This window comes from Ovis canadensis, chromosome 25 (assembly GCF_042477335.2).
Source record: "Ovis canadensis isolate MfBH-ARS-UI-01 breed Bighorn chromosome 25, ARS-UI_OviCan_v2, whole genome shotgun sequence".
In the NCBI taxonomy this organism is placed as follows: Eukaryota; Metazoa; Chordata; class Mammalia; order Artiodactyla; family Bovidae; genus Ovis; species Ovis canadensis.
The window spans coordinates 59468238-59609478 of record NC_091269.1 but is presented as its reverse complement, the minus strand read 5'-3'; the positions used below and the strand labels follow the sequence as shown (position 1 = coordinate 59609478).

Sequence of the window (141241 nt, the reverse complement as noted above, 5' to 3'; positions counted from 1 at the left end):
AGGACCAGGGAGTCTGCCCAGACACACTCCTAGAAGCCTCGGGGCTCCAGAAGTCCTGCCTGTCTGTCAGTCAGAGGTGGTGAACCAGAAGACTCCCGTTGGCCATTTTGGCTCCATGGTGAGTGTAGGAAGGAATAAGGCTCAGAGGTTAAGGCGTCTGCCTGGAATGTGGGAGACCCAGGCTCGATCCTTGGGTTGGGAAGATCCCCTGGAGAAGGAAATGGCAACCCACTCCAGTACTCTTGCCTGGAGAATCCCATGGAGGGAGGAGCCTGGTAGGCTACAGTCCATGGGGTCGCAAAGAGTCAGACACGACTGAGCGACTTTACTTACTTACTTACTTACTTAACCCTCCCCAATCTTACTTCCCCTCTTTCTATCTGTGATAGCTGCCTCCAAAGGTGGCCTCCTAAATGAACTATGCCTCCCAATATCCACATCCTTATCTAATCTACTCCTGCACTGAATCTGGGCTGGCCCAATATAACCAATGAAACGCAACAGAAGTGACACAGAGTGACTCCTCACACTCGGTGATGAGAAAGCTTTGCAGTTGCTGCCTAAGTCTTTTGGAACACTTGATTTGGAGGAAGCCTGACTTCGTGTGAGGCTTCGTGGAAAATCCCATGGATGGAGGAGCCTGGTGGGCTGCAGTCCATGGGGTTGCTAAGAGTTGGGCATGACTGAGCAACTTCACTTTCACTTTTCACTTTCATGCATTGGAGAAGGAAATGGTAACCCACTCCAGTATTCTTGCCTGGAGAATCCCAGGGACGGGGGAGCCTGGTGGGCTGCCGTCTATGGGGTCGCACAGAGTCGGACACGACTGAAGTGACTCAGCAGCAGCAGCAGCACCCCTGCTACCAAGTTGCTTGACCAGCATCCCTAGATGAGGAGAACCCACTGAGTACCCATCTCCACTGTCCCATTGAGTACTTTTGAGAACCCACTGAGTACCTTTCCCCCCTGTCCTGAGAGAGTCAGAGATTCCAGTAGGCTTTTCTGAGCACAGAGCTCACGGGGACCCCTGGGCTTGCCTGCTCTGGCTGCCAACTTCCCTGACAGCACTTAGTGGTATGGGCAATGCCCAGGACCTTGCCATTTTCCACCTGGCTGAATCTCCATTTCTCTACCCCAGAGCTCTGAAATACCCTGCTGCTGCCTGTCCCAGGCATGGGCCGATCTCTCTGTGGGAACTTGGGAAAGATCTGGAAAGGGCAGAGGCTGTTGGAATCAATGCCCCAAAGAACCTCCCAGGCCAGACTGGAACCTACCACATGCCCTGGCCCTCCCTGCCTGTTGACTTGAGCTCTGTGTATTTTATATTTTATTACTGGTGGCCCTGGGCCAAGGCTACACATAAGTGTTTATGCTGGCAACAGGGGGCAGCATTTCCTGGGCTGCATTTCGAGAGGCAAGTCATGTTTCAGAGCTCTATTCTCTCTGTAAGCTGTCAGTTTTCTCCTCCTAAATCTGCACCAGGGTCAGCACAGAGCTTGCTTCTTGGGGTGAAAATTCTATTCTTAACCCCATGTCTGGCCTCTTTGGAAGACACACTAGCTCACTTCATCCATGAAGCACTTTTCTCCTAATACAAGCACGGTGTAGTTGCTCATGGGTGTGGCAGTACTGTCCTTTACACTTCCAGGGCCAGCATCCCAGAAAGGCGCTTGCATTTGACACTAAGGGGCTAGCCATCAACGGCGTCGGCCTTTGGGCCCACGATCTTCAGAGGAGCTGTCATGTGCAGGGGTCTGTAGCCAGTGTTACTAACGGTCTTCACTTATGCTGATTCCAGTGCTGGCCAGGTCTACCTCTCTAGTAGCTAAGACCCAGATGAAGTGGGATAAGCGCTTGGGCAGAAACGATAAATACAAAGTCTATTAATGCAATTTGCTTTATAATATCAGCCATCTTATTAAACACACACACACACACACACACACACACACACCCCTATAGGATTTGAGCACAGTTAAACAATACAGAATTACTTTTTATACATCAACTGGCTAAAGATTGAAGTGGGCAGTTTGCAGGTTCCACACACAATTGGATGCTCAGAGCTTGCCCTGAGGTTGGGGATCTGACCAGCAGCTAGCTCGCAATCTGGACTTCCCTTGGACCAGTGACCTGGAAAGCAGCAAGGGAGGTACCAGTGGGTCCAGCTGGAAATGGCCCTTTTGTCTGCCTCTGGGCAGTTCCCAGAGCCCACTCTGTACCACCCACGGAGGTTTTGCTTTCTATGACTCCTTTGCTTGATCCCAACTCCTGACTCCAATTTCATAGTAGGCATGGAAAAACTGAGCCACAGAGAAGCAAAGCCAGTGAGCTGGGCATGCATCAAAGAGCAGGAAAGCCAGGTCAGAACCCAAGGGTGACCCTGTTGCCCAGGGGACATGGGAAAAAGCCACCAAGAGTTGAGAATGCTGGGGAGGCTGGGGCAAGAGGACATTTCACCCACTGAAGGTACCTCCTACCAGACGAGTGGGCTTTGACCTTGGCCAGTAGCAGAAGACCCATCTCATGTAAAGAAAGTCACTGAGCTGCTTCAAATCTCTCTCTTCCTCTTCAACATAGGTAGATACAAGAATACTCTGCCTCTCACTAACCTCTTGCTCACTCTTTGGCAAATCACATGGATGGGAAAAATGCTTTCTAAAACACATACGTAAGGTATCCTCGCCATTTTCACAAGTGCTAAGCAACATAAGACAGGACCCAGAGAAAATCCTCATACCAGCTTTCCACATTCTACCAGGCAAGACCAGGAGGTGATAGGCTCCAGACTGCCAATTGTGGCAGTTGTCCTTGCCTCCTTATGATTGTCCTAATCTCCCCATCAGCACATGCCCCTCCTCATGTCTAGAGAGGTCTAATCCCCTTTCTTGAAAATGAGCTGGCCTCAGTCACTTGCCTGGCCAGTACCACATGGTAGAAGTAACATTCAGGGACTTCTGAGTCAGGGCCAAGAGAATCCTTGCAGCTTCCATCTGGATCTATTGGAATACATTCTTTGGGAATTCTCTCTTGGCTGCTCACTTCCATGCCACACAGAGAAGCCCCAAGTAGGTGTTCCGGTATTGTCTATTTCAGCTGAGCTCCTAGCCCATGCCCTGCATCTACAGCTGGCCATGTCAGTGAGCTGACTTGGATGTCCAGCCTAGCTGAGCCCTCAGACCCTCCAGCACAGCCATCATCTGACTGTTACACCACGAGACAGGCTGAACAAGAGCCGCCCAGCTGAGCCCAATCAACCCAGAACAAGACCAGGAAGAATAATAGATCATTACTGTAAGCAGCTAAGTTGTAAAGTAGGATATTGAACTGAAAGAGGTCTTCGTGGCCCTCCAGGCATCTGGGGCCCCTGGCTCTCCCGCCTGAACCCTAATGTCTGAACAGATCCATTGTCTTCCTAGTGTGGCTTCATCTCACTCTGTCCCGCAGCATCTATCTCTACTTTCTGCTGTCCCCCCAGATGAGCCCAGGGATCGGTCTCAATTCAGTGCTGTTACAACAGGCTACCTACAGAGGCAAAGATGAGAAAACAGAGTGACAAGCACAAGGAAGTGACTTTAGGTGGGTCCAGCATGCCCTGCACATGCCATTCCTTGCCTGAGTGGCAAAGTCCACTTTAGATGATAACCAAGAGAAGCTCCTGAAGAACTGCAAATGAACTCTAAGCTCCTTCTGACCATCACCCAAATCCTTGCCCCAGGAGCATCTTGGAGTAGAGTCGGGGTCCCCATGTGTGGCTCTGTGGTCTGGAGCACTGCTGGCTCTCTGCACACACAACCTTTAGTCAAGGGTCTAGTGTTTATCATCTCCACACGCCTTCTTGGCTTTGGCCTTCTCTGCCCTGGAGTGAGGAGACTGGCCAGAGTAAGGGCTTTCAGAAGAAAGGCCTGGCTTTCTGGCTCTGACATCTGTGAAAGCACCACAGATGTTAGGGCTAATTAGCCACATTCGGTGAGACCAGGCCTATCAAACATCCCAGGCAGAAAAGGTCAGCTCTGGGCTGAAAGGTGAGCTGTTTGTTTAAGGGTGGTGGGTGGTCTCTGGCAGGACTTTCAGATTAACCTAAGCCTTCTGAAAATAGAAAATGCAAAGCCGGGCATCCTGGGGTACCCACGGAGATAAGAGCCAGCCAGGCGTGACGTCCTCTTTGATTTCATGATCCGCAGGGGATAGGGGGTAAGGAGGAGGGCAGAATTATTTCTGGTTTCAGCCAAAGACCAGAGGGGCAGGCTGTCTTGGGGCAGGAAGGCTACAGAGATCTCCTGTAGCCCCACATTTTGGGGAGGAATTTTGTGAGGCCCTTGTACTGTTCAGCAGCCCCACAAGCTCTCAGTTGGTTCTTTCCTATTTCTGGGAGCAGCCCAAGTGTCAGAAATATAAAATCCCAAACCCTGGAGATAATGCAAAAGGTGGTAGATAACAATCCAGACTCCAGGGCTAAATATGTCAGGCTTCACTGCCTGGTTCTGCCTCTTACTTAGAGTGAGATGTTGAGCAAGTCATGTGTGCCTTAGCTTTCCCAATCTGGAAAAGGGTTCCCTACTGCCTCACCCTCCATGAGAGGACTGAGAGTACCCTCAGGGAGGGGCTGAGGTGAGCCGCACCCACAGTGCTGTGGCGCCAGCGATTATCCCCTGACTTCCCCAACACCTCCGTGTGCAAGACTCAGACACTTTTCTAAAGGGCTTATCTCAAAGCACAGCCTGCTCACACACAGCCATGGGAGGCAAGTGTGCCCCCCAGCTGGGACGTGAGGGTGCTGAGAAAGACTCGGAGGGCTGGTGACACAGCTGGAGAGTCTGAGTGTGAATTTTAGTCCCAGTTCTGCTCCGCAAAGCCTATGTTTTTGATTGCAAAGCTGTATTTCTGCCCACTGTCGCACAGCACAACAAATGGCACTACCCACTGGGAGGACTGTGGTCCCACTGTGCATTTCTGGAAGGCCTCACTGCTCCTTATGCCTGAGGAACAGCCTGAAGCTCCTGGGTCCACAACAAGCCAATAGGGCCACTTGCTGCTCCCACCTCAGTCCCGCAGGACCCAACAGGCTAGACTGTCTGACAAGGGAAGACCGCTGTGTCCCTCAGGCCCCGCCAGCACACGGGTAGGGGGCAGCAGCAGACACTGAGGGGCCTCAGCTCCAGCCTAAGCCAGAGGCTCAGAGCCGGAGCAAAAGCGAGCTTCCCCAGAACCCCTGCCCAGGAGGGCAGAAAGAAGAGGTCCTACTAGGCCCCAAGGATGGAACACAGAATCAGGAGCGGGCTCCTAGAACGCCCGGTTCAGTCTTTCTGCCCCCTGGGAAGCCTCACCAACAGCAGGCAAGCACTCAGGTCTCTGCTGACTTACAGGCCTCCAGGGACTGGGCTGTACCATCATGCATGGAGCCAGTCATAGCTGGTCACCACTTGTAATGAAGCGAGATGACCAAAGAGCATCTCCACCCAGCAGGACCAGACCTCCTTCTGGGGATTCCAGGGAGTCTCCTGTCCTGGGCCCACCAAGGCCTGGGCCCACGGCAGGCTGGACTCTGCTCAGCCACCCAGAGGCCATATCCAGGGCAAAAGCCAGCATCTGCTTCATGACCCGGCTCCTGATGCAGCTCAAACCCAGATAGCATCTTGCCAGTGTGTCATGGAAGCTGAGCCACACTCCTCCTGGCTGCTGCCCTGCTTATCCTCTGGGAGACCCTTGGACAATCACCTAATTTCTGAGCTTATTCCCTCAGCTGGGATTCCAGAGGCGCTGTGCAGTCAATGAGATGGGAGGGTGTTAGCAGCTCATGGACTCAAGCTGAAGCTCATGCCATGGCCCTGAGGAAGGGGCCTCAGCAGCTGGAGCGCCAGGACAGGCCCAGCACCTTGCTAGGCTGGGCGTGCTCTGCTCCCAGAGGCCCAGGCCTTGAGCCACACACGGTGTCACAGTGAACTCAGCTGCAGCTTCCTTGGGACAACTTGGCGGATGGACCTTCAAGCATATCACAGACCCAAAATATATAACCAGGGAGCAGCGCTTCGAAGCCAGACTTGGTGAGAAGGGAGGCCTAGCTGCAGTCCACGCAGTGTGGGTGCGTCATTGGAAACAGATGCTCTAGACCAAAATGCCATTTCCGTTCTCTGTCAGGCTCCCTGGGCTTTTGAAACAATCCTGCAGGACAATGCAGGGTAGATGGGGTAAAAACAGAGATAGCTCTCAGAAGGGCAGCCTCTGCCTGAGGGGAACCCCACCTACCTGTCCCATGTCCTGACCCCTGAACTGGGTGACCCCAAGCATGTTCCTTAACCATTCTGCGTCTCAGTCCTCTTTTATGATATTAAGTCAACAATAACTGCAACCTCATGAATATTAAGCTCTGAGTTGAGTGAAATCTTTAGAACAGCTCCAACTATCCATCTGTCTCTGTCTATTTATCCATCCATCTATCCATCCATTTATCCATCTATACATCTGTCCACTCACCCATCCATTTTTTAATCCATCCATCCATCTATCCATTCTTCCCCATCACCCTCTTTGAGAAGGGGCCAGATACAGGAAACACATTGGTCCTAGCCCTAGCAGGCTGTCCCAGCTGAGTTGCTTGGGAAGCAGATTTTAAGGGAGAGTTAGAATGTAAAAGATTGGCATGCAAGTACCTCCTAATTTGGGCAAGGAGAGGTCAGGCTGTGATGTTGACATAATCAAATCTCTGCCAGACCCACTGAGCTCCAGAGTAGAACCATTAGAGGAAACCCCTTGGGGAAAGAACCTTGCCCTACCTCATCTTGCTCAGTTGTTGATGGAGGCTGCCCCAGGGAGAGGGTGATTAGGTTAGGAAGCAGCCAGTAGCCATCAGCTAACCCTACCTCTCACAGCTGAGCAGCAGAGAAGCCCTCTCTTTAAGGCAGAACTGCATCAGGTCTCAGAGCCTACAAAACTCTCTGGGAGTCCTACAATGGGGGCTGAGACGCAGTTACGACAGAGCCTCATATACAGACAGGAGCTGGCAGGCCAGGGCGCTCTGAAGATGCCAGAGGAGCCTAGAGGGATAGTGAGGCTTCTTGTGAGTGACAGCTAGGATAAGGGATAAATGGTGACTGACAGGTGCCTGGTAGGGACAGGGAAGGAGGCCACTGGCCTAGGAGCAGCACTTACTGGGTAACAAGGTGGTAGCTAGACACAGCTAAGGCCTTGGGCTGTGGCTGCAGGACTGTTCTGGAGCCCAGACCCTGAACCATTCCAGGAGGCTGCTGGAAGCTTTCTCCTTTGGGCTTTTCTGCTGTGCCCAAAACCATAAGTGCCTGGGGCTGTCCCACGCACCCTCTCCTCTCCATCACTCTGGCCCCACAGTGGGGCTCTTGTTTCCTTCAGTCTTGACCTTGTCTTCCTGGAGCCCAGAGGTGCTGGTTACGAGGCAGGGCTGGCAACAGGGTGAGTTACCAGCTAAACCCAAACCGCTCTGCTAACTTGGAGCAGGAGGACCTATTGTTTTTGGCCTCAGGAGCTGGCTCAAAAGCCAGGGTTGATTATCGTCATATCCAGCCACCAAATACCCTCATGCTCAAGTTCCACGGGTCCATATCGGGTGAGCGAAGGGCCTGAGCGTCAGCCCTGATGGGCAGAGTGAGGGAGGGCGAGGGGAGGCATCAGCACCGTAGAGGGCTCTGCACTCGGCCAAAGTTCAAAAGATGCACCCAGCCCCTCAAAGGAAACTCTCTGGATATCCTTCCCCCAGAGTGTTATCAGACCCAGGCCGGCCCCAAACCCCAGATGGGAACAGTTCAACCCTGAGATCCTCCTGCCTTGGGCACATCCGAGTGTCTACACTGCTCCTGCTTTTTCTTCTTTAATTTGATTCCTTCTGGTAGCCCACAAGGCTGGGGCAAGAGTTATTTTCTCAAACAAGAATCTTTTGTTTGCTGAGTATAAGCTCCCATTCCAATACGAAAAAATATATATGGCTCCTTCCATCAGATTTCTCTTGGAAACCTGGCCTCCATTTTGAGGCAAAAGCATTTTCAGAGACTGAGTTCCCTGAGACTCTTCCTGCTCAGCCCCGTTTTAGCAGACACGCAGCGAGACCCCATGCAAATCAATGGGCCCATAGCAGCCCCTCATCCTCTGCTGTGCATGTAAATTTCCAGGGGCTTGTCAACACTCACATTTTATTCTGGACCCTGAGGTGGGGCTCAGACCCTGAGTGTTTGACCAGCACTTCAGTGATGCCCATGCCGCTGCCCCATGGGCCACATAATAGTGAGGGTTGAAGATCTGGGTTCTGGTCAGAACTCTGTTCTCCAGAGGGTCCTCTGCTCAGAAGTCAGAAGCCAGAATCTTCATGGCACTCCTGGTAGAGCCATCGGAATGTCCTTGTCGAGCCACCATGCAGAGCAGGCCACAACCCACGCGTGGGAGGAAACAGACATCTCCTCCAGACCTTCCAGAGACCTCAGAGTGCACCAGGTGGCCCAGGGAGGAGAGAGGTGCAGGGAGAGAAGATGAGCAAGGACAGAGCCGGAGACCCAACATCTAAGTCACCAGCAGGCAGACAGGGAGCCTACAAAGGAGCTGGAAAAGGAGCCCACCAGCAGGGTGGGGAGCCCCAGGAAGGAAGTGTTGCCATGGAAACTGAAGAGGAAATGATCACCAAACTCCGCAGAGAAATCACAGAAGTGAAAGACTAAAAGGCGGTTCCAGGTTTGGTTCAACAGTAAGGCACTCATTCAGCTCGTAGGACTACAACCCCAATCCTCACACAGCAGGGGCACTGCGGGGACAGGTGGGCACCAGGGAGCAGAGGCTGGGAAAGGACAAGCAGTTTAGTCAAATAGGGAGAGAGTCAAAGCAGTGACTGAGGGTTCATAGGGATAATAGGGTCTCCTTCCTTTGTGAGAAGGAAGAGCAAGGCAGAAATCAGCAAAGAAACGATCAACAAAGAGGGTAATGGGAGCAAAAATGGGCCCTCAAAGGGCAGAGCCCCAGAAGCCAGCACAAGGAGGTGTACAGGATACAAGCAGAGGAGGGGAGGACAAGTGTCCTCTGGGGCACCAAGGAAGGTGGTGGTGGAGGGGGCAGGAGGGCCTCCCACTGAGAGGGACGGAGACGTTTGAAAGTGGCCACTATGGAGAGTGGGCTTCCTATGGCTCTGCCCATGACGCGGGACTTTCTCCAGCAGCATTAAACTGCCCGATGTCAGCTCAGAGAAAGGAGTGCTTGGCTCAGTCCATGGCTGCGGGGTTGCCTGGGGGCACTGAATCCAAGAAGAGTGGGAGACGTGACCATACCTGCAAGAGAGAGGGGGCAGTGATGCTTTGCGGAGTCTAAGCAGGAGAGGAAGAGAGGAAGGCAGGAGGGGGCCCAGAAGCAGGGAGAAAACAGGGGTCTGGGATGTTTCCAGCATGACTGACTGAGACAGGCATAAGAGAGAAAACCATGGAGAAAGTGAGAAAATTTAATTCTAGACAATGACATACGTGGGTGGTAGAGAAACAATGATAATAATTAGAGGTGACCGGGTAAGGCAGTGGAATCTAGGAAGGTGGACATCACTGCCAAGGGTGGCCACAAAAGATAATTATTTCCAAAGTCCCACAGCTCAGGGGAGACCCATCCAGCACCCTGTCCCTGGGATGTAGACACTTAAGAAAATTACATTCTCAGGACGGCACTCTCTTTGTGCTGATGAACAGCCAGAGAGGTGGTGGTGACATCTGAGAGCAAGCCCCTCGCTAACTGGGTGAGAACCAGGGCTGGGACCACAGTCAGGCACTAGGCACTATGGTCTCTGGGGAAAGCTCCAGGGCGGCAGCCTTGACTTCCCCAGGGCAAGGGACATCTTTGTGGGCTGGCCTTGTCCATCCAATGACCCAGAAACAGAGGAGGCATCCCCAACAGACACAGAGTGAATGGGAGTGGAAATAAGGCTCAGGACTTTGTGGCAACATTGTCTCATAAAGAGACAAAGGGAGCCCAGGACAGGCAAGCCAAGCTCCCCTGTAGGGAAGGATTCCTTACTTGTTTTTCCTGCTAACGAGTCTAATAATTTATGTCCCCCTCACACTGGGCTTCAGTGCCAACATTAGGTACCAATCAACTCTGCTATGTAAGTATTACATACATTATCTTCTTTAATCCTTATGACAACCTTGAACTTGAAAAATGTGAATGGCTTACATGCAGTTCTACATGAATCCTTCTGCTTACTCAAATTGGGAAATGCATAAGGATTTAGGCAGAAAAATCAGTTTGAAATCTCCTTTACTCAGACATCTACATGCAAATAATGGATTTGGACCCTTAGCTCACAACATATACAAAACTCAAAATCTATCATTGACCTAAGTATAAGAGCTAAAACAATTAAAATCATAGAAGAAAATATAGAGGTAATTCTTCATGATCTTGGGTTAGGCAAAGGATTCTTAGATTTGACACCAAAAGTATGAGCAACAAAAGAAAAATTAAATAAATTAGACTTTGTAAAAATTTAAAACTTTTGTGTATCAAAGAACATTATCAAGAAAATGAAAAGACACCCTATGAAATGAGAAAATTTTCACAAATCTTATATCTGATGAAGGTCTAATATCCAGAATACATAAAGAACACTTACAGCTCAATAATAAAAAGACAGACAATTTAAAAATGGGCAAGGGACCTAAGTAGACACTCCTCCAAGGAAGATATCAACAAATGGCTAGTAAGCACATGAAAAATGACTGGCATTGTTAGTTATTAGGGAAATGCAAATCAAAACCATAATGGGATATCACTTCATACCCACTAGGATGGCTATAATCAAAAAGTCAGATAATAATGAACTTGGCAAGGATGTGGAGCCATGAAAACTTTCATATACTGCTGATGGGAATGTGAAATGGTACAGCTGCTTTAGAGAATAGTCTGGCAGTTCCTAAAAAAGTTAAACAGAATTACCATATGACTCAGCTATTCTACTCTTAGGCATATACCCAAGAGAAATGAAAACATCTGTCCATGCAAAATCTTATACATGAATGTAGCTGCATTATTGATAAAAGTCAAAACATAGGAGCAACTGAAATGTCCATCAGTGGATGAATGAATAAGCAAAATGTGGTTTATTTAGAATAGTACTCGGTCATAAAAAAGAAAGGCAGTACTGATCCATGTTACAACTTGGATAAATCTCATAAACAGTTAGCTAAGTGGAAGAATCCAGACACAAAAGATCACATAATGTGTATGTCAGTTTATAAGCTATATCTAGGATAGGCAAATCCATAAAGACAGAAACCAGAGTAGGGGGAGAGCAGAATGGAAAATGAGTATTTAGTCAGTATGGGGTGTTTCATGGGATAATGAAAAATTCTGCAGCTAGAATGAGCTGATGACTGCCAAGCACTGTGAATACACAGACTTTAAAATGGCTAATTCTACGTTATATGAGTTTCGCCTGTCAGCAGTGTGGTGGGGGGCTGCACAAAGATGGGAAGGACATGCCAGCTGTTAAAGGGACATGACAGCTACTCTCTTCTGGGCTGGGGGCAGGTGGCTCTGGCCGAAGGCGAAGAAGGGCAAGGCAGGCCTTGCTATTTCTCCAGGGTACAGTGGTGAGTGAAACCTCATCAGTGCCCTGGACTTCCCCGGTGACTCAGTGGTAAAGAATCCACCTGCCAGTGCAGACGACTCAAGTTCAATCCCTGATTCGGGAAGATTCCATATACCGTGGAGCAGCTAAGCCCATGCACCACACTGATGAGCCTGCACTCTAGAGCCCGGGAGGCGCTGCTGCCAGGCCCGCGCTTTAGAACCCAGGAGGCACCGCTGCTGGGCCTGTGCACTGCAGCTCTGAAGCCTGCGCACCCGAGAGCCTTTGCTCCACAACAAGAGAAACTACTGCAATGAGCAGCCTGCGCACCACAATTAGAGACTAGCTCTCACTTGCTGCAGCTAAAGAAAAGCCTGCACAGCAATGAAGACCTGGCACAATCAAAAACCAATTAATTAAATTCTATCTTAAAAAAACACACACAAGTATCCTCCTCGTGTCAGCAGCTACTGGTCTTGAAGGTGACCAAATTCAGCTCTGATAGTGCTGCAACCCCAGGCCTGCAGGTTTAGGGGAAAACATCAGGAAAGAGTCAGCAAAGAAATTCACAAAGGAAAGGTGTTTATGTTTCTTATAGTTCCTTAAATGGAATACTTTGTTACCTCCTTCACCAAGTTTAAACCTATCCTCCTAATGAATAGTCCACTACAGTTCATCTTCTAAACCCCAGACATTTCAGAACAGATAGTCTAAGAGCATCTCATCAACTCCTCATTTTAAGGATGGGAGAAGTGAGGCTGAGAAGGAGAAAGGAGTCAGTGACAAAAACAGGATGAGAACCCGGTCGTCTAGGGCTTGTCTAGGCCTTTTCATGTTTACTGACGCACAAGCCAATGTATCAGTGCAGAAGGTAAGGATGCTGGGGGGAAGGAACAAGGGTTCAGGATGGGGGGTTAATAGAAAGGGATGAGGTCAGGAAAATCCTTAAACTTGCAGGAAAGGGAAGTGATGGCATCTGTGAGTGTTTCTCGTGTGCCCTATCCATGTGGTGGCTCAAAGCTTGAAGAGAAGAAGGCAGGGAAAGTGCACAGCGAGGAAATTACAAGACTGGGGGGCAATCTCTAGGCCTCCAAGCTACCCCCTGGTGATAGCAGAGGAACTGTAGCTCCTTTTAGCATCCTGACATGCCTTAGTCACCTAGGAAGAAGCGGGCCAGCAATGGAGACGCACAGGTAGGTTAGAGAATGACCTCGAAGACTGTGCCAGCCTGTCCTCATCGCAGGTCTGGGAACAGGTTGATGGCATGGAGGGGCCAGACCATGTCCTCACGTCAGGCAGAGCAATCAAGGCCAAGGTGTTTCTTCTCATCCTCCCTCCTGCCCCTGAAGTGCTGACACCTTCCGGCACCATGGCGTGACATGTGGAGCCACCCTGCAGACACCTGCATCTCCCAGGTCTGGTCGGGAGCAGCCAGCTCGCCAATGATGTGTTTTTCCCCCCAGCCGGGAGCCCCAGGGGGGACTCACAGCTGGCAGGCCACTGGCCCAGTGTTATTTTGAGAGCCGGCTCCGTGATGAGCTGTTGTGACAGCTTTGTTCTCCCGGGGCCCCTTTGATTTGTGAATCTCCCTTTGTGGCTCACGGGGGATGCCCAGCCCTGCTGTTTCTGGGCTCCAGCATGCCCCTCAGCTAGGCAGGCCGGGCCAGCTGCCATGGGGGTGGCAGACAGAGGGCGGGAGCAGCAGGACTCGGAGCTGAGCAGCCGCTGGCTTGGGCAGCTCGAGGCTTCGCTTCTAGGCAGCGTGGGACAGACTGGGTGGTCGTGGAAGAATGGTAAGTGCCTACTCAGAGCCAGTTCTGAATGGCCAGATCACAAACCGCAGGACTGGACAAGGGCTGCCCTGCTGTGCTTGGGCCCCGGCCCGGAGCTCTTGCAGTGCCTGTGAGGCTTGGGGCTGGACCCCAGAGAAACCACCGGAGACTCGCAGGGCAGCCAGCCCTTGGGAAAGAGTATCTGGGGCCTGGGAGGGCTCTGCTAGCCAAAAGACTCCAGGCCTGTCAGACAAGGTCTGTGGGAGCCCATTTGTGGCACTTAACATCGAGGCAGGCTGCGTCGCAGAGCAGGGAGGACGGCAGCGCCGAGGGCAGCTGGGTGTACATCCCAGCTCTGCTCCCAGCTGGCGCTGAGACCCTGGGCCCGTTCTTGAACATCTCATCTCTCACCTGCAAAAACGGAATCTAAGATGTTCTCTGAGTTGTGAAGGCTTTCCCTGAGCTGTAACACATACAGACGCGCTCAGCAGTGTACCTGTTTGGTAAATGCAACCACACACACACATACACAGAGCTGCCTGTCTCCTTCTGTGATCCATGGGGTAGAAAAGGCTTGTTTTCAGCTGCTGCCTGGCTAAGTGTCCCCTCCATCCTCATGATTCCATGAATCCTCCCTGAAATTGATACATTCCCAAGTCACTGAGGGCCAGACTCCAGACACCAGACTGAAGGCAGCTGAATTCAGCATATCTTGACTGCTGACTCCCCACACCAACTCAGCAGACACTTCAGTCAACAGAGCCTTTTTTGGCAGCTGCAAATTTCATAGTTATGGGTGTTCCTTCTAGCTCGACAGTCGACTTCCACAGGGCAAGGCCTCCTCCTATAGAATGGGTGAAATGTAGACCCCAGATCAAGGCTTGTTGACTGAAAGAAGAAGGAGGGGACTGAGGAGCTTTGTACATCCTGCAAGGTGTGACTCACCCCAGAGTTTCAGGGACTTAGCCCCAGGGCCTCAACCACCTGGAGGAGATGGCACGAGAGTCACACCTTACGATGCATGTGTCTGGGTTGGAAGCGGGCTTATGTGTCCTCCTGCCCAACCCCCATAGGTGATGCACACCCCACTGACCAGTAGATCGGCTTCCACTGGGACTTCACCAGGGACAGCATTCCCTCCCCTTGGATAGCTCACTGCATCAGTAAGGCCTCCAAATGGAGAAACCCTGCCGCATGCAGCCTGTATCAGTTGATCCTTATTCCCCTGCCTGGGGCTGCACAACACAGAGCCCCTCCCCCTTCCTCCAGACAAGCTGATGGCACTCTGCAGATTCTGTGAGTCTTCGCATCCCCTCCCCAAACGCTGACCAATCGTCGACCCATCTTACCTTTCAGGCAAGGTTCCAAGAGCCCCATCCTCTTCTGCCTTTACCATCCTTGTTTAGTCGCTACATTGTGTCTGACCCTTTTGCGACCCCATGGACTGTAGCCCACCAGGCCCCTCTGTCCATGGGATTTTCCAGGCAAGAGTACTGGAGTGGGGTGCCGTTTCCTTCTCCAGGGGATCTTCCCAACCCAGGGATGGAACCTGGGTCTCCCACATCGGCAGGTGGATTCGTTATAGCTGAGCCACTGGGGAAGGCCCTGCTTTCACTAGAAAGGGACAAAGGCACCCTCAGCTTTACACTGAGATAAGAGGGCTCTGACGATGTCTCGTGGAAGCCGGTGCTGACAACCCTTCCCTGGGCCACCTCTCCTTGAGGACCTCCTTAAAGCCTGGCCCCCCTCCCCTCAGGGGCTGGGGAGCTCTCTTTGGTCCTGCCGGGGCTGGGGACTGTCTCAGGTGTCTGAGAGCTTCACCCTCACCCCTAATCATACATGGCAGCTTTGATCCAGTAACTCTCAGCTTTTCCATCAGAATTCAGAAGGCAATAATAGTAACTGTTTGCTTGTAAAGTGCTTGGAGCTCAGAGGAGAAAAGGTGTCAGACAAGTGTGAAATGTTATTACTGGCACAGGTCAGAGAATGGAATGGAAATTCACCAGCAGAAAGTAGGGACTCAGAGGAAGCCATTCGTCAGCTCCTTCTGAACAAATGGATACAGGAAAGGGGGTCTCGCCCCTGCAGCTAGGCACACCCCAAGTCAGCCAGAGGGGCTGGAGGGGAGGCAGGTGAACCGAGAGGGAATTCCTGCTTTCTGGTGTCAATACCACCAAACTCATTTACTAGATATGGCTTCACTCTGAAGATTTGCTCTCCATTACATGCTAAGAGAGGCCGCCAGCCCAGCCCAGGAACCCAGAGCCCCCATGCAGCCAGTTCAATCAGAGAAGAAGCCTCCAGAATAAAGAGGCCTTTGTACTCATCTTCTTGAAGAACCAACTTGATTTTCAAACAGGGATGCGCCAGGCAGATAGAGCAAGTCAACATGTGTGACGTGTAGACAGTCAAATAGACTCCTTTGGACATACAGATAATTCAAAGAACCAAGGAAATTTTAAAACTCCAACTGGTACTCTCAGAAATTCAGGAAGGAATATCTTCTTAGACACAAAAAATATTATCTACCATTCCATGTCCTCAAAATGTAGAGTAAAGGAAATCAGCCAGAATACACAGCAGAAAGACATGAAGAAGGAACTCTAATTGAAATGACCCATACATTTTACTAGGATGGGTGAAAAAAGTAACATATAATAGTTTACAACAAGGAAGATAAAGGGAAATTCATAACCATTGAGAGAGAATACAGAATCACCTATAAATGAATAGGAATCGGACTGGCATTTCATTAACAATTGTTGGCAACATGGGAGATGTTTAACATATACTATGTTTCTTAGAGAGCTTCCCAGGTGGCGCTAGTGGTAAAGTACAGGAAATGTAGAAAATGTAAGAGACATGGGTTCCATCCCTGGGTCAAGAAGATCCCCTGGAGGAGGGCATGCAACCCACTCCAGTATTCTTGCCTGGAGAATCTCATGGACAGAGGAGCCTGGCGGGCTACAGTTCACAGGGTCGCAAAGAGTTGGACACCACTGAAGCGACTCAGTACGGCACACAGCACATGTTCCTCAGATGGGAAGCCTTCATGTTCTAAAGGTACTAATCCTCCTCAAATGAACCTAAATATCAGACTGTTCTCCCTAACTCCCGACAGCTAAAGCTTGTTGCTTAAGGATTTTGAACCTGTAACCAGTACTGCAAAGAATCAGAGGACAGTTCCGAATTTAATGACGGTGGTGATGGAGCTGGTGGGGAGAGGCGCTGGTAGCAGTGGAGCTCACGGCACTGGGGCTGATGGTGGTGGTGAAGATGGGATGTCAGCAGAACCAGGAGAACAGCGTCTTGACAGCAAGCTTCCAGGGGCAAGAGCGCCAGCGGCACCCACTGTCCTCAGGGTATCACTCCTCTGTGTTCTCGGTCCTCCAGCCTTTCCCCAGTCTGGCCTTTCTACAAAGCCTGATTCCAAATGCTCCCTCTTTTCACTAAACTATCCAGTATCCTTCTAATAAGTCTCTTTTCTGCCTAAGCTAAATAACACTGGTTGCTATTGCTTGCAACCAAGAACTCTAACTGGCACAAAGAATTTTCTGATCCTGAGAAAGAACAAGCTTTTATAAGCAAGGCATGGAAGCAGAAACATTATTTTGAAAATAAAAAACTGACTAATTGAACCACAAAGCTTGAAACAATCCAATAGAAAAAGTGACATACCCCACTTCAGACCTAGGGACACACACAAAGTGAAAGCAAGGGGATGGGAAAAAATAGTCCATGCTAATGAAAATTAAAAGAAAGCTGGAGTAGCAATACTCACATCAGATAAAATAGACTTTAAAAACTGTTATAAGAGATAAGGAAAGACACTGCATAGTGATCAAGGAATCAATCCAATAAAAAGATATAATAATTATAAATATTTATCAACATAGGAGCACTTCAATACATAAGGCAAAGGCTAACAGCCAGAAAAGGAAAAATAAACAGTAACACAATAATAGAAGGGGATTTTAACATCCCACTCACACCAATGAAAAGATCTTCCAGACAGAAAAGGTGACATATCACAGAGAAAGAGGAAAGACTGATAAACATATGATAAAACACTCACTCTTCCTAGTAATTAAGTAGCTGAAAATTTAAAATAACAAGATACTTTTGCCCTTCATGTCAGCAGAAATATAAATGATACTTAACATCCAAGGTGTAAGCAGGTGGGAAAAACAAACTCTCTTAAAATACAATGGGGACAGCAAAAAAGACACAGATGTGTATAACGGACTTTTGGACTCAGAGGGAGAGGGAGAGGGTGGGATGATTTGGGAGAATGGCATTGAAACATGTATACTATCATGTAAGAATCGAATCGCCAGTCTATGTCCGACGCAGGATACAGCATGCCTGGGGCTGGTGCACGGCGATGACCCAGAGGGATGTTATGGGGAGGGAGGTGGGAGGGGGGAGTTCATGTACACCCGTGGTGGATTCATGTCAATGTATGGCAAAACCAATATAGTATTGTAAAGTAAAATAAAGTAAAAATAAAAGTTAAAAAAAAAATACAATGGGGAACACAAAGAATCACCCTGACTAGAAAGTGAATGGTACTGCCCCATGCTTGATGCAGGGATTTCTTCTTCTCAGAAATGTTATTTCCAAGTTTGTATCCTATGAAGGTACTTGCACAAAACACACAAATGGTAGTGGCTGGATTATTTTTTAAGATTCAACAACTGCGGATGACCTAAGTATTACCAACAGGAGTGTGGTTAAACAAAATATGGAAAAACATAGGAGGAACTGAAACGAATAAAGAGTTCAGATGATCCCTACTGATTTAGAAGATCCCTTTGTGTATTGTTTAGTGGGGAAAAAGGCCACTGAAAAACAGTCCATGTGGTATGATTCCATGCTGCTGCTGCTGCTGCTGCTGCTGCTGCTAAGTCGCTTCAGTCGTGTCCAACTCTGTGCGACCCCATAGACAGAAACTAGCCAGGCTCCCCTGTCCCTGGGATTCTCCAGGCAAGAACACTGGAGTGGGTTGCCATTTCCTTCTCCAATGCATGAAAGAGAAAAGTGAAAGTGAAGTTGCTCAGTTGTGTCCGACTCCTAGCGACCTCATGGACTGCAGCCCACCAGGCTCCTCCGTCCATGGGATTTTCCAGGCAAGAGTACTGGAGTGGGGTGCCATTGCCTTCTATGATTTCATGTCTCCTTTTAAAATGTAAAACTGCAAAAAGTCAGCTTAGATCACATTTTTTCCCTTATACACCTCTGTAACAAAGAATACCATACAATTATCAAGCTCTATTTTTGCAATTTCTTAGCAAAACTAAGAGTAGAAAGGAACGGCACCAACAGGAATACCCTTTCAGGGATGAATCTCCAGGAGGGTTTCACTACTGTCACTGTGTCATTGCGAGCCTGCTAAGAACAGGCTGGGTGAGGGGGGAACTTCTGCTATGTCCTATGCTTTCTTGCAGTGGCAGATGGAAGCGGCATAGGGTATCTGGTTTTATCTTATGGCCTCAGAAAAATTCCTCTGGAGTCTAGGTCAAGCAAAGGGAAGAAACATTGGAAAGAACGGTCGTTACATTGCTTAAGAACTACCCTGGCCCCCTTAATATTCCATCAGAAGAGTGAAGTTAACTAGAAGAAAAGCCCCTATGCAATAAACGGAATCATGGACAGATGACAAGATGTTTGTTTGACCCAGCAAGCACAATATACTGTGCCACAGCACATCCTGATTGAATATTACTAAGGGGCTGCCTGTATTTTTGAGCCTAAAGTCTCTTTGATTTATGGTGCCAAAGTAAATGACAAGCAGGGCCAATAAAAATTCTTTAGAGATTCAGGCTTACTTTCCATTCCATTTTGTCAAGGAGGTGAAAAGACGTGCATGCTTGTAATGGGACTTACAAGCATGGGTTTCTTAGCGAAACTCAAGAACCAAAAATGGGGCATTTGTTCATCTATGTCGAGGGCATTTCTGTTGTCAAAAGGGGACTTCTGTCCAGGGCAGGTTCCGAGGCAGGAGTATAGCTTCATCTGGGGGAGGCCTGAGCTAGATAAACTTTTTGTCCACTGCTGGGAGTCTACTGAGCAGCCTCAGGGGGACCCAAGGAACAGGGTTGTCCAGGAGTTGGGTTCCTGAAAAGTGTGACCCACAGCCCCTGTTCCCAGGGGGTCAGCCTTCCTTTCAAAAGAACCTGCAGGAGAACAGATTTCAGAGAAGTGAGTGTAACCATGAATGAATGATTTGTTCCTTACCTAAGTTGACCCCTTGGACAGAGCCTGAGAGGAAATATCCACTGAAAGTCAGGGGAGGTAGCGGGCTTGAGATGAATTTGGGTTCAAACCATACTTGTGAGTAACTTTGGGTAAGTCATTTCTTTGAACCTTGTTTTTTTCTTCTGTTGAATGGGCATGATACCGTCACCTTCATAGGACTGGTATTCATATTAACTGACCTAACATATTAGTTTGCTGGGGCTGCCATCAACAGAGGACCACAAACTGGGAGGCTTGCACAACAGAAATCTACTGTCTCGCAGTTCTATCAAAGGAAGTGAGGCTTGGTGTATGGAGGCTAGAAGCTCCAGACCGAGGTGTCGGAAGCTTTCTGGGGTCTGTGAGGGAGTGTCTGCTCCACAACGTTCCTCTGCCTTCCGGTGGCTGGCTGTCAATCTTTGATGTTTATGGGCTTAGCAAAGACCAACTCCAAATTCTGCCTTCATTTTCAGGTTGCATTTTCCCTGTGTGTATGCAAGTGAAAGTGAAGTCATTCAGTCATGTCCCACTCTGTGCGACCCCATGGACGTTAGCCTACCAGGCTCCTCCACCCATGGGATTTTCCAGGCCCCTTTTGTATAAGGACACCAGTATATAGGAGCCCACCTTAGTAACCTCATATTAACTAATGATGTTGGTAATGACTGGTAACTAACTAATGACACTGGTAATGTGACCTTACCTGGTAATAGCCAGGTAAGGTCACATTCTGAGGTAATAGGGGTGAGAAGCTTAAATTCCTGACGGACACAGTTCAGCCCACAAAGGGAAATTATGTAAAGTGACTTGCATATCATAGTTCCTCAATAAACATAAATAAAATAATTGCATGTTGAAATACTAATATTTTGAAGCTGTTGAGTTAAAAAAACGTATTACTGGAATTAATGTCACCCGGTTTTCCCTTTTTTAATGTGGCTATGCGAACATATAAAATTACATATTTCACCCGTATCTGTGGCTCAGATTCTGTTTCTATTGGACGGTGCTGGTCTAGAGTCTGAAGCAGCAGACAAAGTGTTAGCTTTTGAGTCAACCTCTGTCGTTAGCAGCTTTGTCGACAAGGGCAAGTGATTTAACCTCTATAACCCTCAGATTTCCCATACGTGAGATGGAGATAAGAGTGGATTTCACGATATTGTGGTGAGGATTACGTGGGATCAGGTACATAGGCTGCCTAGCAGGAGTTTGCTACCTGGGAGAAACTTGGTACATGTGTGCCTCCAACCCCCTAGTTAGGAGGAAGAGAAAGCCATGCGCTCTTAATCAGCACCAGATGCAGGCCTAGGGGCTTTGCAAAGATGGAGCTCTGAGAAAGCACAGTGAGGGAGGGGAAGCTCGAGCACACAGCCAAAGTCCTCCATGCCGCTCTGTGTGCAAGGCTTTCAGGGTTTTGGGGGAGAAGGGCTTCATTTGAACTTACCTTCTTGCATTTCTTTCAGCTTGCTCTAAAATGTGGAATGTGTGCCTGCAGGATAGAGAACTGTGCTGCGTCAATACTGGCGCTTCGTGTCTGATGAAGCCTCATTTGTACGGTGTGTGATTTGCTCCTGTTCTTACTGTCCCAACCCAAGCCTTAGAAACTCTGGGGAGGTGCTCTCATCTCCTGGTTTTCAGGCCCCCTCTATCTCCCAAGAGCTCTGGGGATTACACCTCAGAGCACTCTCAGAAACCAGTCCAAGATAACCAGCCTCACATATAATAGTTCAGTTCAGTTCAGTCACTTAGTTGTGTCCGACTCTTTGCGACCCCATGAACCGCAGCTCTCCGGGCCTCCCTGTCCATCACCAACTCCTGGAGTTCACCCAGACTCATGTCCATTAAGTCAGTGATGCCATCCAACCATCTCATTCTCTGTCATGCCCTTCTCCTGCCCTCAATATTTCCCAGCTTCAGGGTCTTTTCAAATGAGTCAGCTCTTTGCATCAGGTGACCAAAGTATTGGAGTTTCAGCTTCAACATCAGTCCTTCCAATGAACACCCAGGACTGATCTCCTTTAGGAGGGACTGGCTGGATCTCCTTGCAGTCCAAGGGACTCCCAAAATTCTTCTCCAACACCACAGTTCAAAAGCATCAATTCTTCAACGCTCAGCTTTCTTTATAGTCCAACTCTCACATCCATACATGACTACTGGAAAAACCATAGCCTTGACTAGATGGACCTTTGTTGGCAAAGTCATGTCTCTCCTTTTTAATATGCTGTCTAAGCTGGTCATAACTTTCCTTCCAAGGAGTAAGCGTCTTTTAATTTCATGGCTGCAATCACCATCTGCAGTGATTTTGGAGCCCAAGAAAATAGTCAGCCACTGTTTCCACTGTTTCCCCATCTATTTGCTATGAAGTGATGGGACCAGATGCCATGATCTTAGTTTTCTGAATGTTGAGCTTTAAGCCAACTTTTTCACTCTCCTCTTTCACTTTCACCAAGAGGCTCTTTAGTTCTTTTTCAGTTTCTGCCATAAGAGTGGTGTCATCTGCATATCTGAGGTTATTGATATTTCTCCTGGCGATCTTGATTCCAGCTTGTGCCTCTTCCAGCCTGCATTTTTCATGATGTACTCTGCATAGAAGTTAAATAAGCAGGGTGACAACATGCAGCCTTGACGTACTCCTTTTCCTATTTGGAACCAGTCTGTTGTTCCATGTCCAGTTCTAATTGTTGCTTCCTGACCTGGATACAGGTTTCTCAAGAGAAACTGCAATTGAGAGAAGCAAAATATCCTGTCATGGAGAGAAGGGTCTTGTCTTGGCTTGGTTGCCTAGATGCTCATGTTAAAGGCATGGGTGTATGGGGGTTAGGGTGAGGGGGACAGTGTGTTTCTTGGCTGTACTTTGAGTCAAAGACCATGGCGGGCTGCTCGATGCATCAGATGGAGTCTGGAGGCACAGGGAGTCCAGATCACTGGTCCCAAAGGCTCCATGTGCATGGGTTCATCTGAAGAATTGACCAGATCTACAGACCACATCCTGAGAAGGGAAATGGATTAGTGGGGCTTGTCCTAAGGAAGATAAGCAAGTAGGAACCAGGTTACATGGAAACCATTGGCAGAATGGGTAAGTTTACCCTGAAAAGTGGAGACAGGGGAAGTCTATAAGAGTTGGGTTCCTTGTGTGTGAAGAAAATTCTTGTCTCACTCTGCTGGCCCCTTTGGGTGTGACAGAGACCAGTGGGTAAACTCTCTGGGAGAGAGGTGATTGCCTTCCATGGAGGAGAGTACATTTAATGATTGATGCCTCCCCTATTCCTAAAAAGATTTAAAATAACTGGAACAAACAAACAGACGAAACCCCAGTTCAGCAAGGTGTCTTGTGAGGCTGGGCTCCACGTCTCTGGAGACATCTGAGTGTTTGCTGCCTCTGCTCCTGAGCAGAGGCCTTGGCTGAGCGAGAACCTCCAGTTCTGGACTTGGAAGTGCAGACAGAGCTCCTGAGAGCGGTGGGGTGTTCCCATGAGGTTCAGGGGCCACCTGCTCCCTCCTCCTCAGCATCACAAGTCCCAGGGCATTCTCAGGCCCATGTGCATGCTTGCGAGGTTGTGCGTTTGGTTTGGAACCTTCTTACCCCCGGAAAAATACACCTGCTATTCGCAAATTTCACTTTTTCGTACCCCTTCTCCAGGTTCTGGTAACCTCAGGCTCCTGACCCCACCATTAGGGTGAAAGAGACTCCCAGACCAGCCTTTTATCTAATGCCCACATACAAAGGAAAGTCCAAGCCAAGAGTGGCCAACACACAGCTGGCATGGATGGAGGAGGGTTGAGGCAGGTTAAAGGAAGAGTCTCCAGGGCTGAGGAGGAGGCCCTGGGCAGGGGCAGCCGTGTGTGCCCACCTTGGCCTGGCTCTTGTATTTGCCAGCCCCGCCTATGCCGCAGAATGAGCCAGCCCTGGGGACGGGCTGCTGCTGGGCGGGGTGGGAGGTGCTTTCAGTGTTTTTCAATTGCAGCTGCCTTTGGGGATGGGAAAGAGTGAGTCAGACACAGTTATTTGAACCTAGGACCCCCGGCCCGAACTCTGAGGAGACAGGAAGGCGCATGGGTTAGTCACTGTGTTTCTGTGGGCCATGTTGGGGTTGGAGCCTGCTCACATGTTTTGCCATCACCAGCCTTTCCATGGGTGGGACAGGATGCTTGGGAGCAAGGGCTTCCATGGACTTGCCCAGGGCCAGCCAAGCACCCCAGCCTGGAATGCTCTTCAAGGCCTCTGAAGACCACAGCTCCCCACAGCTCTGGACAAGAGATGAGGTAGGGGGTGGCGCGGGGAAAGGCCAGCCAAGAAGGGCCTCACAGTTCCTCACGGTCAGCTTTAGGCCAGGTGGCTGGTCCAGAACAAGTGGACAGGGGACTGATGTTGCTGCCTCTGGGCACACGGATGGTGGAATCCTCAGGTTGGCCTTCCACACGGGAGATCAAGAACCTGAAAGTGTATTCACACTGCTTCAAGCAGCTGTTCCACTCTGAGAACTGACTGCAAATAATTAATTCCAGATTTGGAAAAAAAAAAACAAACCTACCAGATGGCCACTGAACTGTTATTTATCACAGTCAATGCTTAAAATGGACTAATTAACCAGTAATTTGACTAAATTAACCTACTTCATGTTCTCAGTCACTACTTGTGGTATTTAGGAAAATTTTGTAATTACACGGGAATATGTTTGTGTCTTTCAGTCAAAAACATAAAATCACAATACGAATGTATATAATTGTAGAGCCCCAGCTGTGTGAAAAAGCAAAAACACACACAGGGAAAGTCAAAGAGGGAAGATACCAAAACGGTAGTTATTTCTTCTTTCTTTAGTATCTTCCAAACTGCCTCTGATGAGTGGATATGTTTGATCATTATTTTGATGTTTTTCAAAGTAACTTCAGGCTTAAAGCAAATCAGTAGCCCTTCCACGCCTCCACAAGTGGTCCCATGTATGGTAACAGAGCATAAGCCTTTTTTATGCAAGAGGTTTCTGTATTGATGGAATTCGAAGAAGTTTGAAGGCTCATATCATAGAAAGTTGTCTGAGGGTGAAAGTGCTAGTTCCGCCAAGCAGTCACTGGCTCGTCAGGGCTTCCATCTTGCCCTCCCCCACAGATCTGCACAAGCCCCAGAGAAACCTGACCGTTTTTCACGGGGAGATTCTCAGTCCCCCATGAGGCTGCAGGGGAGGAAATATCTACCTTCCCAGTGTCCCTGACACAGCCCAGGGGTGGACAGACCCAGGGTGTGGACTGACTATACCTTCTGAGTCTCCTGTCTCCTCTCCTCATGCTGATGGTCACAAAGTGAAGTATTTCCTCACTCTTCCCATGAGTCTGGCCCCAGGACAGAGAGATACAGTTGTCACGTGTCCCGTTTACCAGCCTCAGAGGCTCTGACATTCATCGTGCCAGAGGAGTGCTGAGGTGACTCACACGGCAGGAACTGGCACATGTCTTTATGCTTCTCCATCACCACTGTTATTTTCCTGCTATCCCCACCAAATCAGGATGTTTTTGCCTTTCAGCTGGGTGTGCTTCCGGACCCCAGGACTTGCGCAAAAATAGTATTATGGTCTTAACAAGAACATCTGTCTCTGAAGGGATTAAGGACTATCAACAAAGTGATTAACTACAAAAATCTCCTATTGGATCAACATGAAGTCTCTTGTTTCTGCCTCTGCCTCTGCCCCTGAGCAAGGGGGTGGGACAGCTGGCAGAGACCCCACCTGGGTGAAACTTCACTAGACTGCTGTGGACACTCAATCGGATCACAGACATGACTGAGACCTAGGGCATGTCTCCCCAGGATTGTGTTGAGAGTCTCCAGTTATGCGTCCCTTAGGGAAGGAAAATAGCATAGAATGAGCGCATGAGCTCACGGGCCAGGACCCTGCTGCCTGTCCCCTGAGTTCCCGGGGGACACAAGCCTAGCCCGAGCCCTGGGAGGACCTGGAGGAATGTGGCTGAAAGGGCCATGATGCTTTCTTGCTCTAAAACGCCCGCAGCCCTGGAGCTCCCATCAACCGCAGGCTCCCAGGAGCCTGTCTCTGCCTACCCACCTTACATCTGGCTCTACCCCCCTTCACCTGGCTCCACCCAGCCCTTCTGTGAACTAATGGAAACACTCATTTCAGGAGAGGAGAGCTGAAGCCAGGAAAGCCCAGCCCCCTGCTCTGTGTCTGGGCCTGGGGGCAGTCCCCAGGGTGGGCCAACTGGGGTGGCCCATGGCTTCTATTCTTGGGGCCCAGGCAGGAGCATGGACACCCCCCAGCCACCCACACACCTAGTCAGATACGTATCTGCCAGGCTGCACCATAAAACCCTAACTAGGCACATAAAAGCTGCCTGCCAGCCCTCCGGTGCCTCTGCTGGCTCCACAGAGCCTGCCAGACCAGCCAAGACAGACGGAAAGGGTCCGGGCACTGCGGCACCAGGGTACACAGGGTCCCCAGATGCCTGACACCACGGCATGGATTGTAGCCACAGCAAGGCTGTGGTGGCCAGTTTGAAGAATCACCTAGCTGCGCCCTCTCTTGGGAGCGGAAGAGACTTGGCATCACCAGTGATTTAAGGAATAATGTTTAAGCCTTGGGATCCACCAGACAAGGTGAATATCACAAGAGATGCAGACGCTCTGCTTGGAAAGTTAAAGGTCGTCCAAGGTCACACGGTCAGAGGTCAGGCTAGTCCTCTGCCCTTGCTGCCTGCTGGGGACAGCCACTCTCCCTTACTGTTTCCCTCCATGGACCAGGCTTTAGAGAACCACTTTTGGGTTGGCAGGAAGTTAGACCCTGTCCTCAGGGAGAGCAGAGAGCTACTGTTTCCAGAAGCCCAGATCCAGGGAGGGTGACGGCTCCAGGAGATGGTGTGGTTGGCAACCCTAGACCTGATCCTGCTTCATGACTCTCTTTATTGTCTCACCCGAAGGGAGGCCCCAGGCCCCAGGCATCTGCCCATGAACAGCCTTTGAGTTTCTTAAACTGCCTTGAAGAGCCACATCTCTTATTCAGTGGACCCCACATGCTCCTGCCTTCTCTCCTAAAGGCTTACCTCTGTTGTGCTGGTGTCTGACTGCGCAGAGTCTACAAGGGCCAGGGGTTGCCTTCCACCCCACCTGCAGTTCTGGGAAAGACCATGCCTCTTCCTCTCCCTCGGACTCCGTATACTCCCTTGGCTGGAACGTCCCTCTTTCCTCTCTCCTTATGCTCTTTCCTTCTCGGCCCAGTCACCCCCTCCTCCAGGAAGCCTTCCTGGACCTCTCCACCCAGGCTCAATTAGGTCTGCCAGTGACATCTCTACCAACACTTTCACTCCACCCCTACCTCTCTGACTTCATCTTGTGACCCGCCCCATCTTGCTCTCAGGTCTTGGAAGCCTTGAACCCACCTGCTTTTTCTGCATTCCCAGAACTACTTGCCCCAGCACTCAGCTCATCATAGATCCACAAGAAACATTGTTAGATGGGTGCCGAGCAGGAAAAAAATTTCCATATCCTACGGATGCAGTGAGAGTCCAGAAACAAGACTCCAGAGAGCCTCGTAAGTAGACTGGGATGAAGGCCAGCACCTCCCCGAGCTGCTCTTGAGGGATGTCCTGGTACCTGCCCCAGTCTCCTGACATTTGTGTGTGGGACCAGGCCCCATGCTGGCTGACTGAAGCCCTGGATAAAGGCAGTGGGGCCTTTCAGTGTTCCAGAATGAGGCTGGGGGCAGGGATGCAAAGAAGACCACCAAGGGAGGATGTGGGGTGTAAGGGTTTCCCCTTCCACACCATAGCTCTGCCAGTAGGCACCTGGAGTATTACAGCGTTTCGCATTTCCTTATAATCCCCCTGCTTCACCAGGAAGGATGCGCAAAAACTGACTGAGGAGTTCAGAGGAGGGAAGGTGGCTTGGGAGGTGAGTTTATTCCTAACTTTTATGCCCAGGCAAATTAGAAGCCAGCAGTCAGAGCCCAACTACCTTACCTCACATGGTAGATCAAAGAAATTGGACCCAGCCCAAATGGCAAATGTAACAATGTATAATAATAAAATGAAGTAAAATAAACAACATAGGACAAAACTACAATTCCATATTTAACCTGCAGAAGAGGCTGTAACAAGGCTTAGAAGTATAAATGATATAAGAAGAATCAAACCTGATTTTATAAAACATGTAAAACTTGATACATTAAAAAAATTAAGTTTAGTAATAAGCTTACTGGACAGAAGTTTAAGATATGCACGTAAGTCCTGTAAATATTCATACTCATTGATCAAATAATTTCATTTCTGAAAATCTGTTTTTGGTATTATTTGCAAGAGTCAATAATTTTAAATGTGGAAAAAATATTTATTGCACAAAGATGTATCTTTTGGTATTGTTTATCATAGGAAAAATGAGAGCAATCAATAAGAGAATATTGGTTAATTGAATATGCAGTTAATTAAAATACGCTTTTGTAAAAATTTTTTGCATTATAAAGAAATGTTTATGCTCCCAAGTTTAGTGACAAATGAAAAATTCAAGCATGTGAATCCAGAATTATGTCAACCATGTGAAAACAAAAGACATTCACAGAGTTAGAATGGGAGAGAGCTGAGTCAACTACTGACACTGAGTGTGGATGGCACAGAAATAGAGAATTCTTTTTATCTCTGCTTTTCATGTTTTCCATATATTCTTTAATGAGGTTGAAGTATATTCATAATAGGAAAGCAGATATCCTTCTGAAGCAAAGCTAAAATGCTTCTGCTTTATACTCTGACACTGTGCTGACTTGGGTGTGAGGGCCGAACACACTGGCCGTGGGCTCAGGCTCCCTGGTCAGAGACAGCACCCCCAGCAGCAGGGCTGAACTCCGCAGTGTTCACTGCGCACAGAGGTGGGCAAACAGAAGCAGTAAGCCACACAAAGGAACACATATTGAGAAGCACCACATCTTACGGCTTTACCCGAAGCAGGCAAATTTAAGACATACTAGAATTCTGGATTGGGTAAAAAAAAAAAAAAAAAAAAAAATGCTCATAAAGGAAAAAAGCAGGAAAAGCTCAATAGATTACCAACTGTCTCATACAGGGCAAAATTATCCCAGGTAAAATGTTAATCTGATTAACCTAAATCTGAGACAAGAGCACCACTGCATAGTGGCTCTAGAAAAATGGATTATAGTCTAGCTTGCTTTCAGGGAACTTGGCTTTAAGTCTCTTCACGAGCTCAGCCTTGGCAGTAGGAGAACACGTACAGGCCAAGGACCTTGCATCCTGGGGTCACGTGACGCACCTGCGACCCTCAGCAGGCACGAGGAGCACAGGACAGAAGGACTCCTGTCCCAGTCCTCGGGAAGCAGGGGGGGATGGGGCAGTCCCTCGTGGCCTCTTGGCATGCCCCCCGGCCCAGCCCCTCACTCTTCTGAACCCCTCCCCATGTAGCCTCTCTCTGCTGGCAAGCCTGCCCAGGGCTCCCAGGGCCACAGGAAGACACACACCTGCAGCCTAGCAGTCCAGCTGCCTTCTCAGCCCAGCCCTCCTCATCCTGTTTCATGCCGTATTCCTCACAGCAAGTCCACCAAACCATTACATTTTCCCAAAAATCGCTAAACACTGGGAAAGAGCCTAAACAGTATCATGAGCAGGAGTCCCCAGGAGGTAGTGCCTGGCATACAGAGGAGGAGGAGGCTGCACAGACAGAGCTTGGAAAGGCAGGAGGGTTGCCCAACACCACAGTGGAAGGGGGCGAGAGCAGAGGCCCCTCTGCGGGCTGGCAGTTTTCACTGGCACACTTGTCCTGTGTCAGGCAGGCCTGAGTGAGTATCAGCACGCATGGCGGAGCGGGGACTTGGGTGTGATGGACAGCAGGGCGTGTCCCAGGCTTGCAGCAGGGCCTGAGTCCTCCTAGGATGGGGCAGTAGGGAAAGCTGAGGCTGAGCCCCGCGTAGAGCAGACACCCAGAGTGGGGAATCATCCTGGGGTCTGAGCACAGCAGGACGAGGAGCTGTTCTCCATGCAGCAGCTTAGGGAATTCCAAAGCTGGAAATGAAGGTGTATGAGGACACCATCCCCCGTGAAAGGGCCCCACTGGGAGAGGAGGGAAGCAGAAGGGATGTTTCCTACGGCATTTGCCGCAGTATTCATTTGCCCAGGTCTGAGAGTTTCCTGGGATGCAGGACTTTCAGCGCTAAAACCAGGAAGGTCCTGGGTCAGCAGACACCACTGTCACCCTAACCTTAGAGGGAGTCAAGAATAGGGCTCACCTCAATGGTTCTACTTTTCATAAGCAACCCGTGAGCTCCATTCACTATTATCTGCATTTTACAGAAGAGAAAGTCTCACACTGGCTCAAGGATGAAGCCTTAGGCCAGACCTTGATCCACAGACCCCACTGTGATCTCTTTCCACAGGATGATGGTGCTCTCCAGCGGACCAGAGATTTAAATAGTGCATACTGAAGTCTAAGCGAAAGCCAGAGGTGAATGGAAGCCAGAGAAGGGAAGAGCAGTCAGTCAGACCATTCAGGCAGGTCCAAATGGAAACTGGAGACAGGTGGGCTGATCCCAGAGGTGAGCTGGGCGTGGGGACTTCGGGCAGCCAGGGAAGGAGGTAGAGGGCAGGGTCTCCCCCTTGGCCTCTAAGGTGCAAAGCGCCTCAGTCACTAGTCTGAATCTGTAGCTTGTCTGAGCTGGGATAGACGCCTGAGTCCGTGACAGGCTGAACTGGGTTCACAGGTAGGGATTGAGGGGCTCAACCATCAGTCAAAAGTAGGAGATCGGAACACAGTTTTGGCCATAATGGGATCTGACCAGACAGAAACCCGTCAATAGCCTCTAGAGTCTGACCTATTCACGGCAGGAGAAGGAATGGAGAAGGGCTGTGGGGAAGGGGAACACGTTAATAAGAAACCAGGTGGGTCCCAGGAGGCCAATATTCTGAGTCTCTCTGGGTGTAAAAATACCAGTTAGGAGACACATGGCAAAGCTGGAGTGCATTTACAAGGATGGGATTGTTCGGGGACCCTCTAAACTCTGAGTGGGTAACAACAGCGAGACACGAGAACATTTTTTTTTTAAATCATGCTGTAGTAATAATCAAGACTGATTTCACAAAAGCTGAGCTTTATGACCTGGGTCCACTAGTGACCTGGTGCCATAAACGTCTCCTCCAACAGGAAGTTACTGATGCTCTGAGTACCCCATACCAATGTTAGCTTGGATCTTGTGTCCATCCATCCCTGAAGTTCTGGATGCTCCCCTTCTTGCAGGTATAGTTGTCCTCTTACTGAACGCCATAGTGTAGCTGTCCTCTTACTGAACGCCATAGTACAGCTGTCCTCTTACTGAACGCCATAGTACAGCTGTCCCCTTACTGAACGCCATAGGTCCTTCGGGGAAGGACGGGGAGTCGCCCCTGCTTACCTTTGCTGTTCTTTGGCAGTCTTCATCCTCCTGGGGACCCAGCCTCTCCAGCCAATGTGTCCTGGGCCTAAAAACTGTCTCAGGACCAGAAACTGGGCAAGACTGTGATGCTTATTGGAGTGGCTGCTCCCAGCCTTGCTCATCTACCCCTGATCTCATTTTGATGTACAAATTAAGCAGTACTCTCATTGAGCTGCCCATCTAGGGATTCTGGGTTCTACTAAGCATCTCCATAGCTTCATGTGAGCCAGGCATCCTGGCTGCACTCCAATTATGCCTTCTTTTGATAACTGTTTTCTGTTTTACCTTGAACAGGCAACTATTCCATTATCTGGGGATCCTTTTATCCCATTTCTACTAAGGATCCCAGTTCAGTAGTAACATCTGCTATCCCAAGCCCCAGGCCACAGAGAACGGCCATCAGTGAGCTCTTTACGATGTTGATGCCCTACTTATCGCCAAACTCCTTGCCACCTGTAAATGAAGAGTCCTCTGAACCCTTCCAGGGAATATTTATGCTTGTAGTTCTCTGGTCCATAGGGAGTCCTGGAGCCAGATGGTCCTTGTAGATGGCCCTGCCTTGGGGGCAAGGGATCCTTCAGGCCATTCAACACAGCATTCAGACTGTCCTGGGGAGAGGGACAGCTTTGGGTGAGGTAATGCTTGGGATAGGAGGACGTTGGGGGAGATTCAGCTGAGAGCCACCAGCAGATTACTGTCCTGGCTGCTGGGGATGATGAGGGCTTGTGTCCTGGAAGGGGTACTGTGGTGCCCCATAGCCCGTGTGTAGGGAAGCATTGCAAGGGGAGGCTGGGATGTGTCCTGAGAGCATGTGGAGACGTCTAGATTCTGGGGCACAAGAGGGCTGGCAGGAAGGGAGAGACTGGAGGAAGGCTGTACAAGACGGATGAGACTGGCTGAGCCAGGGGATGAGAGCTTGAATGCCAGCCCAAGAACATCAGGCTTGGTCCCTTCTTCAAAGGTTTTCAGGGAGATTATTTTGGGATTGTAAAGAGATGGTACAGCCCCTAAGGGGTACACATTTCTAAAGTGTCCCTATGGCTGCCTCCCCCACCGACTTCTAACTGGCTTGCTCTGGCCAACTCACACACACCACCCCCCGCCTTCCCTCAGATCGGCTCCCTTCAAATTGTCACTCCCCACAGTGCAGCATTCATGCATCAGCTCTAAATAGTCCCACTGTTCAGCTTTAATGAGAAGTAATACCAATTCCCATGTTTGCTCAGAGAGCACCATATTTCATCAAACCAGAGCCCATGCCGGCTCAGATTACTGGCCGAGACAATGTTCTGTAATCCTGGTTTATTCACATGTCACGGGTATTTTAGCAAAACAGAAATGAATGGCCTGAGCCACCCTAGGAAGTAACGGGAGAGTTGGGTTCCCGCCCGGGGAAAGTCATGCTTTCTTCTGCCACGGTTCTCCGAGGAGCCGACTTTGATTCTCTGAGTTTTCCCCAACTTTCAGAAAGAGAATATGGGCTGCGGAGGAGTCACAAAGTGGGTAGTTATTTCCCTATAAAATGTTAACTCCATGGATGGATTTTGCCAGAGCAAAAATAAAATCTGTCATTGATTATAAAGTCTTTTGTGCTTGTTATTTCACAGATTTATTACACTTGGGCCTGGCGGCCTGGGGGAGGCCCCGGGATCCTTGTCTCTAGCGTCCCAGCAAACCCTTCAGCCGCCTTTTCACAGCTCATGCCCCAAATGGCAGGAGGGATTTGCTCGCATTTCTTTTGTCCTAAGGGCCCAGAGCTTAGGAAGTCTAGATGAAGAGGCGTGAATCATTCAGCCTATCCTTGGATGGAGACCCACAGATACTGATGATAAAGGCACGTTAGTTGAAGTCCATGACTTCTTAAATAAGGAAACATTTTCTCTTTTTCTTTATCTTTTCAGCTCTTGGCACTGTGCACTAAGAAATACATTTCCTCTGCAGAACAAGGAATGAGCAGGCTGAACTTCTCATCAGATCTCCCAGAATCTGGAGCCATTTTAAACAGGCTACAACCTCTTTGAAACACATGATAAACAAAAAGAGTAGTTAATAAAGATCAATACTATTCAGCATCATCTCATGTTAAAACCTTGACTGTGATAATCCTAATTAGCCTACTTTTGTCCCCATTTTAGACCAAGACCCAGAGAAGACAAGTAACTTGCTTCAGGCCATACAACAAGAAAGGGTTGAAAATAGGGCTACGAACCTTATCTCAATAGACTCTAAAAGCTCATGGATATGCTCTCATTTTCAAGAGTGAGTTGACATGAGGCTATAGACTCAGGCATAGCGTGTTGGGGCCTTCTCGTTTAAAGAGGAGGCACCCAGGGCTTCCAAAGAGATGATGGGGCTGTCCCTAGCTGACAGAGATAATTAGAGCCACAAAACAATTCTCCCACAAGGTAACTGGAAAACATCATGAAACAACATCTCAGGCACATTTCCTTCGGGTTTACTTGGGGTGAGGTTCCCCATGAAAGCAAATGAGCCTACTTTCCCAACTGTCCAGAGTTTGGTTTCTCCTTTGTTCAAGTGTAGGGCTTTATAACTATGGAGCCTCAGGGTTTTCTGAGCCTAAGAAAACTCTGCTGCTGCTGCTGCTGCTGCTGCTGCTGCTGCTAAGTCGCTTCAGTCGTGTCCAACTCTGTGTGACCCCATAGACAGCAGCCCACCAGGCTCCGCCGTCCCTGGGATTCTCCAGGCAAGAACATTGGAGTGGGTTGCCATTTCCTTCTCCATACATGAAAGTGAAAAGTGAAAGAGAAGTCACTGAGTCGTGTCCAACTCTCAGCGACCCCATGGACTGCAGCCTACCAGGCTCCTCCATTCATGGGATTTTCCAGGCAAGAGTACTCTGCTATACCAGAGTATGGGGCAGATAGGCCTGGGAGACACAGGGGCCCCAAACAATCTCTCACCACCCAAGAGAGAACATTTTCTATCCCCAACAGTAAGTTCAAGACTTCAGAGCCCTTGATAAAAATAGCGTCGGATGCTCCCAGGACTGGGACCATTTTGGTAACAAGCTGCAAGAAATCACAGCTCTGGAGACTTGTATCTACCGTCTGCCATCTCAACTCTTATTTTGACCTGCAGCCTGAGCTATTAAAAACCAAACATTCTCATTGGCAAGCTCCGCAATCAGCCTCATCTCCACGCCCGGAACACTGTTGCGCCTGAGCTGAAGTTGCACAGTGATTCTTTCTTGTCTCAGCGACGCTGTTTGCAGGCGATGCTGGGAGCCAGCGAGGATGTGACCCGGTGGCAATCTGAATTGCTTCACCAAACACATTTTTATCCCATCATCTCGGCTACATGAAAGGGGGCCATAGTGCTCCAGTGTTCAAGACTTTACAGTCCCGCTGTTCGGCAATAAAATGAGGCAAGAAATATTAGCCGTCCCCGGCTGATGCCTTAATTCTTTCCCAACAATGTCAGAGAATCTGTACCCTACAGGTTTTAGTGCCGTCTAAAGCCTGACCCTCAGGCTGTCTTGAATGGAGCGGGAATGAGTTAAGGAGAGCAAGGAGGCTTTAATGGACACAGACCCCGAATAGCCCAGCTTGTCCCGGCCTCCTGCGGACTCACCCTCCTTTTCACAGGCCTCGATTGTGTATGGCCCCAGCAGAGACAAAACTACCCATGAGCAGAGGTTACCCCCAGCCGGTACAGGTCAGAGGCATTCTGGGGGAGAAGAGAAGAGGGGGGCGGAGGGGAAGTAAGGGGCACACGAAGAAAGAGGGAAGTGAGGATGGGGGTGGGAGAATGGAGTAGTGAAAGTTGGTGGGGATCATTTATGAGGAGAGATTCTTCAAGTCCAAGACTGTGACTGGTCACCTCGCCTTCAAGCAAATCGCTTTCGAAAACTGTTTCACTGGACGAATGGGAGCTATACTAATGGGAAGTTGAACATGAAGTGTGTGAATTATCAAAAAAATAAAATGCTTCTCTATCATTCTTCCAAAATCTATAGGCCTAAGGTTCCGAGGCTTTCAATGGGATGGCCTCTAATTTGACACTACAAGATTTTGAAAAATTACAAATGGGTTGTGCTTTAGGCACCAAATGGAAGCTTTCTCCAGCAATTTTTCACTTATTGAATTGTGAGCCCTCCAAGAAAAGTAACTATTTTGGCTCACGCAACCCAGAGTTACCAAGGAATGGGAACAGCATGTTTGCAGTGTAGTATGGTTAGCATCCTGGACCTTGCTGGAAGAATATGAGTTTGAAGAGGTCCTTTCCTTCCCTCAGAAGTGTTCCTAAACCTTCTGTGACTCCTAGCTCAGTCCAAAGAAGCCCATAGACCCTTTCTCAAAAGACTGTTCTTACTATGCAGGGTTACAGAGGAAGGTAATCACATTCAAATAGAGCTCTCAAAATGGTTTTTAAAACACCTTTGCAACATAGTATACATGTCTTTTAATGACTTCATTATGTAAATAGCATTAATTTCAGAATAGTGATGAGCAAGAGTGATCATTTTGAGAACTGTGAAAACATGATAAGAAAATATGATATGGAAATATCTGTGGTTGGTGGCCATTGGTGACAAAGTCACAGGCAGGGTTAATACCTTTGTGGTTGTGTTTGCCTGGGTTTTTTATATTACAGAATGTAAGTTTCAAGCTTCTCTGGTGGCTCAGTTGGTGATGAATCTGCCTGAAATGCAGGAGACCCAGGTTTGATCCCTGGGTCAGGAAGGTCCCATGGAGAAGGGAATGGCAACCCACTCCAGTATTCCTGCCTGGAGAATCCCACCAACAGAGGAGCCTGGTGGGCTACTGCCCACGGGGTTGCAAAGAGTCAGACATGACTGAGGGACTAACCCACACACTCAAGTTTCAGGTATAGGTTAGTGAAAATACAGATGTAAGCTTTTTCCATCCAAGTTCATAGATGCCCTAACATTTTATCTGTGGACAAGAAATCCAGCTAAAGGCAAGATGAAGTTCAGGACCTACTGGCCTAGGGCTAAACTGAGAGGTATGGGCCAGGATTCACCGTACCCTCACTGTGAAACTTTCTTGGGAAAGTCAAGTTTTTTCTTCTCCTGTCCTGAAGCTCCGGAAACGTTTTGTAAAACAATTTAAAACCATGTCCTTTTTTCAGGACAAGCCTGATGTCCAAAGATTAATAAGCACCTTTGATGTGTTTCTTCAACAGGAATTATTGTTGCAAAAAAAAGGGTTAGTTAATGGACTAATTATGAATTTTAATCAGGATCTCGTTTCAGTTACCTTAGGTTGGCTGAGCTTTAGTGTCAAGGCTTTTCTTTTCAAAGGATGCCCGGGGAGGGTTTGTGTTCCCCTCACTTTTGCATTTTGGACGCACACTGGCTCAGAGACAACTGGGCTGGGCGCACACACATCCCCCTTCCCCCTCCCCAAGCCCGCCTCGGTTCCTCACGGGGGAGCTGTCATCTTGCAACCCAATCATCACATGCCATTGCAGGGGCAACCCGGCAGGAGGGCCCCCCTCTAAATGCCTCCCAGCCCTCGCGCGGTCCAGGCCAGGCCACGGCGCCGACACACAGGAGCCGGGCTGGGTCCCCGGGTCTCCGGCTCTCCGCAGGGGAGCGACGAGCGCGCCTGCCGACGCCCACGCCCCCTACATTTTGGGCGCACACTCGGGCGCACACCCCTGCGCGCGCGCGCCGCCACACTCGGGCGTACGCACGCCGCTGTCGGGCCAGGGATTGCCGTGTCGGCGGCGGCCCGGAGTGGTCCGGGGCGCTCAGCCGGGTCTCCCTCCAGGGCTCCGCCGGCCGCCCCGCCCCGCCCCGCCCCTCGAACCCGCCGAGCCGAGCGCGCCTGGGGCTGCAAAGTTTTGCCTTCAGTCCGCAGTCGGCTCTGCGTGGCTCCGGATTGCCGTGACCGCTGGCCTTACCGTGCGCCCGGCTGTGCGCCCCGCTCTGCCCCGCGCCCCGCGCGGATCTCGGCATCCCGAGCCCCCGCCTGCGTGCGCAGTCAGCGTGCCCTCCTGCTGCAGGGTCTGTTCTCAGCCTCCTGTGCGTCCTCGATCTCCGTTCTCCTCCTCCCCGGCGGCTCTGGCCCCTTCGCCTCCGCCACCCATCATGGCTCGTGGCCCCGCTCGGACCAGCCTGGGACCCAGGTCCCAACAGCTGCCGCTGCTGTCGCTACTGCTGCTGCTGCTGCTCCGGGACGCGGACGGCAGCCACACGGCCGCCGCTCGGCCTGCCCCGCCCGCGGCCGCCGACGGCCTTGCAGGGGACAAGAACCCCCAGCGGTCTCCAGGAGACGTGGCCGCTGCACAGAGCCCAGGCGCCCAGGACATGGTTGCTGTCCACATGCTCCGGCTTTATGAGAAATACAGCCGAAGGGGCGCGAGGCCGGGAGGGGGCAACACGGTCCGCAGTTTCCGTGCCCGGCTGGGTAAGTAGAGGGGGCCCCCCACTCCCCTTCTCCTTGGCCTCCGGCCCTCCTCGCTTGTCCATCCTCTCACATCCCTGCACCTTTGCTTTTCCTCTGCCGTTCACTGACGCGTTCATTCATTCTTTCACTAACTATTCCGCCTTCCCCCTCCTCGCCCCTCCGGGCCCCCAGCACTCTATGCCAGGCCCTGAGCCTCCAGTGGGAACGCCGGAGTGACACAGAGTGACAAATTTCCTGCCCCTGGGGTGCCACTAGGCCTGCGAAGGTGGAAAACTTGCTGGACATAGACCACCCCACCCACAAGGCTGTAAGCACAGGATGAAGGTGGCACTGGGCTGGCAGAGCTCTGTGGGTAGTTCCCAGTGATCCCTCTGTGGGTAGAGGGTGAGGGTGGGGGCTGGGGGGGATCCATGTAGAGGGTTTAGTTATGCGGACTCTTGACAGGTGAGGCAGGTGCCGGGGAGAGCCCGCCAGGTGGGTATAATGCAGCCCTGAAGGAAGTGCTGGCACTGGGCCCAGGCACGTATAGTTGGGGCATTTAGTGGGCATGGGGTTGGGAGGCAGGGTGGACAGAGAATGGGGTTGAGTGCCCAGCCTTGGGTACACGGGACTGAAGTCTGCTGAGCACTAGCATGAAGTGTTCAACCATGGTGATTTGAGGAAAGGTCTAGAAGCTCGGGCAGTGGGGGTTCCCCTTTTCTCTCCTGCCCTTGCCCCTCCTGGGTAGACCCTTTCCCCTCTCCCCACACCCTGGATGAAACTGGACAGAGATCATTTGCAGACCCCTGCCCTCCTTGCTTCCGAGAGCCCTTCAGAATCCAGCTTCCACTGATTGCCCGCTCAGCCTGGGCTACCTCTGCAGGCCCTGAGTGAGCAGAGGGGAGAGGTGTGCCTGGTGGCAGGAGCTGAGGGAAGACCCTCATTGTCATGGAGATTACTCATGGTCTCAGAATGCCATTGCAGAAAACGTGGGTAGGGGTTCCCTGCAGCCCTTGTGAAGGAGGAGGCCATCCATCAGGGGAAAGATCATTGCTCTGTAAGGCCCCTTTTGAGGTGGAGGGGAACAAGCCCAGCACTGGGTAGCCAGACAGCCCGGGGTCAGATCTGCCATCTCCCTGTTGATCACTGGGTGTGTGATTTGGGGTAACACAGCCATGACATAGAGCCAAATCCCAGAAGTTGGTCTCCCAGAAATGTATACTGGGAACTCCTGCCACAGAGGCCTCTCCCCCACCCCACTCCCATCCCCTACTGGACAGACTCACTAGGTCAGTGTTCCTGGGTTCCAAGCCAACCAGCTCTAACTTCATCCTCCCTGGTGCCTTTAGTTACATCTTGGGGCACACTTCTGGAGTATTATTATTAAGCCACTCAAGATGCATTTAGCATGACTGTGACCTTGGGCAAACGGCTAAAATGAAGCTCTGTGGACTTGCGTGTACTCATCTACAGAATTGGCTGGTCATGACAGTGTCTTCCCTGTGGAGTTGCAGGAAAGATGACACGAAATGATATGTGTAAGCCCGGAGCCCAGCACTGTCTGGGTTAGGTGTTGGTACATTGTATTTCCCCATATACAAAACATTTGTGTTCACAGAGGTGTAGACTTGACCTTGCGTCCATTAATTCAGTCCCCAAAGCCTTGCAGCTGGGGAACGCAAGGCTGGCAAGGTTACTGCTGCAATAAGAGGCGAATATGACCGCTGAGCCCACCTGGCTCCTACAGGCCCAGGCATGAAGGTGCACGATGTGTTTCCCTGGTTTCATAGACTGGGGGTCGAGGAACAGTGAGGCAACAGTTAGCCCTGAGAAGAACGTGGTGGCAGTACTTCAGATCCAGCCCTCTGACTTTACAGATAAAGAGACTCAGGCCAGGGCAGGCAGGACTGTTCACAGCGGCAGTGGTTGGCACTGTCTGTTTGTCAGGATCAGGCTGTTTTCACTGCTAGTCCCTCTGCAAACTCCCATCAAAACTGAGCCTAGGATTTAGGAGACAGAGGGTGGAACAGACAATTACTCTGTTAGGCAGATCAGAATTATTCTGGACCAGTGTTGGATTTTCTGATAAATCCAGCACTCTTGTTTGGAACCACCTGGCAGTCATGGGTAGAAGCCCCAGCTCCACCAGCTACTGGCTGTGTGCTGCAGCACGCATGACGATGCCTCTCTGAGCACTGATTTCTTTTCACATAGAGGCAAGGTGACGATTCAGTGGGTTGAGCTAAATTTTGTGTCTGACTCAGGAAGCTTGGTTTCTCATCCCCTCCCTTGATTTCCTTAAGTTGGTTTGTACCCAGCTCCTGGGCAGCCCTCAGAGGTGCCTGCTTCATGGCCCGTGACCCTGCTGTGAGGAGGTGTGAGCCTGGGCAGGACTCCTCATTTTATGAATGAGGCACAGATGTAAGGGTTTCAGCTCTGGATCATGGCAGTGCCAGCCTGCTCCAGGACGGCGGCCTCTGCTGTCTCATTGGGGTGGTCCCTGCAGCCTGTGTTGCAGTGGAATCATGTCCTCTGCCTGCCAACAGGCAGCACAGCTCAGATTCCAAGTGCAGGCTGGGAGCTGGACCAAATCCTGAATCTGTGACCTGGGCCAGGGACTGAGCTTGTCCATGACTCAGTTTTGTCAGTTCTAAAATGAAGCTAATCATGTTCTCTTCCTCATAGGGCTTTTCAAATGGATTGCAGTAAGTCCAGTGCTTAACACCGCCTGGCACGTGTAAGTCCAGTAATGTGTTAGCTCTGCCATTATTACTCCAGCCGCCTCGCTCCTTCCCTCCCTTCCACTGCTCCCTGAAGCATGTCTTGTTCCCTACAAGTCCATGTCAACGGAGGGAGCTTCTGAACTTGACTGTAAAGGTTAAAAGTTAAACACCTCCAGCCCCAAACAATCTGCACTTAAGTCTAGGCCTTTCCACCTACCCCATAGGATATTGGGCAAGTTACTTAACCTCTCTGAGGTTGGTGTCATCTCCAAAATGCGAGTAATGATACATACCCGTCTATCAATAATGTGAAAAGTCACATTCAGTTACCGAAGTCCTTCCTGAGCACCTCATTCAGTGGCAGATGCTGTGAGCCCAAAGGACACAAAGAAGCAAAGACTATCGGCCCTTTCCAGAAAAGCTCAGAGAAGGCGATGGCACCCCACTCCAGTACTCTTGCCTGGAAAATCCCATGGACGGAGGAGCCTGGTGGGCTGCAGTCCATGGGGTCGCTGAGAGTTGGACACGACTGAGTGGCTTCACTTTCACTTTTCACTTTCATGCATTGGAGAAGGAAATGGCAACCCACTCCAGTGCTCTTGCCTGGAGAATCCCAGGGACGGGGGAGCCTGGTGGGCTGCCGTCTATGGGGTCGCACAGAGTCGGACACGACTGAAGCGACTTAGCAGCAGCGGCAGCAGCAGAACAGCTCACAGCTGGTTGAGAAGGAAGAAGTGAACAGAAGAATGTGAGCATCGGGACAAGTAGAACAGTGGAGTAAGAACGGGCTGGGGCTGGGCTTCAGGAGCCCCAAGGGACAGCACTCACCCAGCAGGGGAAGGGCTGATGGGGAGGGGCTGGAGAAGCCTCCACAGAGCAGGGGGAGCACCAGACAGATTCTGAAGAGCAGAGGGTGTCAGCCAGGTATGGGAGTGAAGCCTGCCCCCGCGCACCGGGACCCCTGAGGAGTTTATTCCATGAGGAAATAACAGGAGGAGAGAGTTGGGAAATGAAAGTGGTCCATCAAGGCCATCAAGAGCTTTGAGTGTGATGAATTTGCCTATAGGCAGTGGGGCAGCATAGAGTGTGTGTGCGGGGGTCGAGGGTGGAGAAGAGAAGAGGAGAGAGGAGAGATTATGGGAGTAGTGCACACTATGCAAAAATCATGGAAAATCACAGTAAGGAAAAGAAGTTATCCCCAATCACAACCCAGATATGACCGGAGTTAATATTTTGTGGAATATTACATAGAGTTTTTATTCTAATGGGATTATATTTTCAACATGCATGTTAAACTTGCCATATTTTTCACTCTTATTTGAAGTTCCTGGGGTGCTTTTTCATTACTGGTCATCCTGAATTGTTTTTTTTTGCTTTTTTGGCCATTTGCAAATTTTCCTGTGGGAATCACTTCATCCTCTTGGGGTTCTTGTCTTTTTCTTAGTGATGTGTAGAGCTTGTGAAGGATGTTGGCCCTTCATCCGTGACAGATGGTTTCCTTGTGAAGGGTGAGGGTCGGTGTGAGGGTGACTGGGTGCTGGGGTCACACAGGCAGTCGTCAGGTTGTAGGCAAAGACAGTGGTGGAAAGATGCAGCGTTCAGGGTGGTTGTGGAGAAACAAGATGCAGCCACTGGGGTTGGTTGGGTGCAGGAGGAAAGGAGGCTGTGAAAATTCTCAGGCTCCATGTGGAGAGCGTGGAGAGGTGGCAATGCCTCCTGTTGGGCAGAAGGACAGTGGTCAGGGGTGTGGCGTCCTAAGTGTAGCCGAAGCTTGTGAAACCAAATGACCCTGTGTTCCAAGCACGTGCTGTGTGCCAGCCAGCTTGTTGAGAGTGTGCAGGAAGCGTGCACACAGTCTGCCTCGTCGACTGAGGCACAGAGAGGCTGTGGGACTCGCCTAAGGCCCCGTAGCTAGTCAGTGATGAAGCAGGGTTTACACCCTGACTCTGGAGCCTGCCTAAAAATAGCCGCTCAGTACACATTAGTCCTCTTTGCTTCTCTGCACGCCCACTGACTGGCCCACCGCTACCCGCTTCCAGCTTATTATGTTGGTGCTTGCATCTTCAGTCTGGCGTTCTCATGCTGGTTTCCCTGATGGCTGTTTCAGGGGCAATAGGTGAAGGGGCAGATCTCCAAATAGATTCTGTTTCTACTGAGCAGAGCAGTCTGAGGGTTCCCTTGGCCAGCAGGGAGCCTGGAGCACCCACTGGGCTAGAGCCCTTTCCCTGCCTCTTTCCCCTCCAATCCCATCCCTAGCAAGTCCGGAGGAGGTTGAGTGCCCAGTAGGGTGGACCTGATTAAGGTTCTAAGACTTCCAAAGATTCATAGAGAGATCAACTTGTCTAAATCAGGTCCTTTCTTTACTGGAGAGTCAGAATGCAAAATCATCCAAGTAATGACTTGTGTTTGCAAAATATTTTAAGATTTCACAGCCCATCACCTTTGTTAATTAGCTATTAGGCAGATCCAGATTCTATCCAAGGTACTTGGTTGGGGAGGATGGAGAGTGCGTGGGCTTGGGGTCAAACAGGCCTGGAAGCGTACTCTGATCCTGCCCCTTACCAGCTGGGGGACTTTAGGCAAGTTATGTAGTCATGTACCCTCTCTGAAGCTCCATGTTTTTGTCCATTTGCCATCTCTGCTGCCCTGATTATGAACATAAAGAATCAAGCCTGCTTATATGCTTGGAACTTTCAGTTTCCTGAATGGTAAACAATATTATTCCCATTTTAAAGATGAGAAAACTAAGGCTCAAAGGGAAGTAACTGGACAAAAGTCCTCCCGTGCAGTGCCTCCAGCTGAATTTGCATAATTGGCTGTGTTTTTCCGAAGAAAGAGACTTTCTGGACTTCTTTCAGGATGTTTGCTGAGCCCCAGGGCAGCAGGCCAGGAACCCTCTTTGTTCAGTGAAGCAGATTGATCTAGCAAAGACCCCTTCCTACCCTACCATTCAGCATGCATTTCTGAGCAGTGACAATCACTTAGGCATTGCACTAGGATCTAGAGATACAGCAGTGTACTCAGCTGCAAAGCCCTGCCCTCTTGAACATTGTGTTCTAGGGGGAAACAGAAAAAGTTACAATGAAATATATATTAGCTTGTCCCAAAGTGATGTGAAGACAAATGAAGCCCAGGACAGACAGAGTGATGGGGCTGCTCCCCCAGCCAGGGAGACCAGTAGGGATGCTGCTTGGCGGAGCCCTGCAGGAGAGAAGCACCGTGCTTCCGTGGGGGAAGTGATAACGGCAGAAGGAACAGCTGGGACAAAGCCCTGAGATGGGAGTTTCATGTGTGGATGGAGAGGAGGCCAGGGTGACTGGGGCAGAGATGGGGTTGCAGAGGGCAGATGCAACCGGGAGGTAGGCAGGCCGGGTCATAGGGCCTTGGTAAGAGGTTGAGTTTTTTTGAGGGGGCGCTATGGAGAGCTCTGAGCAGGATGGTGACCTGATGCTGAGAACACCCAGCCCACGGGGGGGCCTCATGTGGACAGTGTCCTGTGAAGCTGTGACAGGCACTGCAGCCGCTCCCAACCATTGCCATCTGTCTCATCCCTGGAATGAACTCGTCTGAGGACCTCTGACCACCTTTGCCAGGACCCTGATTGGCCCAGCACTTAGCCCAAAGTAGAAGTATCCCAAATATTTATCTGGAAAAGAGAGAGAGGCAGGGGAGGGTGCAGGAATGGAGACAGGAATCACAGGAAGGAGGAAGGAAGGCTCTTTTCTAGCTACCGTGAGACGGGAGCCACAGGCACCAGCATGGTTCGCAGGAAGTAGGGGCTTCTTTGTGGGGATTCTCCTTTTGAGCCGGGGCTAATCCAACCTAGGAGACTTCAGGGGGGTGGCCTTTCTCTCAGTCTGGAGTTCCCTGCAATGTAGGGATACAGGCACAGTCAGAGCTGGGCCAGTCTGTGGCCCTTCAGGCCACTGAAGGCTTGGGGGTTACCCACCCATACAGTTCCAAGCAGGGAGGGTCTTCATATAGCGGGCCGCCTAGTGAAGGCCAAGCTGCCTATGGCCAAAGGCATTCAAGCCAAATGGAGGAAAGACTCCTGCCTGCCCTGAGTGTAATTGATCAGGCTGCCTGACTGCTAAGATTCCTCCCTCTCTGAGTTCCTGAGGGTGCTCTCCCTGGCTCTCCATCCTAAGAGAGGGGCAGCATGCACCATTGCCCTCCTGTACCCCATGCAGAAATAACCTCCAGGGCAGGCCGTACTCTCCTCGTCTACATCACGTCTTGCCACCCAGGGGACAGTCCTCCCAGCACCTTCGTCTGGTCATACACACCTCAAGTCAAGGTTGCTGTCCTGACCTTGGTGGTCCCAGTTATACTTCCTTAGTCCCTCTCTTGCCCTCTACTTTGTCACTGGAAGGGGAGCCAAGGTGCTTTTCTCCAGAAAGTCCCATCTTGGTTCCCCCCAGTCAGCTGTTTTCCTTCTCATCACACGCTGCAGATGTCTAGGCCAGAGATGCTTGCATCCTGCTGTGAAGAGCCAGCTCTTTGGAAAGAGTCCGAAATGTCTACCCTCAAGCTTCCTAAGTGTTCTCCAGCAAAGAACCTGTTAGCAGAAGGACGGAGTTGACTTGAATTGGGTAAAAGAAAAGTTCTTCCTCAGCTGTGTGAGCTGGACCACTGACTGAGAGGGGCCTGCACTGGTGTAGGAGGCTCTTGCTCTGCCAGCCTGGGTCATCTGGGTAAAAGTGGTGAGGAAGCACATTTAGGGCATTCCTCCTCTGTGCCTGGCACCTTATAGATGTTATTTATTTAATCCTCCAAGCATTCAGGTGAGACAGAGATTCTAGGTCCCTCTGAGGCAGATGAGCAAGGTGTTGTCCCATTAGGGCCTGGAAGCCTGGTTCCTAGGGTCTTTCCCAGCTGGAAGGGTGGGGCTGCCTTGTTGGTGATCTTGTGCGGGTCAACCCCAGATGTGTTTGAGGGATCCTGGTCCTTATCATGGGTCTGGCCTCTGGAGAGCAACCTGATGTTGGAGGTTCTACGGAGTGACCTGCTGCAACCCTGATAATGTTCTTTCTTTGTAAAACAAGTTCAAAAGGCCTTGGGCAGAGTGAATAGCAGACACTGGAACAGCTGTGTTCTTAAGTTCAGTTTTTCTCAGAAGCCACTCAGAATGCAGGTACAGCGTGAGGGACGCTATTTAATTTACCTCATTTGGACAAAGGACTGCATTTAATGTCTATAAAATAGAGGGCTGTGCAAATACAAGAGGCAGCGGAGGCGGGGTCGGGGGGGCACTACTGTCAGCAGGGCTTGGATCCAACCCAAGCTATCCCAGATACCTCATTCCAGCTTGTCTCATGAATGAAGGTGGTGGGAACGCTTGTTCAGTGAGGGGCATCAGAGCGCAGGGGTGGGACTGGGAGCTTCAGCGTGCAGCAACCCGGACCCTGTCTGCCGGCTTTTTTTCTTCCTTTCCTTGTAATGGGATGTGGACAATCCCTAACCTCTCTGACCTTAATCCCGCCTACTCATCTGGTCACTGAAAATAGCAAAGGGTGCCCTCATGCGTTCAATGTGAGAATTACAGGGGATGCGGAAAGCCTGGCTGGCCTGGAAGCGCCCCCATCGACAGGCGTTCCTCCTCCAGAACTTGAGGAGGGAGGCCTTGTAAACACGGGGCTTATCCAGGAGACAACTTAACAGGCTGTGGTCTGTCCTTCCCTTACAGAAGTGGTCAACCAGAAGGCCGTGTATTTCTTCAACCTGACTTCCATGCAGGATTCAGAAATGATCCTGACGGCCACATTCCACTTCTACGCAGAGCCACGGTGGCCCCCTGCGCGTGAGGCGCCCTGCAAACAGCGGGCCAAGAATGCATCCTGCCGCCTGCTGCCCCCTGGCCCCCCCGCACGCCAGCACTTGCTCTTCCGCAGCCTTTCGCAGAACACGGCCACTCAAGGGCTGCTCCGTGGGGCCACGGCCCTGCCACCCCCGCCGCGAGGCCTGTGGCAGGCCAAGGACATCTCCCTCATTGTCAAGGCGGCCCGCCGCGATGGCGAGCTGCTCCTGTCTGCTCAGCTGGATTCTGGAGAGAAGGACACAGGAGTGCCCAGGCTCGGCCCTCACGCACCCTACATTCTCATCTATGCCAATGACCTGGCCATCTCAGAGCCCAACAGCGTGTCAGTGACACTGCAAAGATACGACCCCTTCCAGGCTGGGGACCCAGAGCCTGGTGCAGCCCCCAACAGCTCAGCAGACCCCCGCGTGCGCCGGGCCACACAGGCCCCCGGGCCCCTCCAGAACAACGAGCTGCCTGGGCTGGATGAGAGGCCAGCACATACCCCCCATGGCCAGCACTACCACAAGCACGAGCTGTGGCCCAGCCCCTTCCGTGCACTGAAGCCTCGGCCAGGCCGCAAGGACCGCAGGAAGAAGGGCCAGGATGTGTTCATGGCCTCCTCGCAGGTGCTGGACTTCGATGAGAAGACGATGCAGAAAGCCCGGAAGAAGCAATGGGATGAGCCACGGGTCTGCTCCCGGAGGTATCTGAAGGTGGACTTCGCGGACATAGGGTGGAATGAGTGGGTCATCTCACCCAAGTCCTTCGACGCCTACTACTGCTCGGGGGCCTGCGAGTTCCCGATGCCCAAGGTAGGGTCGCCCTGCTGTGCTCCGCTCGCTGTCATCTCAGCTCTGCCCTCGTAGGCGAGTCCTTCTGCCTCCTCACTCTGTTCCCTGTCTGTAAGCAGGGATAATAACACCTCCCATCCATCTGAGCCAGAGAATAGCTAGACAGGCATGCCCAAATGGCAGCCTGTTGGGTGGATACAACCCACAGATGGATGCTGTCTGGCTGTCCTTTTGAAAGTGTTGCCTTCATAGCATTGGAATTTTAAATCAGAACCTGTCTTCTTTTGCAGAGCAGGAGATCCTTCCTTTCAGGTGTGTGTTTCCACACAGCAAATCACAGAGGTTGCGTGGACGCTGGCCGTTCCCCCATTCCTCCCCCCGCCCCACCCCGCACACAGGTCCAGTCTCTTAAACACCTTCGTTGCCAAGGCTCTTCTAGAAATCTGGCTTGGATTTCAGGGCATGGTGTCTGTAACCAGCAGAGCTGGCCTCGGTGACTTCGCAGTGTAACTCTCCCTGTCCCCACCCTCCCCTCCTCTACTCAGGGCAGAGGCTCACGTGGCAACTAGCTCTCATTGTTCACAAGTCTGCAGGACACACGTGGGACTGTTTGCTCCATTGCACTGACCTGGGTTTTCAGATGCTCACCTCCCCTCTGGGCTGGGCCATGGGTCTGTCCATCCATCTCCCCACAGCCTGAACTGCTGTGGGATGGCTGCCAGAGGATGTCAGCCTCAGCACAGAGCTCACGCTTTCCTCCTACTTAGCACTTCCGCTGAGTTCCAGGTCATGCCTTCCCCTCCAAGAGAGGAAGCCAGTGTGTAAACTCACTGTGAACGCAAATAAATCAGTCAGCTGGGGAAATCCCAGACCCAGACATAGGGCCCTATTAACCTGTTTGGGAATTAAGAGGCTTTTCCTCAAAGCTGTGCATGTGCAGGAGAGAGGAAGGGAGGTGCCTGACAGAGAGACAGGCGTCTGCTGGAAGGATGCAGCCCCAGCAGACGCAGAGGGAGTGTGCGGCAGCCCCCCGCCCCGGCCCCCTCCCCGACCCCGCTGGCTGACCCAGCACTTACCTTATCAGTCTGCCTCACTGTCTTCCCACCTTCCCTGACATTAGTCTGAACTCCCCAAATGCCGGTGTCCCGGCTTCGCTTCCCACCTCCCACCTCCCCACCAGAGACACAGGACAGATAAAACTCTGGCCGACAATGAGCTGAAGCACCTGTAACGTGGTGCTGTTCCTCTTCGGGGAGGTGCTTGAAAAATGGCATTCTCTGTGTTTGCAGCTGGGACCCGGACACTCCTGGATATGAGAGGCTGCCTGGAGAGGGAGGGGGAGAGAGCTGGAGTGGGCCCAGCGAGTGTGGTTTCCAGGCCAAACTACTTTCTAACTGAGGACTCTCGGTCAAGTTATTTAGTCATTTTAAGCCTCAGTTTCACCAATAAAATTAGAATCACACCCACCACATAAGATGGATACGAGGACAAGATGGGGCGATGCCAGTGAAGCAGCACCTGCCACCTCACAGGCAGACCCGCCCGGGAACTGGGTTTTCAGCCCCATCACAGTGGTGCACGTGTGCCTGCTGGCCTTCCCCTCCTGCGTGGAGAGCGCGTCAGTGCTCACTGGACTCTGCAGGCTGGGCGGCTGTGGCCCGAGGCGCATTCTCCAACCTTTTCCCTGGCCTTCCCTCTGGCGCGCCTGGCCAGTTCCAGGTGCTCCCTGGGGATGTGTGACATGCAGCTGTCCTCAAGTGGCCAGTGCCTTCTCCAATGCACCTTCCCTCCAAGAGCCCAAGATTTGGGGGGAAGGGGGTGGGAGGATGCCTTTTGCAAAGGTCTCTAGGACTCAGCCTGTAAGTGACTTCAGAGGAAATATATGCCCAGCCCTGGGATCTCATCTTGTTTTCTTTCTCACTTTTTCTTCTTCACCTTTTCTATGTCCTCAGTCAAGGACGTGAGGCAGCATGGTGGGTGGGTGAGGACTGCGGGGTGGGCAAAGCTCGGAGGTGACCATGCTCCCTTCCCCCTTGTAGATGGTCCGCCCATCCAACCACGCCACCATCCAGAGCATCGTCAGGGCCGTGGGCATTGTCCCGGGCGTCCCAGAGCCATGCTGCGTTCCCGACAAGATGAGCTCTCTTGGGGTCCTTTTCCTGGATGAGAACCGGAATGTGGTTCTGAAGGTGTACCCCAACATGTCCGTGGAGACCTGTGCCTGCCGGTAAGACCAGCTGCTCTGGAGTGGAAGGAGCCTGCCCTGCCCACACACAGCAGGGTAGTATTCTGGGAACCTTCTGGAGTGAGCACTTGATTCAGGGTGCAGCTGCAAAAATAGGGCAGAGCCCGCAGACAGCCATCTGTCACCCCAGGGCATCGCTCTGGGGTCTTTCATTGCTGGTGATTCAGCCTCCTCAATGCCAGTTCGAATCCTTTAAAGGGATCTGGGAATTAAACCTGACCTGATGGCTGCTCACAGCCCATCCCCTCTGCTCTGAAGGCCTGGAAACCAGCCATATCCATATGTTGGGTTTTGTGACCATCATCTCATAACCTGGAAAGAAGACTACAAACGTGAAGGTGCTCACGCCCTTCATATGGAAAGAACCTCTGCTTAAATAATCAGTTTTAGAACACTTTGGGCCACAGAGTGATGCTGGAAAATGGATATGGAATATGATATAAATGGATGTTTCTCAAAATCCACTGCAGATGCTTTTATACATACAGCATGCGCATATAACCAATTTTGGTTTCTTTTTCTTAATATATATTTTATTTTAAAACAAGAAGGAGGGAGTTGACACCATTCCCCCACAGAGGGTGTCATGCTGCTTGCGTGCGCATCCTTTAAACCTGCTTATTGAGATAACCCACACAGCAATAAGTTGGAATACTAAAACATAACCAAGATTTTTATATTTTTGTAAATTATACTTTCTATACTGTAGATTGTGTATGGTATGTGTTTTTATGGAAAGCTAATAAATTAAAGGGACAATGGTATCTTGAAAAACTGAATGTCACCCGTTCCAAAATATGGATGGATCCCCGTGTGTAAGTATGACATTCGGGGTCACCGCCTTCTTTAGGAGCTGAGGCCCCTGTAAGTCATCTCCACACTCTCTCATCTTTAGCCTAAGCTCCAGACACTGGCCACTCCTGTGCCTTCCAAGGTCCTGCTCACTTATACTGCACCTCAGATCCCCACCCCGGGCTTGTCCAGGTAAACACAACCCAGGCACGTTTAGGGGTCTTGCATCCTTAGCTTCAGTGGGGATATCGTTGATGGGGGGTGCTTGAGATATTTAAGGAACATCTATGGTAGCCTGCTCAGAGGTCTTCTTGGAGTAGTTCAAGCAAGAGACTCAGCAGGAGTCAGGGATCTTTCTGGAGATTCCGGGGCTGCTCCTGAGGGACTGAAATGTCTGCTCCTGCCTGCCCCCTTGTCAGCATCTCTGTCCCAAACAGCCTCCCCCAAGTGACTCCCTTGTCCCCGAGTTGACATTGCCTTATGGTTGTAGTGTGTGGCGCTGACTGACTAGCGTTTCTGAAGTGAAAGAGAAAGTGAAAGTGAAAGTCGCTCAGTCGTGTCCAACTGTTTGAGACCCCGTGGTCTGTAGTCCATGGAATGAAACTGGGTCCAGCTGGGGGCAGGTGTATAACAGTCCCTTGGTGGGAAACTAAAAGGATGGCATGGTCCCAGTCTTACTTGGAGAAGATTGAAAACCTATGAGCAGTTCTCCAAGAGGGAACTTAGAAGGAGAAAGGAGCCCAGGCTCCTGAGGTCAGGGTTCCTGGGCAAGGGATGTACTCCCACGGGCAATAGGTGAGGACTGGGTAGAGTGGGACAGGAGGGCAAGCAGCCAGGCACCTGGCCGTTGCCTGGATCTTTAAGCTAGACCTCCGTGCCAGTCCAGCTTTGAGGCCAGGAGGCTGGACGTTCAGACCCCCACCCCACCCTACCGCCGGTGGAGAGGTGGAAAGTCCCAGTTCTCTGGCCCTCTGCAGAATCAGCCATGGTGGCTTAGGAAGCCTGGGAGCCTCTGAAGAAGGCTGCAGCCACAGCCACTGGAGACAAATCCACCTACACTGAAGAGAATATAGAGCAGGTAAGAGGGGCTGAGGGTACCTGGGTTGGGGTCCAAGTATTTTCCCCGTAAATATCTTTGCTGCAAGCAGTTTCTTCAAAAGCATTTTTGCCACACAGCTAGTTGGCCATGAGACCATTTTGCCATTGAAGATAAAATAGCTGGTGGCAGTTCCATTACAGTGAATAATAGATGAGTTTGTACAGAGTCTTCTGGGAGCCGTCATACCTCTCACCCATCAAAACCAAAAGTTTACTATGTGGAATCTAGGGAAATGGTACAGATGAACTTATCTGCAGAACAGAAATAGAGTCATAGATATATAGCTCAAACCTATGGTTACAAGGGGGGAAGGGGGGTGGGCTGAATTAGCAGATTAGTGTTGACTACATGTGGGGACACTGCTATATATAAGATAGATAACTAATGAGAACTTATTGCATCGCACAGAGAACTCTATTCAATGCTCTGTGTCCACCTAAATGGAGGGAAATCTTAAAAAGAGTGGACATAGGTATACGTGCAGCTGATTCAGTTTGCTGTACAGCAACAACATTTAAAGCAACTATACTCCAATAAAATCAAGTTTAAAAAACCTGCAAAAAATAAAACACCAAAAACAAAAGTTTGCCAAGCTTTCAAAAATATAGAGGAGGCAGCTACTAATTCACAACAGTCTTCGAGAACATTAATGATGGATTCTTTAGCTAATTTAGATATGACAGCTTGTTCTCTCAGGCCATCTTTGCCAAATTTATCATGCAGTGTTAGAAGTTGGAGGCAAAAGAAGAATCAAGCTCCTCCTATCCCTCTCCACAAAAGAGATTTTTATGTGATTCCTGATGAGTAGAAGTTTTTGGAAAATGGTGAAAATCTTTAATGAAATCTGGCTTAGATTAATTCAACCAAGAGTTTGCAAAAACCGATGTGTTATCATTTTCTAGTGTAATATAACTGTCAAGCAGTTTTTTTTTTTTTTAAGGCAAAATGGCCTTACGGCCAATTAGTTGTGTTGCAAAGCTGCTTGCGGCAAAGATGTTTACTAGTGAAAATACTGGACACACCTGGCTGGAGCCCAGCAGCATCTGCTGAGCATCCACTCTGAGGTGCTCCAAATGGCCGTGGGACATGTGTGTGAACAGCTGCCCTGGGCACGTGGCCCTACCTCTTGGCAGAGATCAGGTGAGGCAAGGGGGTGGTCCTTAAGGCACACACTGCCTTATTCCTGCAGGACTTGTGCTGGGACTAAATGATTCATTCACTGGATGGCTGGGATGTCTCAAACTGGCCTGCAAATTGGTTATGGCTTGGTTTGCCATGTCTAATCCTTTTTGAAATATGACAGGATATAAATTACTAGCAAAATAAGTAAAAACATTAGGGCTTGATAAAGTTCCAAATGCCTTTTTTTTCCCCTCAATATTAGAGTCTTCCTTTTCCTTTCTCCCCATCATTTTTTTTTCTCATCCAACTGCCTCCTTTCCATTTCTTAGGAAAGATGGGGTGTTCTATACCATTTCTTAGGAAATTTGGGGTGTCCTATAATACCACTCCAGTACTCTTGCCTGGAAAATCCAATGGACAGAGGAGCCTGGTGGGCTGTAGTCCATGGGGTCGCTAAGAGTCGGACACAACTGAGCGACTTCACTTTGACTTTTCACTTTCATGCATTGGAGAAGGAAATGGCAACCCACTTCAATATTCTTGCCTAGAGAATCCCAGGGATGGGGGAGCCTGGTGGGCTGCCGTCTATGGGGTCGCACAGAGTCGGACACGACTGAAGCGACTTAGCAGCAGTAGCAGCAGCGTAATACTTCTATCTTACTCTTTCTGGCATTTGTTGTTTCTGGGAGATCTCTGAGGTCACTGTGAAAGCCTGCAACTTCCCTGTGCCCTCATTTCTGGATTACAGGGGTGGAGGGAGAAGGCTGGGAGGCTCGGCCCTGTGTCAGCCATGGACAGGGGCGTTGTGCTTGGCCGGGATGGATGGTACCCAGTGGTGATGATTTTGCTGTGGGATGAAAGGAACTAGGGTCAGCAGGGACCCCTCATGTTCACAAAGTGCCGTGCAGCTTGGATAGGGTATCTCCAGCCACATGGCAACCTTGCAACTGACTCCCCAGTTGGTGCTTCAGAAAAACTGGCTCAAAACAGGTAAGTAATATGGCCACCAATGTCTTAGCAAGATCACAGGTGATACAGGCTTTGATATGCAAGGCTGACCTGAAAAGGCAATGGCACCCAACTCCAATACTCTTGCCTGGAGAATCCCATGGACAGAGGAGCCTGGTGGGCTGCAGTCCATGGGGTCGCAAAGAGTCAGACATGAGTCAGTGACTTCACTTTCACTTTTCACTTTCATGCATTGGAGAAGGAAATGGCAACCCACTCCCGTGTTCTTGCCTGGAGAATCCCAGGGACGGGGGAGCCTGGCGGGCTGACGTCTATGGGGTTGCACAGAGTCGAACACGACTGAAGTGACTTAGCAGCAAGCAAGGCTGACAGGTTCAAGGCCAACGTGGTTGGTGCTGCTCCCCAGCTTCCCAGCCAGTGGTGCCCCTCCACCCCTCCACCTCCAGCCTACTAGGGTTGTCTCAATGGTATTGAGTGGGCTTACAATAAAGCAAGGTTTAAAAAGAAACGTAAATATGAAAACTTTTTCCCCTCTCTCTCTATATATATCAACATCCCATGATCACAGGAGCAAGAGTTCCTAGCACACAGCCCAGATGTGCACAGTCCTTGAATTCACTTAACTACACCTGGGTCTGTCTGGAGGGAGCAATGTGGTAGGCTGCCACTGAGCCCTAATCCTGAAGTTATACATCCTCTGAAAGAGTAGAGCCTTAGTTCCTGTGCAACCGAACGACAGTACAGCTGTGAGCTGAAAATAGTAGCGCTGGAAGAAACCTTTGGAAAACTTCTGGTACAACCCTTTTATAAAAGAGGGGAAAGTGAGTCTGGATGCTACCAGATGTCTTGCTGAGGCATCCCAATAGGTGCCTCTGTATGTCTAAATCACTCTTAAAATGTCAGCAGAGCTATAGTCTGTAACTCAGGCTCATTCTGTGGCCAAGACAGAGACGGGACCATGATGAAGAGCCTGAAGAAGTCTGGGTGAGGGAGTGAGGAAGAGACTCCAGGGGAAGAGGAGTGGAGAGGAGCAGCGGTGGCTCCACCGGGATGGGAGAGTGGACTGAGCTAGTGGCATAAAGCCGCTGAAGCAGCAGCTTGTGCAAACTGTGTTTAATGGCAGCATGTGCCAAGGAGGGCTGGAGTGGGTTTCTGCAGGAAAATGAGGAGGGCAGAACCACTTTGGCAGCTCTGACTCCAAGCTGTGCACCAAAATATTGAAATTAGAGCCAAAAGCTATTTCCTTTTACCAAAATGGGGAAACATAAAATCTCCTTCACTGATAAACTGGCGCTTCTGAGATTTCCAACTCTCCTCCTCTCTTCTACTGTCTAAGATGATGGTGCTCTCTCAAGCTTTGGACCACTCTTCCTTCTTACTCAAGCCTAATCCAATCCTAGGTTCCTCCGATCTCTCCTGGCAGTCTTGTTTGCGTGTGTAGAGGGTGGGTGAGCAGAGAAATGAATGAACTGTTTCTTCACTTGGTTATTCAGCATCCACTACATGCCAAATGCCAGGCAGTATACACATGTTGATCTCTTGGAAGGCTCATATGAATTTCCTCTTTTATCAAAGCCAATGTGCAAATTTGAATGATCAGAATCACCTGGAGAGCTTGACTAGCTTGCTGGGCTGAATCAGAGCTTTTGATTTGGGGAAAGACTTCACATTTTTAAACCAGTTCCCAGGTGCTGCTACTGCAATGGTCCAGGGACCACATTTTAAGAACCACTGTTCTAACAAATTTGCTGACCACTTGCGCACAGTTCAAAGTGCCAGGAGTAAACAGGATCTCAAGAAGTTGAGGCGTGGAGCTGGGAAGTGACAGAGCTGCTGCTCTGCCTGGTTCATGCTCTCTCCTTAGAACCTCAAAGTTGGGCTGTTTTCACACCTCTGAGCAATAAGTGAGTGTGTGGAACTTGAGAGGTCAAGCCTCTTGTGACGGAAGGGGCTCCTGACCCCCTGGAGGCAGCTGTATCGCAGTTAACCACCCCCAGCCCCTGGCAACCACCATTCTACTCTCTAATCTCTATACATTTCACTACTCTTAAGTACTTCGTATAAGTGGGATCATACAATATTTATCCTTTTGTGACTGGCTTATTTTATTTAGCAAATCTTCACGATTCCTCCATGTGGTGGCATGTGTCAGAATTCCCTTCCTTTTTAAGGCTGAGTAATATTCCACTGGGTGGATGTACTACATTTTGTTTGTCCATTCATGGATCAATAGACACTAGGGTTGTTTCTACCCTTTGGCTATTGTGAGTAATACTGCTATGAACATGTGTTTACAAATATCTTTTTGAGACCCTACTTTCCATTCTTTTGGCTATATATACAGAAATGGAATTGCTAGATCACAGAGTAAACTGCTTGAGGGAAGAGAAAAAGGAGAGAGGAGCAGAAATAAGATCATTGTGGTGCAGTTAAGGCAGCCCTTCCCTGAGGCAAGCAGGTGGCAGGGAGGAGAGGGGGCCCTTTTGACACAGGAAGAGAGGATCTGATTTACAATCCTAGATTGTCATCTGGGAAAGACAAAACAAGACCCAAACCTTGTTCCCTAAGACCCAGAGTCAAGGGAATCTGTCCAGAGGAACCAAGGCCCGTTCATTCAGAGAGGTAGTAAGGGCTCTAACTCACCTTGAGGAAAATGGGAGTCCAGGCTGGTAACTGAAACTCCCCCATAAGAACCTAGAAATCTGTGGGAGAGGGTAGGATGGGATGAGAGTGTGAGCACAGCTGGTTTCTTCTCTCCACCCAGCCACCTGCCCCACCTCCCCAAGTGCCTTCTGGAGAAAGGGTAAGCCTGGGAGGATGTTTAAGAAAACTGTCACCTTAGTGCCCAATCGGAGACATCGTGGGGACCTGAGCAGAAACGAGGATCTGCCAGGCCATCCCAGCAGCTGTGCACCAGCAGCTATAAACTGTGCGGGACCCACCCCAACAGCAAAGCTGTGTGTCAGTGAGAAGCAACGGCGGGTGGGACCCTCCAGGACCTCTAGCCCAGCCTTATTTCCCTTTCCAGCCTTAGAATTTGGACTGATACCATCCCCTCTCCATCTCTTTTGGACTAAATGAACCTATAGAGCTCCTGGGCAATTCAGAAAAGGGATGCTCTGAGCAAGAAAAGCAGAACTTCCAGTAATGTGGATCAGGAGGTCTCGTACAATTACTTGAAACCAGTGAAAGAGATAGGAACATACTGATATTCTGAGCTTGTGGGGCAGATCATTCCACACAGAGGCACAGGTCTGCAGGCACCATCCTCATCACAGTCTATGTGACCGGGACCTCCAGACAGTGCAGCCTCCATGACCGGATGTGATGACCCCATGCGTAAACAGGTCTGCAGTCCCATATCCGAGATCCCCAAATCCAAAACTATCAGAAAAGCTGAAGTTTATTTCAATCTTACAAGACAAAACCTGACCTGGAAGGAGATTTGTGTTTTTATTTGTTTCACTGCAGAAATACCAATATGTTGTCCCCACTGGGGATATGACAGTACACACTCCATATAATGTATTTACCTCCCCAAATCTGAAGCTTCCTGAACTTCAAAACCCTCCTGGCTACAAGAGTTTTAAATAGGGGATTGTGGAGCTGCATGTATCTCAGAATGGTGAGACTGCAGGTTATTTTTACATTCTTTCTAATGCTTTGCATTTCCAAAATTATCTGCACTATATGTAATACTCTTATCATCAGAATAGCAATCTGCCATGTTTTTAACAAAACATCGAAGATCAGCTCCTCCGGCTTCAAAAGCACATTCAGGCCACCCCTGCCCCCGGAGTCCCCCGGCTCCGCTTCCTGAACATGACAGGCTTCTGGGCTGCCTCCAGGGACTGGAGCAGCTTGGGTGGGGGGGGTTGGGGGGGGCGGTGTCTGCCTAGTTCCCCAGCTCCTCCCCGCCCGCTCCCTGCTGGGAAGTTGCAGCCCCGCTTCTGGGGGCCGTGCACCCGTTCATCTTTCCCCTGCCTCGGAGTTCTTGAGCTGAGTTGGCTCAAAGCCCCGCATGCTTCCTATCCGCTCTGCAAGCAGGCCTTCTGAAACGGCACCCTTCCCATCCATCCTCCTTGGCAGTGTCCCCAAAGGACAGGGACAGCAAGTTCTGTCCAGGCCTGGCCACTGGGGACTCCTGGTTTCAGCCCACCCTCACAAGGGGTGGGGAAAAGCTGCATGCACACCCGGGATCTCTGACCCTGCCTGCCCTGGCCCCTTGTCCATCTTCCTGAATCTGCTTAGCTCACTGCACCCCTCACCCCCAGAAGCCTCACCAGCTTGGAAAAACCTCACATTAAAATCCTCCTCACAGTAGACTCCCAGAATATTTTATGCTTATTCTTTGCTATGGTCAAACCCACATGCAATGGAAATGGACAGATCTAAGTGTGGGGCTGCCATTCTTAAAATAACACAGACCCTGAAGCCTAGCAGGGCTCAACTGGGCCGCAGTTTCTCAGCTTCTTCAGGCAGGGGAAACGTCTCCTGGACATGCCCTGGACTCAGTGCTTCCCTGCTCCATTGCCTCCCAGATTACATGGTTCTCCTGACTGACAAGTGTGGCCCAGGCAACCACCCGGATGAATCAAGACCTCACCGTCACCCCCAGACCACTGACAGAGCTGTACTTGGGTTCCAGGGCCAGGAGGCCTTGCTGTGTAAGTGATGTTTCTAGAGAGCAGGCCAGGCAGGTGCAGGGCCTCTGGGGATTCCTCCCAAGCTCCCATTCAGTCAGACCCAGGGTAGAGAAGCTGTAGCCAGAAAGCAACCACCCAGCCGACTGGGGCTTGCGGTGACTGCCATGATGTTCAGCACTTATTAGCTGAAGTCCTCACTGCCCTCTTCTGAAGTGGAGGGCCAGAAAGGTGAAACAGCTTGCTCCAGGTCATGCATGCAAGAACAGCTAAGAGAGCTGGGATTTGAACCCACATCCGGTCTGACTCCAAAGTCTCTACCGCCTCACTAAACTGTATGTGCCACCTTTACCCACGACCTCTAAGACTCAGGACTGCACTTGACAAATGGGAAATCGAGGCACCGAGTACTTGAGCCACAGGTGCACACTCCAGCTCCACAGGAACCAGGCTTCTCACCAACCCGCCATCCCCACCCCAGCGGCCAGCCCAGGGGCTTCTGGGAGTTTTGTGCTGTTGTTTCCATATTTGGAGGACTTTTGGGTCTTATTTCTTTCCTGGATTCTTTGCTTCGGTGGCCCAGGAGATGGAGCATATGTCACCCTGCCTCAAGATTCTTCTGAGAGCTGGCAAGGAAATGAGAGAGGATCCATCCTAATTAGGGGGCGATAACCCCAAGGGGAAACTCGGATTCTTTGCAGCAGTCCGTGTCCTTCCCATTAGCCCTGTGTGTTTCTCAGATGTTTATAGAGCCTTCATTAACAGAGAGCCCCCTTAGATAAGAGGCCTGAACAGCATCAAGGGCCAGATAAGAACAAGTGGAGGGCACTTCGGGGACAGCAGAAGGGTGAGAGCCTGTGAACTGGCCCGGGTGCGCCGTACAGAGCTGTGGGCAGGACAATGCAGGCCGGCTCCTTCCGGGCTCCTCCCGGCACCCGCTAACACACCGCGGCCGCCGCAGTCTCCAGACCAGGGCGAGAGCATCCCAAGATGGGCCGTGGGGCACTCCGGATGGCTCTGCCTGTGCTCTCCCTGCTGGCCTGCTCCGCCCTAGGGAAGCCACTGGAGAACCGGGGGCGGCCGTCCACGGGGAGAGATGCCCACCGCCTGCTAGGGGGGCCCGGCGGTGAGCAGGAGGGGGTCACCTTCGACCTGAGGATGTTCCTGGAGAACATGAAGGTGGATTTTCTGCGCAACCTCAACCTGAGTGGGGTCCCTTCTCAGGACAGAACCCGAGCCGAGCCACCACAGTACATGATTGATCTATACAACAGATACACCACCGACAAGACGTCCACCCCTGCGTCAAACATTGTGCGCAGCTTCAGCGTGGAAGGTAGAGTCGGCTCCGTGGGGCGCCCCGGGCGGGGGCGGGGGGACTCAGTGGTGGGTTCAAGGCCGCGCTGCCCGATATGGCGGCCACTTGAGACACGGGACTCTTCGTTTCAATTTAGGTTAATTTAAATGCAATAAAGTTAATTATTTAGTTAGTTTCAGTAGCTTGGGGGCAAGTGCTCAGCAATCACGCCTAGCTACCCTACGGGACATGGAGACTATAGAACAATTCCATCATTGCATAACGTTCTACCAGACATCTCTGCTCTAGAAAATTCTCCCTCTCTGGGCCCAGCACCACATTAACACAGTAGGTGCTGAAGGAATGCCTGCTCGCTTTCTTCCATCCCTTCCCTTCCCCTCCCTTCCCATCCTGTCTCCTTCCTACTTAGACACAGACAACTTATTTAGCCTCTGACTAACAGGCGTCTTTTTAAACACTGAAAGACTGCATTTCTCACTCATCAAAAGGTGTTTAAAATTCAGATAAATTCCTCTGAGAAACACTGGAAGACAAGGTAATTATTTTCTAAGTATAAAATAATTTCCCTGATTTAGTAGGACTAGAAGATAACGAATGTCAACTTAGGGCTTATGTCCTCTAATTCACACCACGTAGGTGACATGATCTTGTGAGCAGTGAGCCAAGGCTTGCAGACCCTGAGGGAACTTTCCCGGTTCACATATTAGTTAAGCAGCTGGATTCTGACCCAGTCCCATCTGTTTGCACAGCTCAGGCTTTTTCCGCAGTTGCAGCCTCTAACCAACCAGGCACACAGGACTTCTTCCCTCCTGAGCTTGAGGCCTGCAGACTCCTAGTCATATGCCCTAGCTCAAAGATGCTGTGGTCATGCTGCGCGCCTGGCAAAGCTGTATTCCCAATGGCCCCTGTGCTGTGCTTAGCTGCTCACTCATGTCTGACTCTTTGTGACCCCATGGACTATAGCCTGCCAGACTCCTCTGTCCATGGGCTTTCTCCAGGCAAGAATACTAGAGTGGGTTCCCATGCCCTCCTCCTGAGGATCTTCCCAACCCAAGGATCAAACCCAGGACTCCTGCATTGCAGGCGAATTCTTTATCATCTGAGCCACCAGGAAGGCCCCTGATGGCCCCAAAAGAAAACAAAAGTCTAGATTTAATGTGGACCTGTCCTGTTTCTAAAAGATGGGTTTAATTTGTTTTAATGCAGTCTGCAGGTAATATAGATACTGGCAGCATCACACTACGCCCATGGGACATGTCTGTAACCCCTGCTTTAGGGAAAGGCTGAGCTTCTTTGGCTGGCCCTAATCACCAAATCCTGTAGTCTGGGAGTCCAGTGTTGGGAGCCATCTCCCAACAGCAGTGGGGTGACCCCGCCCTGCTCCCCTCCCCCCAGCATTGTCTGTGTCCCAGAAGCAGGTGTTCTGATCTGATCCCAGCTCTGCCTGTGGCCAGTGCTGCTGTGGAGGCAGTGATCATTATCATGAACAGCCTGAGTGTGGCTCGGGCAGAGAGAGCACTTGCTCTCTAGATAGCTGAAGCGGCCCCTTGGCAATTTTCAAGGCGTGCCACAGAGCACAGCCAGCAGTGAATGCACTGCTCGTGGATCCCGCTCACTACTCGCGTATGACACGGCGGGCTTAACACACGGTACGGGAACGAGAACAGCTCGTCCAGGCTGGGGGAGGGCGCACAGAGAGCTGTGTGAAAGGCCATGTGCTGGGGGCGGTGGAGCAGGCGCAGTTTCTGGGGCAGACATACAAGTACCTGATTGAGCACCTGCTGCGAACCAGGGACAGCGTTGGGGAGGCTTCATGTGCCTTCTTGTCAAAGCTTCACACCAGCCCTGGGGAGGCAGTAGGATGGAGCCCCATTCTACAGATGAGGAAACTAAGGCCCAGAGAGACTCAGGACTTCTCCCAGCTTATAAGCCTAGAAGAGGGAGAGTAAGGATTGGAATTTTAGACTTTCAGATGCTGCCAGGTTTCATGACAGCACATTCCCTCCTCATATTGGCACATAGGAGATGCTCAGGAAACACAACTTGTCTTCCCTCCTGTGACCAGGCCATGGTATAACAGAGATGTGCTAATGGCTGGGAGTCAGCCAGGGAAGTGGGAAGAGAGACAGTTGTGTGGCTAGAAGGCAAGCTCCATATATGTCTAACATGGCCAAGCCATCGAGGTTAATCTATTTTTTCCTCACACATTGAAAAAAAAATAAACACCACTTTCATTTTGCTCATAAGTTACCATTCTGAATGACTTCCTACGTGATTTAGGTGATATTTTTAACACTGTAGTAATAAAATTTCTCCATCCCCTCCTAGGATTGCTCCTTTACTATTGTATGCTCAGGATTTGCACTCTGAGGCTGATAGTGTGCTTTGATGTTTTGTTTATTTGGTTCTTTTTCTTTTTTTAAGTGAGGATCTTTACAGGATGTGTGCACTTTGGCAGCTGCACACGCTAAATCCAAGTCTCTACATCTGTAAAAGTGTAATAATAATTAGATCTTCTTCCCTGGGTCAGTGTGAAGAGACAAGTAAACTATGCAAAGGTGGGCACATAGTAGGTGCCCAGTAAACAGCTGGAGCTGTCAGCTTCAATGCAAGGCATCTCCTGCCTTTGTTTTTCTTTGGAAGATGTCAGATCTATCTTTTAAATTCCCTACTACATTAAGGTCTTGAGGGAAACCAAAGAGAGACTTGTTAGAGATAGATGGTGTCATGCCCAGTGCCCTTTCATGGAAACCACGAGTCTCAGGTTTGGCATTGTGAAAACAGACCCTCCCGGCCGACAACTGTGTATTTGCATTTCAGATGCTGTCTCTTTAGCCACCACAGAAGACTTCCCTTTCCAGAAGCACTTCTTGCTCTTCAATATCTCCATTCCCAGGCATGAGCAGATCACCAGGGCTGAGCTCCGGCTCTATGTCTCCTGTCAGAGCCACGTGGACTCCTCTCACGAGCTGAAAGGAAACATGGTCATTTATGACGTTCTGGATGGAGCTGAGGTCTGGGATGCTCCTGGGGGGACCAAGACCTTCCTGGTGTCTCAGGACATCCGGGATGAGGGCTGGGAGACCTTTGAGGTGTCCAGTGCCGTGAAGCGGTGGGTCCGGGCAGACTCCACCAAGAGCAAAAATAAACTGGAAGTGACAGTGGAGAGCCACAGGAAGGGCTGTGACAAGCTGGATATCAGCGTCCCCCCAGGGTCCAAAAACCTGCCCTTCTTTGTCGTCTTCTCCAATGACCGCAGCAACGGGACCAAGGAGACCAGGCTGGAGCTCAGGGAGATGATCAGCCACGAGCAGGAGAGTGTGATCAAGAAGTTGTCCAGGAACACTGTGGTGGAGGCAGGTGAGAACAAAGACGAGGAGCAGGATGTGCAAGGCCACGTGCCCACGGCAGCATCTTTGGTCAGACGGAAGAGGAGTGCTGGGGTCAACAGCCACTGTCAAAAGACCTCCCTGCGGGTGAACTTCGAGGACATCGGCTGGGACAGCTGGATCATTGCGCCCAAGGAGTATGATGCCTTTGAATGTAAAGGTGGCTGCTTCTTCCCCCTGGCTGACGATGTGACCCCAACGAAACATGCCATCGTGAAGACCCTGGTGCATCTCAAGTTCCCCATGAAGGTGGGCAAGGCCTGCTGTGTGCCCACCAAGCTGAGCCCCATCTCCATCCTCTACAAGGATGACATGGGGGTCCCCACCCTCAAGTACCACTATGAGGGGATGAGCGTGGCAGAGTGTGGGTGTAGGTAGTGCTGGCCTGTGGGCGGGGGAGGCAGGGTGGACAGGCTCCTAGTGACAGGCCCTGTGTCCCGCTGGGCATGACAGGGACCAAGTCCACCTGCCTGCCAGTCTGGAGAAGGAAGGGGAGCCACCAGGTCCTTGAGGTAAAGACCTGCTCTCCCTCTCGGGGCCCACCCCAAGCACACGCCACTGGCCTGAACTACAGGGGAGGGGATGCCAATGGGCAGTAGGGTTTGGGGAGAAGAGGAAAGCCTGGAAGGGTTGCTGGGGTGGGAGGGGAGATGAAGAAATGGGGACAAGAGAAAGAATAATCCAGAGTCAGCAGAAAACTGAGCAAAACTGAGGCCGAGAAGTCTAAACGGGAGATGCACACAGATTAATGGAAATTAAAGCAAGTGAGAGGGACAGGATTTACTCCAATAACCACAGTGAACAAAGGCGAAAGGAATGGGCCGTGTGCCATACCCACTGCACATTATTCCCACAACCCATGAGATGGGCGTCATGACTCCCAATTCACACGTATGGGAGCCAAAACTTCGGCTCAAGTAGCCCAAATAGCAACAGTTCAAGTAGCAACAGTCAACGGCATGATTCCAATCCGGGGATCTCCACAGGTCCGTCGGTCACCAAAGCCGAGGACCTCCCCAAGTACCCTGCTGCAGTTTAGCAGGTCACCTGGTAACTGAACACAATTAGACTTTGGGAGGTGGGGACTGGGGACAAGCTGGACTAAGTCCGACCAGTACCCAGCAGGATGACTGGGCTACTTGTCACATCTAGGGTACGTTCTGACTGCTCTGCGCCTGTGTTGATTCAGTGTCCGAGTGTGTTTGAAGATACCCCTGAGTCACTGAGAACTGTCCCGTAAACCAGCTGCAGGATGGAGCAAATGCAGGACGAATGCCCTCAGGCTGCAGTGTACGCTGTGGCCAGAGGAACTCTGACCCACTGGCACAGAGCTTGTGTGACCAGTGGTTCATACAGGGCCCCTTGCTGCCGTGGACTCAGACTGCAGGATGGTTTGCAGGGGTGCACTGAGTTTACCCGGAGGGATGGGCAGCCCATGGCCTGTGTCTCTGCAGTAACTTAGCATAACCAGCTCACCACCATCACAAACCCATGGGCTACCGTCTGACAAGGACTCCATGGATGACAAGACCTGGATTTGAATTTGTTGAAATAAATGCATTCTTGCTTTGGAATTTGCAATATCCTTGCTTTTACTCCAGGTACTCAGGAGCTGACAGCCAGTCTCCCTGGGTGAGGGCTCCCGCCATTGTTGAACTCAGGTCCTTATTGGCCACATTTGACTCTGGCCGCACTCACTGGCTGTTTTGAGTAATGTGCATCCAGTTCCGGTCCTGGGCTTGGGCCTTGGGACCAGACTTCATCCCCACTGACCGCAAGAGAGGACCTCTGATTCTCAGAGTCACACATGGAAGAGGGCGGAGCAGGAAGGTTCTGGAAGTGGTGAAGATTCCACTCCATGGCCCTTCTGATTGCTGGCCAGAGCAGAGCCCATAAAAGGCCTGGAGAGACCCAGGTCATTCCCATTGGTTGAAGTTCCCAGAATATTTTTTTAATGGCTTGTGTTAAATGTTTACGTGGAACCAATGAACAGCTTTAGTACCAAAAACACAATAAAACATTATTGTTTAATTACTGGAGTTACAGAAAATACTAATTCCCAGTATGACAGTGTTGCTCAATCATAAGGATGGATGACAGACATCTTTTAGTCCCTGTGGGGTGTTTCTGTGCCTGCATCAAAATTTCACTTGGAAATAAAGTCAAATGTCTAATCTGTGGCCTTTCCTGAGTGTGAGACCTGGGCCTGATGGTCCCCTAGCCTCACACCCTGCCCATTCCTTCCTCCAGGCCCCTCTTTCCCTGGGGGGAGGTGGAGGGGAGGGGCACAGAGGGGTGGGCATGAGTGAATGAAGCCTCTGCTGGACAGGTATGAGCTCCATGGTCCTCTCAAGACCCCAGTATCACGCTTGCATTCTGGGGGCCATACAGGGCTCCACCTCCAGTGCCTTTGGGGTCATCCAGGTTGGTGCCCAGACTGTCCTTCCTTTGCCTGGAAATGCTCCTGCCAGATGCTGCTTAACCAGCCTCTTCCTCTGGCTCAGTAACCATCACCCTGGTTTGCCTGGGATGGCCCTGGTTAATCCATGTTATCCACATATAACTAGGGCTCCTATTTGGATGAAAGGTCATATGATATCCACAGTCAGGGACATCTGAGGGCCCAATAGCAGAGGACAGTCAGGAGTAGCAGGGTGGCTGGGAGCACACCAGGTGTGGGATTGCCTACCCTGGGCTCCCGTCCTGACCAGGTCACTCACTGGTTCACAGTCACTTCAGTGGCCACTGAGTCTTTATGTCCTTGCTTATAACCCCCAAAGTGCAAATGCTCCCCGGGTGCTTAGAAAAAGTTTATTGAGGTCTTGCTTCTCTTTCTGAGTAATGCTTAGAAAAATATTAGAGCCACTCCGTTCCCTTCTATTATTCTCTTTCACCCTGAAATCTCCATTTCTTTCCTCGTTGTCTTTTCAATGCCCCCTCTTCATTTTTCCCCGTGCTCTGCCAATCTCTGGCCTTCCTGCCTATGCCTGGGTTGGAAGCAAGAGTCACCTCTCCTTGCATGTCCTCTTCCCAGGTGCACACACCAGAGGTCCCCTGGTGCTGGGCACTCAAACCTGAAATGTAACCATATATTTGGGAACTGCAAAGACAACTCTCTACTTCCTTGATTTGCCTGGACCCAGGGGGTCTCATGGAGAAAATCCTGAAACCTGTTAATCATTGGGGCTTATACATGTAATGACATGTCTCGTGAACCTAGGTGGAAAATGCAAGAATGGTTAAGTCATGGAGGAAAAGTGAGGTCAGCATCTGGAGGGCAGGCCCTTCTCACCAGCAATGTACTGGTGACTCCAGACACAAGGTGAGGCCCCCCCGGGCAAGATGTCCTGGGAAGGATAGACTACAGGAAAACCAGGCCAAAGAGCACCACTGAGAGCAAAAGCCGATAGGGTTGTAAGATGAAGGATGCTAGCTCCCAAGCCTTCCCAGAGAGAGCTAAAAGGAAAATCTTTGCTTAGTGGCTTGGGAAGGTGATAGGAGGAGAGAGAGAGAGGAATGAACAGGAGAGGGCAGGAGGCAGCCCTCTTTGGGAAAAGATATGCTCAGGGGACACCAGAGGTTGGGAACAGCTGAGCCGAGTAACCTGAGCAGATCCCCAAGCCCTCCAAGGTGTGCCCTGCAACCTGTTCCCAGGCCTGCCAGGTGGATCTGCTCTTAGATTTCCAAGGCTATGTTCCATTCACCGTTCCCATTCATCTATGTCACGCCATCTTATCCTGTGGATTCCCATGGAATAGGGGATGGTGATCCCCCTGCTGGGTTCAAGCTTCACCCAAGCCTCCAGCAGACTGCCCTGGAGTTCCGGAGACATGGCATTGGTGGAGTTACCAAAGCCAGAGGGAATCTAGGCCTTGATCGTGTTCCTAGCCCCCACCTCCCACCACAAGTCCACGCCTGGGATTATGACCAAAGCCCAGGTAAGCGTGTGCAGAATCTTCAGAGGACGACAGTATCCCTTCCGTCAGTCAATCCACTGCTCCTGAGTGCTGTGATTCTGGGCAAGTCCCATTATCCCTCCAAGCCCCAGCATCCTCCCCCATAAAACAGGAGAAAGAGTGGTTTAGGAGAATTCGTCTTAGAAGCAGGATGTGAACAAGACCTGTGAGTGAAGGCATCATCATGAGCAAATGCTGCACGAGGCCTCGCCGACTGAGGGCGGCAAGAAGCCCGTTTGACGCTTGTTCACTGCTCTCACGGTTTTACCTCTGATAACAGTGACTGCTTAGGCATAGACTCGGTGCGGATTTAATTTAAAATAAATCTTACTTATTTGTGAAAAACTAAAAAGAAAGAAAGAAAAGCATTCATTCCCAGAACCTCTTTAGGCCCTGCACAGTTTCTAGGCGGGTTCAGCCACAACTTGCTCTGGCTGTCTATAAACTTGAATTTCTGCCCGCACTGCACAGAAAATATTTGATGCAGGGAAGAGGCTAGACAGCCTTGCTTCCTAGAGGTTCCCTGACTGCAGAGAAAGCATGTGGGTGATATCCCACTGCTCCTAGGACCTCGGTCACTCTGAGAACCTTCCCCTCCCACCCCCCACACACCTCCGAACGAATTCCAATTCAAATCACCTCCCCCACCGCACCTGGCCCCGCCAGGCTCATAGCCTGACACACAGCGCCCCCTGGAGGTGACCATGGGAGCTGCACCCACAGTTACTCTGGTTCTCTTCTGCCTTCCCATCGGGCAATGTTGTTTGGGGGCAGTGCACACTTCTTATGCAAGTGATTAACAGCTGGAGTGATTATTTATCCTGAGACTTCAGTTATAGTTTCCCTGTCATGGCACAAAACTGTGAGAATGCTCTGTTGGGAAGTGGGGATAAGGAATAAACAGAACCAGCCCTCCTTCCTTATCTAGAGAAATACTTCTTAGAGCCTTAATTACTTAAAATAATACTAATACTACATGAACTGTTCCACAAAATAGAAAAATTAAGAAATAGAAATGTTTTTCAACTCATTTAATAAGGTCAGCTTTACCTAGAAACTAGAGCCAAATAAAAAGGACTACATACGGATATTCTTCATGAACGTGCAAAAATCCTCCAAAATTGAATTCAACAGCATTTAACACAATAATACATCATGACCAACGGAGGCTTATCTCACAAACACAAGGTTGGTTAACCATTAGAAAACCAATCAGTGTAATCAACAAACCACTAGTTTGTTTAGTGTTAACAAACTGAAAAACAAAACTCATGGTCATCTTAATAGATGCATCTGACAATATTTAACATCTGTTCATTATTTTTTTAGTCTTGAAATACTAGGAATATAAGAGAATTTTCCTATTCTCAGTTCTCCTAAATGGATATATACCATTTTCATAGACTGGAAGTCTCAGTTTTGATGTCAATTGTTCCCCCTACTGATTTATAGCTTCAGTTCAATTCAAATCAATTGTCTGATTCTTTAAAAATAAAATTATCAGAATCTAAAATTTATATGGGTAATCAGTGTAAGTGCTGCTGCTGCTGCTGCTGCTAGGTCACTTCAGTTGTGTCCGACCCCATAGATGGCAGCCCACCAGGCTCCCCCATCCCTGGGATTCTCCAGGCAAGAACACAGGAGTGGGTTGCCATTTCCTTCTCCAATGCATGAAAGTGAAAAGTGGAAGTGAAGTCGCTCTGTCGTGTCCGACTCTTTGCGACCCCATGGACTGCAGCCCACCAGGCTCCTCGGTCCATGGGATTTTCCAGGCAAGAGTACTGGAGTAGGGTACCATCGCCTTCTCCAATCAATGGAACTAGAATAACGAAAATAATTTTGATGGACAATAACAAAGTTGCAGGGTTTACACTACAAGATTTCAAGACATACAGTAAACTCTAGCAACCAGGACAGCGTGGCACTGGTGGAAAGACACACAAATGGAGGCAGCAGAGCAGAGAGTACAGAAATAGGCCCGCACGTGTGTGGTTAATCACTGACTTAATGCCAAGGGAATTCGATGGAATATGGAAGATTTTTCAACAACTAGTGTTGGATCAACTGGATATCAACATGGAAAAACATAAATCTTGACCCCTTCCTCATAAAATAAAATTAACACACTCTACAAAAAAATTAATTCAAAAAGGATTATAAATGTTAAAACTTCTAGAAAATACTGAAGAAAAACTGGTGACCTTCGAATAAGCAAGGATTTCTTAAATATGGCACCAAGGGTAAGAATCAGAAAATAAAAAATTGATAAATTGGAATCTATCAAAAATAGGAACTTTTAATCTTCAAAAGACACCGTTAAGGTCAAAAAAAGGCAAGCCACAGACTAGGAGGAAAATTAGCAGCACATACATCAGGCAAAGACGTTTAGAATCGCCAAAATAGTTCCTTGATCAATAACAAGACAAGAACAGCCCCCTCGACTTCTCTGTTACGTGTGCTGACTCTCATCACAATGCTGAGGGTCTCTTCTTGTCTTATTTCCCTTTTGAGGAAGCTAGGGCAAAAACCAGTCAGGTCACCTAATCGGGGTCTATACTTTAGAAAGCAGTAGGGTTTGGGGATAACTCCTGACCAGTCTGCTCACATGGGTGCTGTACAAGTGAGGGGGAGGCAGAGGCTTATAACTGCATCCCAATTCCAAACACAGCCCCAGAGACCACCCCCAGGACTCTCTGTAGCCCCTGGGCCAAAAGCTGGGAGGGGCTGGATGGGAAGATCTCCCGGCTCCCACATGCTCACCTTAGCCCACTACCACCTGCTTGTATCTCCCTTATCTGGGGGCCCGGACAGCCCTTCCTCTTGGAGAGTTTGTGAAGTTCTGGGGGCAGAATTATCCCACTGGTTTCAGGCCACATCCACGGGAAGACACGTCACGTCCCCTCGCAGGCACTAACTCAGCACTCCAGGGGCCACAGGAGTTGCTGCGTCCTCCCTGAGGCTCTGGGCCATCTGCACAAATCACAGCCCGGAACCAGCTCCAGGTATCCCTTTTCAAGACTTCATTTTAATAAGAATTCAGGGGAAACATTTTCTCCAAAAAGGTTCTTAATTCTGCTCATCATCCCCGCCTTTCCTAGTCCAGAGGCTCTACTTGGGCTCAAGCAATGATAGAAAAGTGTCCTTAGAGGATGAGGCTGAGTTGTGAATCCCCAAGTGGAGGTGGAGCAGAGGGCTCAGCCTTCCCAGTGAGGACTAAGGAGGCCTTATTATTATAATAAATCAGTCTCACTTGATTGGCTGCAAATGGTGGAGTGATGTGACCATATGTCACTTGGGCATTAAACAAATCCTCATGAGCTAAGAATATGTTTGTTTAGCTAATTGACCTCTTTGGCCTTCATCAACCACTTGGTAAACATCCTCAGATAATGATTTCCAGAGAGCGGATTGTGGCTTTCAAGTGTGCTGAGAAGGGCCCCCAGCCCCAAGACCACCTCCTCCGGCTGCCTGCTGAGGCACACACGTGCCTGCCTGAGGCACACACGTACCTGGTCCCGGGAGGGTATACTGGCGGTAACGGGGCTAAGGGAAGAGAGTGGAGCCTGGCAACTCTCCTTCGCTATGTGGACCACACTCTGAGCCGTAATCAGCCAGACTGTCACGTGAAGGAAATGCCCACTCCCAGAGGGATGGGGCATAAAGCAGGGGTTCCAGGGTCTAGGCTCTGTAGTAGGTATTCTTGGAAATCTGCGATAAATCAGTCAGAAGATGGACCCATGTCACTTCTATGCAAAGGAGCAGAAGTCCAGCTGTTTGCTGGGGACTGATGATTTGGATACCTGTGGGGCCTGGACCTCAGAGACCCAAGTCCTCCAACTCAATTCTCCTTGCAAGCAGAGGGTTGTGGGCTGGGCCCTCAACCAGGAGGGGCATCTTCTTTAGTCAGGAGAATGGATACTTGTTATATCTCAGAGCTAACTTCTCCTGCCCTGGAATCGCCAATCCCACTCCCCATGCCCCGTGATGAAGTCCAGACATTTCATTCCTGTCACATGAGAGCTGTCATGGGGCACCATTTCAGTTCCCTAGGAAAGGGAACAACTTCAAGCCGTGAGGTAGATGGAAGCTTAGACTCAGCCTCGGCGTGATCTGAGTGACTACGGCCCCCCTGGTTCCTTCCAGCTGCTCTCACGTCCCCCTCACACCTAGGACGGCGGGCTTCTGGCAGCTACTGAACTCTGTTTATTCAGCTACAAAATAGAGAGACAATCTAACACGGAAACCTCATCGGTAATTTAGTGCTTCCTTCTTGCCTGATGCTAAGCACCTTACCCATGTTTTCTCACTTAGTCTATACAATAAATAAGACACTTCCCTAAGGCCACAGAGTAGAGGGCGGCAGGACCAGATCTCCAGTGAGTTCTCCCTAATTCCAGGGTGTGGGTCACCCAGTGTAGAGGGGAAATGCTATTTACTTGCACGTTAATAACTCTCCTTTGCAGGATGGAAACCGTCTGCGTATAAAGTATGGGGCACAGATCCTGGCATGTGGCCGGAATTCACACGGAAGTTACTCATGTTATTCTACCAGAGGTGGTGCAGCCAGTTGAGACCTCCACACACCCTCTGGGTCAAGCCACTTCCGCCCCTTCTCCCCAGTCCCCAGGGCTGATGAGCTTGAACTAGATAGGATTAAAGGCTTACTGGGGCTGGAAGCTACACCCCAACTCCTGCATTTAGCCCCAGACCTTCTGTCCGCCAGCTGAGAAGGACGAGCGAGGGAGGCAGCTGCACAGGGGAGTGCTATTGCCTTGCGTACGGTGTCAAGAGAGCTTTTGCGCAGGAGCCAGCCCTCCCTTTGCGTCCCCATGGTGAGAAAATGGGCCCTGCTCCTGCCCATGCTGCTCTGCAGCCTGGCTGGGCCCGCACACCTCTTCCAGCCAAGCCTGGTGCTGGACATGGCCCAGGTCCTCTTGGATAACTACTGCTTCCCAGAGAACCTGATGGGGATGCAGGAAGCCATCGAGCAGGCCATCAAAAGTCATGAGATTCTGTCTATCTCAGACCCTCAGACTCTGGCCCATGTGTTGACAGCTGGGGTGCAGAGCTCCTTGAATGACCCTCGCCTGGTCATCTCCTATGAGCCCAGCACCCTCGAGGTGCCCCCGCGAGCTCCAGCATTCACGAACCTCACACTAGAGGAAATCATCGCAGGGCTGCAGGATGGCCTCCGCCATGAGGTTCTGGAAGGCAATGTGGGCTACCTGCGGGTGGACAACATCCCGGGCCAGGAGGTGATGAGCAAGCTGAGGAGCTTCCTGGTGGCCAACGTCTGGAGGAAGCTCATGAACACCTCCGCCTTGGTGCTGGACCTCCGGCACTGCACTGGGGGACACATCTCTGGCATCCCCTACGTCATCTCCTACCTGCACCCGGGGAACACAATCTTGCATGTGGACACCATCTACGACCGCCCCTCCAATACAACCACTGAGATCTGGACCCTGCCTGAAGCCCTGGGAGAGAAGTACAGCGCCGACAAGGATGTGGTGGTCCTCACCAGCAGCCGCACAGGGGGCGTGGCTGAGGACATTGCTTACATCCTCAAACAGATGCGCAGGGCCATCGTGGTGGGCGAGCGGACTGTTGGGGGGGCTCTGGACCTCCAGAAGCTGAGGATAGGCCAGTCCGACTTCTTTCTCACAGTGCCTGTGTCCAGATCCCTGGGGCCCCTGGGTGAGGGCAGCCAGACGTGGGAGGGCAGCGGGGTGCTGCCTTGTGTGGGGACGCCAGCCGAGCAGGCCCTGGAGAAAGCCCTGGCCGTTCTCAGGCTGCGCCGGGCCCTGCCAGGAGTCATTCAGCGCCTTCAGGAGGCGCTGCGCGAGTACTACACGCTGGTGGACCGCGTGCCCGCCCTGCTGAGCCACCTGGCCACCACGGACCTGTCCTCGGTGGTCTCCGAGGAGGATCTGGTCACTAAGCTCAACGCTGGCCTGCAGGCTGTGTCTGAGGACCCCAGGCTCCAGGTGCAGGTGGTCAGACCCAAAGAAGCCTCTTCTGGGCCTGAGGAGGAGGCTGAAGAACCTCCAGAGACGGTCCCCGAAGTGCCCGAGGACGAGGCTGTTCGGCGGGCTCTGGTGGACTCCGTGTTCCAGGTGTCTGTGCTGCCGGGCAACGTGGGTTACCTGCGCTTCGACAGCTTTGCTGATGCCTCCGTCCTGGAGGTGCTGGGCCCGTACATCCTGCGCCAGGTGTGGGAGCCCCTGCAGGACACGGAGCACCTCATCATGGACCTGCGGCAGAACCCCGGGGGGCCGTCCTCCGCGGTGCCCCTGCTGCTGTCCTACTTCCAGAGCCCCGACGCCAGCCCCGTGCGCCTCTTCACCACCTACGACCGGCGCACCAACGTCACCCAGGAGCACTTCAGCCAGACGGAGCTGCTGGGCCGGCCCTACGGCAGCCAGCGCGGGGTGTACCTGCTCACGAGCCACCGCACGGCCACCGCGGCCGAGGAGCTGGCCTTCCTCATGCAGTCGCTGGGCTGGGCCACGCTGGTGGGCGAGATCACCGCGGGCAGCCTGCTGCACACACACACCGTCTCCCTGCTGGAGACGCCCAAGGGCGGCCTGGCGCTCACAGTGCCTGTGCTCACCTTCGTCGACAACCATGGCGAGTGCTGGCTGGGGGGCGGTGTGGTCCCCGACGCCATCGTGCTGGCCGAGGAAGCCCTAGACAGGGCCCAGGAGGTGCTGGAGTTCCACCGAAGCTTGGGGGAGTTGGTGGAGGGCACGGGGCACCTGCTGGAGGCCCACTACGCTCGGCCAGAGGTCGTGGGGCAGATGGGTGCCCTGCTGCGCGCCAAGCTGGCCCAGGGGGCCTATCGCACGGCGGTGGACCTGGAGTCGCTGGCTTCCCAGCTTACGGCTGACCTGCAGGAGATGTCTGGGGATCACCGTCTGCTAGTTTTCCACAGCCCTGGTGAAATGGTGGCTGAGGAAGTGCCCCCACCTCCTCCCGCCGTCCCCTCCCCGGAGGAGCTCTCCTATCTCATCGAGGCCCTGTTCAAGACTGAGGTGCTGCCCGGCCAGCTGGGCTACCTGCGTTTCGACGCCATGGCTGAGCTGGAGACGGTGAAAGCCATCGGGCCGCAGCTGGTGCAGCTGGTGTGGCAGAAGCTGGTGGACACGGCCGCGCTGGTGGTCGACCTGCGCTACAACCCCGGCAGCTACTCCACGGCTGTGCCGCTCCTCTGCTCCTACTTCTTCGAGGCAGAGCCCCGCCAGCACCTCTACTCTGTGTTTGACAGGGCCACGTCGAGGGTCACAGAGGTGTGGACCCTGCCCCACGTCACAGGCCAGCGCTACGGCTCCCGCAAGGACCTCTACGTCCTGGTGAGCCACACCAGCGGTTCAGCAGCTGAGGCTTTCGCTCACACCATGCAGGATCTGCAGCGAGCCACCATCATCGGGGAGCCCACGGCCGGGGGGGCACTCTCCGTGGGCATCTACCAGGTGGGCAGCAGCTCCTTATATGCCTCCATGCCCACGCAGATGGCCATGAGTGCCAGCACCGGCGAGGCCTGGGATCTGGCTGGGGTGGAGCCGGACATCACTGTGCCCATGAGCGTGGCCCTCTCCACAGCCCGGGACATAGTGACCCTGCGTGCCAAGGTGCCCACTGTGCTGCAGACAGCTGGGAAGCTCGTAGCAGATAACTATGCCTCCCCTGAGCTGGGAGTCAAGATGGCAGCCAAACTGAGTGGTCTGCAGAGCCGCTATGCCAGGGTGACCTCAGAAGCCGCCCTTGCCGAGCTGCTGCAGGCCGACCTGCAGGCGCTGTCTGGGGACCCACACCTGAAGACAGCCCATATCCCTGAGGATGCCAAAGACCGCATTCCTGGAATTGTACCCATGCAGGTGAGTCACAAGCGGGAGTTGGTCCCACGTGGTCCCACGAGGGAGTCAATCAACTGTCCACACATCCAGGGCTCCGTGCAGGGTTCAAGGCAATGGCTTCCAGACTTGTTTTCATGTTAAAGTTTTCACCAGTCAAATCTTTTCCTCTCTCTGACCCTGTCCTCCACTCCTTGTGCCCATGAGGTCCCTGAGCACCTCTGTAGAACATCGGTACTCACAGAAGCTCAGGTTGAAAATGCTAGTACAGAAGGAGCTTCCCTCTTGTCCGGGTAGAAGGCAAGAGCTTGCAGAACTTCCCTTTGTTGGTGTTAGAGAAAGAGGTTGCTAAGTCACATGAGGTCCCCATGAGTTCCTCTCCTAGAAATGTGGGGTTAGTGTCCATCCACGTCACCTGTCTGCCTTGGGGGAATTGCAGGTTTTGTGGACGAGTCAGGGGGATGGAGACAGGGAATCAGGCAGCGGCCCTGGCCTCACATTTGCCTTGGAGCTAGAACACGGAGCTTGGGGACAGGCCCAGGGGTGCTGGCGCCCAGCCTAGACAACTCCCGAGGTGAGGCTGCCTTGGTGGGGCGCTGACTGCCTTCTCCCCTCCCCCAGTGCCAAGTACTGTCTCCTAAAGGTGTCACGCTGGGTGAGTATGCACCTAGATACAAGGGCCAACAGAATGGGAAATTCTGAGCGAAGCTGTGTGGTCAAAATATTTGATGTCAGCATTGCAGATCTGGGTAAATCAAGGCTAAGGAGGTTTGCTGCAGGGTGAATAAGAGAAAAATTCTGCAGATCAGGGGCCAAAGTACGCAGCAAGACTCGGCAAGCTCTCCTGTCAACAAAGAGCTCCATCAAAACAGCTTTACAACACCTCAACAAAGAGCTCCATCAGAACAGCTTTACAACACCTCTCCACGGCCTTTATCATCTTCTCTTTCACTTCATGGCCACAGCGCTTAGGCAGGGAGCATTCGTCCTGGTTCCTTTGAAGGCAGGACCTGGACAGGGGCTTGTGTGCGGGCAGCTGATGTGGGAGATGTTTGCTGAAGCTGGAGTGAGGGAGCAGGGTGAATTGGATGGAGTCCAGCTGGTGAGTCTATTATTGAGGCTGTTGTTTCTGAAGAGTCCAGAAGCACCCTGACAAGAGTGAAGTGTGCCTTCTGGAGCTGTCCCTCTGCAGACGGGACTCAGTAGCTCCATCCTCTGTTAGCTGAAAGTCACCCCAAACACGAACTCGCTCAGGCTCTGGAGCAGCCTGGAGAAGATCCTGAAGTAGAAAAAGGCAAGGGTGCCAGAGGCAGGGCCCTGTCAGCTGTGGCTCACACCAGAGGGCTGAGGCACCGAAAGCATCTACTACAGGACTGTTATCTCATTTTACCGAAAGGGGGACTGAGGCCTGGAGGAGCACCCGGGAGAGTGGCCTGGAGCCAAGGAACTTGTGACTGAGGTCAGCTCAAGGTCTGGACGGCAGGGGCCCTGAACTCTACCACTTACTGGCTACATGAGCCCGAGCAAGTTACTTAACCACTCTGTGCTTTGGTGTTTTTGTTTTGTTTTGTTTTGTTTCATTTAAAAGATGAGGATAATAGTGTCTTCTCTACAGTGACTTCTACACTGTGCTCAGGGCAGGTCCGGATCCCTGGGAAAGACTCGAGAGCCCTGTAGTTCATGCCCTCCCTCCCTGCCTCGGGGAGGGAGAGGATGATAAACTCAGAGTCAAAAAGTATCTGGGGAGCTCGGGCAAGTCAGAGTGGAGACTGTGCCTGGGTCTCTCCACTCAGATGCCAGGTTGAGGAGTTGGCACGCGTGAGCATTCCCTGTAAGGAGGCTGCTGATCACACATGGGATTCACATCCCGGGCTCACTACCCATTTAACTTTCCAGGTACCATCAGGAAAGGCCCTGGCACCTACTACTTCCTTACAAAATGTTAGCTCCCTTCCCATGCCATCAATATTTCTCATGATGTAAAGGAACCCCATGGCACCCACTTTCAAATCTGAGCTTTCACTGTATCTGGCAGAAGTGACAGGGAGTAGGTGCCAGGTGGGGCTTGGCAGAACAGAGAGCCACAGCCACAGAAGAGCTGGACGTGGACTTTCTTCTTTCGCAGAGGTGGTTGTCCATTTAAGTACCATGATCAGTAATGAAGGAAAGAAATAATCAAAACCCTAAAAAAAAAAGTGAGCTTTCAAATCTCTCCTTTCCTGACATGGAGCTGACCTCCCCCTCTTTCAGATCCCTTCCCCTGAAGCCTTTGAAGACCTGATCAAGTTCTCCTTCCACACTAACGTGCTGGAGGGCAATGTTGGCTACCTGAGGTTTGACATGTTTGGGGACGGTGAGCTGCTCACCCAGGTCTCCGAGCTGCTGGTGGAGCACGTCTGGAAGAAGATTGTACACACGGATGCTCTGATTGTCGACATGAGGTCAGTGGGCCTGGGCAGCTGCTGTAGACAGTCTAAGCCGTGAGCAGGGTAGGGAAGAAAGGACTCTGGGGCACAGCACAGGACCAGGGGGGAGCCTGGCTAGCTAGCTGGGGTTCTGGTTTAATTGGCTGGGTGGGGCCCCACTACTGGTAGTTTTTTAAGCTCAGACGGCCTCAATGTGCATTCTAGGCTGAGAAGCACTGGACTAGTCCGGTGGTCCCCAAATGTCCCTGGTCATAGGATTAAGTGAGGAGAGAGGGGAAGGGTGACCTTAAAAATACCGACTCCAGGGTCCTTCTGAATTCAAATCCCTGCGAATCCAAAGCCCCAGGGGTGAGACCCAGTGACTAGCATATTTGACAAGCATCATCCAAGTGACTCTGATGATCAGCCGTGTTTGGGAGAGCTAGGCCTTCTCCTATGCTTGAGTCTCCTATCTTACAAAATCAGCTCAGGACAACCCTGGTGATGAGAATCATAAACCCAATGGCCCAGTCAGAATTTTACAGTTCAGCCACTATTGTTGCAAAAAGAACTCTTTACAGCACAAAATGATTGCTGAGGGGATGCTTTCAGCATCTGCTTCTGTGAAGGTATGCCTCATACAAGGTGAGTTTCCTTCCTAGAGCTGGGGGAGGGGAGTTAGGAGGGTAATGGGTAGAAGAATGCCCGTGTGTAGTGGCCAGCCCTCTCCTCACTTCCAGGACCATCAGTGGACTTGCCCTGGGCATCTTCCACGGGCACTGGGAGGAGGGAAGTCTGCTCCCCAGGGAAACGGACACTGCCCCCATCCCCAGGGGCTGGATTGACTAAAAGAGAACTCTAGTTGCTGGTTTACAATACTGTTATGATTCTTAATTGTCACTAGGTGGCGCTAGATCTCAGAGGTGGGCTCCCCTCCCTGGAAGAGAAACTCCCAGGGCTTGGGTTTGGGTATGTCAGAACTTATTTGTGCCATCCCTAATGACTTTATCCTTCAAAGGCTCTACTGAACATCCAAATGACCCTCATGCTCAATCTCTTCCTGCTTAACTGTATTTGTTGTTCAGTATCTGACTCTTTGCCACCCCATAGACTGCAGCATGCCAGGCCTCCCGTCCTTCACCCTCTTAACAGTGTAGTCCACATTTTTTTTTTTTTTTACAGAGGAGACCCAGCCCACAGGTGTGCTTTGCTTAAAGATCCTTCCAAACCACAGTCTGGAGGTTCAGATGCTGAAGTCATGGGCACTGAGCCCACCCAGGCCATCCTAGACCATCAACCGGAAGAGATTGCTAATACACTGCCCGCGCAGTTGCTGGCATCCCTTGTTGGATTCCTTGTTTCACAGATAAGGAGACAGGGGCCAGAGAGGTCATACAATGGGACATATACAAATGGCCTGGAATGATCACAGGCTCCCTTACCCCCAGCGCAGTCCCACAGCTCTGAACACTCCACCAGTCAAGGACAGACTCCACCACACTGAGTGCCATGTTAGGACACCCCAGCTAAGACGCCTAGTGGGTACTGTGAAACTAGCCAGCATGGAACTGGGAAGACAGTGTTCTCAAAATGTGCTCCACTCACAGGCAGCAACCCATGGTCAGTAAGCTAAGGAAATTTATCAACAAGTTCCAAGCTGCAGGACTCGTCAGAGCCTTTAATATAACATACAGTATGTATCACATAATGTATCAATACATGAACAGAAAGAATGGGTCTGTTAGGTAGTATTTTTTAAAAAGAATTTGACCACAAAGTCTCATATTCTCAAGAATCTTGTACTCTGGGAAATGCCAACCAAAGAATTCTGTAAGATAAGGAAAGGGCACCATGCTTAGGCTGCCTGGGATTAAGAGCAGGGCAAGGATTTGGGCCCCCTAGGGGCATCGAGGGTTTCCCCGTGGGTTCCGCCCCTTAGCGGGCAACTGTTCCCTTCCTTCAGGTTCAACATTGGTGGCCCCACCTCCTCCATCTCTGCCCTGTGCTCCTACTTTTTCGACGAAGGCCCACCTATTCTGCTGGACAAAATCTACAACCGGCCCAGTGACTCCGTCAGTGAGCTCTGGACCCTTACTCAGCTCGAAGGTGCGTGCAGAAGGCTTTCCTTCCTACTATTGTAGAAGCTCCTGAGAAATCCAGGAAAGACAGTTTTGGGTTCAGGTAAAAGTAACTGTAGCCAGAATACAAAACCCCTGTCCTAGTCCATGTACTCTGTACATGAGACCTTCAATCCCTGCAAAACATTTACCATTATGCCTGTTTTCTAGATGAGAAAAATGAGTTCTAAGTCAGCTATCTTGTCTAAGGTCACTCAGCTAATGATAGTAATTTGAACACTGGTTTGTCTAAAACCAAAATGCCTGCCATTCTTGCCGTGGCAGGCATCAGTCTGCAAGACAAATGCAGAGCTGGAAGGATCCCCTGCCCATAAGCAAATCCCAGTGGGTTTCCAGTGGCTTTCCACCTTATCTGAATTCTCAGCAGCTGCCCAGCACATCTGTCTAAAGAAAGTTCATGACTCTAATGAACCTTCTGTTACCTGCCCTGGGCCCAGAGCAGGGGCTGGAGGAGGCAGTACAGGCCTTACGCTTTACAGAACCACGGGCCTCCCACTCACATCCCAGGGGATAGCCTGGCTCTGTCTCCCTTGCTTAGCTTGCAAAACCAAGGAACCTGGATGCCCATCTGACAGGAAGGGGCTGGGAAACCAACAGAGGTTGTGCATCTAATCAGAAAAGCACTCTGCAATCTTCATTTGCCATTTTCTTATCACACAAGCATGTGGGGGCAATCTTCCAAGATATCCATTCAATAATATTACAAAACGTAAGTAAAAATCAGGACCAGATGAATGCTCAATTTAAATAGATATTCAAGACTGGAAGGTAAAACCAGATCTGCAGACCGTGGGGCCTGGGAATTGCCATGTCCAATATGGGAGCCGCGTGCCCCACATGGATTGGAATGTGTAAAGTGTTACATGCACACGAGATTTTGAAAACTTTTTATGAAAAAAATGATGTAAAATATCTCAATAATTTTATTGTTCAAAAAATTTGAGAGGAGCATATTTTGGATTCATGGAGTTAGATAAAACAGTGTTAAAGTTCATTTTATCAATTTCCTTTTACTTGTTTAGCATGGTTTCTAGAAAACTTGAAATGACATCAGTGGCTTACATTTAGGCTCATGTTGCATTCCCACTGGACATCACTATCCTAGAGGTTCTCATCATTAAATCACAAACTTGGCTCTTCTGGGGGTCCAGAGTGAAAAGAGAGTCTGGTCAGGTTAGCCCTTCTCTCAGGTAAGTCGGTTAAGCCTTTTCCCATCACTTGGTGAAAAAACTCTCAAGCACCTGCCTGCTCAGGATCAGGCAGGCATCCTTATCCTCGTTTTATGGATGCAGAAACTGGGCTTAGAAAGGTGGAGTGAATCGCATGCAGACATGAGGATACAGACCCAACCCTCCTCTATCGGAGTCGAGGCAGTCTGGAGAAGACCAGTGCCCAGTGGGGATCTGACTCCCTATTTTGAAGGGTCTTGTATCTTGTAGGTGAACGCTATGGCTCCAAGAAGAGCATGGTCATTCTGACCAGCAGTCTGACTGCCGGCGCCGCAGAGGAATTCACCTACATCATGAAGAGGCTGGGCCGAGCACTGGTCATCGGGGAGGCGACCAGCGGGGGCTGCCAGCCACCACAAACCTACCACGTGGACGACACGGACCTGTACATCACCATCCCCACCGCCCGCTCAGTGGGGGCTGCAGACGGCCGCTCATGGGAAGGGGTGGGCGTGGCACCTGACGTGGCTGTTCCTGCAGATGCCGCCCTTGCCAGAGCCAAGGAGATGCTCCAGCATGCTCCGCTAAGGGCGAGGCGCAGCCCACGCCTGCGTGGCCGTGGCAAGGGCCACCATAGGCAGAGCCAGGGAAGGGCGGGATCTCTGGGCCGCAACCAAGGGGCAGTCAGGCATGAGGTCCTGACTGAGGCCCCCAGTGGGCAGAAACAGGGCCTGCTGCACTCTGGCTAGGCTTAGAATCACAGCTACCCTTGGAGCTCATACATCTGGCCTCTTCCCAACTGCCAGCATCCTTTCTGTTGGAACACCTAGGGCCAGGAAGCTCATCCCCTTCGAAGTCCATCCCCTGCAGGGAAGTGAAGCCCACATCTATCCCCACCCATGCTTCTTAATCACCAACCCTTGGTCCTCACGCTGTCAGCCATACCACCTTAGCCCAACCACATCATGATGTGAGCCACAGATGCTAGGCACATGTACATTTTCCGTAGACACGTTTAAGAAAAGTATAGAGAAGCAGGTAAAATTACTTTGAATAGTGTACTTTAACCCACTATATTCACAGTCATATCATTTCAATGTATACTCAGTATAAAAATTATTATGAATTGAGATGCTTTTGCACCAAGTCTTTGAGATCAGGTATGTGGCCCATCAGCACATGTCACATTAGTCCAGCTCACAGCAGCCACCTGCAGCTGGCGGCCCCCACGTGGGACAGTGCAGGCCCAGAGGTCCAGAGCGCCCACTCCCTCTCCACACTGTCCCCATTCTGTCCTCCCTGCGCCTGCTTCTTCCCCATTAGAGCGCCTCTCTCCCTCTGCCCTGGGACCACGTCTGTCCCCATCATGCAATGTTGCACTCAGGGACAGGAATGTCCTGCTCATCTCATCTCCTATTGCTGCCAGCTGGCATGGCGCCTGACACAGGCCGTGGGTATGCAATGAACACACATGCCTATCAAGCTGAAAAGCTACGTGTTCCTCCAGGTAGCTGTTCTCAGACATGCGAACACAACTTCAGGTTCGCTTAGTAATCCTCTCCTCTCTGCCCCAAACCCTCCCAATCCAATTGTACACGATAAGTCTATCTTTCCTTCACATTCCTCCCCTGACCGCCTCTCCTGCTTCTGCCAAGGACCCGAAAGTGAGCTCTGATGCCACGAAGCTTCCCACCATGCAGTGTTGCTGTCAGAGGGGATAGTGGCCCTGGGTGGCAGCATGGGGACCTGCCCAACTCGGCCAAGTGCAGCCTGTCACTCTGCCATCTCTGACAACCAAGCTGACTCCTAACAGGGTGAGAAGTTTGAGGCAGGCAGAGCCCAAGATCTCCTCCCCTGGATCTGGGCCAGCCGTGGGAGGAGGCCTGGAGCCCAGGGGTGGCCTGGGGAAATGAGACATCTCTGGCTGATGTCCTGGCACCAGGCAACCCTGCTCTGCTAGAGTCACAGGGACCAAAAATAAGAGACCTCCAAGCCCCTGCTCAAAGTTGTGGTAGGGCAAGGCCAGAAGGACAGGGAGCCCCCATGCCCCTTCCCTGCTCCTGGAATCCCAGGCTCCAGGACTGTGTGCTGAGGATGAAGTTCTGCCTGGCCCTCTGGTGAGTCCAGGCTGTGGTTGCCACAGTGACTTCCTCAGGGGGCTAGGAACAGCTTGGACTTCATCAGTTCCCCTCCCAGACCTCAGAGATCTGGGGAATCTGGGCCACCACCAATCCCTAGGGTTTTTCTCTGCTAGAAGACCTCAAACCAGCCCTGGAAAGCTCCCATGGAAGGCAAAATCTTACTCCAGCTCCTTTTCCTCCTGCTAAATTCAAGAGGGATTCAGGGCATGATTGAATTTTAGTAGTAACATACATCCTGTAATCTGACCTTTTTCTTCATTAGACCTACTGCCATCCAGAAAAATGTATGATCACCTTCTATGCTTACACTCTAGGAATCTCCCTCCTCCCTCTTCTCTCTCTCTTTCACATACACACACACACATATATATACATGCATATATATTATATATATAGCTATCTGATGAGTACCTAAAGCAAACAATGGTTTCTTCTAGATGGTAGTATTTGGGGTGATAGTTTAACTTTCTTCTTTATACTTTCTCTTTTTCTTAAATTCCTATGATTAGCATATGTCATTATTTCCAGATGCAGCAGGCATTATTCCAAAAATATAATAAGATGAAATAAATTCTATATCTGAGTCACTATCATAGTGATCATTAGCAGTTGGTTATCTTTTATGAGTTTTCCATGTACGTCATTTGGATTTCCTTGATTTGCACCACTGACGTTTACTATAGCTTATTTTGTTCAAGGTGTCTTGTAGGTGTTGTGGGGTCCACAGATGGAGAAGATCCTGGTGGGTCTTGAACGTCTTACATAGGGGAAGGGGTGGAGCAGTTCTTGGGGTGGATGACATATGCAGATCTCCCTTCCAAGCTTCACACCCTGGACACCCATTATTACCGTCTCCGCAGAGTCGACTCTGCCTCGGAGCCGTAGACGTCAGCGGCTATTCACTGGCAGCCACACATTCAGCACAGTGGCTATTCGCCCTCGTTTAGGCCACCAGCACTTGCACCCACCTTGGGTGCTCAGAGAATTGTGGGAAACAGGCTCACTCAGAAGCAGAGAAGTGGCTGAAAGCCCAGGTCCCAGCTTGAGCCTGCCCAGGCGGGAAGGCCAGCTGTGTGACTCTGGGCAACTTACTTAATATCTCTGTGCCTCAGTTTCCTCTTCCATGCGATGGGCAAGATATTAGCACCTTTGGGCATGGGAACATTGAACGAGTTAATCTCATGCTTGGCCAATGTCCACTATAACCATTCCTCCACCATGAAACCAGATACCCTGGAAGTGCACTTTTCCAGCTCTCTGTTGGACATGTGTTCCTGCCTGGGCCAAAGGCCCCTGTATAGGATGTTTTGTTTTGTTTTAATTTTTGCAGCAAGTGACCCAGGGAGGCTGAGTGGCAGCGACGGCCAGATGTCACGTGTGCAGGGCAGCACGGCCACGACCCAGCTTACCAGGGGCAGCAGCAGTGCCCTCCAGAGGCAGTTCCTGTGCCTGGCCACAGCTGAGGTCTTGCTGAGCAGCTCCTTGCTTCTGCTTACTATTCATCCTGGGCCTCCAGCTTGCCCACCCAACACTGGGTGAAGCCCTGGCCCCTCTCAAGACAACCTTTTCTGCTTCAACCATACACAGACTTTGTTTTTGTACAATGAACTGCACCATCCCTCCCCTCCCTTGCCTTGAGGTCCTGGCTCAGTGCCTGAATCCCCACCAGCCTTCTGCTCCACTTCTGTATCCCGGCCTGTAGCCGTACAATCTTCTCACATCTCCCGCTGCTTGAGAGCCCCTCAAGGCACCCACTGATGTGCCGTGAGAGGGTTTAGATGAGGCTGTGTACCTCTCTCCCAAGACATACCCAGTCACAGACGTGCTGGACCTTCATCATCAGGATGTTTGCTGGGCCCAGCTCCCAGGCACCATGCTGAAGCACCAGAGGATAGGATGCCAGCTTCTCTCCCATCTCACCCCCCTGCTTCCTGTGTGCCTGCATCTGCCAAGCAGCCCAACACAAAGCACATAGACACGTTTGTGTTTCAGGGAGGGTCATGCCCACCCACACAGCTTTAATGCAATGAGAGGATACAGTTCAGAAAGTAAAAGGATGTAGCCGTAAACACGGTCATGAGCCAGGAAACCTGTCTCCAAGGTCCCCGCTGGAGGGCACCCATCTCCCACCTCCTGGTTTCTCCAGGATTAGCTGCCACCTGGCCTAAGGACCTCCTTACTACCTTGCAGATCAGGGTGGCTGGCAGTGAAAATAGCTGCATAATCCAAGCAGCTTAGAATAAGGGTATCAGAGGCCACTGGCTTCCTGTCTCCAGTTCCAGGAAAACATGAGATGGTTGGGGAACAAAAGGTTAAACGTAAAGAAAGGCAACGCTCCTTTCAGAAAGCACTAACTCCCCCAACCCCTATTCAAAATTGCCTTCCAAAATTCTTTTCTAGGACGTGGCACAAATCAAAACACATTGGAGAATAATTTGTTTTTTAAATAGAAGCTTCATTCTATTGCTTTCATATCTTACTATATGATCTTTAGACCGCCCACATGACTTCTACTAGGAAAAAAAAAAAATTATACAAATAGGCTCTTAAGAGAAGTGACCTGCAGGGGAGGCCTGCTGCCACCAGGGGGCACCAGCCCCTCCCAAGGAAAGAAAGAATCCGGGGTTCACCTTCAGACAGCTCCTGCTGACTTTCACCCCTCTGTAAGGGCCTCTCCCTCCAGCCAGAGGAACAGGGCGGTATTGCAAGGCTGCAAGGCTGGGGCCAGCACCTAGTCGATTCAAAGACTGGGATCTTGGTAGAGGTAAAGGTCTCCATCTGGTGGCTCCTGCCCCTCCCCATTGCCGCCGCCTCTAATGCGCTTCCTTCACCCTGTACCATTCTGACCATCAGCCTTTAAAAGACAACTGGATAAATGGTAACTAATGTCACATACAGTCCTGATTTCTGGCCTCGCTTGAGGCCTGTGTTCAGCCTGGCCCTAAGGAGCCCTCATCCAGAGATCATGCACTCTAGGTTTCAGGGCCTCCCTAACCTCCTCTTCCCTTGCCACCCTCCCCCAAGCCCAACGGGCTTCACTCACTTTCTTTAACCTAATTTTATAGCCATTTGACTAGACTCCCTGGTCTAGGATTCAGGAACTGGCCAGAAGTAGAAATCTGGGACCTTGACCTTGTTAAGATTTTACTTCTCTTCCAGAGAAAAGCAGAAAGAAAACCAGATCTTGGTTAAAATTGAGAACTAAAATGGATGTGAATTCAGAATGTCTTATTTTAGCCTCATTAGCGCACTTGGGGGACTTTTAAAAACCTTAATTGAATGGCTGCTACTTGGGAGATCACATATTAAAATATAATTTGCTATTTATTCCAGCCACTATAGGTATTTTCCCTTCCATTGTCCAAAAAGGAAGCCAAGACTTTGTTTATTGGCTCAGTGGTTCCTGTGTTACCTGCCTAATGCTGGCATTGCCAGAAAACCGCCAGGGCTGAGATCCAGGGAGAAGATCCATAGCACATTGGAGGGTGGAGGCAAAGACCCCGACACAGTATGGGGAGGCTGTTTGATGCTGAGAGGGTATTTTCAGTTGTGAGGTGCTGGGGAACTTTCTGTAAACTGGAGAGACAGGGGAGGGATTTTAAAAAGACAGACAACCCATACTACCAGAATAGGATTGGCGTGAAGAACAGATTAAATTATATAAAGAGAATTTAAGGAATGTGGCAATTCTTACTCCAGAATTGTCAAGTAAAATTCATACCTGCTGATGTGATGTTTTGTGGCAACTTCACCCGCCAACTCTTAACCAGGATGGAAGGTGGCAGAGAGAGTGTGAGCAAAGTTGTGATTAAAAGTGACTGCTCTCCAGCAGATACAGGAGGGTGGGAGAGAAAAGGGGGGAGACAGTCTTCAGCTGCCATGGGGACTTTGGAACCCAGCCTAGAGGCAAGGAGGAAATGCCACATTAATAAACTGTAAGGCATCACCTCCATAAGTCACCTCGGAGTCGGTCAATTTGAACGTCAGCAAAATAGCTTGCATCAATATCAGTTTTTACCACAATGAACTCTGTCTTAAAAAGTTAAGTTGGGAGATGTGTTCTTGTGCTTCTTCATTAAATTATTAATTTTTTTCCAAAATGTTTCTCTTGCTTACGAGTGATGTGGTCACTGTCAGTCATCATTTGGTTTGCAACCATAGCCAAGTTTCCCAGAGGAGTATGGGTGGGCCAGGGAAGACACACTGGTCTAGACATCTAAAGGGTCCTAGCCCTGACCTCACCACCTCCTGCCCCTGCATCACTCTGAACATCAGCTCTTGGTGGACCTCACTGCTCATTGCTATCAAGTGAGGGGATGGACCAGAAATGCAGGATCCCTTACAATTCTAAATTTCTACTTAGAAATCATTTTTTATTTTAGTGTACTTATGTCAAACTGATTTCAAAGAAAGTATGGAGTAATCCAACATGCCAGAGGAGGACAGCTGTGCGTGCAGCTTAACAGATGTCGAAACCCTGGTGAGAAGCTGGCTTGTCAGGGGTGAGGCCAGACCAGGCATCTGATTCTATCCTTCTACAAAGGTCTGTTGAACACTTGCTTTCGCCTCCATTGTTCTAGTTGCTGGGGACATAGCAGTGAAAAACACAGCAAATACTCCTTACATTCTAGTGATGGGGGACACAATAGACCAGACAATTCAGAAAAAACAGTATGCAAGAAATGGAGTGCTCAAGAGAAGGGCAACAGAAAGTGCTGGGGAGGGCAGGGGCAGCTGAATTTTTAGACAGGGAGTCGACGCCTGGTCCTAAGCCCCAGTTTTTCACCTGCCCACAATGCCACGTGGCCCAGCTGGGCCGAGCAGACGTGTGGCAGGCTGGGAAGGATGAGCACAAGTGGGGCAGTCTGGGCTCTTGTTCTCGCACGGCTTCTCGAGAACCCACAGTCTTAGGAAAATCAGTTGACCTCTTGGAGTTCAGTTTCTTCTGCTGTAAAATGGGAATTAGGTGTCTATCTCCAGGGCATATCATGCAAATTAAATGACATAATGTATGTTGCTGCGCGATGTGGAGTCTCAGGTTCCAACTCATGAGCTGTCCTTTCCTGCCCCGCATGGGACAGGAGGCGGGGGAGACTCCCCAAAGCTTCAGTCTCCTGGGCAGAACTCCCTGTGGGCAAATTCTAGCTCCATGCAATTTCCAAAGGGACTCAGCCTGCAGGGCCCCTGGGCTCCAAGCCTCTCTGTAGAAACGGGGGGTGCTTCCTGGGTGGCTCTAGGGAAACCTGCTTCTTCCTTCCAGATGGAGAGGCAGTGGCTCAGGAGGTACGTCTTCACTCCTCCAGCCCACTTTATCTGTTGCAGCCAGAGGCCCCTGGAAGGGCTTCTCGGAGCCCGCCCTCCAGGACCCTAGCTCAAACTCCTTTCCTTCAATGCCTTCCCACCGTTGCATCTCTAAGAGTCGCATCCTCTCTCTCTCTGCCCCTCTGTGCCTTGCAGCAGCCTCAGACACCTATATCTCAGGAACACGCTCTCCCTAGCATTTCCTGCCCTTTCTGAATCACCAGCTCTTGCTGGACTCTGCAGCTCAGCTTACACTCCCACCCCGCAGGGTAGGGGCACCCCCACCCCTACCCATGGGTTGAACTCATTGTGCCATACAGGGCCTGGCACACAATCTGGCACAGCCCAGATGCCCAGGGAGGTCAAGAAATGAATGAATATATGGGTGGCTATGGAGAGTGGGTGGGAGGGCAGGTAGGAAGTACGGGGAGTGGGAACGAGAGGGATGGGGCAGGGTGGGCAGGAGGGACAAGCAGCTGCCTCGGGCAAGGCAGGAGCCAGACATGGCGATGGAGAGAGGTGGAGTCTGGGGTTTTTTAGATGGATGGTGGCCAGCCGAGACCCCCACCAGCTCCCTTCTATCCACAAGCCTGAGTTCTGCAACTGAGGTCTGCAGGTCAAATGAGAAAATCTTGAACGTGAAGTGGAAACCAATTGAAAAAAAAAAACAAAACTGCGCTTTGAAAGAAATTCCAACAAACGGCTTTCACACAAACTAGCTTGTGTTTCAGCAGAGTTTATGATCTGAATTTTGCATTATTAGGAATAAGGACAAATGGGGATGAACAGCACAGGTACTGAAACGACATGCATTATACGATAAATAGCATCCACAACTCTCCCTGTCCTCACAGTGCTCCACGCCTTAAGGTTTTATGGTCGCTTCCAGAGAACTAAAAGGGGAGGGGGTGTTGTTTCATTTTCCCATTTGCACGTATTCAGAATGTGAATAACCATGGACCAGGTGTTGGTTGAATTATTGGTCCCAATTCCTCCAGCCCCTGTAGGATTATACACGCACTCATGACTTCCCTATTGGCCCCCATGCACATCTCACCCCTTAACTTTGGGTTTGGCCATCCACTTGTTTTGGCCAAGCAGATGTTAGTGGAAGTGACCGAAGCAGGGGCTTGAAATGTGTTTGTGTATTTGGACTTGTCCTTCTGTGCTCTTGGCATAACCACGAGAGAAGCGTGAGTCCTGAGAGAAAAAGCAACCTGGAACGAAGATCAGGCAAGCCCGGCTCGACACCAGCCAACTCACAGACCCAGCGCTGAGAAACAGGGGCCTGCACTGTTTGCCACTGAGATTCTGCCAGTGAACAACAGCTGACTAATCTGGACCACGACAATCGCACTCTTTGCTTAGTGGTGACACTGCCAGGCATGTGCTGGCCATTTGCCACACATCTTCCCACATAATCCTGACAACATCCCTCAGACACAGGTACCACCATCTCCACTTTACAGAGAAGCATGCTGGGACTCAGTCAGAGCAGCCTGCCCAAGCTCAGGGCTAGTATGTGAAAGGGCCAGGATTCCAATCCATGTCTGTCTGCCTCCAAAGCCCATGTGGTGTGCCAAACTTGCTTCCATGTGGAGCAGAAGTTATGCGTACAGAAGAGCCCCCACTCCTGAAAATGCCAGAAGCGCTTGGTGCCTATTCTTCACCATACCCTGTGATTAGCAAAGTGCATTGTTTCACAACTTTATTTCCTTTAAAACACGTATGGGGGCTGGTTGTCTTTTTCCAATTATGACTGAGCTGTTCATCCTCAAATGCCCCAGGAGACAGCCCTGCAGACAACTGTGACCAGCCTTTTCAGAGGAAGGCCCTGTGAGCCATCTTGGCCTCACGGCCAAGCGCTTGCTCCAAACCACCTGTTAACTGTGCGAAGTCATGTGCCGGGAGAGGTGGTGGCGCTCGCGGAAGTACTCCTGGCAAATGGGGCACGTGAGGGCCTCTGCTCTCAGCCTCTTAGAATGCAGGTCGGGCCCCGCACGCTCCTTTTTGTGGTGGGATCTCATGTGGAAGACCAGGTCGGAGGTCAGGCGGAAGGACAGGTTGCACTTGGCACACCAGTTCTGGGTGGACAGGCCCAGGGAGGTGAGCGTAGGGGGCAGCAGGGCCCAAGAGCTGGTAGAGGACGACGATGGGGGCGTGGGGATCTGGACCGTGGCGTGCTTGAGCCACAGCGTGGGGGCGCCCAGGAAAGTGCCGCAGAGAGGAGCATTTGGTGGCACTGTTTGCAGGTTCCAGAAATCACCCACCAAAAGCTTGGAGTTGGAAAGTCGACCCCAGCAAGTGACATCAACCGTGTTGATGAGTCCCAGCAGCTCTCCCAGGGCATCTGCAGGTTCACCGGCCTGAAAGACACAGGCTGGTCCCAGTCTCCCTGCTGGACCCCTGGCTGGCTTGCTGAAGGCACTTCTCTGCTCCCTGCAGGCTCCGCTGGGCCACACAGAGATGCAGGTGCTGCCAGTTAGGTCCCTGGGGATACTGAGGGTCAGCTGCTGGGGGCCAGGCTGGCCTACAGGGCCACTGTGCTCTCTGTCCTGGGCCTGCCCGCCCCCGAGCCTCTTCTTGAGCCGAGGCACCTCTGTGAAGGCGCTCTGCCTCTGTTCCCACCAAGTCTTCTGGGGCATCAGCTTTCCCAGCCTGGGCTTGCCTGGGACCACTGACAGTACCATTTCGGCACAGGCCTCATCCTGGCCACTGCCGCCCAGGGCAGTCTCAGAGCCCAGGTGGTTCATTTTCTCCAGTAGCACCAGCTTCCGGCCCCAGCCCTGCTCAGATTCACAAGCTGCCATCTGTTTCCAGCTGAAGGGCTCCGCAGAACTCCCTTCCCAGTAGCCATGGGGCCACAGAGCCTGAGCCAGCTGGGTGAGGTGGATCCTCCAGCAGCTGTCAGCCCCCAGAGTTTCTGGACGGCTTGGCCCGGGGAGTGGCTGTGAGATTGAAGGGCTCCCCTGGGGCCTGGGCCAGCACACTTGGACCACAGGGCTCTGCAGAGAGAGGAAGCAACAGGCCATGAAACGTGTGCTCTTCACTCAGGCACATATCATAGCATGCAGGCTGCAGGAACTTACAGACCTCCTCCCCTCACCCGGGACCTCAGCATCTTGGGCCAGTTGCTGATAAGAGCATGAACTTGAAGGCAGACAAGTGTCCATGTGAGTCCAAACTCTGCCAACCTTCAGCTGTGTGATGCTAGACGAGCTACCCTTCTAATTAATCTTCTCAGCTAACTTGACCAGAGATGGTTTTCCTCCTTTGCATCCAAAGCATCCTGACTGCTACAGCTGCAGCAACTCACCCTGACTCAGAGCACGTTTTCACCCCGATCTCCATCAGAGAGGAAGGACCACAGCGCACAATGCTGCCACCCAGAGGCCAGAGTCAGTACTGCCCTGCATCTATCAGCATCCAGGCAGCAGCTGTGTTAACAGCGGCATAGGGCTTCCACCAGTCAGTTGTGACCTAGTTGACACTCTAACACCTCCGCACCCTGATATACAGCAGTTTTTGCTCCTTGCTGCTCAATGTGCTAATTTTTCTTCCAAATCATCACACACGCCAGGACATTTCAAGCACTCTGCAGCACACGTGACCAGAGGGTAAAAGCTGGACAATAAGCACCCAGGCAAGGCAGGCTGGGTCCGGGGCCGTTCCTGGCCCTGCTCCCACGCCCGGGGGCAGCCGCCTTCCTACCAGGCCCTGACCCTGCAGCAAGTGTGGGTCCCCCCTCTCCCCTCTCCTGACTACACCTGTTCTTCACACACTTGCTTGTCCTCTGCTCACCTGCCAACTGTCAGAGGTCTTCTTGTGCCAACCTACTTGGCATTAACAGGGGAATCAGCCTCTGCTTAGCCCTCAAGGTGCTCATGGCGCAGGGGAGACACACAATGGCCATTTGTGATGGCACCTGGAAGGAGAGGGAGCCATCAGCCCTGCTGGGGAGACATTTATCCCTCTTCCCTGATCAGCCCACCAGCAAGTTCTTGAAGCTTGCTCAACCATCCTAAAGTGTCTCCTCAGCCTGTCTCCTCAGCTTGCTGGACCATACTCCACTGAGTGGTCTGAGCTCTTATCATTAAGAAATAAGTGTCCTGAGCCCAGGAGGACTGTGAGGAGTGGGCAGCTCTGATCCTTCCTCACGGGGACATCATTTAGGTTCAAGTCAGCTTCTTCTTCTTCTTGGCCTGCCTCCTGCTCCACCTGGAAAAGGCATCACAGATACCTGCCCTCCTTATCACTGTCTTGGTGACAGAAGTCTGTGACATGTGTTTTGCCTATGAGTGAAGAGGACCCTGGTCCTGCAATACTAAGCATCCTGCCCAATGTCCCCTGCAAAGAGGAGGCGCAGCTGGGGAAACCCAGGTGTGTGCCCCCAAAGCCTGCTTGGTTGCACTGGCCAGGCCGCCTTCCCAGAGTCCCCACTGATGAACAGCCAAGTCAACCATGTGACCCAAATACCAAAGGGGCGTCTATAAAATGTTTAAGCTTCCTTTTCCGGCCTTCTCTCCAATTTCTCCCAAGCTTTTACCCAATCAAGAAATCAGATTCTTTGTCTAACCTGTGAAGTTTGAACAGTTCGTGAGGAAACCCATGCCAGCCCCACCCTTCAGCCCATCCAGAGAGACTCCAGTCTCCTGCTTGGTCGTCCTGAAAGGACTTCCAAGATGGGCCACCAGGGGGAGCTGAGCCTCTCCAAATATCTTTTCCAAACTGAGTCCTCAAAGGGGATGCCATTGGCATCAGAATTAGTGCCAGCCAAGAAGGCAATGGCATCCACTCCAGTGCTCTTGCCTGGAAAATACCATGGACGGAGGAGTCTGGTAGGCTGCAATCCATGGGGTCACGAAGAGTCAGACACTTACTGAGCGACTTCACTTTCACTTTTCACTTTCATGCATTGGAGAAGGCAATGGCACCCCACTCCAGTGTTCTTGCCTGGAGAATCCCAGGGATGGCGGAGTCTGGTGGGCTGCCATCTGTGGGGTCGCACAGAGTCGGACACAACTGAAGCAACTTAGCAGCAGCAGCAATGTTACTTGAAGAGGCAGAGATGGCCATGTCCCTGCATCGAGTGACCCTGAGCTGTCCTTCTCACCTCTCTCGGCTTCAATTTCCCGTCAACTGGGGTTGGACTGAATTATCTCCACAGTCCTTTCCAGATCTAACCATGCGTGACTCCAGTTGGGATGAAGCCACTTCTCCCTCTTTGTCAAAGAATAAGCACTCTGCTTGAACCCTGTTGCTGAGCTTCCATGAGCTCACAAAGACACACACACACCCAGGCACACTCACACCCTCACATACACATGCATTCACAATACATACACACCCACAGTCTCACATGTATACACTCTCACGTACATACTCACATACACTCAAACACATACACACTATTACACAATCAAATGCACATACACCCTCGCACAAACTCCCCCTTTTTCTCTCTCTCACTCTGTGTCCCTCACTGTTTACCAGATGACAGTTTAGAGCCACCTGATATGTTTCCCACAGCTGGGCAGGAGGCTGCCTTGCTGACCGAGGTCTGGCTGCACCCCTGTACCCCTCTGCACGTAGCCCCACTGTGTTGCCCTCACAGTTCGGGCAACATTATCCAAACACAGACATGCAGACCCCTTTGACAGAACTTCCAGTGTTCTGAACAACAGATGAGACGACCTTCTCAGCTATAAAATTTGAAACATGCCGTCTTCCTGCAGGCTGGAATGTTTGCTACCAGAATGCTTCATGATATAAATATACATCTCACCATTTATTGACTACATAAATGCACGCACCAGAGATGCCAAGAGCTTAACACATCTTATGTCATGGGATTTTCACAACTACTTGAGGAATGTTGCAGGCCTCAATCCAAATGTGTTCATCTACAACTTACAGAGGCCGTATCAATAAACTCTGTGCTGCTCCAGCTTTTTGAGACTCTTCTAGATCTGGATTCTGTCAACTACTGAATCCACCCAAAATCACTCATCAGTGTTATCATCCAACTCTTGATCATGAGAACAAGAAGGAGAAGGAAGAAAAGGTGGAGACCAAGGTACTGAGCTGATGGGAGACCTTGGCATGCCACCCACCCTCCCTGAGGGCCACCGCTCTCACAGGCACCAGCACCACCGGGTAAGGTCACTCAGGCAAGTGCAGAGAATGTCCCACCAAACTCCTTCTGGGGCCCCGTCTAACCTCGGTCCACTGCATGCAGCAATTACCAGAAGGAAGTCTTTCAAATGAAAATGACATGAGTCTGCTGTGGCTTGTCCGGGGTCAGGGGACCACAGGCACAGCCGCTCAGTGCTGCTTCTGTCCCCCTTTCCTACGTGGATCTGCCAATGCCCTTGGCAACTGGAAGGTGGCTGTCTGTCCAGATGATTGCTGAGCAAAGCAGAGCTTTCCACCTCTTTCTCCTCCCACTGACATCAGCTGTTCTGGCAGCAAGCGGATCTATGCACCCCTTGATTTTTCCCTCCCATCCAGTATTAAAGGAACTTTGCTGTCCTCCACACCCCTCAGTAGCCTAAGTCCATTCCGGGCTCTTGATCCCCGACGCTATTTACTCATCCTCGTCACTCTGCTGTGTGTGTCCTGGGAAGGGACTCTTCTTGCCTTCCTTGGTTCTTTCAGTCTGAGCTCAGCAAGACAAACCTCTGAGCCATACAGACATCATTCAGTGCTGGCTTCCCTCGTAGCTCAGATGGTAAAGAATCTGCCTGCAGTGCAGGAGACCCAGGTTCGATCCCTGGGTTGGGAAGATCCCCTGGAGAAGGAATTGGCAACCCGCTCCAGTATCCTTGCCTAGAAAGTCCCATGGACAGAGGAGCCTGGTGGGCTGCAGTCCACGGGGTCACAAAGAGCCGGGCACGACTGAGCGACTAACACTTACACCCTTGTGGTCTCCCTACTGAAACAATCGGACTTCAATCCCAGACTCTCCAACCTTTTCCCAGCCTTTAGATGAAGTAATGATCTTGGCAGACTTCTGAAACTGAGCCTCCCAAGTCAAGAGTCGGTCTGACCATGTCTGTCCTCCCCTCCCACTGGGAATACTTCTCCCTCAGGAGTCAGTCCTTCTGGGCCACCAACCAGGGTTCTACTGACCGAAACAAGAGGTTTTCTGAGAGGAGAAGCCTCACCTGCCCCATAGTGTAAAAGCGCGTGTTTCTCTGTTTATTACCTACTGCTGGGGCACTGCAGACTCCAATCATTCCTTCATCTGAGCAGCACCGGCCACACTCTAACTTTCTGTTCAGGTTCTAACCCGGCGGTCCCAGGAACCTTCCAGCCTCACATTCACAGGGAATTTAAGTGTGTGGGTTTCTAGGATTAGAATGCCTGGGTCAAATACAGCTCTGCTCTTGCCAATCACATGACCCTGGACAAGGTGCTGATCCTCTCCCTGCCTCTGGTGTCTCACTGTGGATCACCTTAGTGCCCACTTCATGAGGTGGTTGTGAAGATTAAGTGGATTAACATACCTAGAGTGCTAAAGAGCCTGCCTCAATAAATGTGAAAGTGAAAATGTTAGTCACTCAGCCGTGTCCAGCTCTTTGCTGGAGTCTTCTGGGCCCTAAGACTTTGGTTTCCTCAGACTCTGGGGATGCCTCTCATACTTTTTTGGAAGATTTCTAAGGATAATCCCCTATCTACATCTTCTATATGTGGCTTGTGTGGTGCTGGGTTTTCCTATATATACTGTAGCCTGCCAGGCTCCTCTGCCATGGAATTCTCCAGGCAAGAATACTGGAGTGTGTAGCCATTTCTTCTCCAGGGGATCTTCCCAACCCAGGGATCGAACCTGGGTCTCTTGCATTGCAGGCAGATTCTTCACCGTCTGAGCCACCAGGGAAGCCCAGGTTTATCATCATACTAGTAATTTATTATCATACTAGTTCCGAAGGTTAAACACAAGCTCAGGGCTGCCTTCCCTCCACTCATGCCCCTCCCTGCCAGGGACCAGCACACAATAGTGTTTAATAAGGGACCAAATGGCCTGGGCAGTTTCCACCTTCCCCCTCCATTTATAGGAAAAAGAACTCTTTCTCAAGCAACTGAATGATAGCAAGTTGCAGATATCTGAACATACTCACCACCCCAAGCTAGCCAGCCAGCCTCCAATTGTCCCAAGTTGCAGCTGAGAAACTAGGTCTTATTCAGTGAAACCATCTGAACTGACAGTGCCTTTCTCCGCTGCTTCCTCTTCAGCTAAAACAAATGAGAACAGAAAAAAGTCTTCTGGGCCCCAAGACTTTGGTCTCCTCAGACTCTGGAGATGCCTCTCATACTTTTTTGGAAGATTTCTAAGGATAATCCTCTATCTACATCTGCTATATGTGGCTTGTGTGGTGCTGGGTTTTCCTAAAGGGAAACATACATGTTTTCTAGATATCCTCTAGCCAAAGAACCCTGAGAAAATGAAAACTTGCAGAGTTGTCCAGGCCTTCCTGGAGGCTGGCTGCTGGTGCCATGCAGTGGTGGGAAAGAAGAGAAGGACTTCCCAGCCAGCCCTCGAAGGCTCCGCATTCAGTTATGCCTACATCCCTCTAGCAGCAATGCTTGCTATGATCAAGCAGAACCAAATGCAGGATTCCCAGGATGCAGCCAGCCCCCAGGCCCACTGTGGGGTCAGCTGCAGGCCTAACACAGCTTGGCCAGTGCCAGTGGCAGTCTTCAGAGGAAAAGCCCATGGTTTGTACGACAGACTGCACAGTCAGACTCTACAAGAACATCACTGGCTAGAAAGAAGAAGAGAGGCAGTCTACTGGAGAAGGAAAAGAAATTCAAAAGCACTGCAGCTCAAGATTGTGCCTAGAATAAAAAAATTATGTGATCATCTGTTTTAAAGAAAAGTTGTCACCTCTTAGGGTTTTTGAAAAAGAAATCTGCTAACCAGAGCAGACATGATAGTTCTATATCATTGGAAAAGCATCCCTTCCCTCTCCCTCCCCAAATTCTAATACCTGGGAAGTCAGAGGTTAAATGCTGCAAAAGACAATTTAACCCTTCAGATCAGAAAACAGTCTCCCAAATCAAAGTGTCATGCTTATACCTACGAAAGTGTCCGATGTTCTTTGACATAAAGTGGAAAAAAAAATTTCTTTCAATAAACACACTGAAATCTTCTTCCATCATTTTTAATTTTTGTTCAATTCTGTGTTTTATCTACTGACAAATTTGCTTTTGCGTATCAGCCAAAAGTCAAATAAGCTGAATTATCACTAAAAATCATAACTAATTTAAAGAGCAGGTTAACTTAATTATGAAAATAAAAGCCTCAAATGTTGGGCAGTAATTAGCAGCTTTAAAACCAAACAAGTTTCCTTTTTACAATTTTTACATATATCTATAATGTATGTGTATGTGTATGTTTGAACATATCACTATACATGACATAAAAATATCAAATAATGAAATCATGTCTGATTAAATTTTTAAGAAGCAGAAAACTGCTTTGCTATATAATACTTTCTATTTTATTTCTCAAAAATGAATCAGATTTGTTTTTCTGTATTTCTTCACTTAGTATCTTGGATAAGGAAATGAAACCTTTCTACTGTGATCTTACCTCATGTACACAAAAACATTACTCTCCAATGTCACAATAATTGTTATAAAAAGGCTGGATCATTCGACAGTAATTATGAAACCTAAATTCTGCACACCACCAGCACTGACAAGTATACACTTTATAAATTTATAGTTAACTTCCTGTTTCAACTCTCACCCAAATGTTTCCCATGCAAAGCTCTCGCCTATTGTCTTCCCACAACTGCTCTCTGAATCCCACCCTGGCCCTCCCCAGCAATCTGGCCTTGTACTGCCTGCACAGAAGGATGGTACAGGCCCCCATGTTCCCTTAATGTTCCTGCAAAATTTAGCTTCCTGGTGATGTCTGCGTCTAAAGGCCAAATACCAAGAAAAGGATTCAATCAATGCCTTGTTTCTAAGTATTTCTTTCAGCTCACCCTGAAAACTCAGAGATTTATAACTTGATCCTTGATGTATTTTCCCACAACAGACACTGAACAGGTTACATGCCTAGATCTTTGATATAATCAGTTGGAGAAAGGACCTGGAACAAATGCATCGTTATTACCCTAGTACCCAGAACAAACTCTGGCTAATAACGGAGCGGCAGAGGATGGGTGAACGGCTGAAGGGATGAACTAAATGAACCGCAGCACAAAAAGTCAACCTAGGAGAAAAAAAAAAAAAATCCAAGGTGGAACTCTTGATGGGGGAAGGAAAAGGGGAAGAAGGGAGGAGGAGAGAGAGAAAGAAGAAGAGAGAAAAGGAAGGACGAGGTAAACAACGATGGACAAGAAAAGGTGAGACAGATGAGAGGGAAATACAGAAAGAAGCAAGGAGACCAGACAGAGGCAGAGGGCAGGGAGAGGAGCAAGCAGCGCGGGGGCGGGGAGAGAGGAGCGACGGAGGCTGCTGGCGAGGGAAGACCCGGGCAGCTAAAGGCAGGGCTGAGCGCCCGCCCCGGGGCAAGCCCAGGAGAAGTGAGATGACTCCCGACCCCCACGCCCATTCGTGGCCCCGTCCCGGGGGCAGGACAGCGCGTCTCACCTCGGCTCTCTCGCGGCGCTGGGGACGCGCTGGCAGCCCCGGCCGCCTCCAGGTCGGGGCCGTGACACGCGGCTCGGAACTTGGCTCGCGAGCCCTGGGGCCGGCGGGGCCCCGCCTTCCCGGACTGCCCCGCCTCTGAGGCGGGGCCTCGGGCCTCGGGCCCCGCCCCGCCCGCCGCGGGCAGAGGGGTTTCTGGGAAGGGCCTGCGAGAGGGCTGAGCGCTCAGAAAGCGGCGCCCAGGAGACCCGCTCGCCGCAGCGCACGGCTTCACCTAGCCCTCTTGGCCGGGCCTGGCCCGCCCGCGAGCCCAGCTCCGCATATCTCGACCGGCCGTCCCCGCTGGCTCAGGTCTTGCCCCATGCCTCGCAAGTTCAGGATGAGGAGGGTGCCCTGGCGCGCGGGCTTGCCTTTGGAGGTGGCGCTTGGACTGGCAGAGGCTGCACCTGATCCGCGTGCTGCGACTTCTACCCTCTTAGGTCTCCGAGACCCAGGCGACAGACACTCAGTACAGACGGTCCGTGCCATGCGGCTGCAGACCCTCCGTGCGCTGCCCAGAGACCCCCATCAGCGTCATGGACTCCCCTTCCAGGCTGAGCGGCCGTGCAGGCTCCATAGTTGGGGCGTCCCCGAGAATCACCTGCACTTCACTGGAGCTGACCCTCGGCCTCTCAGCCTTTCCCGAGCCACCTCACTTGTGAAATGGCAGCGTTTTGCCAGATAACGGTGAGTTCTGTGACTTCACAGAATGCACAACTGTCAGGGAACTTAATTACCCACGGAGGGTGAGAGAGGCCAGGGCCTAAAGGGTTGGGGACAAGAGGAAATGCCTTCTAAGTGACTGCATTCATGCCAGATCGTGGACTGATTAGGACATATCCCTGGAGTGAGGGTGAGAGGAGACGAGGGTAGAGTCTCAGGTAACCTGAATGGTTGCAGTGGCATCCGGGTGTGTGGGTCACATTGTTTGAGCCCAGCAGAAGGCAGAGCAGATTAGGTCCGGGAAGAGAGAATCCTTGAGGGGCTAAAGGGAACCTTCCTTCCTTCAGTCACTCAGTAACTGTTCTGGATGCCCCTGAAAGGAGAGTGTGGGTTCATAAGGTGACAAAGTTCTGTGCTTTTCTCAAAGATTTGGGAGCATCTGTTACACAAGGCAAGATTATAAAGGAACAAAATTATGATGAGTCTGAGGTGGGCAAAGTGAAATTCAGAACAGACATTAAAGTTCTGGTAACGGTCCCCAAAGCCAAACTCTTCTTCTGTGAAGAGAGCCCACTAATTAATATGGACACGAGAAATCAAATCTCTAATGTGCAACTCAGTCAGCCTTAGTGGAATTACAGGACTTCTAGGACAACCTCAAAAATAATCTGTCCACCTAGAATTCTGTATCTAACCAAACTGTTATTCAAGAGTGAGCACAACACAGATATTTTCAGGGGTACAGACCCTGAATTGAACACCCTCACAACCTTGGTGAAAGAACTACTAAAGAATGTGTTTCAGAAGGAAGGAAACGGAACCCAGAAGAAAGGAGAGAGTTTCAAGAAACAGTGACTGGAAGTCCAAGATCAAGATGTCAGTAGGGTTGGTTTTTGATGAAACCTCCCTGAACTGTAGGCAGCCACCTTCTGTGTCCCAAACGCTGCCTTTTCACTGTGACTGCCTGAAGCCCATCTCTGGTGTCTCTTCCTTTTCTTATGAGGACACTAGACTTAGGCCCAATACTTAAGACCTTATTTAACCTTAGTCACCTCCCTAAACACCCAACATCTAAATGCAGTCCCATTAAGGATTCAGTTCAGTTCAGTCGCTCAGTCGTGTCTGACTCTTTGCGACCCCATGAATCACAGCACACCAGGCCTCCCCGTCCATCACTAACACCCGGAATTCACTCAAACTCATGTCCATCGAGTCAGTGATGCCATCCAGCCATCTCATCGTCTGTCAGCCCCTTCTCCTCCTGCCCCTAATCCCTCCCAGCATCAGAGTCTTTTCCAATGAGTCAATTCTTCGCATGAGGTGGCCAAAGTATTGGAGTTTCAGCTTTAGCATCAGTCCTTCTAATGAACACCCAGGGCTGATCTCCTTCAGAATGGACTGGTTGGATCTCCTTGCAGTCCAAGGGACTCTCAAGAGTCTTCTCCACACCACAGTTCAAAAGCATCAATTCTTTGGTGCTCAGCTTTCTTCACAGTCCAACTCTCACATCCATACATGACCACTGGAAAAACCATAGCCTTGACTAGATGGAACTTGTTGGCAAAGTGATGTCTCTCCTTTTTAATATGCAATCTAGGTTGGTCATAATAGTCTTACCTAATAGCAAATCCAGATAAGAACAGCACAAAAATAGGAAATTACTGACTAGCCTCTCTCATGAGCATAGGCAAAAAAAATCTGAGCTAATACTAAATTCAATCCAGCAGTTAAAAAATATCATGGCCAATTTGAATCCATTGACAATATGTTAATGTTGTTTCAGCTGCATTAATTTAATTAGCCATATTAATAGATTACTGGAAAAATATGTGTTTCTCACAAAATATACAAAAAATTTTAGTTAAAATTCAGCATCCATTCATATCTAGCACACCAAGAGTATTAGTGAAATACCTTTATCTGATAAAGTATTTCTACCAAAAGCTTTCAGTAAGTATCATTCTTAATGGTGATGTGTTAGAGGCATTCTCTTAAAAATCAAGAATGCCTCCATCATAGCTCTACTCTTTGGAGTAGTCAGGACAATGCTTTTTATTTTTATGCTGACCCAGTGGATTTGATAGTTCAATTTTTAGAATAAGAGAGCCTAGCAAGTTGAGTGACTATATCAATCAATAAGTACCTTAAAACTTACACAGCTTAAAATTTTATTTAAAGTAGCGCTTACACTAGCAGCAAATAATGTTATTTAGAGAAGGTACTTGACAAAAGAAGTGAAGATCTTCACAGGAAAATGGAAGGTATTGAGAAAGACCCAAATGAATGAAGACATCCCTGTGTTCACGGAGAAGAGGAGTCCCGATTACAGATTCGAATACCTCAAAATGAATCATAAACAAATCTTAAGAAGGTTTTGGTGGAGTAGAGAGTCAATTCTAAAATCAAGGGTTGATTCTAAAATGTGCATGAACAAACAACTGGCCAACAATTACCCTAAGAAAAATCCGATGGGTGATTTACCTTGTACTGGCAAGGCTCGCTCTAGCTCTCTGTGTATGTTAGGCTAGGTATAATAATTGAACCCTGTGTATATCAGATTATAACAAACCCCACCAAATCTTATCAGCTGAAAAGCACAAAGTATATTTCACTCATATGTCTCATTGTTGCGCACATACATGTCCATCCCAGATTCCCAGGAGGGAGCAGCACTTCTCACTTACTCAGCTACTAGGCTGTTAGTTCCACTTAAGTCGCAGCTGGGTTCTTAAAGCTTCTGCTCGAAAGTGGCACATGTAACTTCCATTCATGTTTCCTCGGTGGACTCAAGTCCAAGTCTGCCGTGAGTATGGCAGGGAAGCAGCCCTCTACAAGAGGAAGGGAGAGGGAAAACCAGTAATACAATCATTCACATGATGGTGATTCAGACAGTGTGGCGTCAACACTCTCGATAAAACCAATAGATGGATACAGGTGATAGGACAGAGAGCACAGAACCAGGCCCACAACTGTACGGATTTTGAACACATCAGAGGTGACGTGTGAATCATGGAGGATAAAATAGAACAGACAGCAAATGATGTGGGAACAATTTGCTCTGTATATGGGAAACACGAAATCAGATCCGTAGCAAGAATCACGCTTATATATTAATTCTAGGTGGATTCAAGATGTCAGTCTGAAAGGCACATCTTTAAAACTTTTAAGATAAAACCTCTTTCACCTTAACAAAGAAGAATTTATTAAATAAGATACAAGCTGTGCAAAACTTAACAGCTTCTAAAAAGTGACAAATTTAACTACATTAAAATCAAGAACTTAAAAAAGAGTACATATGTATGCATAGAATACACACACACACATATACACACACTATACACACACACATACTGATTCAGGAATACATATATTTACATATATAAATCACTTTGCTCTATACCTGAAACTACCACATTGCAAATCAACTATACTTCATTTTTATAAAAACCAAAAATTTCTGTTTTGTTAAAAGGCATTAAATAGAGTGAAAAAAGAGCCACACACTGAAGAAGATCTTTGCAACGATTGATAAAAGATTAGTATCCTACATAAAATGAAATTTTAGGGAATCAATATGAAAGAGAAACAACTGGAGAATGGATACATGCAGAAACAGGCATTTCACAAAGGATGGAAAATGAATGACCCAAAATCTGTTGAACAGAACATCAGTCCCTTCAGACTGAAACAGATGCTGAATCAATATAAAAATATATAAAAATATGACAATAGCAAGTGTCATGAAGGATATGAAGCAAAGAAAACCTAATAAGCTGTAGGGAGAAGTATACTGGATTTCATCAATTCCAAATATCTTTTATTTAAGATATTCCATTATTTAAAACACCACTTGAACAACAAGAACTACAAAAATCTCCAACACAATTCAAAAACATTTGTAGTTTTTGTATTTTTGTTACACATATTTGAAGATCTATTGTATATTTATTGCAGAATGACTTGCAGCATATTTCTCTCTTTTGTGCCAACAAAAGAAAATAAAATAAATTGGTAAAAGTATTTCTAAAAATGTTTATATTCACAATCTGGGTTTTTGAAACACTTTTGACTCAGAGTTGTTTATGTCCAAGGTTGGCCTATGGAGACACAAGTCAGCCTTTTCCGATTTCTGGTCCCAGAAACTATGAGCATAATAAAAACTTGTGCTTACTTGCTCAGTCATGTCTAACTCTTTGTGACCCCATGGACTGTAGCCCACCAGGCTTCTCTGTCCATGGGATTCTCCAGGCAAGAATACTGGAGTGGGTTGCCATGCCCTCCTCCAGGGGATCTTCCCAACTCAGGGATTGAACCCAGGTCTCCCACACTGCAGGCAGATTCTTTACTGCCTGAGCCACCAGGGAAACCCAAGAATACTGGAGTGGGTAACACATCCCTTCTCCAGGGGATCTTCCTGGCCCAGGAATCAAACCAGGGTCTCCTGCATTGCAGGTTGAGCTACCAGGGAAACCCCATAATAAAATAGCTCTTGCTTTGTGTCACCCAGTTTGGGGTGGTTTGTTAAACAACAGAAAATAACTGGCATGTCCTTCATTCACAAGGTACTTTGGCATCCTTGCAAGGACCTTCTTCCCCTTCTAGATCCTTCCATCTACGGAGTCACAAGAATGACCCCTGAAACGCTCTACACTTCCACTTTCCAGACTTCCTCCCAACAGTGATGTCCTCATCTAAGCCATTTCAGCTGCCCTCTTTCAGTTGACAAAAAGGTATGGTTTCTCCAGGATTTTAGAGGCCCCCTGAGAAGGATGAGGGACAGAAGTCTCACCCTACTGCCCCTCCAAAGATCCCCTGCCTCCTCGCAGGATTGTCCACAGGCAGGACATTGAGTAGAACCACAGGTCATAGAGTCACTATGCCAACCTTCCTGTCCATTGTAAGGGTCATCACAAGGGATTCTGCTTCCTTGGGGTGGGGGAAGGGCCCAAAGCCAACCATCTTTGCCTCTTCCCCCGCAGGGGAGGCACCGGGGAGGCTCACTGTGCACTGTGGTTAGAGGGCTAGAGGGGTGGAGGCCCCTGGGCAGCGGAGGCTGTGGGGGCTGTGGCCTGAGGGGGCCTGGAGTGGCCAGGGTCCAGCAGGGCTGTATGTATGGCCAGGTAAATGGAGGGCAGTGGGCCCTGGGTACCCAGCCCTGGGCTCTCCCTGTTGCTGTTGCTGCTCCCTCCACTACTGAGTGCAGGGAGCTTCCAGCATGATGTCCTGAACTGGAGAAATTTCCGCCACCTTGACTCTGGCTGGGAAACCATTCACCGCTACCTCAGCCCAGACTGGGGAAGCCCCCGCAGGAGCATCAGGAGCAAGGCGAGCAAGCTGCATGACTGTGACGGCGCCTTCGACTTCTATTTGGTCTTGGATGCGTGAGTAGCCCTCCCATCTGGTCCCCTGTGCCTCTCAAGGAGCCTCTGTCACCAAGGTCACTGACGGGAAGGAGGGGTTCAAGGGGTCCCCAGGCCCTGGAGAGAAGAGGTGAGGACAGTCTCGGTCAGACCCAAGGAACAGACCTCTGTGGCCTCCCTGTTCCTAGACATAAAGAAAGCCTCAGGCATTTCCTGCAATGTCTACTTCTGGAAAGGAAAAAGGGCCCCATAAGGTTTCCCAGTGGCTCTGTCTCTCTTTCTTCAGCTTGGCCTGGATCTGTGAGGCACGTGCATGACCTTTTAACACCTAGAGTGGCAGGTGATTGCTAGGCGCTGCCTTCTCAGCAGTTGTAAGAAGCTCACAGTGTGTTTTGGTTATGTTTTCTTTCCAGAGAGATTGCTGTCCTCTGTTAGGCATTCTTGTAGTGTTTCTGCTTAAAGTCCTTTGCTTTGCTGGTTGCAACTGTTTTGCTGCTTTCTTCGAAAGCTTGGAGAACCACGTTTTAATTTGTGTGCACTTTAAGAACAGTTTGGTTTGTCTGCTTGTGGCCCTGGGAGACCTGGGCTGTGCATTAGGTACCTTCTGACCCTCAAAGGAAAGGGCAGGGTGAATCCTCAGGCTGCAGAGATTGCCTTGGTTCCATTTTCAACTCCTCTGTGAGACTGAGGATAAACGTTACTTATTTAGTAGTAACAGTGGCTTGATTCTCAGTATCACTGAAACGTTTTACAGTTTCCAAAGCTTATCACTGGCATCTGTCATCCTCAAGACAATCCTGGAAGACAGAGTGGGAATATATTTGCCTATGCAATCTCTTGGAAAAGGGAAATGGACTCCTAGAGATTGGATGAGGTATAACAGAGGCTGGTGGAGGTGCCGGGACCAAATCCTGCTGGATTCTGCAAATGGGTGGAGAAGAAGAGGGTGTCCAAGAAAGGGACCTACATACCCATTCCCCAGCCTTAGGCCATTAGAGTAAGAAGAATAAGCCTAGAGCATGTCTATAGTGGGCCAGGCAAGGCTTGTCTGAAACCACAGCAAATTCATGTAACCTTTTCTCCCTGGGAACCATGCTCATTTAGTCCAGTTGTAGAAAGCCTTGGTGGCTTCAAAGCCATCTTGATGAGAATATTTGGAGGATGAGGACAGCCATCCTCCTGTGGCTACTTCCTGCTACTCTTGGGGAGAGGGGAATAATGACCACTGAGGAGGCAGCTCCAGTTTTGCAGTCAAGCAGACTCCACTCATCAGTCATGCAGCTTGGGCAAGTCGCCTCACCTCTCTCTGCCTCAGCATCCCCATCTGTACAATGGGATTTTCATACCTACCTCACCAGGTCGTGATGAGGATGAATGGGAGTTGTTTGGTTTGGGAGTCTGGTTTGGGAGTTTGGGAGTATAGTTTTCCTAGCATGTGTCAGATGAAGACATGGAGGATGAGCATAAAATAAAGGGAAGGCAGAGTCATACACCCTGGGAACTCCCCAGCACTGCAGGGGCCCCTGATCCAGCCCTGACTCCCTAGCTCACTCTCTCCCACGTGCCCTTTGTGGGGAGGCGGGGTGCGGATCAGACTTCTGTGGGTGACAATCCCAGAGTTGTCTGGATCTTTCCTCCATTGGTGAGCAGTCTTATCCACTCCCTCGTTCCCTTGCTCATCCACTCACTGAAATAATTACTGGAAAATTTCTACATACCAGTCACTGTTTGGGGCAGTGGGGATAAGGCAGCAAACACAGCAGAACTTGAAAAGTCCTTTTCCTCTTAGAGCTTTCATTTTAGGAGGCAAGACATAAATCAAAGAGGAGCTAGGGTATTAGATGGAGATAAACACCAGGGGGAAAATCAGGACAGGAGAGTGAGAAGTTTGGGGGAGGGACTGTTCTAAAGAGGTACCCAGGAAAGACTCTAGTGACAGACTGAGATGGTGTCAAGAAGACTTGGATGACTTTTGCGCAGAGTAGGCAACCCATGGATTGGGTTTAAAAGAGTCACAGATGCAGGGCCCAAGAATAGAGCCTTCTAAGTGAGGGGTCTGGTGCAGGAATCCAGGGAGGAGATGATGGTAGTGTGGACCAGTAGATATGGGTGGCAGTGATGAGTGGACAGATTCTGGAGCTATTTTGAAATCAGAGGCTACAGGGTTCCAGAGAGTGTGGATGATAGGCAGCTGGGGGAGCCAGGTGTGTTGCTAGATTGGAGACAGGGGTAGGAGAGGAAAGCAGTTTCTTCACCATGTCTTCTTCATAATGTGAAAAAATATTATTATCTCCATTTTACGCATGAGGCAAGGAGGCTGCTCAAGGCCTGGGGATGAATGACCTACCACAGCCTCAATATAGAATACACAGATCCAGAATCTGAACTCCAGAGTCTTAGTGTTTGTCTTCAACAGTATCATTATAATGTGTCTTGATGCGAATCTCTTTTTTATTTCATTTGTACCTAAGATCCTTGGAATTATAGGATTGTATATTTTATCTAATTTTGGCATTTTTGGATGTTATTTCTTCAAATAATATTTCTGTTTCTTTTTTTGCTTCATTAATTCACACAGTATGTATACCGTTCTGCTTAAGTGTGTCCTGCAGGTCCTTCAGACTCTGACCACCTTTCTTCGTTCCTTTTTCTTTATGCTCCTAACACTGCTGCTGCTGCTGCTAAGTCGCTTCAGTCATGTCCGACTCTGTGCGACCCCATAGACGGCAGCCCACCAGGCTCCCCTGTCCCTGGGATTCTCCACTAGACAGTAACAATTGTCCTGTCCTCCACTTTGCTTATTCCTTTCTCTGCCTAGTAAAATTTTTTATTGAACCACCATAATTGTGATTTTTTCAATTTATTATTATACTTTTCTGCTCCAAAATTCCTCCTTGATTTGTTAATAATTTGTCCTTCATCTTTATTTTGCTCATGTATCACTATCCCGATTTCCTCTATTTCTTTGTCTTTATTTTCCCACCATCTGAGTATATTTAAGATGATTTTAAGTGTTTTTCTAGTAAGTCTGATGCCTTGGCTTCTTCAGGAATGATTTCTATAATTTTATTTACTTCCTTTGACTGAACAATGGTCTGGTCTCTTTGTATTTTTTACGGTTATTTTTGTTGAAAACTAGGATTTTTATTACTATAATGTGGTGCGTCTAGAAAGCAGAATTCACCATAGCTCACTGGGTTGTATTTGCTTTTATCTGCTAATATAGACTCATGTAATAGTCCATTTATTCTGAAACATTTCCAAACTATTTTTGCAAAGAATATTCCTTGTTGTTGTATGTGATCACTAGAGTTTCTGTTCCTATAACTCTTATTCACTGAATGTATTGACAGAGATTTCCCAAATGCCAGGATCTGAAACAAACATGAAATCATTACAAAACTGTAAAAAGGCATGGGAGCGGCGGGGAGAAGCCATCTCTTCCAGTCTTTGTAGAATGTTTCTTTATTAGGACATTTCTTTAGCGCTTAGCCAGACCCCCACTGAGCCTAGGGACCAGCCCGTGGTGAAAACTTACAGTCTTCTCAAGGCTTTCCTGATCGCTCTCTTGGGCTGCGCATATGTGTCTGTTGCTAAATTCACCTCTGCCCACAGCTGATTTTAAACATCCTAATTGACACCAGCCAGGTAAGGTGTTTTACAAAATAATCTGTAAGTAAGGTCAACATGGGAGAAGGCAATGGCACCCCACTCCAGTACTCTTGCCTGGAAAATCCCATGGGGGGAGGAGCCTGGTAGGCTGCAGTCCATGGGGTCACTAGGAATCCGACACAATTGAGCGACTTCACTTTCACTTTTCACTTACATGCATTGGAGAAGGAAATGGCAACCCACTCCAGTGTTCTCGCCTGGAGAATCCCAGGGACGGGGGAGCCTGGTGGGCTGCTGTCTATGGGGTCACACAGAGTCGGACACGACTGAAGCGACTCAGCAGCAGCAGCAGCAGCAGCAAGCTGATGCTGATAGGTATGGTTGTTTGTTCAATGTGTCCCTAGGGGAATGAAGGCTTAGATTTTCAGAATCTGCCATTTTGATGACATCCTTCATGCTATAAGTTTTTGTTTGCAATTTTATTTTCACATTTGGGAGAAACTACTTGAACACAAATTTTAAATCAAGCACTATTACTGTTCACAGCAAAAGTCTTGAGGTTCCTAACCCTTTCCTCCCCATTTTTGATCTCACTTCCGAGAGGCAGCCAAGGGATCTCACTTCCAAGAAAAATCTTGCAGATTTTCCTTCTGATGATATGATCACGTTTCCAGTGCTGTGCTTGTACTGACCACCGTTTCTTGCTTTCTGAGGTTTACACCTTCTCTACTGAGTTCTATTAGGGGAGGAAGAAAATTTAGCTTTCTTATAGGTCAGCTCTCCTACATGACTCTGCCCCAACAACTTCCAGTGTCCCATCATAGTTCTCTCAGTAGGATGTTTTGGTCTCAAGCGTAATATGAAAGCTCTCCTCCAGTTGCTGGTGGTCCTTGTCTCTCCATTCCCGTTTAAGAGTAGGGCACTAGTCATGCTTGAAACTTGGTTTGGCAGAAGCCCGTGTGGCTGTTCGGCTCCAGAGTGCCTCCTTCCTAGGGACCCGAAACTCCCTGTCATAGTTTCCACTGCCATAAACACTGGTGTTCTCCTACATTCTAGAATCTAATGCTTCATTCACAATAATCCCACACAGAAACCTTTTCCAGAGTAGGCGGGTGGGTTAAAGACTTAAGTTTCCTTTATATCTTCTTTGGAAGATCCTCTTACGTAAGGGGGACACAGTGGAGAGGAGTAATGAGAGGGAAGGCAGAATGTGGTATGGATAGTTAGGAAAAGAGTGGCCTTGCACTGACAGTTTAGGAGCTCCCAAGAAAAAGTGTATGTTGTGGGCAGGTTGACCGTCTCATACTTGGCACCCGCAGTTGTCACACGCAGCAGTGTCTCCCAGGTCTGCTAAGTTGAGGAGGTAAATCATGGGGTTTACAGCTGGTTCTTACGGTTCACATCCATGGAAATGTTGGCAAATTCCTTGATCTATAAGCGCTTCCATTCTGTCATCTGTAAAATGCAAATAATGATGATTTCATAGAAGTGTTTAGCATTGGAAATCATGCATGTAATGTGTCTGATATATACATACTCCATGAATAATAACTACAGTATTGTTAGAATTATATACCCTTAGTTTACTCACCGTCTCTTAATAGTTTTAGATACAGCCAAGAGGAGTCAGAAGGAATAGTAGAGAGGAGAAAAATGCTCTTGGGTATATGAGAATTACACATTTAAACATGATACTCAGGGTGTTTATGGGCATGGCGATCACTGCAGGTAAAAAGAAGGAGCTCCTGGGGGTTTTCTCAGACTCGCAATCCATATCAAAGACACGAGCCAACGTTCACCGAGGAAGAGCCCAGAACAAGGCACCAGCCTCAGTTTCTCTACTACCGTGTGCAGAACCTTGACAAAACCATTAGCCAGAGAGACCCACATTTGCCCTCCATAACCTGGAGTGCAGCCTGCAGAGGTGTGGCATTGCAAGGCCAGCAGGGCCCATGGAAGTTCTTCCCACCTAGACGTAAGAGGTCGTGAGGCTCTCCAGCCTCCCCATTCTCCATTCAGGTAACTGAAGCCAGAGCCAATGGCAGCGAGAAACTGGAAGTGGGGGTAGGAAAGCCCTGCAGCTCTCCCTGATGGTGCGGCATCACGGCGTCAGGATAGCAGCACCCTGGACCTAGTGCTGCCCTCCCCATGAGCGTTCCCAGAAAAGGCCTTCAGGGTTCAGCGTGGCTCAGCTTTGCAGGCTGATAAGAAACTAGTAAAATAAAATAATCTAAGTAGTACATCCTTCTCCTGCCTGATACCAGGGCTCTTATTGTTGTGTCAAAATTAAGGGACCAGGAGTGCAAACGTATTAGAATTGCTCAGACTTCTCCAACCAGTGTATCCTCCCTTATTCCTTGTGTGTCAACCAACCTGATTTGCTACCCAAAGTGTCTCATCCCCAACATAAGTCAGGTTGGTCACCTTCCTCACCACTGACACTGGTGAAAGTCACCACCAGGGTGACCCAGTGAGGTTGCTAAGGGAGTATGACGGCCTTCAGCTACACGGGGTGGGAAGAGTCTGCTGGAAACTGGAGAGGCAGAAAATCTGCCCACCGCAAGGAGGCGCCCCATCCCTCCTAATCAGGCCTTTTTTGTTTTCAGGTCGCCCGGCCAAGGCAACACCTGGAATGAAATTTGTGATTTAACAGAAAGGTTGCTGAAGAGGTTTACAAAGTATGGCTGGTGTTTTTCCCTGCCAGACAGAGCACACAGCTCTTTACAGTCGGCGAAAGTGGGAGTCCTTCGGTTTCAGGAGCAGAGAGCCCTAGGTGGTGTTCTGAGGCAGAAAGAATTACCAATCACACTGATCTTACCAGGTCCCAATAGCTCAGTCGGTAAAGAGTCTGCCTGCAGTGCAGGAGACCTGGGTTCATTTCCTGGGTTGGGAAGATTCCCTGGAGAAGTAAATGGCAACCCACTCCAGTATTCTTGCCTGGAAAATGCCATGGACAGAGGAGCCTGGTAGGGCTACAGTCCATGGGATTGCAAGAGTCAGACACGACTGAGCAACTAAGTACATGGGCAACATCTTTCTTGACTCCTGCCGGGAATCAGGTCACAGTGTGGGGGACACACTCTGTCCTTAAGGACCTCACAGATTAGGAAACAGGCAAGTCACATACCTAAACACTGAGTTAAAGGGTGCCAAAGACCAAAAGATAAGAACGAAGGAGTTACTTGGAACTTTAAGGAGAAAGCAAGTATTCTTAGAAAAAGAAGAAGGCAAGCTTGGCTTCCTAGAGACTGTGGAATATTGAACTAGATCTTAAAGGATGAGGAAAGACAGGGTAACGGAAACCGCTTCTGTAGTGAGTGGTCTGTTTGGCTAGAAAGCGGGCTTGACTCAAGGGAAGACTGAGAGATGAAGCTTAACAGGACCGTTTGGGAGGCTCATACTGCCAGGTTCATGATTACCTGCTGTGAGCAATAGGGAGCTATAGGTTATTTTAGGGCAGGGATCTGACATGATCAAGGTTGTGCTCCAGGAGAAAAGTCTGATAATTATGGATTAAATGAGATGGAACTTGAACCAGGAGAAGTGGGGAACCCAGCTAGGTAATTATTTCATGAAAAGATGAGTCAATGGACCAGAAGACAGTGGGGAAAGAGAGAAGGATGGGTGTGAATGGCTGCTGAGAGGCAGAAACATTTCCCTGAGATAAAAAGCAAGCACGGAAGACGGAGAGAGGAAGGAAGGGCGGTAAGGTCCAAAGAATTTTACATTAGCGGAGAGGTCCGTGGAGAGGCCCTCATGCACAAGTGCGTAAGTGCCTGCTTTCTTGTGCATGCAGGAAGTATGCGCATGATTCTGTGTGTGCCTGCATGTGTGTGTGTGTGTGTGTGTGTGTGTGTCTGAGAGAGAGAGAGAGAAACTTTGGGGGCTTGGGTTAGGGGGACATAGAAATGGACCAAGATGACATAATACCAACTTTCAGCAGGATCGTACATCTTACAGGCCTCTGAACCCTTCACAAATGTATTGGAGCTTTCAGGATTAGAGAAACACACACCAAAGCAAAAGAGCTGGGATGGGTAGGGCAGAAATCGACAGGCACCGCTGCCTCTCTGGCTGCTCACTGATACTAATTTTGACCAGTGTTCATGGCTTCTTATGAGCCCTTGCTTCCTCCCCAGCCCTAAACTGAGGGTTTCTATCATCACCTACTCCTCAGTCAGCAATATCCTTCTGCCGCTCACCTCAGACAGGTAAGTGTCATTTTAAATCTCCAAGGTAGCCTGGTGGGCAGGGTCACAGACAGGCCCAAGGAGCGGAGGATCTCCACTGGGTTCAGGCTGGGCCAGCCTGGGCTCTCCTGAGTGCCCACTCTGACCCCAGGCCTGATTCCCTGGTTCCCACTGACCCCTGACCGTGCTGACGCTAGCAGACCCCTGTGCTGCTGGACCACCTCAACTCCCTCTAAGCCCCGCCCTCCACTCATCCTGTCCTCCCAGCCCTCTTCACTTTTCTTAGAACTGGCTCACTTCTGGGATCTGGTGGAGCAGATGCGTGGGCCCTTTGTGAGCACTGGCCTGTGTTGGGCACCTGCCCTATGTGTCAGTCTCTGCTCTGGGCCATGGGGGAAGAGGGCAGGCAGAGTCAGAACCGGGAGGCAGGGATGGGCCTGCTGACATGCTGGAGCTTCACTGTGTGGGAGCTTGGTCCCTTGGTGAATCTGAGACAAGGGAGCCCATGCGTGTGGTTCCAAGTACCAGGCTGGGCTGGGTGTAGGAGGGAAGCACGACACAGCAGCATCCTAAGTGTGCCAAAAAGCCTGGAGGTGTTAAGACGCACTTCTTGTAGCAGGGAGGTGAAGATGCTCCTGATGCGCTGAGCCCAGTTCAGTGGGTGAAACACCAAAAAGAGGTTAAGGTCATTTAGAGCTAAGTGGGTCCAGGATTTGTGGCACAGCACCCTTTTCAGGACCTTGGAGAGAAGCCACAAGCTGCAGATTAAACAGGACAGCAAGGTTTCCAGGGAGGAAGTGCGATGGTGTCAGTTCATGGAGACAGCACTCCCCAGGCCTGGCTCCCAGGATAAGCAGGGACCAGGCTTCCTGTTCAGTTGAGCTGGGGAAGGTGTGGTTTTGTGCATGTTTGAGTTTAGAAGAGAGAAAGAGCAGAGTGGATTTGACATGGGAGAAAGTCCATGGGGAGGGATACTGGCAGGTGGCAGAGAGGTGTCCAGTGAGGACTGGAAACATACCTCTGGGGGCAGAGCTGCCCATGGAGGAGAGGAGGACAACTGCCTCTTCCAAGGCATGGCACTCGAGGCCCGAACCAAGAGAGGCTTGCTGAGGCCCATGGAGGGCCTCCATAGTGCACTCTGGAAAGCGAAGGGGAGAAATCTTTGATGACAAGAGGGTTCAGGAGAGGGAATGGAGCTCAAAGGAGGGGAAAAGAAGTGAAATTCTGTGTGTGTGTGTGTGTGGGGGTGTGTGGTTTGGATGGGGAGGGGAATACATACCTAGGAAAACAGGTCAACATCAACCATGACCCTCATACTTCTAGCTCAGGAGGACCCCACAGAATCTTGCTGGGAGCTGGTCTCAGCCTGGGCTTGGGCATTTCCAAAACTGCCTACGCATTTAGGAGGGTGTGGCAGAGGGCTGGGGTGGGTCTTGCTGTACAAGGTGAGTGTAGAGTGGCTGAGGGAGCCTGATAAGAAGTGTGACTCTAATGGGTCTGCAGAGAATGTGGGGCAGGACTGGGACCAGGGCTGGTGCTTTCTGAGCCCTATCCACTGGGGTGAGCAGTCTGAGAGGGCACCGTCCACACAGGGCTTGCTCTGGTGCTGGAGAAGCCAGACAGCACGGGGCTAGGAAGCCTCAGGTGTGCTGGTGGGGGTGGGTGAGAACTGGGGAGAGGTTCAGGAGCGCCTGTCGTATGAGCGGGATACTTTAAGAGCAGGAGGGATTGCTGAGGGTACTAGGAGCCTGGCGTCACGGTATGAGAAGAGCTGGAAGGGCAGCAGAAGAGAGAGCCACTCGGGTGAGAACTTGGCCTGACGACGTGGGTCCTGGGCAGGAGGCTGTGAGCACGGAGAGTTCCAGCATATTTTGAGGTGTGAATGACGAAACTGAAATCTTCCAGGATGTGCCAAGATGTGTGCTTCTGCTTAGCTAGACAAGGCCTGCTTGGGCCTGCCCTGGCAATGGGTCCCGGGTCTCCTCTTCTCATGGGCTAGGTTGAGTAGGTCTGGGGCTCTCATATTTCTCTGTGCATTGAGCATCTCCTCTGCCTACAGTGAGAAGCCAGTCTTCAGGGACCACGTACTCGTTAGACTTGCTGTGACAGCTCAGCCCATCACACTGGATAAGCCTGAACATAAGTCCCCACGCCCGAGTGTGTCCCAGTCGCATCCCCTGCGACCTGCTTTAGCAGAGGACAGAGGCTGTCATGCAGCCTGGAGTCGCTACTCTTTCCCCTTCCATGGACAGTCCTCGGGTCGCTTTTCCAGCTTATGGTCTGTTTCTTCAGGACCAGAACAGATGAAGGCCAGGAGCCCTAGACTCTAACAGAGAAGCTTGACTACTTCCTTTAGCACTGGCCCAGAGGGAGAAGTGGCTTGGAGGGACCAAGTCCACCTCAGGGGTCTGTGGCTGAAGAGGAGGGGACAGGGTGGGGTATCAGCAGAGTGACTTTGCCAAATGCAGCCTTGCTTGTTGGAGGATAATGCGCCCTCACCAGGGACCCCTTAGGGGCCAGCAGTACAGCCAGTCACGTTGGGGGTGCCGGATCCACAGGTGCACGTCCGGGGTGCTCCCCTCTCAACACAGGTGGTCAAGGCCGGGCTCTTGAGTCCCCTGAGGTCTGGACGCCTGAGACAGGGATGAGGACATTGAAAGTCAGGACCTACTTACGGGACAGAAAAGCAGCACCCTCCGTGCTCACTGAGTCGGGAATGAAGAAAGGTTAGGGCTAGTCCTGTCAGTGGCAGAGACATGGGCAGAGGAGTCAGGACACGGCCATTTGTGTCCCCTCAGGTCCAGGCAGGTCTGCACAGGGCAGAAGGGTCCCAGGACAGCTGGGGCTGTTTATAGCCATTAACCCCCATTCCTCCTCTACACTCCTTTCGAATTGTTTTCAGAAATGAACTAAAAAAAGCTCTTCAAAGACTTCGGGGGATAAAGCCCTCAGGAACCAGAAGATTGCACGATGGATTGAAAACGGTATGGACTCTATAGCTCAGAGGCTTTATTCTGCTTTGTCAAGTTCTTAAAGAATTATTGGGTCATCTCACTGTCCTCTCCCAACTTTCCTTTATTTTGTTTCAGGCAGGTGATGAGATTGCGAAAGTTTTGTCTGCTAGTAAGTTGCCTGCTGATGTCACTGTGTTCAGGGGGGACAGAGCCCGGCCCAGGCCTCAGCGAGGGCTGGTGCAGACCCTCCCTGGCCGGCCCCTAGCGCTGACTCTTGGAGCGAGCTCCTTGCCCTCCCCGTGCTGCAGGTTTCTCCTCCCCACAGTGAGGATGGAAAGCTCCCCCAGGGATGTTCCTGAGAACCACATGGGATCATGCATTACATTCCTGGTTCTTACTAGATATCAAGTGTTTGACCTACAGTTGAGCTGCATAAAAAAAGAAAAGAGAAATTCCAGGGACAGTGAGAAGATGGAGTTCAGTTTGGGGAGCAGAGACCTGGGTGCTCCCTGCCTGCCCACACTCTGTCCACCACGGTCCTGGCTCTGCCTCCGTTCCCTTCAGCCCCTCCCCTCTCATCCTGTGACCATGTTTCCAACAGTGGGAAAGGCTGTGCTCGGCCCAGAACCATTGGCATGTAGGCTGTAGGGCTGCAGCCTCATCAGGAAGGAAGCACAGGCTGCTGGGAAAGGCAGGGAGCTGGGCGGGGCCGCTGCCCAAGCCTCTGGCAGTCAGTCTGGCTGCCCCTCCCTGAGCTGTAAGGAGAGGCTTATCCTCACCAGGGAAGTAGCTGCAGTTGCTATTCAGGATAAAGGCTGTCCACCTGCCCCTAGTGAGGGTCACTAGGAAGCACTCTGAGCCCGGCTCCTCATCTGTCACGTGGGTCCTAGACTGAGGCTCCTTCTCCCCGCAGATGCTCTGGGTGGTGGGTACTCAGGTCAGGTGGCCCCTCCCCAGGGAGGAGATGTGGGAGCTGCACTGTGGGCCTGGCAGCCTGAGGCAGGTGCTTGCTGACCAGGCCACTCCCTGCTTGTTCTGCAGACAAGAAAGCTGCCAGCATGGTTTATGCTTTGAATGCTGGACCACTGGACAAATGGACAGTGTGGGCTGCTATGAGAGAAGTAAGTCCAGGCCATCATTTCCAACTTCGTGTCCCATCTAGTTGTATATTTTCTACTCACAGTCTTTTTTCTATTAGTCCAACAGGTTGAAGAAATTTAAGACCAAACTTTATGCCATAGCTATGAAAAACTCTCAGAGAAACCAGGTAATTCAGAACAGGTAACCAGGTGCCACTTTTGAACCCAGTTGGGGAAAACTTTCCAAGGCAGCTGTCCCAGCATCACCCAGGGACGTCCCTCTACCCTAGCCCAAGTGTTTGGACAACAGGTAGTCACGGCAGATGAACAGAAGGTGTTGTGTAAACTATACACCAGAGGTGCGGGTGGAGGAGCTTTCCACGCCCTGAGGGTGGGCTGCTGACGATGCCAGGCTCGGAGTCCAACATGGCAGCAGGCAAGAGCCTGTTTCCCGGGACAGAAAGCCGTGTTCTCAACCCTGGGCTGTTTGCCAAGCCATCTTCTCTTCCTCGTAGTTGGTTGAAATTGTGGGTGGAAAGACCCAGGCATATGAGGTACCCAATGCCGAGGACATGGAAGGCTTTATTATATCGGTGAGTGTGGGATAAATGTGAGAAGGAGGTTGGGGTAGCTTCTCACCACGCTCACGCGTGTCTCTCTTCGTGACCCTACCACCTATTATACTCTCTTCCAGCTCGTGGGAAATTCCTGTAAGCAAGTCATGGGTGGGGACACTTACTACGCCTGTGTAGGAGGTACGTGCTGGGGTCACTGTTGGAGAGTAAATGACATTTGTGTATGCGTGGTGTGAATGTACCTGAGTCTGAGTGTGGTGTGTGTCTTTGGTGTAAGTGTGAAGTCTGTGTATGTGTGTGTGTGTGTGTGTGTGTTGTGTGGTGTCTCAGTATGTGCTGTGTGTGTGCATGGAGTGTTGTTACAGAAATATGTCAGGTATGTTATTGTGCATTGAGTACTTAAGTAAGTGTGGTTTGTGTGAGTCATGTCTGCCATGGATTATGGTGTAGATATTGGGTGTAATTACCTTTTCTTCTGGTTTTATTGAGATATACTTGACATACAGCTCTATATAAATTGAGGTATCTACTACCGAACGACTTCACATACCTGTGTTGGGAAATAAGTACCCTAGTAAGATTAGTGTAATTACCTTTTTAAAATTCAAAACTAAAGAGTTTTACTTAGATATAAGAAAAATAAAGCGCAGATTAATAAGAAATATATTTTAAGTAATAAAATTTGTTTTTAAACTCTGGATGGAACACTGGCAAATGTAATCCAATATATGAAAAGGACAGTACATCAAGACTCATGAAGGATCACCTCAGTATTTGAAATGTCAGTGTAATTTACCACATCAGCAAAATGGAGAAAGAAAATGTGATTTTTTTCAATGGATGAACAAAAGAATTGGACAAAGTTCAAGTCATAAGAGGACCATAGTCGGACAAAGGCAACCACACAAATTCTCACAGCCAACACTATACCCAGTGATTCAATGAGGATGGCCTTTCTCTGAGGTCTTGAGCTGGACGAGGATGCCCTCTCTCCCCTGGAGGGTCCCTGCCTCAGCATGGGGAGGATCCTGCGCAGTCGAGTTTCTGTTAGAAGCCCGCTGTGAGCTCTGTGTGAGCCAGTTTGTGCATCCACATCACTGGGATTTGTACAGCTGAGGCGGGTGGATAAGCACCAGCTCCCGCTGGTAAACACCTCCCGGCTGGATGCAGCTAGATGCAGACCCAGGAAGCTGGTTCTGGTTGCGGTACTCCAAACTGCAAGACTACAGCGTAGTAGGCTATGGTCAAACAGAGCAGTGCTCACATCCTGTTGCCCACAGGCACAAAAGCAGGGCAAGTTGCTGAGTATCTGGCAGCTCCAATTTCATCTTCAAAGAGTCTAAATAACAAACATCCACTGTCACATCTGCAGTGAGATGTAGACGCAGTGGGATTCGCAGTGACTGGCACAGTGTCTGGAAGCTGGTGGCCCTTACCAGCAGGAGCTGGTACTGAGGGTTCTATCACTGACCCCTGGCTCTGCCCCGACTCTCATGCTGAGCCCAGGTTGGGGAAGGATATGGTTAAAGAACACCCAGGATGAAAACGTCTTCAGCTGCACCCACTGTAGGTCACGTCTGACCCTGACCTCTCCTGTCTCTGACCCTGTGACCTGCAGTGTGAAGTGTAGAGGTGAGGAGAGACCCCCACACATGTGCAGGGTCTTCCCTGCTTCTCTGGTGTCGCTGCTGCCAGCTGTATAACAGCCTATCATGTCCCCAGGACACACACAGCCCTGTCAGACCTCAGGGGAGGATGCCTGTTGTCATTCATGCCTTGTGCTGGCCCAGCAGGGGTGACAGGTGCTCACTGCACACCCTCTGCCAGGGAGGCCCAGCAGTGCTGCTCTGACCTTTACAACTGCAGGCATCTTGCCAAAAGCTGTCTCACAGCATGACTGTCACTGGAGGAAAGCTCAAGGCAGGAACCTGGCCCTGGAACAAATAGAAGCTAGCACTCTGAATAAGTCAGTAGGCCGGGTGTGAGGAAGTCTGGAGGAGGTGAGCATGAGGCAGGTCACTTCTTCAGCCTCTCAGGACTAAGACTCTACTCCAAGACTAAGCAGAGGCCTCTGCCTGCCTGCCTGCCTCCAGGCCTGTGCTCCAGGCCCGCCTCCAGGCCTGTGCTCCAGGCCCTCCTCTGCCCAGGGCACGAGGGGCTGAGCAGTCCACTCCCCTTCCCACCTGACCACAGAAGCTGAGGCCCTCAAGCTGGATAACCAGACTCTCCAAGGACCAGCCTCTGCTGTAAGCTCACCTGGTGCAGAGGCTGTGGGGTCAGGGGACTGAGCTTCCTGAAAAACCTCCCTCAGCTTTACAGGCTTCAGCTTACCACCCTTTCAGATGTTACTCTCCTGGTGCCTCAGTCCCAAAGCCTTTCCTGGCCAGCTGCTCACTCCGGCTTCCCACAGCTTTGATGTTTTCCTGTCATTTGTCACTTATGTACCATGACTTCCGCTTCGTTGTGTCCATGGTTTTATTTTTTTGATTTTTTATCATTCACCTCACTTTTTCCTACCTTTTATTATGGAAACTTTCATAACTATAGCAAAGTGAAAACAGATGTACAGTGGACACTCCTGTCTCCGCTACCTGGATTGACGGCATTTCTATTATCATTTATCATGGGGTTACCTCGCCTCCAGACCCTTCATTGCGCATGACTACCTGGTGACTGTTTCTGGTTGAGTTCTCTTTTTGAGATGCAGCAGAGCTAAGTGCATCATTTGATGAGTTCTGACAAAGGCACACAGCACCCGTGTAACCCCAAACCTCACGAAGACTCAGAGCATTACAGTCGCACCTAGAATGTCCCCTCAGCTCCCTTCCCAGGCAGTCCCTCCCCTACCTGTGGAGGCAGCTACTCCCTGCTTTCCTCCTCTACAGTCTAATTTGCTGCTTTAGAACCTCTCCTCAGTGACTCACAGGGACGAGCACAGGATCTGGCCCCGGGCACTTGCCACTGTGGTTTGGGGATTCACCCACCCTGTGTGTTGCTGGGTTTGCTTGGGATTTGACCCCAGAAGGCAGGCTGGAGGCGGCCCCCCTGTCACCCTTTCTCCTGTATGTGACCAGACCAGAGTGCGTGTCTGCAAGAAGCCCAGCAGCGAAGGCTGCAGTAGGACCCGTGCAGAGCAGGGCTTCCCTCTGGGGTCCCGCGTCCAGCTCCGCCTCATGGCCAGAGAGCCTCTGTGGGTGGAGGACCTGAGGTTGAAGGACGGACACACAGCACCAACGGACACTCCTGCAGCCAGCCTGGGCAGAGGCTGCCCCTCCTCCAGGTCCCTCCTTGTCCCATCCTACTGTCTCCTGAGCTAACAGCCACAAGGAGTTCCGCTTTTGTATGTAGATTCCTACCTAAATAGACTTTATAAAGATACTTCCCTTTAATGGGATCTTGCAGCACATAGTGTTTTCCATCCTTCTGCACAGTATTCCATCACGTGGATGGACCGATTTATTTATTAGTCTTCCTCGGTCAATATTCAGATTATTCCTAATAAGTATACTACAAGTCACATTGCAGGGACTGTCCTGATGGTTACTCCTCTTGGGTCAGAGTATCCCTGGGATCAAGACCAGAAGTAGAATTGATACCTTAAGGGGCCACCCAGCTCACTGTGGGCAGCGTCCAGTTCGTCTCAGAATGGCTGTGCCAAGCTGCATGTGGGGCTCCGCCATCTGCCCTCCCCAAGGCAGGTCACCTCGATCCGTGCAGCCTGGTCAGTCTCATGCAGGTTGCATGCCCTCTTCAAATCCTCTCCATCTGGCTTTCTCAGGGAGCCTGCCTTCCCATAACCCTGTCTAGCGGCCCCAGGTGACCTGCTGTGTAACTTTTCTTCCAGAGAGAAAGCTCTCTCCTCCACAATGGATCAGGATCCCTCAGGCTGTTGGTCCTTCTGCCTCTGGTGGGCAGCTGCACTGTGCATGGGAAATGAAGCCCTGTGAGCTGATTTCAGTTCTTCTTGCAACTTCATTTTCATCCTGTGGGGCTAACTGTTAAGAGGAATTAGGATATGGGGTGTTGGGAAACAGAAGAGGCTGCTGCCTGGGCAAAGAAAAGTCGTTTATTTTGAACTCTCTTCTCAAAAATCTGAAACCATCACCTTGCCTTCCACTTTGGAGACTTGCCAGAGTTTAGAAGCCCTCCTTTGAGAGCAGTACTGCCTGGGACAGAGGGGCCCTGCTGCAGAGGCGAAGCAGCACCTGAGCGGGGCCGGAGGCAGCAGGAGGCCCGAGGAGGAAGGAAGGCGCCCAGGCAGAGGGCGGCGTGCACTGCTCCTGAGGATGCGGCATGGTCTGTGCTCTGGGCTGTCAGCTGGCCCTGCCCTCAGCTGCTGCCCTCCCTCCTGTCACCCACATGGAGGAGGAGGCAGAGTCCAATCTTTACCATGAGCTAGGGCTTGCCAGGTCCTCTCTGGTTCCAACTCAGTCCAACGAGCTGAAAAATCCACGCTATCAGAGTGTCAGAGAGGATGTGTCCCTGGAAAGGAGTGTGATAGATGTTCAGAATTAAGACAGGAATGGGCTTCCCTGGTGGCTCAGCTGGTGAGGAGTCCATCTGCAACGCGGCAGAGCTGGGTTCGATCCCTGGGTTGAGAAGATCCCCAGGAGAAGGGAGCGGCTGCCCCCTCCAGTTCTGGCCTGGAGAATTCCATGGACTGTATAGTCCATGGGGTCGCAGAAAGTCGGATATGACCGAGCGACTTGCACTTCACTTCGAGACAGGAGCAGAAGCGGTTTAAGTGGGTGCTGGGTTAGGTACTTGAGCTCAGATTCTCGCCCTGTACCTGCCAGGGGGTAGGGGGTACCTCTTGCCCTATCTTAGCTCCAATTTCACTCTCTGTAAAATTGGGGGTAGTAGATCATGTGTACCTTGTGGATTCAGGAGACTTAAAGGAAGAAGTATAAAGATTGTTAGGCGCACTGTGGATGCTTGCTTGTGGAGAACATCATTTTGAATGAACACAGTGGGTAGTGCCTTGCATGGATTTCCCCACTTCTGGTTCCTCTTGTCTTTTTGTTTGTGGCAGGAAGGCTACACCGTCTATTTTTTTTCTCATCTAGAGCCTGACCTCTCCATATTCTGGCAGTTAAGGTTTCCTTTCTCTCCCTGTATCTACTTACAATATCGTTTATTCATTTAGAGCTATGCTTCTTTGCAAAAAGTAATCCTAAAATGTAAATTGCAGGCAATCCCCTTTGAGACTGAGGGGGAGCTGCCCTGCTCAGGTGGACCAAGTTGTGCTGGCAAAGGTGTATGTGCAAGACACAGTCACAACTGCTTTTTCCGGGACAAATACAGATTCCCATGTCTTGGTGAGCAGTGAAGGTGCTTGGACTTTTGTGTCATAGTTCAACTGACCATGTGTGCATGGGTTTACTTTGGGGCTCTCTATACCTATGTGTCTCTTTCTGTATCAGTACCATACTGTTTTGGTTATTGCAGCTTTGGAGTATAGTCTGAAAATAGGAAGCATAATACCTCCAGCTCTGTTCTTTCTCCAAAATTTTTTGTTTATTTGGTGTCAAAAAAGTATGCAGACTTTAAACATGGGGTGCAATTTTTGGAGAACCCTTGAAAACCTAAAAAAAAGTTACCATCAAGCCAGCTTCAGCCCACAGGCTGAGAATATATTTCCTGCAAGCAGAGAAATTGCAAACTTAGCCCTGATATGATGGGAACTGCAGGGATACCTGAAGCAGGAGGAATCAGGACTGCCCGATGAAAGTCTGTGCTGGCATTTCTGAGGAATGCTCAAGTTAACTGACCTTGGACAAATGAAGCATCTGGGATTGAAATTCACCACCTTTGGCCAGGAGGCAGAGGTGGAGGCTAATGACCTGGGGCTTAGAGCAAGAAGACTTGCATGTTATTTTGGACAACTCCCCAGGTGGTTGTGCTTAGCCTCTTAGGTCCAACTCTTTGTAACACCAGGGACTGTAGCCTGCCAGGCTCCTCTGTCCATGAGGATTCTCCAGGCAAGAATTCTGGAGTGGGTTGCCGTGCCCTCCTTCAGAGGATCTTCCCAACCCAGGGATTGAACCCAGGTCTCCCACATTGCAGGTGGATTTTTTTACCGACTGACCCACCAGGGAAACCGTCTTCTCTGGGTCCCCTGGTATTTGCCTCTGGGACAACAAATTCCCAGCAGCCTGGAGAGGGGCTATGGCCCAGAACTTCACGTTAGCGTATCAGTATGTCTCACCCTGGCAAAAGGAAGTGCTTGGTGAGCCCTGGGGGCATTGTGTGAGGAACATGAAAGGTCAGGAAGAGGGAAGGGAAGAGCAGTCATTGAATACTTCAGAACCACATCTAAGACGAGGTTTTATCCTCCATGGGGGATTCTCCTATGCAGGGTCCTTTCCTCCTTGCTGGCCTCACCCAGGTCCTGGCCTTGCTCCTGGGGTCTCTAGCCTGCTATAGGCACAGAGAAGCCCAGGGAGGAGGAATAGACCCCAAGTGAGAGAAAGTCCTACAAGCACCAGGCTTGTGTGCTCAACTCAAACGAGGGTCAGATCTATCTTCAGCGTGCTTTGTCTTGGTTCCTGTCCTTTGTGTAAGGGAGCGCCTGGTGGAGAGCACTGCCTGCAACTCCTAGGGAAGACCCTGGGACAAATGGGTCAGAAACCCGTGACTGGATTTGCCTTTGTGGTGGGGATGACATTGGGTGCCTTTAATGAACTTAATGGGTCAGGGGAAGTAGTGAGAGGCCCCCTGAGTTCTCAAAGCCCAGCCCTGCTGCCTCAGAGTGGACTATCAGTAACAACAGATGAGCCCAGGGGACAAATGGGTTATTCAGACCCTGATTCCTTACGGGTGTCCCCTGGGAATGCAGTTATGGGGTGACCTGTAATAATTGTGAAATCAGAAGGAAGTCAGGACTCAACCACTCCTAACACAGAAATTTGGATGTTGCCTTTGCAGAACCCTATCATCTCGGATTTTATGCACCTGAACTGAGTCCAGACAAAATGAGTGAATATACTTGCAGATATACATTGGACAAAAGCAAAGTCTACAGTAAGTAACCCACCTTGGTGCCTCTAAGTGACAAACTTTCCCCACCACACTGCATCCCCTCAGCCAACCAAGCCATCAGATCCCTTCCTTACCATTCCCTCAGACAGTCTGAGGACAGAAGGAGTGGGGACAAGTGGAGGTAGGGACCTGGCTAGGAAACCTGGCCCCCTTGCCCTTCATCTCAGGCTGGGGAGTGAGCAATCCCCAACAAGTCAAGAAAGCCTTGGATCCGGGCTTATCCCTTGCCAAGGCTCCGCCCTGCTTGGGGCGCTGGCTCTGCCCTCATGCTACATCCTCCCATGAGTTCCTTGGCCCTCCCTCCCCTCGAGAGAAAGGACCTGAATCTTATGCGTCTGTTGGTGAGAAGTGGAGGCAGCCCCGGGGCCCTGAGTCTGTGCAAGGTGCACTGAGCTCTCCCAGGAGAGTGGTGTCACCGGGATTGAGAAAGGATGCCAACCTGGGCCCTGGGGCCTTGGCTCAGGCCCATCTTACATGTGTGATTTTGACCTAATGAGTGTTCTGTTCTCAGCCTCTATTATCTGTACTGTAAAGTGGGGTCAGTAGGGTAGGTGCACTAACTAAGCCCTACCATATACATAAAGCTACTATTTGGAAATATTCAGGCACAAATATCCTCCACAATGGGGGAGCAGCCTGAGAAAGCCCACAGTGGGGGCAGGAGGTGAGCCCTCATCACTGAGGTGGGTCTGACCTCCCCCAGAGAGTGCCTGGGGGCAGCTGGACTTCCTCTTCCTCCTCAACTCTCCCAGTCAGCCCCTGATACATCAATCAGATATGATTATATTATGTTCTCTGACTCCTCATTCCAGGGCCATCTGGTAAACCCAGAGCGAGTCCTCTCCACCAGGACACTTCCGGACCATGTCTCCTTACATGGGTGCACAGAACAGGCAGGGCTCTGCCATTTCCACACTCTCACACCATGCAGGGTGTACATGGCCTCAGGGGTTAGATTTCCCTTGGTCTGCACTTTCTCAGGAGTGGCTGGCACCGAGTCAATCATTTGTATGGAGAACTCATGTTTATTGAGCAGCTGCTACATCAGGTTATGCGCTGAGTGGCTTATATGCACTATCTCAGTTGGTTCTCAAATGAGGCCCAATGGTGTGGAGCTGATGCAGCGAGAGCTGGAAGGCAGACACACGGATCTGACCGCCTGGTCTGGGTCTTTGGCCTTGCTGACGACAGTTCTTGAAAAAGGTTGGGAACAGCCTATCATCCAATAAATGTGTTCAGACACTGCTTCTGGGTTTGGTGGCTATTACTGTTTCCTCACCCATGGTGTCATCAGTTTCTCTCTGAGGTGGACCAGCACAGAGGTCTCACATGGGAGAGCTTATCCCTGCTGGGCTCTCTGCTGACTGCCACGTTGCATGTGCTTAGAGGCTGACCAGAAGTGGTGGCTCAGCACTGTTTATTGCCATGAGCGCCAATGAGGATTCATTTGGTAGTCTCTCCTTATATTTTACTCTGATTAAAACATCTGGGAAAACTTTTTAGTAAATACAGAAAAGCATAACAAAGATTAATTTTAAAACCAACATTTCTGTATGCTTTATATTGTCTTTCATAAGTGTGTCATGATTTCACATATTAAGAAATTTTTAAACATGCTGTTCTTGTGACCCTCAGTATATGAGGTGGCTGCCATTACCTCACTCTCCCTGCTGTGTGGACACTGTGGAGATTATATGACATTTTCTTGTGATTTTTTTTCACCCTAATCCCAACCATTCTACCCCTCAGACACAAATCCTTCCCCCTCAATAAACTTCAGTTCAGTTCAGTTCAGTCGCTCAGTCGTGTCCAACTCTTTGCGACCCCATGGATCACAGCACGCCAGGCCTCCCTGTCCATCACCAATTCCCAGAGTTCACTCAGATTCACGTCCATTGAGTCCGTGATGCCATCCAGCCATCTCATCCTCGGTCGTCCCCTTCTCCTCCTGCCCCCAATCCCTCCCAGCATCAGAGTCTTTTCCAATGAGTCAACTCTTCACATGAGGTGGCCAAAGTACTGGAGCTTTAGCATTATTCCTTCCAAAGAAATCCCAGGGCTGATCTCCCACCTGCTTTCAATAATCATCAACCCTGGCCGATCTGATTTCGCTCATATTTTCACCATCGACTATTATAAAGCAAATCCCAGATATCCCATCATGCCCTGTGTAAATATTTCATTTTCTCTTAAAGAGAAATTGTGTCTCTAAAAGACTAAGCAGTTGCTCCTTCCACTCCCTTCCCTGTTCCTTCCCTTGATTATTGACATCATGGCGCTTTTCTTTCTGGCATTCATTTCATTGTTTGTTACTTTATTGTCCGTCTCCCTCTTTAGAGCCACAAATGTCAGGCCCTTAAGAGCAAGCTTCTGCCCGCCTTGTTCCCATTAAACACCTGAGCCCCTGCACCGCGCCTGGTGCACGGTAGGGTGTCAGAAGAGGGCAGAGAAGAGAAGCTGCTTCTGCCAGAGCGGTAGCTCTGCTTGCCAAGGGCAGGCAGAAGGGGAGGGGTGGGTGGATGGAAAAGTCCATTGACACTTTTTCATATGGTTGTCTTTTAGCTAAACCACCTGACTCAGTGACTGGAGAAAAACTAGTCTGCCTAGGACATGTTTTTCTTGAGGCTGGACAGTAAGTGTTTATGACCCGGGGCTCTTTGGGCAGGTTTCCCCACCGTGAGGAGTCCAGAGTGTGGGATGCCCCATTTACTGAGGGCAGCACACGTCTGTTTCCAGGAGGGCTCAGGTGTCCTCCACCCCTGTCCTGGTTGATAATCCCCTGAGGCGTTCAGGGATCCGCTGCGGGCCGTGACCCAGGCTCTGCTGAGGAGGGCAGGATGTGGGAGATGGCGTGTCCCAGGGATGGTACCTTTACTCCAGGAAGCTTTTCCAGACGAAGCCAACAGGCTGTGTACATACGGAGTCAGGATGGTGACGCATAGTGACTTAGTCCGTGTCAGGAGGGCATCTGACCCTGGGCAGGGGTCCTCACTGCCAGCTCTGCCTTCGTTTCAGAGGTCAATTTCATGTTGTCTGGGCATCAGCTTTCCTTGCCCATGCTTCCTGCTCCCTGGAAGCTCCAAATGCCTTATGTTTGAAGTCATTACAATAAAGACATCTGGGGAGAACAGAGTGAGACAAGTGCAAGAACTGTCATTGTCCCCTTGTCACCATTTGCCCTTTCTATGCTTTAGGGTGGTCGTCGTTGATTACTCTCTGAACAGGGAAAATACCTGGAGTGAGCGAAGCCTGAAAATTACCAGCAAGGACTGTGTGAGTGAATGTTGGGCTGCAAGAGAACCTGCTTGGGAGGGAGAGACAACCAGGGATGCAGGACAGGGGCATAACACCATTAGGAAAGGGCCAGCAAGTAATCTGTGAAGACAAGCACTTCAGGTAGCATTTCACAGCCAGTTTGGTGCCTGAGTTCTTCATCAGGGAGCTGGCACAACTCTGGTTTGTGAAATTCACTGGAATGCCTCTATGAGTTTCTTGGGGTGCAGCTGGCTATCCAAGTCCTACAGAAACTGCCTTCTCTGTGAACCAAGTATCATTGAAGGTATGTGCAAGGAACCAACTCAAGCTCTAAGCAACTCCAAAAATGGTTCTGAGCTTCTGCCTACCCTGGACCCACGTTGCCACCTCTCCTGGCCCAGGACTTGTGGTGGATAACTCCAGGCACCAGCCTGGATTCCAGCTGGAGTGAATCTAAGAGGCTGGGACACTGCATATTAAGAGACAGAATCCAGGCCCTCTGAGACTCCCAGGCCCTCCAAATTGGAGTCCCAAGCACAGGGGTCTGGAGGGTGGGACCAGCTGTGGCCATGTCCAGAGTGTGTCTTCACTGCGTGGGTGCAGCAGCAGCAGGCAGGGCTCTGAACCCACTCATTACCTTCACAATCCCAGCCTCCCAAGTCTGTTTGGGGAACACAGGTGATCACTTTGCAGAGGTCGTCAGCCTCCCTTCTGCCTCTCCTCTTTTCTCATGCTCCTCCACTGCCCCTCTCTGCAAACTGGCTCTGACCTCTGCAGGGGGGCTCTGCCCTCTGTTCCTGGGGAGCTGGCAGGGCTGTGGGGAGGGCGGGGCTCAGCTCAGGAGGAGGAAATGGGAACAAATGCTGCTCCCAGGGGCTGCTTTCCCCAGCTCTTCAGCATCCAGGCTGCTTAGCCTGGGGCAGCCCGGCATGGATAATAGAGCCTGTCGGCCTGGAGTGAGATTTCTCTGGGAGGACGGATGCTTGTACCTAATGCCACTGCTCCTGTGTCCAGTCCCAGCTGGTGTGGGTTCCCTCAATGTGATGGTCCTTGTGTGTCCGTCTCTGCTGCCCCCTGCATATCCTCCTGAGGATCTGAGCCTGAACCTCCACATTTCCCACCAGGAGTCCCTCTACCCAACTGCTGTCTGTCCACGGGCACATTGAGAAGAGAATGCTGGAGCTGCCTGTGGCCCCAGGCCCAGCAAGGGTCACTCTCAGCCTGACTGGGCCTCTCCTTTCAGCAATCCTATTTCCTGGACAGGGGCTTTCTCTATCCCCTTCCCTTCTGCTTCTGTCCAGCAGAGCTGTTGATGTGGGGAAGAGCTGGGCAGTGCAGGCCCATGTATGCAGCATACACACCCTGGGTTATGAACAAGAGAACAGAGCTCACTCCTTAAGCTCCCATGTGGACATGTCCTGTACTACTGGGCTTTCTAAAGCCTCTCTCTAATGCTTTCAAGTGCCTGCACTTCCTCACTGCAGATGTGAGATGGAGCCTCAGAGAGTAGCTCTGCCCAAGGTTGCAGAGCTGGGAAGTGGGGGAGAGCAGCTACGGGTAGGTGATCAGGTCTCCCGCCTCTTCTCTTGCACCCCCACTCCTCAGGGGCCCCCCAGCCCTCCCTCGCCCATCCGTGTGTCATAGCTTTTTGCGGTCCTCGCAAAACCCCAGTGCTCTCAGCCGAGGCAGGCAGTGAGGGCTGGGCTGTCACTCCTTAGAGGACTGGGCTTCCTTGACAGGGCTCTGGGGAGGGCCTCTGAGCAGGGCCGGCGGTGGGGGTCTGTGGCCCAGGGCTCCACAGGGGCTCTCCGGGTACCAGCCATGGTCTCCTGGCCCCACTATGGGCCCTGTAGATGAGGCAACCTGAGGAGAAGGGGAATTGTGGGGTCTAGCGTGAGGAGTGCATTTTGGGTGCATAAGAAGCGGTCGCTCAGGCTAACCCCAGGGTTTTGGCATGTGTGCTCTCCACAGTATGAGCCTACAGAGCCCACCACTATCCCAACAACAACAACAACAACACCGACGACGACAACGACGACAACAACAACAACAACAAGGAGGACAACAACAACACCGACGACGACGACAACAACGACGACGACGACGACGACGACGACAACGACGACGACAACGACAACAACGAGGAGGACAACAACACCAACGACAACGACGACAACAACAACAACAACAACGAGGAGGACAACAACAACACCGACGACAACGACGACGACAACGACGACAACGACAACAACAACGACGACGACGACGACAACAACGACGACAACGACGACAACAACAACGAGGAGGACAACAACAACACCGACGACGACAACAACAACAACAACAACAACAACAACGAGGAGGACAACAACAACACCGACGACAACGACGACGACGACGACAACGACGACGACAACAACAACAACGAGGAGGACAACAACGACAACAACCACAACGACGACAACGACGACAACAACAACGAGGAGGACAACAACAACACCGACGACGACAACAACAACAACAACAACAACAACAACGAGGAGGACAACAACAACACCGACGACAACGACGACGACGACGACAACGACGACGACAACAACAACAACGAGGAGGACAACAACGACAACAACCACAACGACAACGACAACAACGAGAAGGACAACGACGACGACGACTACAACAACCACAACGACAAGGAGGACGACGACGACGACAAGGACCACGACGACGACGACTACAACTACGACAACGACAACGACGACAACTACCACAACCACAACGACAACTACCACGACGACGACCACGACGACCACCACCACCACCACGACGACCACCACAACCACAGAAAGTGCAGCTGTCCCAGAGCCGCCAGTGTCCATCGCTGTCACCCCGAGCCCGGTTCCTCTCTTGTACCCTACACTTGTCCCGTCCCTGGTCGTGATCCCGTTGCTGCTTATCTGCATCTGCTGCTACAAGAGGGTGAGTGACCCCTGCCTGCACAGCCTCTGCACAGCCCTCACCAACCCCCTGAGGGGCTGGGCACGTGCTGGCCCCAGAACCCTGCCTGTGAGAAGGCTTCTATCAGCTCCAGGGCCCTCACACCAGCAAACAAGGTGCAGACTCTATCCTCCCATTCTGGGCATAGACATAGCCTGGGCTTCTAGGGGGCCACCTGCCTCATGCTTTAACTTCACAGGGAAGGGGCCTATGAATTGTCCAGACCCCTGAGACCAAGGCTGTCCCACAGTAGTCAGACTCCTGAAGAACTCAGGTAGACCAAAGCCCCTGGAGTCCCTGCTGTTTGGGGGAAGGAGAGGGGTCTGCCTGGGCACTGATGGCCCAAAGGGAGAAGGATGCTGGCCTGGAGAGGGCTAAACTCAGAGGCGGCTGTGCCTTTGGAAGCAGCATGGATCCCTGCCCATCTCTGGTACCTTCTGTCACTCCTTCATCAGCCATAATAAGTCACCAGGATGTGCAGCCGCCACCTTTGCCCACAGGAGCTCACTGTCCAGTGTCTGGTCTGGTATTGGCACCTGGGGGACATTGAGGGTAAATATCACCTTCAGAGGGTGTGTCAGGAGCCCTGATAATGAAAAGAGTAGAGACTGGCCCTAGGGAGGGAGGGGAGACAAAGGGGATGGCCAGCTGGACTTGCAAAGACACAGGCCAGAGCGGTGAAGAAAAGGAAACAGCAGAGCTGAGAAGGATAAGCAAAGCAGCATAGAAGCTAGCAGATCAGATTTCTGCAAGAGATAAGTGAGGAGAGAAAGCACAGGGAGATGGAGGTGGACCATCATCCCTGAGGGCTGGGAGGCAGGGAGGGCTACAGGGGGATGGGAGAAAAGGGGAGCTGGGAGACGTGTGGGGAGTGTTCTCTTGTCTTCATATTATGTCAGGGCTGCTGATGAAAACTTCCATGTGCAGCCTCTGCCAGGGACCACGGGCCTTGACCTGCCTTTCTCCGCCTTGACCCTACAAGGATGTATTGATTCCCCTTTGAAATCTGAGAAGTCTAAGGCTTAGGAAGATAGTCACAGGTCATGAGCACCTAAGAGATACCCTAAAGCCTGTTTTTTGACCAGTTATTGTTACAGAGCAGAGTTCCAATGTCTGCATGGCTGAGTCAGACTTGTCCATGCCCTTTCCACATTAATTATGTCTCTTTAACATCCTAGGTCATCAAGGAGCCACCATCAGCCCAGAATCCAAAAAAAGTGAGTGACGTGTTTGGCTGATGTTGAGAGCACACGCGATGCACACACTGCCCTGCACAGTGAGGCCCACTAATGTGTACAGGGCTGTGCCCCTCGACCCTTCCAGCTCCCACCTATCTGAGCAGAAAGAACTGGCAGAAAGAAGAGGGTGACAGGGGGCAGAGAGGGATGTAGATGAGAAATGGACTCACAACCTGTCACCCGCAAAACACCATTCCCCAGTTCCCAACACCACCTGATATAGGGCCTTTATCAATGAATTAGCAATGTGGGGTGGCCTGTTTAGAAACACCTATGATCCCTCCCGGAGTCAATGAGCTTTTTGTCAGTTCCCAAAGGACTGTTTGTAGGATGGTCCTTCCGGGACGCAGGTGAGTGTTTGGAAAAGGGTCCTCAGGTTTCCGGGCCTTGGTCTCTCCCCGCGCGTGATGCATGTTGTGCTGTCTCTGTGACCTTCTCCGTCTTATTTCAGGGTGGAGGTCTTGGCAGGGTTGGCCCTTAGGGCCTGGGGACTAAGGAAGGAGGAGGGAGTCTTACCTGGCATTGAGCTGTGAGGGGGGCACAGCCCAGATGAATGCAGAGACAAAGGGCCAGGAGAAAATGCTGTGACTGACCCAGGGTGGGGACCCAAACCAGGGCCCATAAGAAGTAGAGTAGGGACTCATGTCCCAAGAAAGGGAGACCTGGGTCTGATGTCTAGTGGCCAACAGGGTCTCTGCAGGGCTGGGATAGCACTGGCCGCAGTGGGGCCTGGAGGCTGCGTCTGCCCGAGGTGGGTGAGTGCAGCCCTGTCCCCTGCTGCTGCTGCACCCCTGACAGCCGCTGTCACATGGCGCAGCCTCGCACCCGGCTTACCCTACCAGGGAGGCCTCTGGGAACCATGGGGACAGGATGAAGTTTGTTGATCTTTGGAGAGGAGGCGTCTTTGTAAGCCAGATGGAGCTGGTGTGTTCACAGATGGAGGCCACTCTTCCTGTGCCGGGAGCTGCTCATCTGTCCTTGATTCTCCCACAAACATTTGCTGAGTGGCCGGTACTTGACAGGTGCCAGGGCAACAGATGTCATGTGTCTGCACCCAGGAGCTGCCAGACAAAGACTCAGACAATTATTTCTCTTTCTCACAGCCATGCCCTGTACAGACCACAGTGATTGTCTCCCGCTGTGAGTGCCCAGAAGACAGGATAAGCCAGATGGAGGTGAGAAGCACTCATAGGAAGGGAAGGATGACACCCTTAAGGCTAGAGGTTTGGAGGAGCAGAGGGGCCAGATCGATCCACATGGACTTGGGCCTAAAAGACCTGGCCTGTATGGACATGAGCTTTAATGGGCCCTGGTCTCCCACCACTTGGTGACAGAGCAAATCCAGCAGCTCTTCCCACCCTAGTGGCTCAGGGTGAGACAAAGAGTTGAATGTTCATGCACTCACTGCCTCCAGCTGTCCCAGCACCAGCTGTTCCCCTTGAGCAGGCCCAGGATTCTGGATGTTGGTGGCTGACTCATAGCTGGCCAGTTCCTAGTTCTCACAGAGATTGTCATCAGTCTGACAATATCCTGAGTTTCATCAGAGAGTGATTGGATAAGAGGAAAGAAACAATGACAAAGAGCCACACACAAGTCAGGGAAAAAGGCAAAAGAAAAAGAAACTTCTGAGCCAAGATCCCACCACCATTAAAATAGCTGTGGGAAGTGCCCACAGCCCCCGTCTGCTCAGTGAAAGAGGCAAAGGCCTTACTGCAGGGTCTTGTGGCGCCTGAGATGGGGTGACAGGAAACACCAGAAGGAGGGAAGCTGAGGACACTTCCTTCCCCTACGTGACTGAGATCCCCGCTCGCAGGAGGCTGAGAGACGACAGGGAGGGCCCCAGGTGGCAGCTGTGAGGAAGAAAGAACCACTATCTCTGGGTTCAGTTTTGCCCTCCTCCACCTGGTCCTGCCTCTGTCCCTGTGGGATCCATTGCTTCCTCCTGGGAGCTTCAAATGGCAGCTGAAAGGCCAGCCCCACATCTTCCCTGACAGTCACTGTGGGGGCCCAGGAAAGCCAGAGCTCACCTTCCAAGAGGGAAGAAGCCACCTGCCAGGGACTTGTTCCCACTCAGAGGCCTGGCCCCACATCCTACCCCACCAGGTCCACTTTCTGGCCTGTCCTTTGCTTTCCTCATCTTTCTCTTTCTCCCCCGTATCGGGACCCTTCCCCCTGAGCAGGGAGCGGGTCTCTCCCCTGCCTTCTCCCTTTCTGTCCCCACATGCAGGCCCTCTTCCCCCTCCTTCACCTCCTGCTCAGTCCCCACACCCACTGTGTTTCTCCTTGAGGACCTCTCCTTGGCTACTGCATACCTCCTCCAACCTTTGACTTTTTTTTTTTAAATTCAAAAGCAGCCCCAACATCTCCTCCTACACCTAAAGCACTGATTTGTTCCAGAATCCAATTCAGTCTGTGACCCGCAGAGTCTGTCTCCCAACAAACACAAAAGGTTTCCCTGCTCCCTGCCCCAGGTGAAGCCTGCAGCACCGCTTCAGCTGGGGTGTGGGGACACAGCCCTGGGGACTTGTGGGAGATGGAGGCGATGCTGCTCATCTGGAGGCAGCGTCTGTGCCTGTAGCTTCCTCACAACCACATCTGCTTTGCAGGGAAAACTGGATGTTTTTTATAACTTTCTTCAGCGCTGCAGCCTGGTGCCGTTGATGTGGTGTCCATCCAGGGACATGGTAAGCTGGGTACAGTGTGCTCCCCATGGGCTTGGGTCTTGTCTTTGGTCTTGACAGTTACTGCCTGTGACTGTCGTTCAGAGAGCCTTGTGGGGGCATCTGCTAAGAGGAAGGCCCAAAACATGGAGGCTTGGACATCATGAGCCTCCAGATAATTCTCAACATGAAGCCCATGCATTTTCCCTGCATGGTCATCTCAAGGATGTCAGGACATTTTTTCTCCAGAGCAATGCCCAGAACTTCCAGTCCTGAGTAAAAAGGGCTGAGAGGCCTATTGGCCTCCCATACATCGTCCCTACCCACCGCTGTGGGACTGCTGGCTGCACCCCGCCCATGAGACCCTCCTGGGCTGGTCGCTCAGGTACCAGGAGTGGTGGAGGATATGGTGACACCCCCTCCCCAATGTTGTCTGGCCGACACTGACTGCATTTACCAGGTTGTAAAGATGCCTTCCTTGCGTCAGTGTCTGTGACAATTGGGAGAAGCCAAATTGTTTCAGTTGTCATCCTTGGAATTTACTAATAATGATGAATAATAATAGTGCATCCTTTCTGTGGGTCAGTTGCTAGACCAATAATGTTTTCAGTGCTTTAATTCTCCCAGTAACTGTGCCAGTACCATTATCCCAGCTTTACCAAGGGGAAACTGACCCACACAGAGGTTGAGTGACGTGACCCAGGTCACAGAGGCTGGGAGGAACAAAGCTGAACTTGAATTCTGAGCCTGGCCATTCTCACTGCTCTGCCCCCTTTCAGTTCAGCATTCATGGTCTCATGATGGTTACTCCCACGCCACCAGAGATCTGCCCTCCTCAGGCCTCCAGTTTCAAAGAGGTACTGCTCCTGGTTCACCTGGGCAGCACCTGAGCATCGTATTTTGGGTGTTCTCATGCACAGACCTTTTGTACAGACCGGGCCAGGGGTCTGGAGGAGGTTCTGGTTCCAGGGTCTGCAGTTAGGCTGCACTGACTGGATTCACTGAGTCAGGTAAACACTGGCTCAGATGGCTGGTCAGGTGGGTGTTAGAAGCTCTGGACAGGCTGGAAGCCTCTGGACACTGTCGGGGACGGAGCTGACGCATGCTCACGCCTGCCAGAGACACTTCTGGGGACGGAGGCGCCAGTGCAGCTGGGCCCCTGGCTATGGATCAGAATAGAGCCCTCAGGCCCAGCCTTGCTTTCACAGAAGCCCCATTCTCCACTTATCTCTCGATAGCTCTCTGGAGACTTGAAAGTCATGAATGTATCAGTGAGCGCCTGCTTGGCCAGTTCAGAATCTGTGACACGGTGACATGTCACAAGCTGAGAAATAATTGATAAAAAGGAGTTGGTGAAGTGAAAATCCAAAGTCCTTCCCAACAGAGGAAACGTTCGGTGCTTCTGCCCTGGGGCTGTTAGGCTTGGAGAATCGAAAGGCTGGAAATTGAGTACTGTCTTCATCAATCCCATGGTCAAGATATTCCCCGGTTACCAGTGTCACCCTGTGGTGTGTGGGGGACAAATGAGCACCAGCAGATCAGAGCGTCACAGGAGCACCAAGTCCAGACTGTGTGTGGTCCACACACGCACTGAGTCCTCTGGTAGTGAATGAATGAATGGACACGTCCAGTCATTGTGTTTCTTTGTAGATGCTTTCGTCCGTTTCTCTGGCATGCATAGGCATTGGGGATCTCATGAAATAAGGCACAGATCTCTGCTTTGCAGGGCACTGTGCAGGGATGAAGAAAGATCCCTGCGGCCTTTTCTGGAGTTACTGACTTCGACCTGCTACTAAGTCTGCAAACTTAGCTTCTTAAATGCTCCGAGACCTACCATTTATATCTCAAAACAGGGGTAAAATAATAAAATACCGCCAAACCAACAATAATGCACTTATGAAGAATGTTAGGTCTATTTTTGGTGAGGACAAGGGAGGATTCAGGTGAGTCTGAATAATCCAAAGTCCAGAGGTCCTGGAGTTCTATTGACAAATCTGATCCATGGCTACCTAGCAAACGTTACATCTGGTAGCAGTTACCACCGTGGTATCCTTATAGGCAGGGGTGACTCTGGCTCCCCATTCTAGCTCACACGAACTCCAGGAGAACAGCAGCATGTCTAAAATCTCCCACGCTCACTGACGCCCATGTCCTCTCAGTGCTTGGAGAAAGGGATCCACTCCCTGCCTCCCATTCTGGAGAAGAACTTGCCCTCTGGGTTCCCACCTTGTCGTACCCTCCCTCCTCACAGTGGGAAAGGGAACCAACTTAGCTCCCACCCCAGAAAAGTCTTCCATCACCAGGCATTATATTCTGATTTGTGGTATCTCAGCCTATATTCCTGTAGGGCTTTTTCCTAAGAAATAAAACAAGATATGGTGTGTGAAAGCGCCTAGCGTGAAAAAGAATGTGGGGCTCGTGGGAATGAAGGAAGAGAATCTTAAAAGTGAAGGAAATGGAAAAATCATGGTCTGAGTTGGACCATGTCTGGAAGGAGGTGGTAACTAGGAGACGGAGCCCTGGCATTGTGCTCAGTGGAAACCATGGGGGGAGGTGGAGTGGCCAGCAGTTAGCAAGTCCCCTGGACCCTTGAAGTCCAAGCTGTCACCTCCTCTTCCTCACACAATGGCTAGCACAGGTGGTCTCCTCTCAGTATCCTCACAGACCCTGCTGCTGCTTGGGAAGAAGTTGAGGACAATAAGGACCCACCCTTCTCTGGCTCTTACTGTACCTCCCCCACATGCTTAATCAATTACTGCTTTGAGGGTGATGAGTAACAAGGAGGATGGACAAAGTAAGGATGGACTTATGAGCCTCAGCCTTCCAGTATACTTCAGAAGGCTTCCTGCGAAGGCCCAGTTTGTGCTAAAGACATAATGGTCTCAAACCTGTGGCTTAAAATAAGTGCAAACAAGAAGACAAGTAATGAGGGGGGATTTATTCCGCAGGAAACTGGTTCACATCGTGGGCCAGTCTTTTGCTGAACTGGACCGTGTGGTCCAGCGGTCACTGTGACAGGCCTCTCATCGGCCTGTGGGCCACCCAGGTCAGATGTCAGGAGCTCAACCTCGCCCACTCCCCCGTTGTCACAACACTCCAGGGACAGACAAGTAATGAAGGAATCTTGGAGATCAGACATCTTGCTGGAAAAGAAACATGCAGGGTTTATAAGATGGACTGAGTGGGAATAGTTGGAAGTATTTGCTGGAAATGAAGTTAAGGGGATAGTTACAGGGATTCATGGAAAAGGTAGGGCTTAGGGTGATTCTTAAAAGGTGATTAGGAGCTCGCTAGGAAAACCCGGGAAGGAAGGATACTCCAAAGAGAGATAATAGCCAATTATCTCTAGGTTGTGTGATAACTTAGAAATGATAGCCTAAATTGTTCCAAGAAAGATTTTAATCTGATTGCCTTCATCCTCAGCAGCCTAGAGTTGGTGTCAGCTGGTCAGTGTGCTGAGGCTACCCTCCTTGTCACATCCAGGACCCTTAGCAGGGGACTAGTGAGAGGTGATGGCAAAGCTAGAAGCAACTGATACTGCAGATTATGCCGTCCCAGAGGGTCTATGGCAGTCTCTACCCAAACTGAAGGTCTGTATGTGCTGCTGCCTTAAGAGCACATCACCCATCTGAGGGCACCATCGTCTGCCCTTGCCCTGTGGGCCCAGAGCTCAGACTGAAGGTTGTGGTGAGGACTCATCCTTCGAGCACACAGTCACCAAGAGAGCCTGGTCAATGCTGGGGCTGCGGTGGCAATCAGCACTTATCCTTCCACAGGCTCCCAGTGCACAGGGGAGCAGACAAGTTCAAGACCAGAGCAAAGGGGATCCAAAGTCAGAAAAACAGGGCTCCATGGGAAAAGGGAGAGTAGATTCCAATGTCTGAACAGAGTCTAGAAATAGGAGCACAGACTGAAGGCCAACACCCAGGAAGAGGAACGGCATCAACGAGGGCTTGCCCTGGGAATCCTGAGGGGCACTGAGCTTGATCTCCTTGAGCTGAGGAGACCACAGCCTTCTGCTCCCAAGTCCAGTGGCTTCTCACTGATATTCTGTTTCTACTCTTCACACAGGGGAGGTGCATCGACTATGCCTTAGTGAATCCTCACTGCATGCCAATGCTCTATGGCTCAGAGACCTGCCTTCAACCCAGTCAAGAGTGCCTCCCCCTCGATGTCTGCTGCTCACATTGTCAACATCCCCCGCCGATATGCTCTCAGCCACCGTCCAGGATGCTACCGCTGATCCCTCCCCCAGAGGTCTACAGAAGTACTATGTCTCTCCCGCCCCCATAGCTCAACATCTAAAGAACTTAAAACTGAAAATTAAGAGCCCCTTTTGTACCAAATTAGACATACATATATATATATATATATAATACAATACATATATTGTGTTTTGGATTACAGTCAAAAGGAGCTGGAATTAGTTTCTGATCAGCAGGAGAGTTCCTTTCCTGGGGAGCACCGCTCCTCTGTATGAGACGCAACTGTACTCATCTACCAGGACAAGGCACCCTGGTATCCTGTGGATGTAGACATGATGAGTCCCATTCCCACAAGACAGACCTCCATCTGTCTCCAAGGGTTGAGATGCATGGGGTGTTAGACGAAATACGCTCTTTCAAGAAAGCCCAAAATAGCTGATATATGGAAATAGTCTGCTGTCCATTACTCGCTTGCTGTTACTTAATCTCCTGGATGAGTTACGTAATCTCCCTGTACTTCAATTTCCTTACTGAAAAGATGTGGATAACGGTGTCTTTTCTAAAAAGAGGGCGACAGTAACTGCTGCAACATGCTCAGCACTTGTAAAGACTCAGGGGCCAGCTCTTTAAGGTCTTCCCCCCTTCACCAGGGAAGGAGGCAATGATGAGCTCAGAGACATCAGGAAGTGTGTGGTGAGTGAGAAGATGTTAGAAAAAGTCATGACTGGAACTTTAAGCGCTGGATACCATGACAAAGGGTTGGCATACATGAGAATTCTCTGAAAACTGTTAACCACGTGCAAGTTAACATCAAAGGCCACCACCCATGTAATCTCCAAGATACCATCAGAAAAGGTCCACCTACTCTGTCCTTCACAAACATGAGTTCCCTTCCTGTACCTTAATTTTTTCTCATAAAGGTAATTCCTAGTTTCCCATCAACTCCACTGATAACAGACAGACCTCCCAATCTTCCAGGTCCCTTTTGAAGAAGCCTTTGAAGACATGCTCAGGCTTCCTTGCACACTTACATGCCAGAGGACTATCAGTAGACAAGAATTCATTGCGACGATCACACAACATATTTATGAAGATGGATCAATACCCTGGACCAAAGAGTCCAAGACGAGTAGAAGTGGCTACTACCTCAAATGTGCACATCCCAGTGCAACCAGTAAGGGACCATTAAGAGTCAAGTAAACATGAGATGATGAAAAGAAGTGACTAAAACTCTAAAGAAATAGAGATCTATGAACTCCTTTACAAAGAATTCAGTCCTCTTAAAGCAGTTTAGTGAAATGCAAGAAACATGGGCAGACAACTACATGAAATTCAGGGGAAAGATGCATGAACGAAATGAGAAGCTCAACAAAGAAAACAATCAAAAGAACAACTGAAAACTGAATTACTGTATTGAATATAATAAAGTATTTCAGCAACAAACTCAAGCAAGCAGAAGAAAGAATCAGTGAACTAAAAGGTAGATCATTTGAAATTATCCTGCCACAGAAGTGAAAAGAAAAAAAATTATTAAAAAGAGTGACAATGAACTCTGGGACATTATCAGTAGAAACAATAGTGAAATATGGAAGTCCCATGTGAGAAGAGAGAGAGAGAAAAGAAAGTCTATTGGAAACAAAATGGTTGAAAACTTACCAAACATGGAATGAGAAATACATCCAGATTCATGAGGCCCAAAGAATCCCAAATAGCTTGAGCCTGCAATGGTTACAGGAAATCACATTGTGAGGAAATAGTCTATGGTCAAATAGTCTATGGTCAAAGACACAAGCAATTTTTAAAGCAACAAGAAAAAAAAAGTCACCACATGTAAGACATCATCATAACACTCAAGAGAGACTTCTCAATAGAAACTTTGCAGGCCAGGAGAGAGGGATGATGTATTCAAATATAGAAAGAAAATAAAACTGTCAAGGAAGAATATTGTATCCAGGAAATCTACTCTTCAGAAATGAAAGAGATAATGAAAACATACCAAAGAAATAACAAAGCTGAAAGTGTTCACCACCAGAAAACTTGCTGTATAAGAAATGCTGCAGGAATTTCATCAGGCACAAATAAATGAATAATAATTAGTACCATGAAAAGGTAGGAAGTTTGTAAAACTCACCAGTAATGGTCGATCCTGTGATATTGTCATAATAGTGCATAATTTGGACTTCCCTGGTGGCTCAGACGGTAAAGCGTCTGTCTACAATGTGGGAGACCTGGGTTCGAGCCCTGGGTTGGGAAGATCCCCTGGAGAAGGAAATGGCAATCCACCCCAGTGCTGTTGCCTGGAAAACCCCATGGACAGAGGAGCCTGGTGGGCTACAGTCTGTGGGGTCACAAAGAGTCGGACACGACTGAGTGGCTTCACTTCCACTTTCAGGGCATAGTTCACTCAGAACACCAGTTAAAAGGTTAAAAAATATATTAAACAACCATAACTACAATAACTTCTTACTGGACACAAAACATAAAGTATGTGAGTTGTCATCTTGATAACCTAACATGAAGGAGGAAGAAAGAAAGGAAAAACTTAGGTATGCTATCAGCTTAAAATAGGACGTTATAAATATCAGATATTTTAGGTATGCTTCATGATAACCACAAAGAAATAACCTCTGGTAGATATACCAAAGATGAAAGAGTGATCTTAGCATGAAAGTGAAAGGGAAGTCACTCAGTCGTGTCCGACTCTTTGTGACCCTGTGGGCTGTAGCCTATCAGGCTCCTCTGTCCGTGGGATTCTCCAGGCAAGAATACTGGAGTGGGTTGCCATTCCCAACCCAGGGACTGAACCCGGTCTCCTACACTGTGGGCAGACGCTGTACCGTCTGAGCCGCCAGGGGGGTCCGAATTGCAATTGCATGCGTTACTCCATAAATGTGTGCAATTGCTGTTTTCTTGATAGATTGACTTTTTTTTTTATCATTATACAATGACCTTTTTCCCTAGAGCATTTTTAGCTTAAAGTCTAAAGTAAGAGTATTTACTTAAAGTAATTGCTACCTTAGCATACCCCCTACTAAAAGTTATAAAATAACAAAAGACAGCACAATAAGAAGCTAAGAAAAATGGATTTAGAAAACAGTTGAAAAATTTAACAAAATGGCAATGGTAAGTACTTACATATCAATAATTACTGAAACATAAAGTAAATTCAATTAAAAATACATAAAATAGCTTAATGGACCAAAAAAAAAAAAAGAGGTCCAGAAATATGCTGCCCATAAGAGAATTACTCTAGCCTTAAAGACACACAAGGGCTAACAGTGATGGAATGGGAAAAGAGACTCTAGCAAAGGGTAAGCAAAAGACAACGTCAATACCTATACCTTATACTTACAGGGAACGTAGACTTTAAGCTAAAAATGCTCTAGGGAAAAAGGTCATTGTATAATGATTAAAAAGAAAAAGCCAGTCTATCAGGAAAACAGCAGTTGCACACATTTATGCACCCAGCATCAGAGCATCTAAGTATATAAAGCAGTTATTAGCCGAACACATGGAGAAATAAGGGCTTCCCCAGCGGCTTAGCGGTGAAGTATCCGCCTGCGATGCAG

General features: G+C 50.3%; 6 protein-coding genes across 6 annotated transcripts; 5 read left to right on the top strand and 1 right to left on the bottom strand.

Moving 5' to 3' along the window:
• The first annotated feature begins 36621 nt into the window (after positions 1-36621).
• On the top strand, positions 36622-49681 carry GDF10 (growth differentiation factor 10). The gene is made up of 3 exons (XM_069572644.1): positions 36622-37369; positions 45758-46683; positions 48702-49681. Exons 1-3 carry the CDS (start codon positions 37051-37053, stop codon positions 48891-48893), a joined length of 1437 nt encoding a protein of 478 aa, XP_069428745.1. The 5' UTR covers positions 36622-37050; the 3' UTR covers positions 48894-49681.
• An 8627-nt stretch (positions 49682-58308) lies between these two features.
• GDF2 (growth differentiation factor 2) lies at positions 58309-64274 on the top strand. The gene is made up of 2 exons (XM_069572643.1): positions 58309-58868; positions 61671-64274. Exons 1-2 carry the CDS (start codon positions 58523-58525, stop codon positions 62615-62617), a joined length of 1293 nt encoding a protein of 430 aa, XP_069428744.1. The 5' UTR covers positions 58309-58522; the 3' UTR covers positions 62618-64274.
• A 6750-nt stretch (positions 64275-71024) lies between these two features.
• RBP3 (retinol binding protein 3) lies at positions 71025-80509 on the top strand. Its single transcript, XM_069572642.1, has 4 exons — positions 71025-74072; positions 76299-76489; positions 78417-78559; positions 80031-80509. The coding sequence occupies exons 1-4, from the start codon at positions 71025-71027 to the stop codon at positions 80507-80509; spliced, it is 3861 nt and encodes a 1286-aa protein (XP_069428743.1).
• Positions 80510-87922: 7413 nt separating this feature from the next.
• On the bottom strand, positions 87923-97961 carry ZNF488 (zinc finger protein 488). Its single transcript, XM_069572641.1, is given in 3 exon segments — positions 87923-90002; positions 90005-90207; positions 97808-97961. Coding segments are annotated over 2 exon segments (972 nt in total). The 5' UTR covers positions 90060-90207; positions 97808-97961; the 3' UTR covers positions 87923-89085.
• Positions 97962-103559: 5598 nt separating this feature from the next.
• LOC138429954 (anthrax toxin receptor-like) lies at positions 103560-124560 on the top strand. Its single transcript, XM_069571544.1, has 11 exons — positions 103560-103887; positions 110085-110156; positions 111618-111689; positions 114571-114652; positions 114758-114791; positions 115664-115743; positions 115821-115889; positions 116217-116294; positions 116396-116456; positions 123204-123299; positions 124130-124560. The coding sequence occupies exons 1-11, from the start codon at positions 103631-103633 to the stop codon at positions 124270-124272; spliced, it is 1044 nt and encodes a 347-aa protein (XP_069427645.1). The 5' UTR covers positions 103560-103630; the 3' UTR covers positions 124273-124560.
• LOC138430230 (putative uncharacterized protein DDB_G0287457) lies at positions 124412-137873 on the top strand. The gene is made up of 6 exons (XM_069572276.1): positions 124412-124520; positions 128550-129551; positions 130748-130786; positions 131911-131982; positions 133414-133491; positions 137539-137873. The coding sequence occupies exons 1-4, from the start codon at positions 124412-124414 to the stop codon at positions 131949-131951; spliced, it is 1191 nt and encodes a 396-aa protein (XP_069428377.1). The 3' UTR covers positions 131952-131982; positions 133414-133491; positions 137539-137873.
• The last annotated feature ends 3368 nt before the right edge of the window (positions 137874-141241 follow it).

Excerpts from the sequence above, each read along its gene's own strand:
- GDF10 (XM_069572644.1), top strand. The coding sequence starts at position 37,051 with ATGGCTCGTGGCCCCGCTCGGACCAGCCTGGGACCCAGGTCCCAACAG. Across the intron at positions 37,370-45,757 it reads CAGTTTCCGTGCCCGGCTGG|AAGTGGTCAACCAGAAGGCC; the intron begins GTAAGTAGAGGG and ends CTTCCCTTACAG. Across the intron at positions 46,684-48,701 it reads GCGAGTTCCCGATGCCCAAG|ATGGTCCGCCCATCCAACCA; the intron begins GTAGGGTCGCCC and ends TCCCCCTTGTAG.
- GDF2 (XM_069572643.1), top strand. The coding sequence starts at position 58,523 with ATGGGCCGTGGGGCACTCCGGATGGCTCTGCCTGTGCTCTCCCTGCTG. Across the intron at positions 58,869-61,670 it reads GCGCAGCTTCAGCGTGGAAG|ATGCTGTCTCTTTAGCCACC; the intron begins GTAGAGTCGGCT and ends TTTGCATTTCAG.
- RBP3 (XM_069572642.1), top strand. The coding sequence starts at position 71,025 with ATGGTGAGAAAATGGGCCCTGCTCCTGCCCATGCTGCTCTGCAGCCTG. Across the intron at positions 74,073-76,298 it reads CTGGAATTGTACCCATGCAG|ATCCCTTCCCCTGAAGCCTT; the intron begins GTGAGTCACAAG and ends CCCCTCTTTCAG. Across the intron at positions 78,560-80,030 it reads GACCCTTACTCAGCTCGAAG|GTGAACGCTATGGCTCCAAG; the intron begins GTGCGTGCAGAA and ends TGTATCTTGTAG.
- LOC138429954 (XM_069571544.1), top strand. The coding sequence starts at position 103,631 with ATGGAGGGCAGTGGGCCCTGGGTACCCAGCCCTGGGCTCTCCCTGTTG. Across the intron at positions 115,744-115,820 it reads TGTGGGCTGCTATGAGAGAA|TCCAACAGGTTGAAGAAATT; the intron begins GTAAGTCCAGGC and ends TTTTTCTATTAG. Across the intron at positions 116,457-123,203 it reads TTACTACGCCTGTGTAGGAG|AACCCTATCATCTCGGATTT; the intron begins GTACGTGCTGGG and ends TTGCCTTTGCAG.
- LOC138430230 (XM_069572276.1), top strand. The coding sequence starts at position 124,412 with ATGAGGCCCAATGGTGTGGAGCTGATGCAGCGAGAGCTGGAAGGCAGA. Across the intron at positions 129,552-130,747 it reads GCATCTGCTGCTACAAGAGG|GTCATCAAGGAGCCACCATC; the intron begins GTGAGTGACCCC and ends TTAACATCCTAG. Across the intron at positions 130,787-131,910 it reads CAGCCCAGAATCCAAAAAAA|CCATGCCCTGTACAGACCAC; the intron begins GTGAGTGACGTG and ends TCTTTCTCACAG.